At 47.1% G+C, this 144,179-nt stretch overlaps 1 protein-coding gene across 4 annotated transcripts; it reads right to left on the reverse strand.

The window, feature by feature from the left end:
• Positions 1–9,405: 9,405 nt before the first annotated feature.
• LOC119978305 (3-phosphoinositide-dependent protein kinase 1-like) lies at positions 9,406–119,703 on the reverse strand. Of its 4 annotated transcripts, none has more exons than XM_038819839.1 (15): positions 119,557–119,683; positions 74,645–74,663; positions 37,801–38,097; positions 36,521–36,563; positions 35,460–35,597; positions 35,107–35,251; positions 28,317–28,414; positions 27,836–27,911; positions 26,195–26,263; positions 24,680–24,776; positions 20,743–20,916; positions 19,338–19,555; positions 17,580–17,637; positions 12,443–12,595; positions 9,406–9,736 (listed from the first exon to the last, which is right to left on the reverse strand). In XM_038819839.1, the coding sequence occupies exons 2-15, from the start codon at positions 74,654–74,656 to the stop codon at positions 9,623–9,625; spliced, it is 1,692 nt and encodes a 563-aa protein (XP_038675767.1). In that variant the 5' UTR covers positions 74,657–74,663; positions 119,557–119,683; the 3' UTR covers positions 9,406–9,622. The 4 variants fall into 4 exon arrangements, with proteins under 4 accessions (XP_038675767.1, XP_038675765.1, XP_038675766.1 ...); XM_038819837.1 differs by having other exon boundaries at positions 74,606–74,663; positions 119,557–119,682; XM_038819838.1 differs by lacking the exon at positions 74,645–74,663 and having other exon boundaries at positions 119,557–119,703.
• Positions 119,704–144,179: the final 24,476 nt, after the last annotated feature.

The raw sequence follows: 144,179 nt of genomic DNA on the forward strand, positions 1-144,179 counted from the left end.
GGGTGCTCTTTCCAGGAGCCGGTGCAGACTCGATGGGCCGAATGGCCTCCTTCTGCACTGTAAATTCTATGATCTACTTGGTGGCGATGGAGCGGGTGTCAAGGCAGAGGCTCCAGATAGGGTTTGGATTAGTGTCCATGGGGAAGGCGGTGGGGCAGTTGCAGAGGGCCAATGTATGAGTACAGGGAAAGGCGAGCAGAATGCTGGCCCACCAGTTGAAGAAGCAAGCAGCATTGAGGGAGATTGGTAGGGTGAGGGCCGAGAAGGGTAAGGTGGTGTCGGATCGGGAGGCGGCAAATAGGGCATTTGAGGCCTTCTATTGGAGGCTGAATGAGTCAGAGCTCTGGTGGGGGAGATGGTGATGAAGCAGTTCCTGGGTGGTTTGAAGTTCCATAAAGTGGAGGGGGAGAGAGTGCAGAGGCTGGGGGCCCTGATTGATCCAAGAGAGGATATGGATGGCATGGGTGTGATACAGGTAGGGAAGGCCCGGGCAGGTTCCCAGTAGTTTTATAACTAGTTTGGTGTGGAGCTGGAGCCGCTGCTGATGAGGACATATATGAGGCGATGGGAAACTCCCCCCTACATTGTCGCAGGCTTCCATCTCCCTGATTTTAAAGGAAGAACCTTGAACAGTGTGGGTTGTACTTCCAATAATGCTGCTGAACATTAATGCAAAGCTGTTGGCGAAGGTGCTAGCATCGTGAATTGGGGACTGTGTCGGGGGTGATACGGGAGGACCAGATGGGATTTGTGAAGGGAAGGCAGTAAATGCGCAGAGGCTAATTAATGTAATTACGATACCCCTGAAGATACAGGAGGTAGAATTAGCAGTGGACGCACAGGCTTTTGATCGGGTGGAGTGGTGCTGAGGTGGTTTGGGTGTGGACAGAGGTTTGTGGATTGAGTCCGGTTGTTGCACAGGGCGCCGATGGCGAGCATTCGGATGAACCAGATGAGTTTGGGGTACTTTGGGTTACAGTGTGGGATGAGGCATGGGTGCCTGCTCTCACTTGCTTTCTGCCTTGGCGATAGAGCAATGGATCTTAGGGCGTTGAGGGATTGAACGGTGGAGCTCCAAGCATAGGGTTTCGCTGTATGGGGATGATTTGTTATTGTGTATCTCGGATTCGGTGGGCAGCATTGGAAGTGTTATGGCGGGTTTGGGGGAATTTGGCAGTTTTAAGGTATAAGTTGAACATGGGAAAGAGCTAGGTGTTCCCAATCAATGTGAGAGGGCAAGAGGAGATTGGGGAGTTACTGTTCAGGGTGGTGGGGACGAGCTTTAGGTATTTAGCAATCCAGGTAGTGCAGAACTGGGCCCAGCTACACAAATTGAACTTGACACGATTGGTGCAGGAAATGAAGGCAGATTTCGAGAGGTGTGATGTGTTGCCGCTGACTGGGCATGTGTAGACGATGAAAATGATGGTGCTGCCCAGTTTCTGTTCGTGTTCCAGAATTTCCCTAACTTTGTCCCCAAGTCCTTTTCTGGAAGGTTAATAGGATAATTTTGGGGTTTGTGTGGGAGGGCATTCTTGGAGGATGGGAATGTGCTGCCATTGCCAAATCTGATGAATTACTTTTGGGCGGCGAATATTGTGATGGTAAGGAAATGGGCTGTGGTGGAGAGGTCGGGGGAAATGGAGGCGGCGTCGTGTAGGGGAATGAATCGGAGGGCTCTGTTGTTGGCACCTCTTCCGTTCTCACCGGTCAGGTACTCTGTGAGCCTAGTTGTGGTGCCGGTGTTAAGGGTGTGGAGCCAGTGCAGGCAGCGTTTTGGGCTGATGGGCATGTCATTGTGGGTGCCGATACACAACCATTGATTTGTGCTGGTGGGGCTGGATGCGAGATTCGTGGAGTGGCGGCAGGTGGGAAGAGTATTTTGGAGACTTTGTAGGGGGAATATTCACAGGCTAGAGGAATTGTACGAGTTGCCCAAAGGGAATTGCTTTAGGTAGCTGCAGGTGAGGGCTTTTGTGAGGAGAGGTGCCGTCTTTCCTGGGGCTGCAGCCTTTGGTGTTATAGATAAGTTGTTGTCGGAGGATGAAGAGAGGGAAATTGATGGAGAGGGAGGGTGCTCTAGTGGAGGAGATCAAGTGCAAGTGGGATGAGGAGCTGCGGGCAGGATGTGGGCAGAAGCCTTGTGGAGGGTGAACGCATCCTTGTGTGCAAGGTTAAGCCTCATCCATGGCAAGGATGAGCAGATTCTTTGCAGGGGTGGAAGACAGGCCGGGGAGATGTCCACATGTTCTGGGCGTGTCTAAAATTGAGGGGTCTCCGGCAGGGATTCTTGGATGTTATGTCCAAGGTTCTGGGTGTAAGGGAGGTGGCAATATTTAGGTGTTGGAAGATCCGGAAGAGAGGCCAATGTATTGGCTTTGCCTCCCTGATAGCCCAGAGATGGATTCTGTTGCATTGGTGGGACTCCGAGCCAGCCAAGGCAGGAGTGTGGGTGAGCGACCTGGCTGAATTCCTGAGGTTGGAGAAATCGAGTTCGCTTTGCAGGGGTCGGCAGAGGGGTTCACCCGGAGGCGAAAAACGTTCATTGATGGAGGATTGAGATGTCAGCAAGGGGGTGGGGGGTTGATAAGGGGGTAAAATTGGGAAAGGGTGATGTGGTGGGGTGCTGGTATCGGGGAAGGTTTGTTTAGGTTGATGTGTTGTTCTGATATTGTGTATACATGTAAAAAGCCTTGAATAAAAATATATTTTCAAAAAATAATCTGGAAGGAACTAAGGACAGTGTATCATCTGCAAATGTAGCAACAAAGATATGTAGAGGGACAGGGAGGCTGCGGAAGGAGATTAGGCAAATAAGTGCCAGATGGAATATGTGGAAAAGTGTGAGGTCTTTGGTCGGAAGAATAGGAAAGACATCTGAATTCAGAAGCACAAAGGGACTTCCTAGTTCAGGATTCTCTTAAGGTTAACGTGCAGTTTCAGTTGGCAGTTAGGAAGGCAAATGCAATGTTAGCATTCATGTCAAGGGGGCTAGAATACAAGACCAGGGATATACTGTTGAGGCTGCATAAGGCTCTGGTCAGACCCCATTTGTAATAATTGGAGCAGATTTGGGCCCCATATCTAATAATGCGTGCGCCCTTGGAAAGGGTCCAGAGGAGGTTCACAGGAATGATTTCGGGAATGAAGGACTTGTCATACGAGGATGGGTTGAGGACTCTGGGTCTGTACTCGATGGAGTTTGGAAGGATGAGGAGCAATCTTTTTTTTTCTTTATAAATTTAGAGTACCCAATGCATATTTTCCTACCTTGCACATCTTTTTGGGTTGTGGGGGTGAAACCCATGCAAACACGGGGAGAATGTGCAAACTCCACACGGACAGTGACCCAGAGCCGGGATCGAACCTGGGACCTCGGCGCCGTGAGACTGCAGTGCTACTCACTGCGCCACCCTGCTGCCCGTGATGAGGGGCAATCTTAATGAAACTTACAGAATACTGAGAAGCCTAGTTAGAGTGGATGTGGAGAGGATGTTTCCACCCCAGTAGGAGAAACTAGAACCCAAGGGCACAGCCTCAGACTGAAGGGACGATCCTTTAACACTGAGATGAGCAGGAATTTCTTCAGCAAGAGGGTGGTGAATCTCTGGAACTCTTTGCCACAGAAGTCCGTGGAGGCCAAATCACTGAGTGTCTTTAAAACAGAGGTAGATTATTGATAGATAGGTTCTTGATTAATAAGAGATCAGGGGTTATGGGGAGAAGGCAGAAGAATGGGGATGAGAAACATTTCAGCCATGATTGAATGGCAGAGCAGACTCGATGGGCCTAATTCTACTCCCATGTCGTATAGGTAAGACTCTACTCAGCGGTGAGCAGGTTTTAAAATTAAGTAACAGAAACCCTGGGCCATCTGTCTACATGTTGTAATATCAGCACCTGGTGAAACATCAAGGTGGTGCATACTCATCCAGTTGCTTTGTGAGATGTGTGTAGGCACACGGGATCCCAGAGTCAACAAGATGTACAAGTGAAACATTTCTGGTGATGCTGTTTCAGGGATTTCGCAGCAACAAATCTAACTCCCTGCTCTTCAAAGTATTATGTTGTCTTTTCGATGCCCATTAGACAACATTTCCTCAGTGCAACGTAGCAGTAGCAACCTAAAGCAGAAGTTCAAACTACCCCAGAGATACTGTAACCAACTGTGATACACAAATTACTGTTCAAATAACGAGGCAAGAGAAAGATTTGATGTTTTATACCTACAACCCCTACATGCTTTAATTACAGAACTATTGAGCATTACGTGAAAAGTTCAAATCATTCCGCTCCATCCAAAGCACAAATATTCAGAAAGTATTATACGTTCATTAAATTATGAGGAATATGATTCAAATCATTGACCAAATAGAAAATTTATATAATAAAAGCCTGGAAACAAAGTCAAAATATTATAGTTTACAATAGTTATTCATATTCAAAGGCTGAACATCACATACATACACAACATGGCCCCTGAACACGAATTAACTCCAGATGCAACTCATATATTAGAATTTAAATAACAGACTGAACTACAGGCTAGCTTTAACCAGTAAGTAATCTGACAAGAATAAGACAAAAACAAAATAAAGTGTGTGTGGTTTAATATATTGCATTACTTGCTTCAGGCTGGTTTTACTTTGCTTATTGCCCGTGTGCATCAGTGCCGCTGGTCTCTAACCCAGTCAGGATCTTGACATCATGTGACCACTCAATATGATCACCAACCTGGACAAAACGTGCAAGCGGCAAGGAGGTTTTGGGAGTGAGGCAGAATTCCTTCTCAATTGCTCACAAAACAGGGGCTCTGAGTTCAACAGAGTGGGATTTCAGAGTAAATGAGCTTGATGCTCTTTACCTGAAAGTCCTCTCTCTACAATTTAGATGCTAACCTGTTTGTGATAAATAGGGTTACTGCCTTTAACGTAAGTGAGGTTTCAACAGCGTCAAACACATGTATGCTGTCCCCTTTAATTTCTGCACCGTTCAGAATTACAGCTGCAGAAATTAGCAATGCACAACTATACATGTCAAGGTTGAGAATTGGTTGGGGTGGGAAGGAATGGGAGTGGTGAATTTTATTAAACAATCTGCACTTGCTCTCTGATAGAGCACTAGCTATAAAGTGCCAAGATTGAAGTTTACTCAGTTCACACCGGACTGCAGGCATATCTAAGTGCATCAGATTTATACAAATACGGTGAAGCATTACACGTGAAATCACATTTTTTAAAAAAGCACATAGTACACAAAAAAAAAACACGCATGCTCAAAGTAGACTCCCAGATTAAGGCAGTAAGCCATGGATGCTGTCATCAGTTGTACAGTCACAAGGAAACACAAACTGGTGTTTTGAACAGTAAATCCATAAAGTAGAACTCACTATGATGTCGAACAGTATCATCAATTTGTCAACTTACACTCCCATAAAAAGTATCTAGAAGGGGAGGAAAGTATCTACAAGGGGAGACATTCTGATTGACATTGGTTGATCACAAACTATGCGCCAGGTAACAACACAAAGTGCCAAACCCATGGGGCTGGATTCTCCATCGGCGGGTTCCCGTGTTTCGCCGGCATGGCACTCATGCCCGCGGATTTCCTGATGGCGTGGAGGTGCCCACAATGGGAAACCTCATTGGCCAGCTACCGGGACGAAGAATCCCGTTGCTGGTGGGGTTGCGCCACACCAGAAAACGGGTGCAACGGGAAGAGAATCCTGCCGATGGTGTTTCTATGCTGCACGTTTTTGGGAGATTGATGCGATACTGGATTCCTGTTGCTCCTCTCCTTGTTTACTTTCTTACCCAGTGTCATTATAAATGCACAGACAACTCAAGACCCCAAAAAAGATAGTTGGGTCCCCCCCATTGCAACAAGGAGTCCTTTTTATGAGTGCAGTCAGTGAGGCAGCCAATGGATGTGCTATCAACTGGTCTCTGACAAAGATGAAGCACCCATCTATCTTCAAACTATAAAATCTACATCACTGTCCAACTCGCATTTCAGAGTTCTGAATTCTTGTCACCCTCCACATGTACAATAACATTCAAGGGGTGAAACCCCCCGTAAGTATTACCTTAACCATAAACAGTTGTCACCCGTTAAAAGCAAATTATCACTAATCTTTCAAAACAAATGCTGTGAAAGCATTTATTGAGAGAGCAAATACAGTATCCCCAGTGGATCAGTGGCTGCTCCTGCTGTTAGAAGGGCGTTTGGAGACACGTTACTCCTCCAAAGCTTTTGTGGTTGAACAGGGATCTACCCAAGAATATCATCTATAAAAATAAAACTTGGTTAGCTCCTGATTAGTTAACAAGTGTAAGATCTACTAAAGCAGGACTCTTCGACCTGGACAAAATTAGCTGGGACAAGATATTGGTGGCTTGGAGCAACTAGTACAATAGTGGCTATCCTGTGATAGCACAAGCTGAGGCTCCACCTGGTCAAGCTTCGGAGTTCAAAGGCAGCCGTTTCACCTGAACCCTCCATTGCATCGAGGGGCATACTGCTGTTAGATGATCACTGGAAGACTGACTATAGGCCACTCTTTCAAGTTAATCACCAAGCCAACTCCTGGATGAGTCAAAAACCACAAGTCAGAAAGTCACATGCTGCAGTGCTCAAGCTGCTGAATGAAACTGGCTGATAGGTAGGGCCCTGGGTACCAGAGGTCTGCATTCAGAGCTTACCCTGCAAGCCAGTAATTCTCCACAAGACATTCACACAGATCAAGGGCTGCTCGGGCTCTAACAAATCAAAGGAGGGAAAATAAAAATAAAACACAGAAATAACACGTGAAGAGATTCGCTGTCTGTATTCCAAAAATCATATTTTATATAAGTCACTTTACAATTGAGTTAGTGACTGGTTCGGTGGTGTAGTGGACAGTTTCTATTGTAGACAGCACATTACTGTTATATTAAATATACATCACCATCCAATTTGGCGAAACCTCCCCCAGTCTTTAAGCATTGCACTACCCCGTACATGAACCCGCTGTTACAGATTAGCAGTGTTAGTTTCTCCCCTTCCTGAGGATACGGATTGCAATTGAGTTAGGTTCAATGACCATCGATTACACACTCAGTCCTTGCCACGGTGGCTATTCTTACGGGTGACCTGATGATGTGCCAGTGGGAAATTCATGCCAGGTGACACAGAGTGGGGCTACATCCAAGTTCAAACCAAACCTCCCTAAATGTCCAAACACTTTGCCCAAAGAATAATAAACAGGAGTAGGAAGCTGGGCTGAGTTGAGGATGCAAAGATGCAACGGCCAGCTGTTGCCTTTACTGCCAACAATTGAGCCAGGAAACAGGTGAAGCAAGCATTGGGGAAGTCTTGGCCAGCTATGATTTTTGTTGCTTTGAATGGATTTCTCCTCCCCTCCCCTGAATTTTGTTTGTGCACAAAGGGAGAATCCCAGAAGTGTCTCACTGCGGTTACACAAGTACCAGGTGTAATTCTAACCCACCCCCTGCAAACACACACACACACATACATACACATATATATTTATATATATTTATATAATATATATATATATACATACACACACACACAGAAAATTTACAGAAGTTACACAACAGCAGACTGGGCACTTTCAAACCCAGTCACGTGTACGAGTTTGCAGCATTGAGCATAGCCAAGTACCTCAATACCTGTGCCTTCAACACCCTGTCCCATTGGTCAGAGACCAATGGCTAAAGGCAGATCCTGGGCACGTGTTGTACTATACTGTCATTGGAGTCACAGCAGAAAACAAAATGCTGCAACTTGCGAAGTGAACATCTGGTTGTATAAAGCTTTCCCAAATGCCCACATCCTGACTCCATGACTCAAATCTAGCACAGAGCAAGTTTAAATTTAAGCAAGCGAGTATTGCACCATCACTGAAACAGTTTTGGATACTTCAATTATTTAAGGGAAGGGAGAAGCAGCAAAATAACTTGTTGATTTAAGCGTGTATTAATTCAGTGCTTTGCACAGTGATGAACCCAACTCGTTCAGATTAATATTTTCAGCCAAGCAAAATGCACTGACTGCCCAAGACCAGTAATTCATTGAAATCCTTTTGGTTACGGGCAACAACGTAACAGCAGCCTGCTTTGAAACTGAATCAGAACGGGTAAACAATTATATAAAACAAGACATGTACAGAATTCTATCGCAGCACATGGGACTGGTTCGATAAGAGCACATCAATTAATTACAAAACTTCATCTTCTGTTTTGAGTGTGTAGCTGGATCAACCATACATAACCAACTTGGAGAGACAGGGCCGGTGGTAAGGTTAGATCAATAGCAGCTTCACTCTGGGAAAGTCACTGCATAAATAAGGGATTTCCTTCTGCATTTAAGTGTGTATATATGCACATCGACTCCTCAGTACCACTATATACCCTTGGCATTCGTACAAATGAGAAAGCAATGCTGTAGGAGTCAGAGGCCAGAAGAAAGCAAGGACAGAAGTGAAAATTTACACAGCTCTTGAATAATTTAAAAAAGTAAAACAAAAAATAAAAAGGTAATATCACAAAGATCAGGCCCTGTGTAAATGAAGGGCTGCCTGAACTGGAATGGGGGTTGCGAGTACACGCAGATTGGGTTTTGCAATCTGCCTGTGAAGCAGTTTATAAACGCGTGATTTTTTTCTAAAAGCATCAATTATCCAGCAAGCTGGAACGACAGCAGACGTTACGCATAAAGAGGCGAGGGCTTCCTATCTGCGATATGATAGGCCTGCAGCACAAAGAGCAGGCAAAGCAACCCGCAATCCCACTTACATGGAAAGGAAGGAAGGAAAAAAAGGTTGGAGCAAGCCTGCCCCCAACACAACCCACACACACACACAAATAGTACAATTTATCTGGATGCCATAGGCTGTTTCTTTTTAACCTGGGAAGGAAAGGGAGGGACAAAGAGAAGGGGGATAAAGAGAGTGAGATGGGGAAGGGGGAGAGAGATGGGGAAGGGGGAGAGAGACGGGGAAGGGGAGAGTGAGAGATGGGGAAGGGGAGAGAGAGAGATGGGGAAGGGGAGAGAGAGAAATGGGGAAGGGGGAGAGAGAGATGGGGAAGGGAGAGATAGAGATGGGAAAGGGGAGAGAGAGAGATGGGGAAGGGGAGAGAGAGATGGGGAAGGGGAGAGAGAGATGGGGAAGGGGGAGAGAGATGGGTAAGGGGAGAGAGAGATGGGTAAGGGGAGAGAGAGATGGGTAAGGAGAGAGAGAGATGGGGAAGGGGAGAGAGAGATGGGGAAGGGGAGAGAGAGATGGGGAAGGGGAGAAAGAGATGGGGAAGGGGAGAAAGAGATGGGGAAGGGGCGAGGGAAGGGAAGGAGAAAGAGGAGAAAGGGGAAGAAGAGAAAGAGAGAGTGTAGTGGAATAAGAGAAAGAGAGAGAAGTGGAAGAAGAGAAAGCGAGAAGGAGAAGAAGAGAGAGTAAGAAGGGGAAGGAAAGAAAGAAAAGGGGAAGGAGAGAAAAAATGGGGAAGGAGAGAGAAATGGACGAGGAAGGGTGGGGAGGCTTTCTTTGCAGTGCTACAACTCTTTACTGTGGAGCACCAGCAACTTGAGAGGAAGCTTCTCCATATATGTAAGCTGCAATTTGCTAGATGCCAGCATTCTGTTGGCTCTGGTACCGCCGTCGCCACACTTCCTGGATCTTTTTGCACCATTTATGTGCATTTCCACTGGGATCCATTAAGTAATATGTCCGGTTCGGCTGCAGAACAAAACAACAAAGTAAGTAATACTGTAATGGCCTTATATCAGCTCATTGACACTCATTATAAAGGCATGCTTTGCTTGTACACATCTCCAAGGGAGAGCAAGAATTCAAAATACCCTCATCAATGTTTCTTGTTCAAAAGTGGCTGTATTTTCCCTTTGTGAGGGAATCAAAATGCTTCAAATAGAAGCACTTCCACAGCACCAACACCACAACGAAGTGCAGAATGGAGGCTGAACTGTATTGATTCCTGCAAAATTCGACATAGAACATAGAAAAATACAGCACAGAACAGGCCTTTCGGCCCTCGATGTTGTGCCGAGCATTGTCCGAAACCAAGATCAAGCTATCCTACTCCGTCATTCTGGTGTGCTCCATGTGCCTATCCAATAACCGCTTAAAAGTTCCCAGTGTCCGACTCCACTATCACAGCAGGCAGTCCATTCCACACCCTAACCACTCTCTGAGTAAAGAACCTACCTCGGATATCCCTCCTATATCTCCCACCCCTGTGGACATGAACCCCAAGATCTCTCTGTTCCTCCACGTTCCTCAGAACCCTGCCGTTGACCCTGTAATCCGCATTCAAATTTTTTCTACCAAAATGAATCACCTCATAGGGATCCTGTTCTATTCCAAAGTCAACTGGAGGGTCCAAGCTGCAGACCATAAACAGTTTAAAACTGATTTTATATCACCACTGCTTATAGTTATGCCCCCTTGTACCAGCTACATCCACCCGAGGAAACAGTCTCTGAACGTCCACTCTATCTATCCCCCTCATCATCTTATAAACCTCTATTAAGTCGCCTCTCATCCTCCTCCGCTCCAGTGAGGAAGCCCTAGCTTCCTCAACCTTTCCTCACAAGACCTATCCTGCAAACCAGGCAGCATCCTGGTAAATCTCCTTTGCACCCTTTCCAATGCTTCCACATCCTTCCTATAATGAGGTGACCAGAACTGAACACAATACTCCAAATGTGGTCTCACCAGGGTCACGTACAGTTGCAGCATAACCCCACGGCTCTTAAACTCAAGCCCCCGGTTAATAAACGCTAACACACTATAAGCCTTCTTCACGGCTCTATCCACTTGAGTGGCAACCTTCAGAGATCTGTGGACATGAACCCCAAGATCTCTCTGTTCCTCCACGTTCCTCAGAACCCAGCCGTTGACCCTGTAATCCACATTCAAATTTTTTCTACCAAAATGAATCACCTCATAGGGATCCTATTCTATTCCAAAGTCAACTGGAGGGTCCAAGCTGCAGACTTTAAACAGTTTTAAACTGATTTTATATCACCACTGCTGTCGCTTTCTGATTGCTGTGTTTTACAGTTAACACTATTATTGAAACAGTCCAGGGGCCTTAGCCAAGCTAACAAGTTGAGTTTGGTCTTGCTACTGGGATGGCTCTGCACCAGCAGAGAGCAATGTAACAGCAACTTAAGACTTCAAGACTCATGTGAACACACATCTTGGATAATAAAAGCACCTTAAATCAAAATCACGCACTATGCAGCCCAGGGGTTGCAGGTGGCCTTCATATTACGCCTCCCGACATAGTTTTCTCATATCATATTACCAAGAAATTGATTGCCTAACCCAGGGGCTCGCAAAGCTGTGGGTTCGACTCCACAAGCAACTGGGGTCACAACTTCCGCCTCCTCAGAGGCAGCAGTGCTGTTGACTGTCAAGTGGCAATGCTAGTAAGACAGCCTGTGATTAGTTCCATGCCCTCAAAGTACACAAGCACATGATTTTTCTTGCCATCATTTGGAGGGCATGGCCGAAGAAATGTGTGAGGCCCGAACTCTGCTTTTACAGCCACAAAACAATTGTTAAAAAAAATTCTTTCTGCTCTCACAACTCTATCCATGATCCATACTCACAACCATTCCCTCTTCCCCAACCCTGCTCGCATGCGGCCCGATCAAACTGATTCAATATCAGGGCAGCACGGTGGCACAGTGGTTTCCACTGCTTCCTCACGGCGCTGAGGTCCCAGGTTTGATCCCAGCTCTGGGTCACTGTCTGTGTGGGGTTTGCACATTCTCCCCATGTTTGCGTGGGTTTCACCCCCACAACCCAAAAGATGTGCAGGGTACGTGGATTGGCCATGCTAAATTGCCCCTTAATTGGGAAAATGAATTGGGTATCATCATAGGATTTACAGTGCAGAAGGAGGCCATTTGGCCCATCAAGTCTGCACCGGATCTTGGAAAGAGCACCCTACCCAAGGTCAACACCTCCACCCTACCCCCATAACCCAGTAACCCCACCCAACACTAAGGGCAATTTTGGACACGAAGGGCAATTTATCATGGCCAATCCACCTAACCTGCACATCTTTGGACTGTGGGAGGAAACCGGAGCACCCGGAGGAAACCCACGCACACACTGGGAGGATGTGCAGACTCCGCACAAACAGTGACCCAAGCCGTAATCGAACCTGGGACCCTGGAGCTGTGAAGCAATTGTGCTATCCACAATGCTACCGTACGCTAATTAAAAAAAAAATTATTCAATATCACAGTTGGCCCTCGCTATTTTTCTAGCCAAAACCACTGCATTAGATTGATATCTAGAAAAGATGCCACAATCTAATATTGAAGAGTTTGGCAGTTGATCGACAATGACAACATTTTACTATTGGATCCAGGCTCATGGACAAAACAAACTGCCCATTAACAGACTTACAGTATGAACAAAAAAGGTTTTGAAGTTCTTGGCTTCTGGGCGCAGTTCCTGTGACCAGGGAATCTCCCCTTTCAGAATCTTGTTGACGGGATCCACATAATAGAGGTGGGGGCCCTCGGTGAGGAGCAACTGTCGGCGTCGTGCAAAGAGACCCTGTACAACCAAAAATCACCAATTAAAGCAACGGGCTCGATTTATATCAACTCAAAGCTGGCCTGGAAATGGGCAATGACACAGCTACAACAGGACCATTGTAGCAAATAACCAACACAAAGCTCTGATACAACCTCAGTTCAAGTCCCATCCCACCAGAGTCGACTGCTGATGTTCCACCAGTTATCAGCTTTCCTGGAAGATAGTGAGCCAGTATATTGAATATCCCCCAGTATTTCTCCAGGTCCCCGAGTACTTTCAATATGTCAATTCCTCTCCCCTTTCAGATTATGACAGACTTTGTGTACCCAAGCACTGTGGCGTTTATTTCATTCCCTTCCTCTTCCAGCTCTTCTATTGCAAATCCAGCATTTATACCCATCACAGATCACCCTAATTTCATTCCCTTTTGACATTATCATGACGTGGAGATGCCAGTGTTGGACTGGGGCCGGCACAGTAAGAAGTCTTACAACACCAGGTTAAAGTCCAACAGGTTTGTTTCGAATCACTAGCTTTCGGAACACTGCTCCTTCCTCAGGTGAATGAAGAAGTTATCATACAACATCATCATAGTACAGGCCAACATCAAGCAGAGACCTTCACCTCACCCAAATGTTCCATCATTCAATGACATCATGGTTTTTAAAAAAAATGTTTTTATTCCAGATTTTTCAATAATTTTTACAAAACACTACAAGAGAAAATAATACAAATAGAACAAAGCAATATATCAACAAAACAACTTAACCCTCTAACCAACTAAAAAATGTAACAAACAAAACAAAACAAAGTGGGGCGTCCACCCCTTACAAATAACATGAAATCAACCCACAACCCCCCCCACCCCACACACCCTAGGTTGCTGCTGCTGCTGACCTCCTAACGTTCTGCGAGAAAGTCAAGGAACGGTTGCCACTGCCTGGAGAACCCCTGCAAAGACCCTCGCAAGGCAAACTTTATCTTCTCCAACCTGAGAAACCCCGCCATGTCACTGACTCAAGCCTCCATACTTGGGGGATTCGCGTCCCTCCACATTAGCAAGAGCCTTCTCCAGGCTACCAAGGAGGCAAAGGCCAGAACTTCGGCCTCTTTCGACTCCTGCACTCCTGAATCGTCCGATACCCCAAATATCGCTATCCCCCAGCTCGGTTTTACCCGAGTGTCCGAGACCTTGGACATAGTCTTTGCAAAGCCCTTCCAAAATTCCGTAAATGCCGGGCATGCCCAGAACATATGGATATGGTTTGCTGGGCTTCCTGAACACCTCACACACCTGTCCTCTACCTGGAAAAACTTACTCATTCTAGCCCTCGTCATATGCGCCTGGTGCACCACTTTAAACTGAATCAGGCTAAGCCTGGCGCAAGATAATGAGGAATTGACCCTGCCCAGGGCGTCAGCCCACAGGCCCTCGCCCAGCTCCTCCTCCCACTTGCCCTTCAGCTCTTCCACCGAGGCCTCCTCCTGCAGCTGTTGGTATATTTCCAATATCCTGCCATCCCCTACCCACACGCCCGAGACCACCCTGTCCTGTATTCCCCCACCTGCTTTTTCACAAACGCCCGAACCTGCATGTACCTAAAGGTATTCCCCAGGGGGAACCCAAATTTCTCCTCCAGCACCCTCAGACTGGCAAAAGTCCCATCGATAAACAAGTCCCCCATCCTTTTGATTCCCACCCTATGCCAGCTTAGGAACCCACCATCTATCCTACCTGGAACGAACCTGTGGTTGTTCCAGACTGAGGCCCCTACCTCCCCCTTATGCCGTCTCCACTGCCCCCAAATCCTCAGTGTCGCCGCCACCACCGGGCTCGTGGTATACCGCGTTGGCGGGAGCAGCAACGATGCCGTCACCAGTGCCTCCAAGCTAGTATCTATACAGGACGCCGTTTCCAGCCGTTTCCACGCCGCCCCCTCTCCCTCATTACCCATTTCCGAATCACAGATACATTCGCTGTCCAGTAACAGTCTATTAACCCGCGGGGTCTTATTTGCCCACACAAATCCCGTAATACCCCTGTTTATCTGCTTAAAGGAGGACTTGGGGATGAGAATAGGCAGGCACTGGAAGACGAACAGGAACCTAGGGAGGACCGTCATCTTTACGGACTGCACCCTGCCCGCCAGGGAGAGTGGCAACATGTCCCACCTCCTAAAGTGCTCCTCCATCTGATCCACCAGCTGCGTGAAATTGAGCTTGTGTAAGACCCCCCCAACCCTTGGCCACCTGGATACCCAAGTACTGAAAGCTCCTCTCCACCATCTTGAGTGGTAGCTCCCCCAACCTCTTTCCCTGGCCCCTCGCATGCACCACAAAATGCTCGCTTTTCCACACATTTAGTTTGTATCCCGAGAAGTGTCCAAAATCCCTAAGAATCTGCATGACCTCCCCCATCCCCTCCACCAGATCCGCAATGTACAAAAGCAGGTCATCCGCATATAGTGAGACACGATGCTTCCCCCCCCCCCCCCACCTGCGGAACCAACCCCCTCCAGTTTCTGGACTCCCTCAACACCATGGCCAGTGGCTCAATCGGCAGGGCAAACAGCAGGGGGGAAAGAGATCATGTTTAACATGTGCCTAACTCCATATACCCACCTTTGCCCCCAATCTCTAAACACTTTCAATTGTCAGAAATCCAGCAACTCAAATTTAAAATTAACAAGTGACATAGAATCAACTATTGCTTGTTGAGAACTTACAAACATCGAAAGTTATATTGGACTCAAAACATTTATTCTTTTCTCTCTCCACAAATGCTGCCAGACTTGCAGAGTATTTCCAGCACTTTTAGTTACAAACTTCTACCACTCTTTGCATGTAGAAGTGCTTCCTTACTTCATTCCTGAAAGGTCTGGTTCATTCCCCAGTCCTAAAGTCTCCAGTCATGCTCTCTGCACCTACCCATCAGGTGGGTGGGAGGCAGGTGCTCTCTGCATCTATCCTAGATTGGCACCTACCCCATAATAGAGAAACTCTCCTACCCTATCAGATCTCTTTAATGCCTTCAAAACATCAATTAAACGATACCTAAATTGCAGAGAATAAAACTCTATTTTTTAATAATCTTTCCTTGTAACTTCTTTTAAAACAAAATAAATTTAGAGTACCCAATTCATTTTTCCCAATTAAGGGGCAATTCAGTGTGGCCAATCCACCCACCCTGCACATCTTTGGGTTGTGGGGGGAAACCCACGCAAACACGGGGAGAATGTGTAAACTCCACACGGACAGTGACCCAGAGCCGGGATTGAACCTGGGACTTTGGCGCCGTGACGCAGCAGTGCTAGCCACTGGGCAACCGTGCTGCCCACATCTTTCCTTGTAAACTAAGCCTGCGGGAGTTCAGGTATCATTACAGAAATCTGCGCTGCACTCCCTCCAAAGCCAATATATCCCTCCCAAATCATGGGAGTACAGAACTGAACACAGTGCTCCAGGTGTAATGTAATCTGAACTTTCGACAGCTGTAGTGTAACTTCCATCCGCTTGAAATGTGATCATGGGATGTGGGCGTCACTAGCTAGGCCAGCATTTATTGCCCATCCATAATTTCCCTTGAGACGGTGGTGGTGAGCTGCCTTCTTGAACCGCAGCAGTCTATGTGTTGTAGGAACATTCACTGCTATTAAGAAGGGAGTTCCAGGATTTTGAACCCAGTGGTAGTTCACAATACTTTCAAGTTCTGTCATCTGAAAACTTTAAAGTTATGCCCTAAAGACGAAAGTCAAAATCATCGGGGAAGAGCAGGGGCCCGAACAGCCAATTCCTCTGAACTCCACTATAAAACCTTCCTCCAGGGCGGCACAATGGCGCAGTGGTGAGCACTGCTGCCTCATGGCTTCATCTCACTCTCCAGCTTTCTTGTCACCCTGGATTTGTTTATCCAATTTCCTCTTGAGAACGTACCTCGGCTGTCCCCAACTCTATCTTCTTTAAAGACCGCCCATTGCTCAGTTACAGTTTTGTAAGTGAATCTTTGTTTCCAATTTATCTGGGCCATTCTCACCCCATTGAGGTTTGCCCTCCCCAATTAATTATTTTTACTCAGGATTTCTCCGTCTTTTCCATAGACAACATAAAGCTTTAATATGATCACTGTCTCCCACACGTTCCCCTAGTGACATTGGATCCACTTTGTCCCCCTCATACCCAAGAACCAGCCTCCTTTCCCGTTGGATTGGAAACATACAAATCCCCCGAATACACTCTCGGAACTCTTGCCTCTCTTTGCCCTTTACACTATTACTATCGCCGTCTATATTAGGATAGCCCTCCACTATAACTACTCTATAATTCTTGCTCTTTGCTGTAATTTCCTTGTAGATTTGTTCCACTCCACCGCTCCGACTTGCTGATAGCTATGAAATACATTAAGCAATATAACGAGACGTCTATTGTTTATTTTTAGCTCTCGCCAAATAGATTTTGTGCTTGGCCCTTCTGGGACACTGAAATGTTCATCTTAACTAACGCATTACCAGATAAACTACACAGGTTCAAAATGGCGGCCAGCACCGTCTCAAAGGCCGACAGGGATGAGCTACTAATGCTGACCTTCCTGCAGCATTCAAATCCTATGAAAGCATTTAAAAGCATTAAAAAAAAAAAATACTGCCTTTCTTTCCTTATTTACATTTCCTGAACACCTTTTATCTAGGAATATTTAGTACCCAGTCCTGTCTTCTTTGAGGCAGGATTGCCATTATCGCATCATCACATTTCCACATGCCTATCTGCACCTTCAGATCATCAACCTATTTGCCAGACTCTGCAAATTCACATACATTCAGAGTAACCTTATTTTTTAGAATGTATTACATCTCACCTAGATAGGGGAGAGCCACCCTGGGGATCAGGACACCAGGGACAAGAGACTCTCAGTAACCAACCTGATCACAGCTTTGTCTCCCAAACACTATAGCAGGAGACAACAGGTGTCAGAATCTCTTGCACGTCGATGGAAAATAAAACATACCTTTCTCTTATCGACTGGACCCATCTTCAGGATTAAATTGTTTTCTACAAACTGGTGCCTGAAAGACAAAATACCAGTATTACTGACAATATGCAAAATTATGGAAGAAATGCAGAACAGGTAAGCAGCCAGCAATGTCCTCCCAACAACATTATAAACTTGTGTTGTGGAGGAGAGGGAAAAGGGGGCAGAGACACCAGAACACACCCAGCCAATGCCCAACACACACCCTGTAAATATTAAAAAATCCCCTTTAAATACCAATACCTCCTTGGGCCTGACATCCAACGACAAGTGTCAAATACCCAGTAATATCATTGCAGAAGGTCTTTTTTTCTATTACAGTGACAGTAATAGCATTGGAGTAAGCCAAGAAACAGCTGAATTCATCAATAGGAATGTTTGTATATCAGAAACATCCCATATATAACTATAATTTCTACGAGCAGTGGATCTGACATTTTGTGGTGCCAGTGGAAGAAGGTTTTTTATTAATATTATTCTATCGGTGGGTTATCACTGGTAAGGCCAGTATTTGTTGCCCATTTCTAAATGCCCTTAGAAAGTAGCGGTGAGCCATTTTCTTGAACCACTGCAGTCCACTGGTGTAGGCACACCCACAGTGCTGTTCGGGAGGGAGTTCCAGGCACAACAACATTATAGGAATAGCAATATAATTCCAAGTCAGGATGGTGTGCAGCCTGGAGGAGAACTTAGTTAGTGGTGTTCCCATGTACCTGCTGTCTGTCCAGGTCAGGGTTTTTCAAACTCGGGGGTCGCGACCTGCGGGTGAGTCACGGGCGGGTGTCGAGAGGCAATTGGTCCGCTGTGGTCCCAATCACGGGAGCAGCGCCTAACAGGCGCTACAGGCTCTTACATAGAGAATTGTGGCCACTGCCGTCTTTTAAACGGAGGTTCAGATTAGACTGCATGGAGTCTTCCAGCCAGAAGCGGCAGCAGAGAGTAGGTCACGTGTCCTGCGTGTAGAATTGACGTGAAGTGCCATCCAGGGATGTGCTATTGGCACCAAAGCAGACAGCAGAGTTGCTTCGATGTTGCAGCTGCTGGCAAGCAAGGCAAGTGCACTGAGAAGATCAATGGTTTTTCTTTTAAAAAATAAGAGATGGCCAGAGACTCAAAAGGCTGTTTATCTATTGGAGAGAATCTCACAACAGTATCTGCTTGAGAGAGCTGCACAGGGGAGTCCAGGACAGAACAGAGCAGTGGTAGTGTTAAAGCTGCAGGGCCACTGGTTAACGGCACTGAAAAAATAAACTTAATTCGGAGCAAAGAAGTTTAAAAATGATTTCTTGAGGTATGGCTTTGTCAATTGGCACCGACCCTCTGAAAGAGCACCCGACTTAGGCCCACTCCCCTATCCTATCCCTGTAACCCCACCTAACTGTTGGACACCAAGGGGCAATTTAGCATGGCTAATCCACATAGCGTGCACATCTTCGGATTGTGGGAGGAAACCGGAGCATCCGGAGAAAACCCACGCAGACACGGATAGAATGTACAAACTCCACACAGTCACCCAAGGTCAGATTCAAATCTGGGTCCCTAGCCACCGTGCTGCCCTGACATGCTGGGTTCTCCCCCCACTGAAGATGGGATATTTGTGGAGTCTCTGGTGCTGACAAAGACATCCTCCAAAATTGTACAAGCTGCAGCTCCAAGCAAATAGCTGTTATGTTCTTGGGAGATGGCCAAACACAAAGGGAAATGGTGAACAATACACACATTGATGCAGCTTACCAGGGATTTTTGTTGGCTTGTTTCTCAAGCAGCAGCCGTTTATCCTCGTCTGTAAACTGAAGATCCAGCTCAAACGAATTGTCATTGAGGTCATGAACATACTGCTCGATGTTGCTGCCTGACTTCTGGGATGGGGTGGGCTCAGGCGTAGACAGTGATTGTGATGAGCTGGAGGGAGCCACCTGCATGCAACCAAACTGGCTGAGAAGGTCATCATACTGCAGCCAGTCATCAAGAGACAGAGAGAAAAAAGAAGAATGTCAGCTTCATAACTTGTCTCTCTGGAATGCTCTCATACCGAACCATTATTTAACAGAGAGGAAAAAGGCAGATCAGCAAGACAGGAGAAAATATTTGTGAAGGTGAGGGAGGAAGAACGTGAAAAATAGCATGATTGAAGAGAAGGGAAACTAAACAGACAAGGATTTGACGAGAGAAAGAGAAATGGCAGAAGAATTGAGTTAGAACAGAGAGCTCTATTAGGGGAGCCGGTTCTGGCACAGACACGAGAGGCTGAATGAGGGCCTGTGTTGCAAATTTTGCCGAAGTGCAATTTCCTCCTCCATATAACACCAGAAAAGATTTGGATGCGGCTTTGGAAGGTAGGGAAGTAGGAAGGCAAACAGTTTTGCAAGAGAATTTGAAAGGGCACGGAAACATGTCCTGAAAGACGTGCTGTTAGGTAGTTTGGACGTTCTGATTTCTCCCTCAGTGTGCCTGAACAGGCTTCGGAATGTGGCAACTAGGGGGGATTTTCACAGTAACTTCATTGCAGTGTTAATGTAAGCCTACTTGTGACAATGATAAAGATTATATTATTATATAATAATTGAAAGGTTGGCCTAATTTATTAAGAGAGGATCTCACAGTGCAAAAGAAGCAGAAGGGCTATGCTTGGAGTTATGCTGGAAGAGATTTCTCAGTCCAGTTCTGATATCCATACCCATAAGCACACAGATGAGGTGAGCATAGCGTCACAGTCTAGTCTGATGTCACATATTCTGGTGTGGATTCCAGAGGTCCATGTGACCAGCAGGATTAAAAACATTTTTTTTTTTTTTTTTTAAAAAGAGTACCCAATTATTTTTTTGCAATTAAGGGGCAATTTAGCATGGCCAATCTACCTAACCAGCACATCTTTGGGTTGTGGGGGTGAAACCCACACAGACACAAGGAGAATGTGCAAACTCCACACGGACAGTGACCCAGGGCCGGGATTCGAACCTTGGTCCTCAGCGCCGTAGGCAGCAATGCTAACCATTGTGCCATGTGCCGCCCCGTGACCAGCAGGATTAATTTAAAATCAAGCATCAGAGGAATATCCAAAAGCAGGAGCTGATTATTAAAGTATAATAATGATATGATACAGGTTAAAGCAGCTCAGAGCAAGGGTGTGAGTACTCACATTGCCATAGCAATCCTCGTCATCCTCAGACATTGCCGGAAGATATGCGGTTAGTTTCGGTGGGATCTGAAGGTGCAGATTCTCCCACGCAACAGGCTCAAAGAATGGATGGCCTTTGAGGAGTCCATAACCTCCCAGCTCTTCACAGCCGAGGCGTTTGGTGTGTTCAAACACCTAGATTATAGGAGGAGGGAAATCATTCTTGGTATTAGAAGCAACAATACGCAAATACCACGTCCAATAAACAGCAATCAGATGATTCACCCCAGTTAATAGGTTTTGGTGGTGGGGGTGTGTCCCCCGGTTCTTTGAATAAGGTAATAGAATCTTTTAAATCCACCTAAAAGTGGGTTAACACATCACATGAAAGACAACATCCACAACAGCCCCCTAATATTGCATCAAAGTGTTGGCCTGCATTAGAATGTTCAGATGCTGAACTGGGACTTGAACCCATGACTGGCTGTCTCAGGTAACCAAGAAAATCCGTGAAAGAATAGCCTAACCCAGTAACCTCCAGCTCACCCAAGTAACAAGTCTACACTCACTGCAAGTGAGCTTTAAGCCAGCAGAGCCTGCACTTGTACAGTGAGTACATGGTCGAACATTCATTTTGCACTCTATTCTAGAGTTGAAGCAAAATAAATTGATCAGACATAAATAACAAGGTTTATGGTCTACAGCTTTTGTGAAAGAGACATTATGTTTGACTAATTTATTGAAGTTCTTTGAGGATTTAACAAGCAACATGGTTAAAGGGGAACCTGTTGATGTAATATTGTTGGATTTCCAAAGGCAGTTATTAAGGTGCCACATCAAAGATTACTACACAAAGTAAGAAGAGCTCATAACATGTTAATACAGATAGAGAATTAATTAGCTAACAGGAAGCAGAGAGTAGGGATAAATAGATGATTTGGATTTGGGTTTATTGTCACGTGCACTGATAAAGTGAAAAGTATTGTTCTGCAAACAGTCAGATCGTTCCATATATGAAAAACATAGAGGACATACAATAGATACACAATGTAAATACATAGACATCGGGTGACGCATACGGAGTGTAGTACTACTCAGTAGTGAAGAGGTCAGTTCAGTCCAAGAGACTCACTCAGAAGTCTGGTAACAGCGGGGAAGAAGCTGTTTTTGAATCTGTTGGTGCGTGGTCTCAGACTTTTGCGCGTGTTCTCAGACTTTTGTATCTCCTGCCCGATGGAAGAGGTTGGAAGAGAGAACATCCCGGGTGGGAGGGGTCTTTAATTATGCTGCCTGCTTTCCCAAAGCAGCGGGAGGTGTAGACAGTCAAAGTATGGGAGGGGGGGTTTGCGTGATGGACTGGGCTGAATTCACAACTCTCTGCAGTTTCTTACTGTCTTGGGCCGAGCAGTTGCCATACCAGGCTGTGATGCAGCCAGATAGGATGCTTTCTATGGTGCATCTGTAAAAATTGGTAAGAGTGAATGTTGAATTTCCTTAGTTTCCTGAGGATGTATAGGTGCTGTTGTGCTTTCTTGGTCGTAGTGTCGACGTAGGTGGACCAGGACAGATTGTTGGTGATGTGCACACCTAGGAATCTGAAGCTGTCAACCATCTCCATCTTGTCACCATTGATGCAGACAGGGGTGTGTACAATTCTTCACTTCCTGAAGTCAATGACCAGTTCCTTAGTTTTGCTGATGTTAAGGGAGAGATTGTTGTCATTACAACATGCCTCTAGGTTCTCTATCTCCCTCCTGTACTCTGACTCATCTGTGTTCAAGATCTGACCCACTACGGTCGTGTCATCAGCAAATTTGTAGATGGAGTTGGAGCCAAATTTTGCCACACAGTCATATATAGAATCATAAAATCCCTACAGTGCAGGGTAAGGCCATTCAGCCCATCGAGTCTGCACCTAGGGAGGTTCAGTACACAGCCTTGAGGGGGCCTGGTATTGAGGACTATCGTCGAGGAGGTTTTGATATTTATCCTTACTAATTGTGGTCTATGGGTCAGGAAGTCGAGGATCCAATTGCAGAGCAAGGTTGAAGGATGACTTAGAGGAAATGACAGAAAATATGGCTGTTAAATTTGCTGATGATTCAGAGATAGACATGAGAGTAAGTTATGAAAAGGACATAAAGAATCTGCAAAGGGATATTGATAGGTTAAGTGAGTGGGCAAAACTCTGGCAGATGGAATACAATGTGGGAAAATGTGAACTTGCCCACTTGGCAGGGAGAATAGAAAAGCATATTATTTAAATGCAGAGAGATGCAGAACTCAGTGGTACAGAGGGATATGGTGTCTTTGTCCCTGAATCTATGCAAGTATAGCAAGTGATTAGGAAGGCAAACGGAATGTTGTGGTTTATTGCAAGGAAAACAAAACATAAAAGTAGGTACGTTTTGCTCGTCGTATAGGACCTTGGTGAGATCACACCTGGAGTACTGTGTACAGTTTTGGTCTTACTTCAGAAAGGATATAATTGTATTAGAAGCAATTTGGAGAAAGTTCCCTCGACTGATTCCTGGAATGAAGGAGTTGTCTCATGAGGAAAGATTGGGACAGGTTGGGCCTGTGTCCATTGGAGTTAAGAATGAGAGGTGATTTTACACAAGATCTGGAGAGGACTTGACAGGGTGGATACAGAAGAGATGTTTCCTCAAATTGAAGGGGCCGAAGTAGGGAATACAGTGTAAAAATTAGGGGTCTCCCATTTAAGATCAGAGGATCGTTAGTCTGTGGAAGTCTCTTCCCCAGATAGCAGTGGAGGCTGGGTAACTGAATATTTTTAAGGCTGTGTTGGACAAATTCTTGATTGACAAGGAATTCAAATGGTATAGGGGGTAGACAGGAAAGTAAGGTCAATGTCACAATCCGATCCGCCATGCTCGTTTCAAATGGCGGAGCAAGCTTGTTAGGCCAAATGGCCCACTACTGCTCCTATGTGTGTTCGCACATGCAGGATAAAGTTAGTTGATGCTGACAAGCTTTTACAATACTGTCAGCAACATGAGTGAATCAGAAGGGAACTGCATGCAGAGAAGCATGCGTACAGCACAGGAAGAGGCCATTCAGCCCATCATTTTGGCGCCTGATCTTTGAAAGAGCACTTGTGCTCAGTCAAGAGTTATCAGGGCACAAAAGGATGCCACTAGGGCTGCCATATATGTGCAGGTTCTCTGGAAGAGCATTTAGTTTGTCCTATTTTCCCCGTTCTTTTCCTATTGAGCTAGAAATTTTCCTATTGAGCTCTGGAAGAGCATTTAGTTTGTCCTATTTTCCCCGTCCTTTTCCTATTGAGCTAGAAATTCAAAGAATCCAATAACATGACCAATCCACCTAAGCTGCACATCTTTGGACTGTAGGAGAACTGGAATAACCCATGCAGACATGGGGAGAAAGTGCAAACTCCATACAGACAGTCACCCAAGGCTGGAATTGAACCCAGGTCCTTGGAGCTGTAAGGCAGCAGTGCCAACCACTGTGCCACTTCATATATTTCTTCAGATTTAAAATTTCAGAGCTGAACCCCAAAAGTCAAAAAGCACCTCAGCTTGGTAAAAGATTATTTTATATTTAAAAAATCTAATTTCAAAGGATTATTTATGAATTCTAATCTCCCTACGAATTGAACCACTGCAACTGTACATTCAGTGCATTAATTTTCTTACAATAAAGATTTTCAAAACATCAGCCAGTAACTAAGCATTGTACCAAAAATAATAGTTATTAAAAAGTCACTCTGACAGGGAGAAAACTCCAGTGTGGTCTTCAGGTTAAGGGTATAATTTGAAAAGGAAATATTGATGTAACACCATACCATGCAACTTTATTTTTGTTATAGTGATTCGAGATTAGTTATTCAATGAGAAGATCGGAGTACAGTTGATTGGGGTAGGTCAGGATTTTGTCTGCAGCACAGTCTTGGGAACAGAGACATTAAATCACTTACCAAAAGTTGCTGCACCAAATCTTTCGCTTTTGGGAAAAACTTTTCTGGGAATTCATATTCTAATTTAATGATTTTTTGGAATATGAGATATTCATTGCTGTGGAATGGAAAAATCATGCAAAAATTAACAAATCAGTATTCAGTAATCTTCAAACAATTAAAATATTCACCACGCTTATCAAATCTGGGATAAGACCCTCATGGGTGACATATTAGCTACACTATTGTCAGTGGTGTCCAGGTAAGGACAGCACACTCCTTGGCCCGGTGAGTGAGCAAGCGAGTGTACTGACTGGTGTACAAAACCTTGCAGATTAGGCAGTTAAATATGCAGCCCAGTCAAGTTAGATGAATTCTGCTAATGCTGGGATAGGAGAGTACAAATGGGTTCAGTGCTTAAAGTGGACACAAACAGCTAAGGGTCTCAGAGTGGTTGCGAAATTGTGACTCTTGTTGAAACTGCACAGATGAGGATCAGATTCATTTGCAACATTCCACATGGCTAAGCACCTGTTAACACCTCCACACGAAGGCTGACTTATATGAGGAGGTGCTGAAGCCTATCGCCTGTGGAATCGTCCCTCTAGACTGCAAGGAGGGGGGACCAATGCTATTAATGAAATGCCACAGGCTGAAACCCTCGATGACTCAGCTGGTTAAGTGCATCACATCTCTCGGAGCACAGTGGTCATGGATTCAACCATACTCTGTGCAGAGCAAACTGATCAGCTAGGTTGACAGAAAAACTGAACTTGATTTTCAGTATTTGTGAACCAGGACTGCTGTTCCTGAGCACCATACAACAGTCCCTGCCGGCAAAGGTACATCCTGGGCATGGCTGCCAAGCTTTAATGCCCAAACTTTTAAAAAAGAAATTTAAAGTGTTCAATTCTTTTTTTTCCAATTAAGGGGCAACTTAGCGTGGCCCGTCCACCTACCCTGCACATCTTTGGGTTGTGGGGGTGAGACCCACACAGACATGGGGAGAACGTGCAAAATCCACACTGACAGTGACCCAGGGCCGGGATCGAACCCAGGTCCTAGGCGCCCAGTGGCAGCAGTGCTAACCACTGCACCACCGTGCCCAGCCAGCTCCAACATAATGAATAGTTGCTTTCTACTGCAACATTGCACATCACAAAGAGATGGGGAGGGGGTGGAGGAGTATTAAAATATATATATATATATATATATATTAGAGGGGTGATGAAATTGTCCCATTCAACATTTAAATCCTCCTTTGTTTCGCAGATGGTAATGGGCTTTGCACTGGGTTTGTGCAGCATCACATTTCTACTGTCTGAACTATTACAGCATCTGGAAGTCTCACTCTTTACAGTTTTATACAGAATTCCTTCAGCCAGTTTAATGTAAGGAATTTAAAACTAAATCAAACTTGATTAGTAGTCCCGACAAGTTTAAACACAGTAGACAAAATTGCCAGAAAAGTGAAGTCTTGTTGGGCTTAGTCCTCTATCATAACATACCATCCATCTCTCAGGCTCGATTACTTACCCAGCCCTAAACGGCGGCAATCCAGCTACCAGCTGGTATATAATACAGCCAAGAGCCCAGAGATCAGAACTGTAGGGGATTGCAAAAACAAGTGTTAGGTAATCGATCTGTGCACATGTACTTCAACAAAAGTGAAACAGTTCGGAGAATGCTGCTCTGAGAATAATCTGAAAGGGATGAGGGACTGAGCTTGAGTAGCAGGATCATGCCTGCAATTCCACTCACCTCTGACCTCAGAACCGTAATTGCAAATCCGCTGCTATCTCGCAGAAAATGAGGAACGTGGAGAGAGTCCAGTCTCACATGGGGAACTGTACCCCAATGTTATGAGGAACGTGGAGAGAGAGTCCAGCCTCACATGGGGAAGTGTACCCCAGTGTTATGAGGAATATGGAGAGTCCAGTCTCACATGGGGAACTGTACCCAGTGTTATGAGGAATGTGGAGAGAGAGTCCAGTCTGACATGGGGAATTGTACCCAGTGTTATGAGGAATATGGAGAGTCCAGTCTCACATGGGGAACTGTACCCAGTGTTATGAGGAATGTGGAGCGAGAATCCAGCCTCACATGGGGAAGTGTACCCCAGTGTTAACTGTTACATATTAATAGGAAACCATTGGGTGGGAGGGGAGAAACACAAATGATATTTTGAAAACCCACATTCCATCAACAACAGGACAAGTATTGAACTAACCTTTCCTGTTACTGATTTGGGCTCAGTTGTGATATTCCCTAAAGCTGACACACATGGTCGAGGGTCAAACAACAAGTCCTTGCTTAACATCGACTCACTTAACACTGTTTCACTTTCACATTGTTCATAAATTAGTGTCAGTACATCCATTTAATGTTGCCAATTTCACTTTAACATTATTTGCCTCCTCTTTTGTGGTCTGTCTACTCACATGATTTCCCTCCCAGTCTGGCCCTCAGTCCATCTTCCTGCCCTGCCCCCTCGCTGTCCCACCAGAGGCTGAGTTCTTACCCAACCCCTAGAGGTCTGTTGTTCAGCAGCTCCTGACTCCTGCTTCTGGGCTCTACTTCTGGCTTTGCCTCTGAGCTCGCATGAAGTGCTCTGCTCCATCTAGTGGCAGATGTTGGTCAGTGCAGGCAGCTGCTAACTGCAACAACAAATTGTTGCCACTAGATGAAGCCTGGTCAAAATCTAAAATTACTGTGTACTCTATTGAGGTGAGTACAACAGATTTTTCTTAAAGTAATTAAATTTGTATATTGTATTTCTTTTATATTTAGTGATGTATTTTATTTTGCAAGTTATTTCAGCTGGGAATGCACAAGTGCTTCACATGTATGGTACAGTATTTCAATTTGCATATTGGGTTTTTTCTGGGCGAGAAAGGAACCCAACTCTGGCTTTAACGTCAATTCCTAAGGGAATCGATGACTCACTTCCAAGTTGTTTCATTTCAAGTCATGATGTTCAGGAATACAGCCACAACTGTAAGTGAGGGCTCACTGTTATATGCCATTTGGGTGCAATACCAAAGGGTGATCAGCAGCTGTAGAGAAACTGTACCCCATGAAGTTGTCAGCACCACTCCAGGTGGGGACGGTGAAAGCATTGCAAAATGCCAAGCTTAAAGAGAAGAACACAGATCTGCATTGTGGGTTTCCACTTGCCTTTTACAAGCTGATTTCTCCGTCAGAAGCTCTGGCGAAACATACTGTGCTGTTCCAACAAAAGAATTTGCTCGTGCTGCAATGCCAAAGCAAGACAAAGATGTGAAACACGCTTACAGAATAATCGGCACACCCATTCGCCACACCCAATCTCTTACCCCAGATTTTTAAGTTTAAGTTGGTGGCAAGTGAAATTACACAGGTTTGAACGAAAGAGCGAGCACAAATTTTACAAAGGACCTTCCTGTAGTTAAAACACCACCCAAGGTCTGTATTTATGCAACATCGCGTCAATTAGGAGCAGGTTCACTTTGTAAGCGCTGAAATTTACAGAAGGCAAACACAGCAGCCAAACGTCACCGTGGCTCAGTTTGGAGTGCCTGGCACAAACACTGCATGTTTACTCCCAGGACTGGTTTATAGTTATTCATTTTTGCATACAAATCTTCCATTGATGGACAGGAATGGGTTAATTCTGCACCTTGCGTACTATCTGAAGATAATACTTTTGCTGTTCCGAAGTCGGTAATCCGTATGTGCATGTCCTCGCTCAGCAAAATATTCTCTGGTTTAAGGTCCCTGGAATAATTTAAAAAACAAGTTAAATTACATATAACCAACTAATGCAGCATCTGAAGTTTACGACTGGGCAAAGGCACAAAAAGCTAACCTTATCTCCACCAAGCCTGCTCACTTCCTGCAAACATGCTTCTCATCATGCTCTCCCCGGTCACACCCGAGTTGCCCTCTGAAGTGATTGATACTGCTCCCCTCAGAAGATCTTCTATTGGCCCACAATTAGTCTTGTCCAACTTCCCTTGTTAACCCCTAAATTTTAATTACATTCAGGTCTTCACCAGCAAACAAATTGGCAAGGAGCAAAGTCAAATGGGCTGACTCAAAGCACCAGCAACACCTCCTCCATCTCACCCCACAGACATAATGAGGGCTCCTTTTCCCTCAGAGAGGGAATAAGCCCTCACTACCCACAGAGGCAGTCCTTGCTCCCCTTAAAACTACTTTGGCCATTGCTACATCTCTCTTCCTTCACTTAAAAACACATTTCTACACAACTGTGTTGAGCACTCACCAACCATTCCAGTTCCCTTCCTGGAACTGCCGCTCTTTAGCTTTTTAAGAGGGGCCCAATACAATTGAGTCACATTACATCAGGATATAGCAGTGAATGTTTCATATATTGCCGCCCCCACAGAGTTTATGTCCCTGACTGCAGTGTGTTTCCACTCAGATGCCGAAATGCCACGGTTTACTTGTGGGGAGCAGACACCCCACTGATAGAAAAACTGCAGCAAAATATCTTCTTTTGTAGGGCTCAATATGTTTTGAGGATCAGTCGCAACAACTGTAGATGGGATGGGAGAATTTTACAGTGTTAGAGACCCAGATTTCATTGTGCAGATGAGGCAAGGGCTTCAGCAACATGAGCTCTGCCTTTGAACAATTATCTGGTGTCGGCCACTCTTGGTCGTTAAATGGTGAGCTACAATGTGGTGGGCAGCTACTGACTCTCAGTGGAAGCCTGTATCTTTAATACTCAGTAAGGGATCAACAGTGCTTTCAATGTCTTTTCACCCAGTTCAGCAATCAACTGTCAAGTGGTTGAAATGCCATTGCATGGAAGAGCAAGAAATACAAACAGCAAATGGTAGAAATGCTTAGCAGATCAGACAACATTCATGGAGGGAGAAGCAAAGTTAATATTCCAGGTCAATGACCATTAATAGTGCTGGAAAAAGCTACAGGTGTACCAGGTTTTAAGCAAATGCAGACGTAGGGAGAGCAGGCGAAGGGGGGAGAAGGGAGGGAGCGAACGCCAGGGGGAGTGAGAGCGAGTGAGCGAGTGTAAGAGGGAGCGCGAGGGCGAGAGCGAGAGAGAGCGCGAGAGAGGGCGAGGGCGCGAGAGAGGGCGAGGGCGCGAGAGAGGGCGAGGGAGGGCGAGGGCGCGAGAGAGGGCGAGGGCGCGAGAGAGGGCGAGAGAGAGGGCGAGGGCGAGAGAGAGGGCGAGGGCGAGAGAGAGGGCGAGGGCGAGAGAGAGGGCGAGGGCGAGAGAGAGGGCGAGGGCGAGAGAGAGGGCGAGGGCGAGGGCGAGAGAGAGGGCGAGGGCGAGAGAGAGGGTGAGAGAGAGGGCGAGAGAGAGGGCGAGAGAGAGGGGGCGAGAGAGGGCGCGAGAGAGGGCGCGAGAGAGGGCGCGAGAGAGGGCGCGAGAGAGGGAGAGAGAGAGGGAGAGAGAGAGGGAGAGAGAGAGGGCGAGGGCGAGAGAGAGGGCGAGGGCGAGAGAGAGGGCGAGGGGCGAGAGAGAGGGCGAGGGCGAGAGAGAGGGCGAGGGCGAGAGAGAGGGCGAGGGCGAGGGCGAGGGCGAGAGAGAGGGCGAGGGCGAGAGAGAGGGCGAGGGCGGGAGAGAGGGCGAGGGCGAGAGAGAGGGCGAGGGCGAGAGAGAGGGCGAGGGCGAGAGAGAGGGCGAGAGCGAGAGAGAGGGCGAGGGCGAGAGAGAGGGCGAGGGCGAGAGAGAGGGCGAGGGCGAGAGAGAGGGCGAGGGCGAGGGCGAGAGAGAGGGCGAGAGAGAGGGCGAGGGCGAGAGAGAGGGCGAGGGCGAGGGCGAGGGGCGAGAGAGAGGGCGAGGGCGAGAGAGAGAGAGGGCGAGGGCGAGAGAGAGGGGGCGAGAGAGAGGGCGAGGGCGAGAGAGAGGGCGAGGGCGAGAGAGAGGGCGAGAGAGAGGGCGAGAGAGAGGGCGAGGGCGAGAGAGAGCGCTAGGGCGAGAGAGAGCGCGAGGGCGAGAGAGAGCGCGAGGGCGAGAGAGAGCGCGAGGGCGAGAGAGAGCGCGAGGGCGAGAGAGAGCGCGAGGGCGAGAGAGAGCGCGAGGGCGAGAGAGAGGGCGAGAGAGAGCGCGAGGGCGAGAGAGAGGGCGAGAGAGAGCGCGAGAGAGTGCGCGAGGGCGAGAGAGTGCGCGAGGGCGAGAGAGTGCGCGAGGGCGAGAGAGGCGAGGGCGAGAGAGTGCGCGAGGGCGAGAGAGTGCGCGAGGGCGAGAGAGTGCGCGAGGGCGAGAGAGTGCGCGAGGGCGAGAGAGTGCGCGAGGGCGAGAGAGTGCGCGAGGGCGAGAGAGTGCGCGAGGGCAGAGAGTGCGCGAGGGCGAGAGAGTGCGCGAGGGCGAGAGAGTGCGCGAGGGCGAGAGAGTGCGCGAGGGCGAGAGAGTGCGCGAGGGCGAGAGAGTGCGCGAGGGCGAGGGAGTGCGAGGGCGAGAGGCGCGAGGCGAGAGAGTGCGCGAGGGCGAGAGAGTGCGCGAGGGCGAGAGAGTGCGCGAGGGCGAGAGAGTGCGCGAGGGCGAGAGAGTGCGCGAGGGCGAGAGAGTGCGCGAGGGCGAGAGAGTGCGCGAGGGCGAGAGAGAGCGCGAGGGCGAGCACGAGAGAGAGCGAGGGCGAGGGAGAGCGAGCGAGGGGCGAGAGAGAGCGAGCGAGGGCGAGAGAGAGCGAGCGAGGGCGAGAGAGAGAGAGCGAGCGAGGGCGAGAGAGAGCGAGCGAGGGCGAACGAGGGTGAGAGAGAGTGAGCGAGGGCGAGGGAGAGAGAGCGAACGCGAGAGAGAGCAAGCGCGAGAGAGAGAGCGAGCGCAAGAGAGAGAGCGAGCGCAAGAGAGAGAGCGAGCGCAAGAGAGAGAGCGAGCGCAAGAGAGAGAGCGAGCGCAAGAGAGAGAGCGAGCGCAAGAGAGAGAGAGAGCATAAAAGGGATCATCTGCGATAAAGTTGAAGGGCAGACAAAGGAATGACAAATGTTGTGATGATGATGACGCAAGGCAAGCACAGGTTGCACTGGGACAAGAAATGAAAGATAGCTCCACAGACGTCACAAATGGCAACAGTAGAATAATTACCGGCACCTTCTGTCAATTTTGTGGGCTGAGTGAAGGAATTGAACTGTCTGCCAGCATGACCAAGTTTCCAGTAATTTGTCATTTTAATTCTTCATCTATTACCACAATGAGATTTCCATCCTAGCCTTCAAGGAACAGCACTTCACCTTTCAGTTAGGTACTTTTACTGCCTTCCAGAGTTGATTAATTTTCGATCATAATCACTGGCCCTATTTTTTCAGACAGCAGGTGATAGTAATGTTTCTGTTGCTGCAATTTACAGTTCCTCTAGACATCCTTTTTCCCCAATACCATCACTTGTCTTGCATATTCGTAACCTTTTTTCATCAAACTCTCCTGCCTTTCACCGTACAACAGACCTTCCCTTTTATTCTCCCCACCCCTTGCTTAAAATCCTTTATATCGCTAACTTTGTCCAATCTGGCACAGATCACAAGAGTTTAAATGTTAGCTTTTTCCCTCTCTCCACAGATGCGGCTTGACCTGATTACTTTCAGGATTTTGTTTTATTTGTTTCAGATTTTCAGCATCCACAATATATTGACAGTGACTTTGATGCTCACATAGCACATATCGTTTCGATCACATCCTGGTGAAATCCAAGGCAAGATTTATTTTCTCATACATAGATACATAGAAGATAGGAGCAGGAGGAGGCCTTTTGGCCCTGCTCCGCCATTTTTTACAATCATGGCTGATCATCCAACTCAATAGGGATAACCCTGGGAATTACAGGCCAGTTAGTCTTACTTCGGTGGTAGGCAAAGTAATGGAAAGGGTACGGTGGGATAGGATTTCTGAGCATCTGGAAAAACACTGCTTGATTAGAGATAGTCAGCACGGATTTGTGAGGGGTAGGTCTTGCCTTACAAGTCTTACTGAATTCTTTGAGGAGGTGACCAAGCATGTGGATGAAGGTAAAGCAGTGGATGTGGTGTACATGGATTTTAGTAAGGCATTTGATAAGGTTCCCCATGGTAGGCTTATGCAGAAAGTAAAAAGGCATGGGATAGTGGGAAATTTGGCCAGTTGGATAACAAACTGGCTAACCGATAGAAGTCAGAGAGTGGTGGTGGATGGCAAATATTCAGCCTGGAGCCCAGTTACCAGTGGTGTACTGCAGGGATCAGTTCTGGGTCCTCTGCTGTTTGTGATTTTCATTAATGACTTGGCTGAGGGAGTTGAAGGGTGGGCCAGTAAATTTGCAGACGATACAAAGATTGGTGGAGTTGTGGATAGTGAGGAGGGCTGTTGTCGGCTGCAAAGAGACATAGATAGAATGCAGAGCTGGGCTGAGAAGTGGCAGATGGAGTTTAACCCTGACAAGTGTGAGGTTGTCCATTTTGGAAGGATAAATATGAATGCGGAATACAGGGTTAACGGTAGGGTTCTTGGCAATGTGGAGGAGCAGAGAGATCTTAGGGTCTATGTTCATAGATCTTTGAAAGTTGCCACTCAAGTGGGTAGAGCTGTGAAGAAGGCCTATGGTGTGCTAGCGTTCATTAGCAGAGGGATTGAATTTTAAGAGCCGTGAGGTGATGATGCAGCTGTACAAAACCTTGGTAAGGCCATATTTGGAGTCGTGTGCAGTTCTGGTCACCTCATTTTAGGAAGGATGTGGAAGCTTTGGAAAAGGTGCAAAGGAGATTTACCAGGATGTTGCCTGGAATGGAGAGTAGGTCTTACGAGGAAAGGTTGAGGGTGCTAGGCCTTTCCTCATTAGAACGGAGAAGGATGAGGGGCGACTTGATAGAGGTTTATAAGATGATCAGGGGAATAGATAGAGTAGACAGTCAGAGACTTTATCACCGGGTGGAACAAACCATTACAAGAGGACATAAATTTAAGGTGAATGGTGGAAGATATAGGGGGGGGATGTCAGAGGTAGGTGATTTAGGTGGTTTACCCAGAGAGTAGTGGGGGCATGGAATGCACTGCCTGTGGAAGTAGTTGAGTCGGAAACATTAGGGACCTTCAAGCGGCTATTGGATAGGTACATGGATTATGGTAGAATAATGGAGTGTAGATTAATTTGTTCTTAAGGGCAGCACGGTAGCATTGTGGATAGCACAATTGCTTCACAGCTCCAGGGTCCCAGGTTCGATTCCGGCTTGGGTCACTGTCTGTGCGGAATCTGCACATCCTCCCCGTGAGTGCATGGGTTTCCTCCGGGTGCTCCGGTTTCCTCCCACAGTCCAAAGATGTGCAGGTTAGGTGGATTGGCCATGATAAATTGCCCTTAGTGTCCAAAATTGCCCTTAGTGTTGGGTGGGGTTACTGGGTTATGGGGATAGGGTGGAGGTGTTGACCTCGGGTAGGGTGCTCTTTCCAAGAGCTGGTGCAGACTCGATGGGCCGAGTGGCCTCCTTATGCACTGTAATTTCTATGATAATCTATGATTAATCTAGGACAAAGGTTCGGCACAACATCGTGGGCCGAAGGGCCTGTTCTGTGCTGTATTTTTCTATGTTCTAATAACCTAATCCTGCTTTCTCCCCATAACCTTTGATCCTATTCGCCCCCAGTGCTATATCTAGCCGCCTCGAATATATTTAATGATTCCGTAATATATTTAATGTTTTAGCATATCTAACCCACTTTATTAACCATTTTTTCTTTACTCTGTGCTGATAAAACCCTTTACTACTTTACTTGTTATTTGCCACTCTTTCAAGTCCCCTCTTGGTTTTTCAAGTCTTCCTCCCTTCCTCCTCCAGATTTCTCATATTCAACTCAATTTTCTATTGCATTATATTTGTTAGGTGACTCAGGACCTCAGTTAAGTTCTGCTATTTACCCAAGGAGCTCCAGATTTTGCTGAACACCTTTATTTCCTGTGTGAACATCTGACCTGTACCCTAATCGGTCTGTAAACTTTTGACCAATTTGCATCACAATTTATCCTTACTTAATTCAAATTATTTTCCAGTCAAGTACCTTAATCTTTGACTGTTGTGTGTGCACCAAGTTCAAGTTTTTGATCCTAAGTTCAGATCATGAAAGCCAGGCCTGCATCTGAACTGAAACATGAATTTCCGAGTTAGTATGGTGGAACCCAGTTACAGCCTTCATCACCTGAAATCTGGTGTGGAGGCACAACTTGGGTGTTCGATGCTTTCCCGTATTTTTGCATTTGGCAGCATATATCACTACCCTCAACACGGGTGCATCCTCCAGCAGGAGTTGCCAGAAAGTAATTAGGTTCAAGGACACTCGCTCACATTTCTCCTGGTCAAGGTTACCTGTACCAGTTCTATTGAAGCCAACACAGCGCAGACTGGAGAGTTGATAGGGTCTTGTGGTCGGCATTGCTCAACTGAAAGGCAGTGACCCACTAAGAAAGCAAATTATTTTTGTATCAATAAACTAAAGTATCAAAATTCCTTACCTGTGTATGATCCCAATTTCATGTAAGTATTCTAGCGCTGAAACAATTTCAGCAGAATAAAATCGTGTGCAGTTCTCATCAAATGAGCCCTGCTTACGAATGTATTTAAGCAGCTCTCCATTTTTAGCATAACTAAGGCCAAAATCTGCATTGAAGTTAAGGACCAAATCGTGCTCCACTATAAATGCACAGACTGTAAAGATGAAAAAAACTCTCAATTTGTATTTTTTAAATAATAATTTCAACTCAATCAAGGCAGTGTTTCTGACAACTATTGCTCGCCTTGAAAATGATTGACAAGTGCATGGCTTCCTGGCATTTTCTTTAAAGCAGTGGCTGGGGTAAAAGGATACAGAGCTTCTCATCATCCTGAAAAGTGAAGTAGAGTTTTACAAAAAAGGGGTGATCCAGGCGAGACATGATATCCCTCTCTCGGGTAACGTATGGTACCTTATTCTCCTTAATGATATGACGCTTCTCCAAAATTTTAACTGCAAGACAAAAAAGGAAGTTTTTCACTGAAATCACGTGTATTAATTAGAAACAGAACACTCTAGTTTTCTACTGATGCTACTGATTACCAGCGCACAGATCCAAAGGCAACAACAACCCTGTGCCATCAATACTGCCTCTACAGTTTCCTAGAAAACAAGTGCTATTTGGCTAGAGACCATGGGGGAGCTCAAAGCCGAACCCAATCAGATCTTCACCCAACATTCCAAAACACATTTCCCCACAGGACAGGGAGACGGAAACTCAGGTGAATTTCTACTCTATAGGCTGCAAAAGTCCCAGGCCAACAATAACTAGTTGGTTCCTGGCTTAGCTAACATCTGCAAACCCTAGTTGGTTTAGTTGACTTAGTACCATAAGAGGGGGTAACTTTTTGTTCAATTTATCAGAACTGCAGGAACTACAAACATTCACATATTTTCCTTACAGGACAATCCTTAGCTCTTGCACCATCCAACTAAACAAAATGAATGAATACATTTGAAGTTATGCTCCCACTCTCTGTCTCACTACTATGCTGCCCAGGGCCATTCGCCAACTTGCTCACAGACTCCTGGAAACACTACTCTTAGCCAATTGTCAGGGGTTGAGAACATGGCAGCCTTTGCCATTTCCCCTTCTAAGTTCTGGGCAATGCAACACAGGGGAAGGAAAGTGTCAGGCCTTTACTGCGGTGATGATCCAGAACTCGGCAGTGTGGTCAAACCCAATTACATCACCCTGTTGTACAATGTGTATATGATCCCATGATGTCTGCATAGGAATTCTGAAAACATGTACAGGACTTTGGGATCTTACAACCAATGTAAGCTGCAAAGCAATTTTCCCAAGATGACCACAGCTATGTATGAGCCATGCTGGGTTCGACAGCCCAAAACCACCATACAAACGCCTTACTTACCAGCATATTCTTTACCAGTTGATTGCTCACGGGCCAACACAACCTGCATAGAAACAAATAAAGCAGTCAACCACTTACTACAGAAATCCTTTCCAAAAATGCAACCTCAAGTGCTCATTTACATGCTTCATTGCCCAAGGCAAGGCTCCATCTCTCGACATTAAAGGCATAATAGTGCAAGCTAATTTTAATGTGCATAAACAACTGCATGGGGGAAAACCTGCTTGAGATTTACTAAGGTACTCATTCAGTCCTGCCATTACAGGAAAGACTTTGAGCAGCCATACTCAGTAAACAAAGCACAGTGCTGCCAGAGATTCCGATGCAATCAAACCTGATCGTGGCCACTCCCTGTGCACAACACCCCAACTTATCCATTTGTGGGTTGCATGGTTCTGTGGACTCCCGCAAATCAGGCCTCTCTTAGAATAAATGTCAAATAATTAACACAATGTGAAGAAAATACCAGGAACCTATCTGCGTACGGCTCATGTCTACAAGATTTTCCAATGTACTTCAGAATGAATGGATTATTTTTGAAATGTTATCATGTATGTACGCAAATACATTAAGATCACACCCTCAGTACTGCATCAGATGTCAATCTAGACTTGATTCTCAAGTACTGGGCCAGTCTTCAATAGAAGACATCTTGATTTAGAGCTTGCTGTTGTGTGCTTTAAAGTGAACTAAGCTAAACAGCAAGACATGTACCTTTACAACCCATCTACCATTCATTAGCCCATACTGAATTTCTGGTAATAATAATAACGTTTATTATTGGCACAAGTAGGCTTACATCAACACTCCAATTAAGTTACTGTGAAAATGCCCGAGTTGCCACACTCCAACGCCTGTTCGGGAAAATTCAGAAAGTCCAAATGACCTAACAGCACGTTATTTGGGATTTGTGGGAGGAAGCTCACGCAGACACGGGGAGAACGTGCAGACTCCGCACAGACAGTGGCTCAACCCAGGAATCGAACCTGGGACCTTGGCGCTGTGAAGCAACAGTGTTAACCACTGTGCTACTTTGCTGCCCAGCAACAGACCAGATAGGTTTATTCCAATCTGTGTGATGATCCTTCTCCAAATTATGAGAGAGAAGTACAGAAGGAGGACAGGCCAACATATGGATACTGATGTGGAAAGGAGAAAGAGGACAGGGAAGGTAGCAGAGAGAACAATTATGAATACAGTTAACCTGACATACAACCAAACGTGCAGATCTGAGCAAATGAAAAAATGGCAATGTAGGAACAGACATTTAAAATACATACTGTTGAAAATGATCCCTCCCCAAGAATCTTGCCAAACTTGAAGTCTTCAGGCCGTTTTTTCCGTGGTTGCTGAGTGTGTCCCGCTGATTGTTGCCGTTGGGTCTGTGCTGTCGGTTGTTGCCGTTGCCCCACGTGCTGCGGTAAAGAGCTCACCACTGGCCCAGTATCGCCTGCACTACTGTCCATGGTGATACCAGAGATAGCAGGCCGTGAGCTGGAGTCTGACTGATTCCTCACCATGGATGGAGATGGACATGAGCAGAGGACCACACTGGACTGAATGGGAACAGCATCATACTGCAAAATAAAGCCAAAAAAAACAAAACAATCATACAAGTTCAATAAACAGGAATGAAATCATAGGATACAGGGTCATGGCATGGATTGTACGACTTCATATGCAAACCAGAGGCGATTAATAAGTCATAGCTACACTACATAACCATCCACTAAACCCCGTCCTCTACCACAAGGTTGTATTAGAACAGAAGAGTTATGACAAATTCTCAAACACTCTAGTATTCACTGGTAACAGCCCCATGACTCCCTGACTAGAAAAAATACTCATGTACTCGGAGGAAAATGGAGTCAACCCCACTGGAAAAAGGAACAACCTTCTACTGCATCTGCAGGCAATGAGAATGGTTGAAAAAACAAACAAAAGTAGTCCGTTTTACTGCAAGGTTCTCTTCCTCTGCTGGCGGGGGGGGGGGGCTCTGTCACAGATCGATATCTTGTCCACTCGTTACTCCTAGCGTGAGGCTCAGTAACTCGCATGTCAATTTATTAAACCAAAAACTTATTTTTGTCCATCACACATTCCCAACGGGGATTTGGGGGATGGAGGGAAGAACACCTAGTACACCAGAGTCGAAGCAGGAAGCCGACCTCTGCCTGTACGAGCCTGGAACCAGTCTAGACTAAACCTTGGCCACCATTTCTATAATTCCCACTTCAGTGCTTCCTCTATCGGACTGCAAACAAATCTGACTAAAGTTAGATGTATAAACAAGATTCAAGTGACTGAAAAGATTTTCTCTCCCCTCTTGAAGGCACTACTCCTTTTAATGGGGTATGGTGACCCAAACCGTTGTCTTCCCATGGTACCTTACCCTTGTATCCAAAGCTGACAAAAGCCAGACCAGCAGGACTTGAGTTAAACCTGAGCCTCTCCTCACCTGGTATCCACATCAGCACTTGATCACTGAACATAGTAACCAGCAGCAAAAACCAAGATTGCTTTTTCCCTTCACTGAGCAAATTTATCGCATCCATACCACTGCTCCAGACAAACAAGGTTGAACCCAGGATCCTTGGTTGGATTTCCACTACCAGGTTTAGCAAGGCTGCCAGAACTTGTCCTGACGCTGGAGAGAGGTGGTAAGACACCTGTGCAAGTGCTGGTCTCGCTCTATTTTGGTTTGACACTGCATCAAGGGTAACTCCAGTACTAAACTGGGTTTACAGAGTGCTTGGGGTATTCCTCTGAACTCATGTGCATCTTGTGTTTGCCCAAGGCTCTGTTAAATATTTACAATGAGTCAGTGCTGTCATCCCTAACTGTCTAAATATTTTAATCCTAACCTTGTAATCACACATCCAGAGAGTCACCACCCACCCCCGACAGGTTCCAGAAAGCAGTCTATTACTGCTATCTGATTTGCACAAAACACTGACATCTTTGAGCCACCAGGAGGAGCTCCTGATTTGTTTTAAGGTGAGAACCTAACACAGTCTTAATACGTAGTGAATATCTTAGCTGTAAACAGCCTTGCAGTCACCTCATGGCTCAGTTTAGATTCCATCATGCACCGAACTATGGCAAGTGGGTTGAAATGATGCCAAGCCTAGGAATCAAAGTCTTGTATGTTTTCTGCCCATCAGTGAAAAGATGAATTTGAGCAAAACAAGGAACACAGCAGCACAAGGAGACTAAGCATTCATATTCCTTATTATATTCTGCAATATTTAAAATAACAGGTCAAAATACATACTTTTAAAAGTGCCCCAAATTTTAAACTTTGCACTCTCTTTCAAAACATTTCACTAATTAGCCCGGCTGTTTTTTTAAAAAAAAGTCCTGTGGATTTTCTACTAAACAAAAATAACATCTGGTACTTTCCCAGCAAGTGCATCAGCTACCATTTTAGTCTTAGAAAATCTACATAAGCCACAGAAACTTTATAGGTTTCTCCCCAAGACACACTGAAGCTGAAAAGTGCAGCAAAATCAAGATGACTATCCAGGCTCGGGACATTGATAATTATCAACACTTTTTGCACTAATGTGCTAATCAGTCAGAAGAAGAGTATGCTTAAAAAAAACAACCGTAACACTCAGGATTACAGAATGTGAATTCATGGAACCCTTCAGAGAGATCATTCTTAGGAGCACCAGGAGGTCATTCAAACCCTTGAACTTGCCCTGTCACCACATCATGGATCATCTGCACTACAATGTCATTTAGAATCATGGAATTTACAGTGCAGAAGGAGGCCATTCGGCCCATTGAGTTTGCACCAGCTCTTGGAAAGAGCACCCTACTTCAGCCCATGCCTCCAGCCTAACCCCGTAACCCAGTAACCCCACCTAACCCGCACATCTTTGGACTGTGGGAGGAAACCGGAGCACCCGGAGGAAACCCACGAAGGCACGAGGGGAACGTGCAGGCTCCGCACGGACAGTGACCCAAGCTGGGAATTGAACCTGGGACCCTGGAGCTGTGAAGCAACTGTGCTAACCATTGTGTTTACGTGTATGTTCCCTGGTGTGGAAATGCTTCCCGATTTTGCTACCAAATAGTACAATTAATTTTAAGGCTATGCCTCCTTATCCTCGACCATCCTATTTATTATAGGAAACATCTAAGCCCATATCTTCCTGTCCCCAGATGGTCGTACCACAGACATGTCCAATAGGATATACTATGGGGCTCCTCGGGACCTCTATACAAGGACTATGCAAAACTTCCCGGAGAGTTTCAACATCTGATTGGCAATTACCCTGTATGCAGAACCCTCTGAGAAAGTTTCCAACTTTGAGTTAAGAGTCAGAGACTTTGGAGGAGGGTTTCGACTCATTTACTTGGACAGTTACTTACCCAGGGAATGTTAGACTGAAAAAAAAATAACTATAAAACTGCTCTTCCCCCCCTGCCCCACCAACACCTTGAGGTTCTGACACCAGACCACCCCGTACTTACCCTGCCACCCACCCTATCCAGTTACCTCACTATGTAAAAGTCTCAAAGCCTTTCAGTGTGTTCGTGAATGAAGATTTCCCAAAATACGCAACTAATACTAGCAGGAGATATGGCCTCACTTCTCCTGAAGATTCTTCCCTACAAGGAAGGACTCTCGGAGATCAGGTATGCTTCACATTTCTGAAGAGGCCCAGTTTGGAAGTGCAGGCCAGAAATGCAGATTTCTATCTTTAGTGGAATTTTTTGAGGACATTACCAGTGCAGCCAATGGATGTGGTATATCTGGATTTCCAGAAAGCCTTTGACAAGGTGCCACACAAAAGGTTACTGCACAAGATAAAGATACATGGCATTAAGGGTAGAGTAGTAGCATGGATAGAGGATTGGTTAATTAATAGAAAGCAAAGAGTGGGGATTAATGGGTGTTTCTCTGGTTGGCAATCAGTAGCTAGTGGTGTCCCTCAGGGATCTGTGTTGCGTCCACAATTGTTCACAATTTACATAGATGATTTGGAGTTGGGGACCAAGGGCAATGTGTCCAAGTTTGCAGATGACACTAAGGGGCTGGTTTAGCTCACAAGGCTAAATCGCTGGCTTTTAAAGAAGACCAAGCGGGTCAGCAGCACGGTACGATTCCCGTACCAGCCTCCCCGGACAGGCGCCGGAATGTGGCGACTAGGGGCTTTTCACAGTAACTTCATTGAAGCCTACTCGTGACAATAAGCGATTTTCATTTCATTTTCAAGATGAGTGGTAAAGCGAAAAGTGCAGAGGATACTGGAAGTCTGCAGAGGGATTTGGATAGGTTAAATGAATGGGCTAGGGTCTGGCAGATGGAATACAATGTTGACAAATGTGAGGTTATCCATTTTGGTAGGAATAACAGCAAATGGGATTATTATTTAAACGATAAAATATTAAAGCATGCCGCTGCGCAGAGAGACCTGGATGTGCTAGTGCATGAGTCACAGAAGGTTGGTTTACAGGTGCAACAGGTGATTAAGAAGGCAAATGGAATTTTGTCCTTCATTGCTAGAGGGATGGAGTTTAAGACTAGGGAGGTTATGTTGCAATTGTATAAGGTGCTAGTGAGGCCACACCTGGAGTATTGTGTTCAGTTTTGGTCTCCTTACTTGAGAAAGGAAATAATGGCACTGGAGGGTGTGCAGAGGAGATTCACTAGGTTAATCCCAGAGCTGAAGGGGTTGGATTATGAGGAGAGGTTGACTAGACTGGGACTGTACTCGTTGGAATTTAGAAGGATGATGGGGGATCTTATAGAAACATTAAAAATTATGAAGGGGATAGATAGGATAGATGCGGGCAGGTTGTTTCCACTGGCGGGTGAAAGCAGAACTAGGGGACATAGCCAAAAAATAAGGGGAAGTAGATTTAGGACTGAGTTTAGGAGGAACTTCTTCACCCAAAGGGTTGTGAATCTATGGAATTCCTTGCCCAGTGAAGCAGTTGAGGCTCCTTCATTAAATGTTTTTAAGGTAAAAATAGATAGTTTTTTGAAGAATAAAGGGATTAAGGGTTATGGTGTTCGGGCCGGAATGTGGAGCTGAGTCCATAAAAGATCAGCCATGATCTCATTGAATGGTGGAGCAGGCCCGAGGGGCCAGATGGCCTACTCCTGTTCCTAGTTCTTAGTGTATACAAAAAATAGACTGGCAATCTGACAGTGATTGCCACTCCTTGTTACCTCAACAAACAGTGAACATTTTAAAAACCTCAATCAGATCACTGAGGTCTTCTAGACTAGAGGGATTATCAATCAAGTTTATGCAACCTATAATTTAATATCCAAGCCCTGGCATCATTCTGATTAATCTCCATGGTGGCCCACCCATAGACAATATGCTTTTTTGAGGTGCAGTGCCCAGATGGGCCCTGATCAAGGCTCTGTCCCTTCAATTCCAGTCCCTTGTGCATTTCCCAGTACTCGCCCAGCGTGGCACCAGAAGTGATTTGAGAATCATGCCTGCCATCTCCAGATTTTCCTGCTGTTTATACAGTGCTTCATGACACAATAAACAGCTTAATACATAGGCAAATGCAGCTGCCGAGTTCCGGTATTGTTCTACAAATAGCAAGGAGGTGGATGAGCACTCGTTCTGGTGATGACACCAGGAAAACTTCCCAATCCTGACTTTCTAAACTTTTTGGTTTGCCACCCTTCTTCACAATCCCCATCTTTAAATGGGTTCCCAGCTCTCTTACTGCTACTGCTCTCCTGGTAAAGCATTTGTAGTCACAAATTCATAATAATCATAAACTTTCATGCAGATGGCATTTGACTGCCCTGCTTGACCAATTCAGACCTATTAGATCATTTCAAATTGAGTCTTTTGGCTAACAATGCTTACTATCACATCATAGGAGAGTGATCTGAGGTTCTGGGATACACAAACCTGACCTCTGGGAGTCTGTATATCTGTCGATGAGCTTTTTAATGACTTTAGTTTCTATCCCTTTTTACATCTAAAGTGATACATCTGTCTGAATTTTAAGTTTCTATTTACTTGCTACTGTGCCACAAATCCTGAACTCAAGCAATAAGAATTGTATTTATATCTTATAGCGCCTCATCGTATCTCTCAGCACTTTCCAAATTATCCACGCAAAGCAAGAATTTTGTAGGGCGCTGCTGTTTCTAAATTGGTTGCATGTTTTCTACAACATCGACAATATATAGGGCGGCACGGTGTCACAGTGGGTAGCACTGCTGCCTCACGGCGCTGAGGTCCCAGGTTCTAACCCGACCCTGGGTCACTGTCAGTGGGAGTTCGCACATTCTCTCCGTGTCTGCGTGGGTCGCACCCCCACAATCCAAAAATGTGCAGGGTAGGTGGATTGGCCATGCACAATTACCCCTTAATTGGAAAAAAAAAAGAATTGGATACTCTAGAATTATTTTTTTAAAACATCGACAATATATCAAGAAAAACATTTGTTTAACTGTGAAGTTCTTTGCGACACCTGGGGTTTTGAACAACACTATATAAATGCAAGTTCTTTCTTATACAAAACTCTGCTAGTCATACAGGGTTCTTCCACTTTGCTACAGACTCACTGTTTTGGAGTGGCAGAAGTGAGTGATATGAATTCTAGAATCAGTTCAAAAAGTCTGAGACTTGCTGCCCACTTTGGTGGACATGAACAGAAACCATTTCCTCTCTATATGTTAGTCTCACTTTTATTCCACATGTAAATTGATAGCTCACTGAGAGAAACCAGATCTTGTTAAATGACTCAATGAAACCTCCACCCAATGCTATTTTTGTCATTTCTTGACAATTTAAAAATATGGGGTTTCTCTTTTTCCATGCATTATAAAATCACATCTCATACACTTTACTGCTATAAAGCCACAGATTTCCAAGTGAAGTTACACAACAAAATGAAGGAGAGAAACTAGAGGGCTTTAAGGACATTTCAATCAAGGTGATCAATCTGCTTTAGCTTGTGTGAACCTGTTACGCTCCCAATAAAATGATTCTCAATACGACTAATTATACCGTCAATGGTACATGTCACATAACTGAAGAAACTGGATTGGAGGGATGCCACTAAGGAATCAGTCACATTTATTCTGCAAATAATCCCCGCAGCCAATGTTTCCACACTCTGTTCCATGGCTACTGGGCACCCAGTGCTAAAAGGTGACACCACAGTTAATATTGCTTCACAGTTCAGCTATGAGCTGTTGAGTTTCAGCAGAATCTAAGAAGAATCAAATAATAGAATCACTATCGTGCAGGAGGTGGTAATTTGGCCCATCGAGTCTGCACCAACCCTCCTACCAAAGTCCACAACCCCCAGCTATCCCCATAACCCAGTAACCCCATCTAATCTTTTGGCACTAATGGGCAAATTACATTGGTCATTCCACCTAACCTGCGCATCTTTGGACCGTGGGAGGGTACCGGAGCACTCAGAGAAAACCCATGCAGATGGAGGGAGAAGGTGCAAACTCCACACAGACAGTCACGCACGGTCGAAATTAAACCTGGGTCCCTGACGCTGTGAGGCAGCAATGTTAATAACTGTGCCACAGGCTATTGTGATGAATATTGAAATTGTTATAGATCATATTTTATATTTGTGGCAGTATGGTATACGTTTGTTGCAATAATATTATTAAAGAATCTAGGTTAATGTATCCAAACAGTGTGTCTGATAAAGCTATAATTACAAAGTTGTAAGAGGCGAGGTCATATTTGATTCTAACTATTTACTTGTTTACACATAGAGGGCTAATGGAACATTGTTATGATTGCTGGAGATTCCCTGAAGAGTAGATCATTTATGGAGAGTGGTGTTTGGTCCTAGCTAAGCAAGTCATGGAACATTGCGGGCTATAGATGATGTAATAAATGGGAGGGGCTAGGTCTGTCTGCAGTTTTGCAGTTTGGCACATGATCAGAGTCTGCCAAGAAAGAAGGAGTTTAAGTTGAACAGCAGTTTTGTCAAATGCTGTTAGGTTGAGCAGAAGTGTACTGGTTCTACCACCTCTCTCTCTCTCCAAACATCTCTACACAACAGTTTGTTAACTTTATTTGTAAGTGGCACTTGAACTGTATTGGGTTGCTTAATTGGAGTTAGTAGCAGGTACAGATAGTAAGTTCAGGTTTTTCCTTTTGTTTAAGAACTGTTTAACAGATCATTGTAATTCTATTTTCTTTGAGGTTAATTGGTTAATTCTGTGTTTAAATCAAAGTTTGTTTCAACATAAAAGATACCTACTGGTCAGAGTCATCACACGGGGTGAAATATCCTTTCCACACAAGTTTTACATATTAGAAACAATTGTTTGGTGTTCTTGCCCGGTGTCCTAACAAATGTTGGGTCTGGTCCGGTACACTAACACCATCAAATCATGAAGATGGTTAAAGCCAAAGCCAATCCTGCCCTGATCTAATATCTACATTTTCTTTTTGCAAAAGTATACTTTATTCATAAAATTTCTGAAAGAGACATTACAAAAACATTTCAATTTGCCATAACAGGAAAGTCCAGTGATATTTACATTTTCTCCAGAGGTCAAGATGCACTTGGAAGGTGCTTCAATTCAGTAATGAGAACATTACAAACTTTTCAATATTTTCATTATAGAGAGTACAATTCTTTTTCAAAATATATGCATTGGTCATGTTGCACTCTGCAGTGTTATATACAGTTAGGGTTAAGCCCACAATCCAAAGGGTTTTACACGATTATCTACCTCTAGATCTACACTGACTGAAAGGCCTTACGTGGTGGCCTTTCCCCATTGCGCCTTGGTGGCAGCTGCCACAAGCTTGAGAGCATCCATCAGCAAATAGTCCTGAACCTTGGTATGTGCCAGTCTGTAAATCAAGCATAATTCTGTGCATTGGAAGATCAGCAAGTTTCGGGCACCCAGTTGATGATCCTCCAGCAGCAGTTGATGTTTGTCTCAGTGTGAGTGCCTGCGAACAGCCCACAGAATACAGTGTGTCGCATCACAGAGCTGCTCGGGATGAACTTGGACAAATACCAGTGCAGGCACATTGCACAAAGAGGTGTGCAATGGTTTCCCCAATCTCCCACGCAGCCACTTTGAGGGCAGTATGCGGCGGCGGCATTGAGACTTCGAGCATACATGAAGGATCTGACTGGGAGTGCCCTTCTCACCACCACCCAAGCTAGGTCTTGGCATTTGTTTGGAAGTTCTGGTGATGAGGCATTCTGCCAGATGACTCTGACCGTCTGCTTGGGGAACCGTACAACATGATCCACCATCTCCTTTACTCTAAGGGCCTCTAGTACATTACATGTAGACCACTGCTTGTCCCTTTGGACACAATCCATCTTTGACCTCCAGATGAACTTCCTGGGTGCTTGTTGCAATGCAGGCTTGGAGTATGGACCAGGCCTGCGCCACGTACAGCAACAGCACCTCGCACCCAACGACCTGGTTCAATCCACAATGCAGATGGAGCTTCTCTCCCACATGCTCAGTTTGTGCCTCACCGTGGTGATATGTTCCTCTCAGTTTTTGATGCACACCCCAGTCGCTCCGAACTAAGTCTCCAGCACCTTAACATAATCTGACCTGACGGTGAAGGATCGGTCCTGCCAAGAGAATGGCCCCACTCTTGCCATGGTTTACCTTGGCCCGAAGCTAGTTCGAACTGGTCACAGACATTCATTAGACTGCGCATTGACATTTGGTTCTAGCAGAAGACGGCAACAGCATCCATGTACAGGGAGACTATATTCTGAGTGCCTTCGCTGCCTGGGACCGTCATTCCTCTTATACCCGAATCCTTCCTGATGGGCTTGGCAAAATGTTCTATACAACATATAAACAGGTCAGAGGAGAGAGGGCAGCCCTACCTGACTCCAGATTTGATCTGAAAGTTTTCTGATTCCCACCCGTTGATTGAAACTGTGCTACTGATGTTTGTGTAGAACAGGTGGATCCATTTGCAGACTCTCTCCCAAACCACATTTTTGAGAGCACATCCATCATGTAGGTGTGTGATATTCTGTCTAATGCCTTCTCCTGGTCTAGACTGACGAGGCAGGTCTCCACACCCTGTCCCTCACAGAGGCGATCAACTCCCCGAGTAGTGTGAGGCTGTCAGAGTTCTTCTTGCTGGGTACAGCACAGGTCTGGTCAGAGTGGATCATCAGCTCCAGAGCAGATTTGACTCGATTGGCAACAGCCTTGGCTAGAATGTTACAGGGCAAAATCCGACATGGATGGTGACTTGCTGGCTGTTCATCTCTGAAGGTCCTCCTTGACATCAACTCCCATCGGCTGCAGTTGGAGCAGATACTGCATGTTTTCTCAAGTCAGGGCATTTCCCCCAGTCTCTCTCACTGAACACCTTTGAAGGTGAAGAACCTTTAATTGCTTCCCACCAGAGAGATAGAGACTCAAAGAGGGGTTTCACGCTTCTCCAACCTCTGTAATCACTTTTGAGTTCCTTGAGGTTCTCTGGGCTCAATTCACATTCAACTTCCATGTTCCCTGTCCACCCCTTGGCTTCCAATAGGTGCCAGTCAGCCAGTCTGAAGCAGTGGTCAGAGAAGAACACAAACTTGAAGTCAGTGGATCTGACTGGGAAATGCACATGACACAAACAGGAGGTGGTTTTTCCTGGAGTGGATGAACCCGTCTGGCCACGACCATATGTCTACATTGTGTTCTGTCTATAGAGCTGCTGAAGACGTCATGTAGCTTGCCGTCATTTACTATTTCCATAGGAGACTAGACGTGGCATCCAGTTTGCTGTCGGCCCAGCCGGATCATCCAGCCGCATCGATGATGCAGTTGAAGACACCATCCAGAATGACTGGCCTGGATGTGGGAAGCAGCAGTGGGAGCCGCTTACTCTCTATGGCCAGGATGTACACATTGATCAGTCTGGAGGGACCATTGTTGTTTGTGACGTCTGCAAAGAGGAGTCCACCACTTCTTGAACTTCGATGATGGTGAAGTTGCCACTCCACAGCAGAATACCCAGGCTGGAGAATGACAATAGATTCCTCCTGACCAGGTAGATGGCCCGTGGGACCACCAGCTTGACAACCGTCAGTAGCTGCTGAGTTGTAGTATTCCATACTCCTGCAGGAACAGGTCAGCTTCAACGTTGGCCAGGTAAGCAAAGTTGGCCACAAGGCGTTAAGTAGTTTTAATGTTTTGCACATTAATAGATGCAATTTTTGAACCTATTTTAAAAAGTAGGTTACCAGTCACAAATTCCAGAGTCAATTCAGTTGCATGTTGAAGTTGCTGGATGTGTTCCTGCATGCCTGTGGTGTCATGAACTGTTTCAAATTTGCAAGGCTGAGAAATCAGTCTTGGTCTGCTTCGGGACCGTAACAACGACTGGTTAAATTGGGGGGGGGCTTTTGTACCCGTGGTGATCTATAATGCACTCAGGTTTTGGGACTACAGACCGATCTTCGTCTTGGATGTTGCTGCATCAGTTTCCTGGAGCTGATGCGTGTCCTTGCATTTATTTTCCCGTGTCTGGGATGCGTTGAACGCATTACTACACCCATCGACCGGTCGTTGATGCTCCTGGGGCGTTTCAATGCCTTAATCGCCTGTGGTCATGGATGCTCTGTGGTTCCAGTACCTGCTTGGTGCTTAGCTGTATATTTTGTTGGCGGTGACCAACTTGTCCTTCTTCAGCTGAGCAGGTGGTGACATCAGAGTCTCTAGCTGAAAGATGCTGCTTTTTACTCTTCAGAGGAATATCAGCATTTAATTTCTTTAGTGTTTTCTGCCTCCATGTTTTCCTGTTCATCATGTGCCAGGGCCCTTCCTGTTCTGTTACCTCCTTTCCCATGGAATCTCCTTTTCATGCTGAAGATCATGTCAGAGTCTGTTGGGGCTTCCATCTTTTGTTCAGAAGCCTTGCCTCCTTTTGCAGCATCTTGTGTGGTGGCATCTTTGTTCTTGGCGAGTACATGAGCCTCCTTTGTCACTCCGCCACTGAGGATTTGGGTGTATGTTGCACCCTGTTTTGGATGTAAAGATAGCCTGCCTGCCACACATGTTGCAGCACTTGCTTTTTATAATGTCTAGGTTGTATGTCCCTCTTGCATGCAGTTTCTGCAGAAGGTGGTGCTGCAACTAGCAGCATGCCCAGTTTCACCACAGGTGTGGCACACCCATTGCTGCCCCCCATAGAATAGGTAGCCTCGCGTCCGCAAATGGCGAAGCTGGTCGGAGGGTGCAACATGGCTCCATTCAGCTTTCATGGTAACCTTAACCTGTCATTTGCTCGTCTAAATACCAAAAGTGTCTTTTACTTCAGTGCTGTTTCCATTCAGCTCAATGTACCTGGCAAGGAACTTGATCATATGCACCTCAGGGATGTGAGAGTTGTATAGGTGGAATGTGACAACCTGGTTCTGCTTTGATGGCAGAGTAAGCAGAGGTTCTGCAGTCAGATGGACAGGGGTCGCCTTTCTCCTTTAACACCTTCAGAAGCTACATGCAACCGGCAAAGTTTCTGAAGGTGATGAAGTATCTCCCGCAAGTCTTGCAAGAGGATGTCTGCTGCTTCAAACCCGCAACACTCTACGAGCACGTTGTAGGCTCGATCTACGGGTGAGTCTTCTCCCGGTGTCTTCACTTTCACCCTGACAGTACTCCGTACCCCTTGGCCTGGTGCTCGAGAGGCTGCAGCAGCCATAGCTCTAATGTAAAGTTATGAGGTACTGGCATTAGGTACAAGCCAGAGACTTAAAACAGCATGAAGATCCACTAATAGTAGCACAGCTGAAACATTATCTTCTTTCCTGCTGTCTTCTTCAGTCCAGGATTCACATCAAAATCCATCAGCTCTTTGCTAAAGAGACCTCGCTATGTCACATCTATTTTCTTTCATCTTCAATATTTTCACTTCCACTCGTCTACCTTGGATTTCAGCTGATCATTGAATCACAAATATTCACAGCACACAATTAAATCAAACGGTCCATTATGTCCATGATTTGTTGGGGCAAATCAATACTCATCCCACTGTTCTTCTCTCCCCAATAGCCCTATATTATTTCCAAACTAATCCCACTGCGCTGTTCTCCCTCTCTTAAATATTCAACCGTTTTTCCTTAAAATGTCATTTTCTCAGACTCAACCACCTCTATGTCAAAGTATTTCTTTTTTTTCCCATAAGTTTAAAGTACCTAATTATTTTTTTTCCAATTAAGGGGCAATTTAGCGTGGCCAATCCAACTACCCTGCACATCTTTGGGTTGTGGGGAAACCCACGCAGACACAGGGAGAATGTGCAAAAATGTTTTGAGATGTATAAGTTATTGATGATTCTGTATGGATTGATGGTGGATTCCGGATTCTTTTTCATTGGTGTTTGTATTCAAAATGTTGGGAGTTATTTGGGGGTGGGTGGGACAAGGGGATTGCCATTGTATTTGTTATTGTTGATTATTTGTTGATGTAAATTTGATGAAAATGTGAAAAAGGAGAATACAAATATATATTTTTTTTTTTAAAGCCTCTGTTGTTATGGATTCGTTCATTCATTGGTGCCATCCTCTTCCCAGATGATTGACGCCATGGATCTCCGCCTGTTTGTGCTGCCCTCAACATTCCACATAGATAAACTGCATCCAGCCCCTTATATATCCATCTCTGCTTTTCTCCTGTTTGCCTCTCCTGCGCTTTCCGTCGATCTTTCTTTCCAATAATTGTCTCTGCCTCTGTATTCTCTAAAGGACTTGGCTAAAATATAGTATCTCTCTTTGATGTTGTGGACTAATTTCCTCTTTTCTCCAACATTTCCAGCCTTTCATGAGTCTGTCTGTAGTACACACAGATCATCTTTCTATACATCGAAATCTTGAATACATTCAACTTAACTTAAATCGTCTCTTGGTTTGTTGTCCACTCCTCCTAGGCATATTTAATGGATGACAAAATGTACCACCTCAGCATTCCCTCATGTTGCCCCTGTTCTCCAGTTCCTCTATTTCCTTACACGGTCTTTGTGCCATTTTTCCTTGCCCATTCTACATGCCTTTCTTATCTGATTTTCTATTTTGTTATATTCTTTATTGTTCTTATTCTGCCCCCTTTTCTGTATCACTTTAGATTACTAAGACGGAGAAAAAAAAAAGAATTCACATTTAAATACAAAAATCTAAATGCCCAATATTGCCCAACCTTTTAGCTGGGTAATGTACAGCTTTAAGCCCAAGTACCAATAATACCTCATGCTTGTCTAGTAACAACAGAGTGGTGAGAGTTCCCAATGCTTCAAAGATGATCAGACGAGGAATTAGAAGGTTTTTGAAGATAAGAGATTTAATGGTGTGTGGAGACTTGGGGGGAAAAACACCATGTACGTGGCTGAAAGCTGTCAACCCATCATGTCTTAAAATTAATTACCCCCAACACCATCTCCACTCCCCTTTCCAACTTAAGAGAAATAAGTGGAAGGGGATGTAGAAAAACAAAAACACACTTGCATCCTACAATACACCATCATGTCAATTATCTGAAATATGACAGGAAGAACCAACTCTACACACACCTTGGAAATGCATACGTAGGTTTAGAAACAGAACGGTGATTCAGGTACTTTACTAGGAGAGCTGGAGGCCACGATGAGTCAGAAAAGAACAATGATCAATGTCATACAAACAAGTTGACTGTCCCAATTGAACTGAATTATTCATGTACCATTCTCATCTGCTCAGTCACATTAATAATTTATTCCCTCTAGGATTAAGGTTTTCTTTAATGAGTGAATGTGTTTGCAATTATTAACCTGTGAGTAACTACCATAGTGCCATTTAAAGGAAACAAAATACAGAATTCTGAGAATAGTGGAATTTAATGATCCAGTATCTCTTCATTCAGGATGGAGCATGAGTTAGCTGTTTCTACATCCTGGATTTGAACCCTGCTCAAATAGTTGTTAAATATTTTTATACGTTCGACCGTCAAATTGTTCTACTCAATAAAATGGCCCAGTTGCTTAATTTAAATTGCAACAGATTCCTCCCAGATGTGGCTGCAAGCCTTCCTCCAGCAGACCATTCTTACAGGCTAGCAATGTGGAAAAAATCTACTCCTAGCCTGGATCAGTGGGCCTCAGAGTTCACCTCACCCACTGCCAGAATAAAACAGAGAACCTGCAGGCCTGAAGCAGTGCAGCAACCGTTGCTGAATATTAAGGCCAGTTTGGGGAAATCCTGTACACCTCGATTTGATTTCTTCTAAACTCCAGAGAGTACAGGCCTAAACTGTTCAATCTCTCCTCATACGGCAAACCTCTCATCTCTGGAATCAATCTGGTGAACCTCCTCAGAACTGCCTCCAATACCATTGCATCTTTCCTCAAATAAGGGGAACAAAACTGTGCACAATACTCCAGGTGCGGTCTTACCAATGCCTTAGAAAGAAGAGTGACTAAATTAGGTGACAATCTTGGATATATGAATCTGAATGGGCCAAGTAAAGTAACACCAACGGGTAAAAAACATTCACAGGGATGGTATACAGACCACCAAATTTTAGTGGTAATGTTGGAAATAACAGAGAAAACCAGAGATGCATGCGATAAAGGAACATGTGTGATTATGGGTGACTTTAATTTGCATATAGATTGGGTGAGTCAAATTAGTCACAGTACAACGGAGGAGGAATTTCTCGAGTGCATACGGGATGGTTTTCTGGACCAACATGTTGAGAAACCAATAAGGGAACAGGCCATGTTGGACTGGGTATTGTGCAATAAGAAAGGATTAGTTGGCAATCTAGTTGAGAGAACCCTTGGGGATGAGTGACCATAATATGCCAGAATTCTTATCAAGGTGGATAGTGGGGTCATTGATTCTAAGACCAGAGTTCTGAATCTCTATAAAGGCACAACCTCCACCCTATCCACGTAACCCCACCTAACCTTTTTTGGACCCTAAGAGCAATTTAGCACTGCCAATCCACCTAACCTGCACATCTTTGGACTGTGGGAGGAAACCAGAGGAAACCCACACATGGGTGGAATGTGCAGGCCCGCACAGACAGTGACCCAAGCTGGGACTCGAACCTGGGACCCTGGAGCTGTAAAGCAACTGTGCTGCCACGAAGCAGAAAAGGGAATGGGGCCTAACCATGGTTTACAAGGGAAATTAGAGATAGCATTAGAAGCATACAAATTTGCAAGAAAAAGCAATAGACCCGAGGATTAGGAACAGTCTAAAATTCAGCATAGGCAGACCAAGAGATTGATTAAGGGGGGAATACAATATGAAAGTAAGCTAGCCGGGAACATAAAATGTAACTGTAAAAGTTTCTGTAGCTGTGTAAAGAGAAAAAGATCGACAAAACTAAATGTAGGCCCCTTACAGTTAGAAAACGGGGGATTTCATAATGGGAAACAAAGAAATGGCAGACGAAGCAAATTCATACTTTGCTTCTGTCTTCACAAAGGAAGACATGAATAATGTACTGGAAGTTCTGAGAAACACAAATCTTCGTGAGGAGGTGGAGGAAATCAGTAGAAGTAGAAAAATGGTTTTGGGGAAATTGAGATTGAAAGTAGATAAATCTCCTGAGCCTGATAATCTTCATCCCAGAGTACTTAAGTGGCTGTAAAAATAGTAGACCTATTGGTGGTCATTATCCAAAATTCTTTGGACTCCTGGAACGGTTCCTACAGATTGGAGGGTAGGTAATATAACTCCGCTATTCAAAAGGGAGGTAGAGAGAAAACAGGGAACTACAGATCTGTGAACCTAATGTCGGTAGTCCAGGAAGTTGCTGGAGTCCATTTTAAAGGATTTTGTAGCACAGTATTTGGAAAGCAATGGTAAAATCAGAGAAAGCCGGACTTCCGGTGGCGGCTATGAAGAAGTAGGTCACACATTTGGTGGCTCCCACTCAGGTCAGACCTTTGGAACTTTTCCTCCGATTTTTAAAAAATCGGACTTGATTTGGTAAATTGATGGGAGAGGCAGTTGTGGAGTGGATTCCTACATTGGTGCATGTAGAAGCGGACTAGAAGTGCTCGCAAATGAAGAAATAGATGAACAGAGAAGGCTTGGGCTGAAGCTGCAGCGGGAGAAAGCATGGCGGATGACCAGAGTCCTGGCTTGTCGGCCTAGCGGTCAACGGAGCAGCTGATGCAGTTTATTCAGGAGGGCTTCGACAAGCAGAGACAGGAATACTTGGACCCGATTAAAGAATCGATTGTGCAGCTGGAACTTAGATTGAATGCTCAAGTTCAGGCGATCCAGAAAGAAGAGAAGGCGGCTGGCTGAGCAGGAGAAACATTAAACTGCGGTGGAGCTGGATGTGGAGATACTGAGAGACCAGCAGAAAAGGCTCCAGAGAAGGTGGAGGACCTAGAGACTAGGTCCCGCTGGCAAAACTTGAGAATCGTCGGTCTCCCGGAGGAGTCTGAAGGAGCAGACGATCTGCTCCTGTATGTGTTGGGCTCACTGGAGGGGAAGGAAGAAATTATGAGGATTCTGGGGGAATTCAGGGTATAAACTAAATATGGGGTAAAGTGAGATGTTCGCGGTCCAGGCAAGGGGTCAGGAGAGGCGATTAGGGGAACTGCCGTTTAGGGCGGTCGGAGGAAGCTTTCGGTACCTAGGCATTCAGGTGGCACGGGAATGGGAACGGCTACACAAGTAAAATTTGGCCCGATTAGTAGATCAACTGAAGGACTATTTTCGAAGGTGGGATGCTCTCCCGTTGTCACCAGCTGGGAGGGTGCAGACAGTGAAAATGACGGTCCTCCCGAGACTCCTGTTTGTGTATCAGTGTCTCCCATCTTTATCCCACGGTCCATTTTAAACCGGTCAATAAGGTAATCACTGGCTTTGTATGGGCGGGTAAGACCCCGCGAGTAAAAAGGGGGGTGCTTGAGCGGAGCCAGGGGGAGGGCGGGCTGGCGCTGCCGAACTTTAGTAATTATCATTGGGTGGCGAATATAGCCATGATCAGGAAGTGGGTGGTGGGGTGAGGGTCGGTATGGGAGCGTGTGGAGGCGGCTTCATGGAAGGGCACCAGTTTGGGGGCATTGGTAACGGCGCCTCTGCCGTTCCCGCCGGCATGGGACTCCACCAGCTCCGTGGTGGTGGCGGCCCTGAAGGTCTGGGGGCAATGGAGGAGACATGTGGGAGTAGAGGGAGCATCGGTGTGGTCTCCATTCTGTAATAATCACCGGTTCGCCCCGGGAAGGATGGATGGAAGGTTTCGGAGATGGCAGAGAGCAGGGATTGAGAGGATGGGGATATGTTTATAGAGGGGAGCTTTTCTAGCCTGAGGGAGCTGGAGGAGAAATTTGGATTGGTGAGGGGAAATTAATTTAGATACCTGCAGGTGCTGTACTTCCTACGCAGGCAGGTTTCAACCTTCCTGCTCCTACCACCAAGGGGGATACAGGACAGGGTAGTTTCCAGAGTGTGGGTGGGAGAAGGGAGGGTTTCTGACATTTACAAGGAACTCATGGGGTCGGAGGAGTTGGGAGGCGAGATAGAGGATGGTCTCTGGGCGGATGCACTGAGTAGAGTCAACGCATCCACAACATGTGCCAGGCTCAACCTAATACAATTCAAGGTCGTTCACCGGGCCCACATGACAGTGGCCCGGATGAGCAGGTTAGAACATAGAACAGTACAGCACAGAACAGGCCCTTCGGCCCTCGATGTTGTGCCGAGCAATGATCACCCTACTCAAACCCACGTATCCACCCTATACCCGTAACCCAACAAACCCCCCCCCCCCCCCCCCCCACCTTACTTTTTAGGACACTACGGGCAATTTAGCATGGCCAATTCACCTAACCCGCACATCTTTGGACTGTGGGAGGAAACCGGAGCACCTGGAGGAAACCCACGCACACACGGGGAGGACGTGCAGACTCCGCACAGACAGTGACCCAGCCGGGAATCAAACCTGGGACCCTGGAGCTGTGAAGCATTTATGCTAACCACAATGCTACCGTGCTGCCCCCATGCTACCGTGCTGGTTCTTTGAGGTAGGCTTCTTTGCGGAAAATTAACCGTCAGCAGAAGAGGGGGGGGGGGGGGGGGGGGGGGGGCTGTGGGTTAGATTAGTTTAGAGTAGGGGGTGAGTAAAGGTGGGACCTGTAAGGGAGGAAGACGGCTTTGCACGATGTTTATAAATTCATGTACGTTGTTTATTTTGTTGTTGTGAAACCATAAATACCTCAATAAAATGTTTATTTTTTAAAAATCAGAGAAAGTCAGCATGGCTTTACGAAAGTGAAATCATGCTTGACAAATCTACTGGAATTCTTTGAAGATGTAACTAATAGAATTGACATGGGAGAACCGGTGAATGTGGTTTATTTAGACTTTCAGAAGGCTTTCAACTGGGTCTCATATAGGAGATTACCATGTAGAGTCAAAGCGCATGGGATTACGGTTAGGGTCTTGAGATGGATAGAAAGTTGGTTAGCAGACAGGAAGTAAAAAAATAAATGGGTCTTTTTCTGATTGGCAGGCAGTGACTAGTGGGGTACCGCAGGGATCTGTGCTGGGGTCCCAACTATTCACATTATATATTAATGATTTGGACGAGTAAACAAAATGCATTATCTCAAAATTTGCAGATGATACAAAGTTGGGTGGGAGGGTGAGCTGTGAGGAGGATGCAGAAATACTTTAGTGTGATTTGGACAGGCTTAGTCATTGGGCATATGCATGGTAGATGCAGTATAATGTGGATAAATGTGAGGTTATCCGCTTTGTTTGCAAAAATAGGAAGGTGGATTATTTGAATGGGTGTAAATGGAGAGAGGTGGATACTCATTGAGATCTTGGTGTCATCGTGCATGAGTCGCTGAAAGTAAGCATGCAGGTACAGGTAGTAAAGAAGGCAAATGGTATGTCGGCCTTCATGGTTAAGAGGATTGAATATAGGAATATTGTGTGCAGGTTTGATGTCCTTATTTGAGGAATGATGTTCTTGCTATGGAAGGAGTGCAGCAAAGGTTTACCAGGCTGATTCGTGGGATGGTGGGACTGCCATATGAGGAGAGACTAAGTCAGTTAGGATTATATTCATTGGAGTTTGAGGAGAATGAGAGGGGATCTCATATCAACTTATAAAATTCTAACAAGGTTAGATAGAGGGAATTCAGAACCATGGTCATAGTTTGAAGATATGGGTTAAACCTTTTAGGACTGAGGCGAGGAGAAATATTTTCATCTAGAGTAGTGAATCTGTGGTATTCACTACCACAGAAAGTAATTGAGGCCAAAACGTTGGGTGATTTCAAGAAGGAATTAGATATAATTCTTGGGGCTAAAGGGATCAAGGGATATTGGGGGAGGGGGGGGGGGGGGGAGAGAGGGAGAGTGCGAGAAGGTGGGATCAGGATATTGAATTTGATGCTCAGCCGTGATCATAATAAATGGCGGAGTAGGCTTAAAGGGCCAAATGACCTTCTTCTACTTTCCATGCATGTTTCTATGTTTAGAGAGTTATGGTCATAGAATTGAAGAATGGTTACAGCACAGGAGACCACCATTCACCTCATCTTATCCATCCTGGCTCACTCCCTTGCCCTCTCCCCACAGCCATGGTGCTAGTTCTAGCTACATTGAGAATGCCAGCTTGTTTTCACATCATTGTGAATGCACCATAAGGTAGCTCGACTTAGCAATGTAAAACACAGGGAGCCAATGCACCGATACTGTCCGTTTACAATCTGATGCCCAGAGTGTTAACTGAAGAATCACCAACTATCGAAGTGCAGCTGCAGACAGGCATGCGGTTCTGCTTCAGTTAGCTCCATAGCCAGCCATGAATTAGCCTTGGCATTGCAGACCCATAATCACTATGTAGTTTGGAAACAAGAATACCGTTTGTTTCAGTAGTGTAGACGCTGGAACTGGTCTCACATTACAGTGTTATGCGGGGTCTCTATATCATATTGTGCGAACAGGCCATCACAGGTATACAGCAGACAGGTCAGGCTCCTAAAACAGGATCCCAGAATGATCCTAAAAGTGCAGAAGTTAAAGGTGTCTGCATATAATTCTCAGTGATCGAGATGGGGAAATATGTTGGTGGATGTTTCTGCTAAAATTACTTTAATGACTGTACAAAAGCAACTTATGAAAACTGCAAAATGCAAAAGGAAAGAAAACAGCCAGTTTTTAAAACATACTGGGCCAGCCAATGCAGCTAAAAAGCTCTTCATCTAGTTTCCAGGGGACGCAGGTGAGTTTAAAATACGAACCAATGTGTAAGAAATATGAATGGTGTTCCACAAACAATATCCAATTAAACAAATTGCAGGTTTCCACTCTGCTCACTTCACTAGGAAGAGTCGCCCTTCAGCCTGATCATACCCCTTTTGGTCTGTTCCACATTCATTTAAACTGCTCAAGCAAGTCCTTCAAGTAGTTTCATTGTTTATAAAATATTCCAGACTTTTTTATCGGATGGAATTGATCTCCTAACGTTGAAAATCACTGTTATACAACAAGTATAACAAAGCAGAGGAAATAAAAAGTCACAGAATGTTTTAATTGCACACTTCGAAAAAAAAAATGGAGTTCTGCCTTGTGTGCTGCTGGATGTAATGGGATCACAGAGTACACCACTAGAGCTTTAAGAGTAGCGGTAACTGGTAAGTTGGTGGGTTTGATGTGAGAGAATTTCCGGATGTTTCAAAATGTAATGCTAAGGGCAGCACGGTGGCGCAGTGGTTTCCACTGCTTCCTCACAACGCCAAGGTCCCAAGTTTGATGCCAGCCTGGGGTCACTGTCCGTTTGGAGTTTGCACATTCTCCCCGCATCTGCGTGGGTCTCACCCCCACAACCCAAAGGTGTGCAGATAGGTGGATTGGCCATGCTAAATTGCCCCTTAATTGGAAAAAAAAAAGGAATTGGGTATTCTAAATTTATTTTTAAAAAAGAAATGCAATGCAATGCTACAACTGGTCTCAAAGTCACTGGGCAAGGGGATAGGGTATCAAAAGGTCAACGCTCCGCTCAAATCATTCATTTCAAATTTACTATTTGCTGCTTGCCTCGTTTCTCTCTTATTCTAGGTTTCCCCTACCTTGGTTGTATGGGCCCGGACTCTGGCATGATTATTTGCCTCTCAATCTTCCAGTCTTTTTAATCTAATGAAAGACTATACACTAACCAACAAAATTGCCTTTTCTCTTCAATGACATGTGTATTCCAAATGTTTTGTGTTTCAGGCTTCTGCTTGCTAGTGTGTGCAATCAACACCTGAGAAAAAGACTGGGGCTAAGCTGAGGCTTTCCCCAGTTAAACTGCTTGCTGAAACCGTGCCAACTCACATGTGCAGCATGCCTGCTTGGTTTTTCAGGATCTATAGTTCAATATGAGTGAGCAACTTCAGGATAGGAGGAAAGAAAACAGAAAAGAAAACAAACAGACTTTGTGGTTTATTTTTATTCTAGAAATGTATGCTATTACAACTAAGCTCAACCAGTTGTATTGCAATAAGGATCATTTGATTATAGAAGAGTCAGAGCATAAAGATATTCTTTATGCAAAGGACTGTAAGAGCATGGAATTATTTTCCATAGGGAGTGGTTACAGCAGGGATCATTACATATTTTACAGGAAATAGGCCTTAAATTTGAAGCAGAGGAAGACAACAGGTTAATGGAATGAACTGTGAGATTAGTTTTCAAATCTCTGCTGAAGTGGTCAGATATGGTAAGCTGAATGACCTTCTGTACTGCAAACCTCGATGATTCAATGTCATTTTTTATATTTTCTAAGCCCAAGACTGAAGAGGGACTAAATGGTACATCAGGTTTCAATATAGCTACATTTATATTGGTCTTTACCGAAAATCATATCACTGACAAATCTTCTTGGATGCTGGCATAGTAGGGCTGGGAGGTTTAAACCGAGGTTATCAAACTCACAAACTTCGTATACTTCCAAAACTTTCTGTGCAAACAGTCCACTAATACTAAAAAGCAGCTAATGACCTGTCACGCTGGGTTTAAAACCAACAGAGGCTGAAAGGGTAAAGGTCATCTCACAGTTGACTGCAGGTTTGTAAATTAGCATTGAACAGTAGGTCTTAAACATGCCTAGAGTGACAGGAAGGATATATTGATCTTGGAGGTGTTATAGTGCAGAGTTACCAAAATAATATCACTGCCCAAAATGACAGGTTCATTAAAGTTAGCTTGTTTTCCCTTCAGTTTAGGGAGCAGAAGGTGATCTTGTTCAGGGAAATTAAGAACAAATCAAGAACAAAGGAGCACAACATGGAAATGTGGGACTCCCACTCCACCAAAAGGCGATGGATGAACGGAGTGCAAGCAGAGATCAATAGCTAAAGTTATCAAAAGGTATTGGACAGTGGGGTCATTTGAGACTTCAGGGCGTAGTTTACCCTGCCCTTTTGCAAGTCACCCCAGGCCCAGTAATGACTCAACACGCAAGATTATGAGCCATGTCCAATAGCAAAACCAGCAAATTTTCAGTGGTGATGGCAGAAGGACTAGAACCTCAAGAGACAACAGCTGCTTACAGGGGAGGACTCTTCAGGAAGAGGACTTGTGCTTCCTTTAACCACATGAAAAAAGCAACAGGAAATCACCTTTTTTTTTGCTTGTCATATTTCGCATTGAAATCGAAAAGAGGGGGGGGCACAGTGGTTAGCACTACTGCCTCACGGCGCCGAAGCCCCAGTTCGATCCCGGTCCTTGTTCATTGTCCGTGTGCAGTTTGCACATTGTCCCCGTGTCTGCGTGGGTCCCACCTGCACAACCCAAACAGATGTGCAGGGTAGTGGATTGGCCACGCTAAATTTCCCCTTCATTCGAAAAATAATTGGGCACTTTAGATTTTTAAGAAAAAAAAGAAATTGAAAATGGGAGGGGGTCTCTTACAAGAAACTAAAGAGGGAAGTGCAAGACATGGAAAAGTGAACAGAAGATCTGCCCTTAGGTAGATCATTATTACTATCAACGGATATGAAGTAAAGGCACGTAGATGGAGTTAAAATACAGGTCAGCTGTAATCGAATTGAATGACAGAAGAAGCTCGAGGGCTTAATAGGCCTTGAATGGTCTATTCTGGTTCTGACTGTGGGGAAAGGAAAATATTCCATGGTGCAATAACAGCTGCTTTTTTATGAAGCTGAACCACATTGCAGTTGGTGCAGAAAAGGCCCTGTTTAAATTGAGAGTGCTCACTGAAATGAGAAGTGTTGTATTCCCAGCACAAATATACCTCAACTCAAGAAAAAATGGGCTAAAAACGTATTTGATCAGGGCCAGCATGATTCTAATTCCATATGTTCAACCATTTTATGTATTCTCCAAAGTACAGTTCACAATGCCCAAGAACACAAAGCCTGTTGTACAAGTTATTCTTTCAACACACATTTAAACAGATTTGTAAACAAGTGTGAGAGCTGGCCTGATGCTTCAGTGCAGTTACTGTGAGTAACTGAATCATGCACGTAAAGAATGCTGCAGGTTTCATCACTGCTTACTAGTGAATGAGGGGAGTGGGCTAGTCCTAGAGTTAGGAGAAATACAATGCTGACAGTTAACCAGTGATGTCTTGCTGAAGTGAGCTTGTGTGTCAGCTAAGGATGGTAAAAGATCTTGGCTGTTAATTAGTCATTCAACTATGGGTGGAAATTAACAGTTACGTATAATGGAAGGTATATGACGCCTGTGGAAACGTAGTCCAGTAAAAGGTCAAGACCTTTGAGAAAGGAGAGAAGATTGACTAGTGAAAGAAAAACTGGCATTTGATTACAATAAATTTCATTTACAGAGTATTGTTAATGTAATAATAATAATAATCTTTATTAGTGTTACAAGCAGGCTTACATTATCACTGCAATGAAGTTACTAGGCACAGTGGTTAGCACTGCTGCCTCACAGCTCCAGGGTCCCGGGTTCAATTCCGGCCTCGGGTGACTGTCTGTATGGAGTTTGCACTTTCTCCCCATGTCTACGGATGTTTCCTCCAGGTGCTGTAGTTTCCTCCCACAGTCCAAAGATGTACATGTTAGGTGGATTGGCTCTGCTAAATTGTCTCTTGGTGTCCAAAAGGTTAGGTGGGGTTACTGGGATGGGGTGCAGACATGGGCTTAATTAGGGTGCTCCTTCCAAGGGCTGGTGCAGACTCGATGGGCAGAATGGCCTCTTTCTGCACAGTAAATTCTAATTCTATGATTCTACTGTCCTCTAGTCGCCCCACTCTAGCGCCTGTTCGGGATCGGGTACATGGAGGAAGAATTCTGAATATCCAATTCACCTAACAAGCACGTCGTCCGAGACTTGTGGGAGGAAACTGGAGCACCTGGAGGAAACCCACGCAGACAGATTCCGCTCAGACAGTGGGTATTTTAAAAAATACCCAAGTCGGGAATCGAACCCGGGTCCCTGACCAAAAAACCCCCAAGGTGTTTCACAGTAGTATAATAAAACAAAATATGGTGGGTCATATGATGGGACATGACCAAAAGCTTGGTCAAAGAAGTAGGCTTTATGGACTGCCTTAAAAGAGGAAGGTACAGTGGAGAAGTTGAAGAAGGGAATTCCAGAAGCTTAGGACTGAGGCAATTGAAGGCACGGCCCTCAATGATGGATCAATTAAAAATCAGGGCCCCTCCAAGAGGGCAGAATTAGAGAAACGCAGATATCTTGGAATTAGAGAAACCCAGAATCTTAGAAGGTCGTGGAGTTGGGGGAGATTTCAGGGATAGGGAAGGACAAGTCCATAGGAGGACTGCAAACAAGATTACTGTATTTTTAAAAAGGTGTTGCTTAAATGGGAACCAATGTACTTCAGTGAGCACAGGGTGATAGATGTACAGAACGTGGTGTGACATTAGGACATAGGGAGCAGAGTTTTGTATCTCCTCAAATTTATGAAGGATAGATCAATGGGACCAGCCACTAAATTTGAAGACCTAATGCACACATTTATTTGACTGAAAACTCAACGCTCTTTCTGTAACAGTGCTACTCTACTGCAAATTGGAACAAGCAAGCTTTTACAGCTGTGAGCTGGATAGATGATGCTCAGTGAGGAACTATGGAATCCAGTATTTACTGCACCAGTAAGGAAGTCACGAGTTCTCAACCTTCCGGATGAGTCACAGTCTGGGTTCCAGTTCCTTCTCGAGTATTTTGTTTATGCAACACAAGAGAAACAAAAACACATTTGGAGGGAGAGAGTATTCACAAGTGTACAGGGTCATTTAAAACTTCCTGGTAGGTCACAATAGAAGGTTCCCTCACCAGAAGTAAATCTTTGCATTTTTGAAAATCACTACAGTAGCAACAAAAATTAATTTTGACAAAAATACACACCAACAAATTTAAGGTTCATTCACGCTGCCTTTGATCACTTTCCCAACCATACAACCACTACACAAAACTTATTCGAAAAAGATTCAATCCTCGGTCTGAACTGATCTGACTGAGCTATAACTGCTTTGACACCTCCGAGCTCCTGCTCACTAACCACCGACTCCTACTTGAAAAATGCTTGTGCGCGATAGGTTCAGATTCAACGGTAATATGCCTGACAACCTCTAGCACTACCCATGATGCACTGCTGAAGAATAGCCACTGAAGAACAGGGGGAGGTACTGGAGGGAAAGCACTATATGTGGACAACAGGGGGAGTGAACATCTTCAGAACTGCATGCTTTCCGGCATTGGCAGTATTTTGCTTTTGGTTGCTTAATTTGGTAGGTTTTGATTAGTTTGGTAGATTTAGATTTTTGATAGAAAACCCCCTGCTACCATTCAACTTCTAAACAGTCTCGTATAGAATCATTAAATCCCAATAGTGCAGAGTAAGGCCATTCAGCCCATCAAGTCTGCACCAACCCTTCAAATGAGCTCTCCACCCACCACATGCCTGGACCTCCACAACCTAACCCGCACATCCCTGGACACTATGGGCAATTTATCATGGCCAATCCACCTACCCCATGCATCTTTGGACTGTGGGAGGAAACTGGAGCACCAAAGGAAACCCATGCAGACACGGGGAGAACGCACAAACTCCACACAGACAGTGATCCAAGGCCGGAATTGAACCTGAGTCCCAGGTGCTATGAGGCAGCAGTGCTAACCACTGTGCCGTGTCACCTGGCTTCTACCAATCAGATTCCCACCACGTTTTCTGAATCAGAGTTGCTATTAGGGCCCATAATAATAATAGCATTGTAAAACTGACTAAAGGTGCATTAGAACACCAGTGTCTCCGACCAAGATGGCCACCACCCTCTGCAGTTGCACAGAAATCCACTGACGTCACTCTACTGCACCAGCCTGCCAGTACTATTGTGTATGCGTCAAAAAACACACACATGACCATAAGAGACAGGAGCAGAATTAGGCCACTCAGCCCATCGGGTCTGCTCCGCCATTCAATCATGGCTGATATTTTTCTCATTCCCATTCTCCTGCCTTCTCCCCATAACCCCTGATCCCCTTAATGATCAAAAATCTATCTATCTCTGTTTTAAAGACACTCAGTGATTTGGCCTCCACAACCTTCTGTGGCAAAGAGTTCCACAGATTCGCCATCCTCTGGCTGAAGAAATTCCTCCTCATCTCTGTTTTAAAAGATCGTCCCTTTACTCTGAGATTGTGTTCTCTGCTTCTAGTCTTTCCCTACAAGTGGAAACATTCTCTCCACGTCCACTCTATCCAGGCCACGAAGTATCCTGCAAGTTTCAATAAGATGCCCCGCCATCCTTCTAAACTCCGAGTACAGACCCAGAGTCCTCAAAAGTTCCTCATACGACAAGTTTTTCATTCCAGGGATCATTCTTGTGAACCTCCTCTGGACCTTTTCCAAGGCCAGCACATCCTTCCTTATATATGGGGCCCACTGTTTGTAACTATCACCACATTGGTTGTCTCAGTTTTGTTCATTCTCTTTCCAACAGTCCAATTCTCCATTCTCAATTCCAACACCACCAGTTTTCTGGGAAGTGCTGGGCTCATCTCCTTTTCTAACTCACCTCAGCTCCCATACTCCACAACTTTTCTAATTGATATCCTAATGTAGTTCTCAGTGGAGAAACAGTGGAGTATTGATGCAGTTCTTGAATTTTATACAGACAGCATTCAGTCATTTGGTTAATACAGCCAGCCCTCGACATTATGATGTTCGGGTTACAACAAACAGCATTCACGATATTTAGAAATTGACACCCCATTTCAACTTTAAGACACCTGGCCACCACATTCATAGGTGCGCATTGACATTCTGCCCACCCATCTGTATGACTGGACAGGTAAAACTATCTTTATAAGGTTGGAAACAAGGCTGGGATTCTCCGGCATCCGGCGGATGGGCCAAACCAGTGCCAAAGTGTGGCGTGAACCTCTCCGGCGTCGGGCCGCCCGGAAGGTGCGGAGAATCGGGGACTAGGCCGGCGCTGGAGTGGTTGGCACCGCGCCAACCAGCGCCGAAGGGCCTCGACCGGCCGGCGCGAGTTGGTGCATGTGCAGGAGGTTTCTTCTCCGCGCCGGCCATGACGGAGCTTTACACAGGCCGCCACGGCACAGGCCCGCCCGCAGATCGGTGGGCCCCGATCACGGGCCAGGGCACTGTCCCGTCCCCCCCCCCCCCCGAGGACTCCTCAGCCGCTCTCAGAGCCAGGTCCCGCCAGTACGGACCTCGTCTAATCCACGCCGGCGGGACTGGCCGAAAACGGGTGGCCGCTCGTCCCATTGGGGACCGGAGAATCGTCGGGGGGGGGGGGGGGGCGCACTGCCAATGGTCCCCGACTGGCGCGATCCCCGCCCCGGCCAAAAAAGCGGTGCCAGAGAATTTGGCAGCCAGCATCGGAGTGGGATTCACGCCGGCGGGGAGTCGGAGAATCCCACCCCATGTGTTTTCATTTGTTAACTGTTTTTTTGGCACAACTGTTGCGATTTTAACACATTTATACACTTATGTTGTATCTAATATGCACTCAAACTCGCTGACATTCAAGGTTAAACAGGCAACTTTACAGTGATCGATGTTTCAATATTTTCCCTACGTTAATCGAGGAACTTGCGCTACGGCGTGCAGACATCAACAGTCTGCCGCGGCGACGAGACAGGGCAAGAATGGAGAGCATTTAACACTGCCGGCCCCCCATGAGTGACGTCTGACTTTGGAGGAAGTTGTGACCATACCAAAATTCCCTGGTGCAATTAGAATAATCACCTCAAGTGAATATGTTCGTAACGTTGCTAATGAGTGGGTTTTATGGCAAAAAGTGTAGAGCACAAAAATCACAATGCCATGGTGAAATATACACAAAACGTAACTGAAACCACAGTTGGGAGCACTGAGTAAGATTTTGGCTCCATATTATCGGAAGGATGTCGAGGTCGTGAAAAGGGAGTCAGTGTAGATTCACTCGGATGCTGCTTGGTAATAAAAATAAGATGGATTATTTGTTAGATGTGCTTAAAATCATGAAGGTTAGGAACCTTCATTGTGATTGAGGGATCAAGAATGAGAGGATGTAGATTAAATGTAAGATTTAGGACAGAGAGCAGAATTACTTTAAAAAAGGATTGAAGGGTTGTGGAATGCACTATTACGGGTTAGTTATTGAAGCAGAGACCATGTCAATGTTCAATAAATTAGACAGGAGACAGGCACTCCAATTGGCAGGATGTAACTATTGGTGGCTCTGCAAGGATGAGTGTTGGGGAACTTAATTATTTACTGTATTTATTAATGATTAATGACTGAATAGGAAGCCACATAACCAGCATAAGGAAGCCAAATTTACAACAAAAAAACATTTCTTTAATGCATAAAAACCCACCAAGGAAAGTGTTCCAACCATGTCTAACAAAAAAAAACAAGCATTGCCTGAGATCAAAGGAAGAGGCGTGTAAAGTTGCAAAAATAATGGTATGCAAGAGAATTGGGAGCACTACAGAATTCTACAAAGGAGGACCATGAAAAAGATTAAGAAAGAAAGAACCCAATGGAGTACCGGAGGATGGATAAATTAATTTCAAAATTTGTTTGGGCAGGCAAGACACCTAGGACTCAGAGGACCTTTCTGCAGAGGGGGCGGTGGGTGGCGTGGATGGCCCTTACAAATCTTATTGGGTGGCAAACGTGGAGAATATGAGACACTGGTGGGGGAAGGAGGGGTCAGAATGGGTGCAGGTGGAGAAGGCCTCATGTGTGGGGACAAGCAAATTCAGATATTTTCAGGTTCGGGATTTTGCACACAAGGAACTCACATTGTTTCCTCAGCTGCCAAAGCACATGCTGTTGGATAAATTGTTAACTCGGGGCCCATATTACTCTTTTTTTTCCCGCAAGTGGAGATGTATGCGAGAGATTTTGAAAGGGGGGCGGTGAACCACGCTCATATGTTTTGGGGGTCTACAAAGTTGGAGAGTTTCTGGGAAGCTGTTTACGAGACCCAGAAACAGTGGGGGTGAGGATGCCACCATGTCCTTTTGGTGGTGACGTTTGGTGTTTCGGATGTTAGAGGGGCTTTCACCTCTCTGACTGCCCAGCGGTGAATTTTACTGAGTTGGAGGTCAGCAGTGCCGCCGGGGTTTCCGCGTGGCTGGGGGCTCTGTATGAATTTTTTTAACTCGAGAATATCAAGCTCGCTCTCGGGGTCGGAGGAGGGGTTTTATGTAAGATGGAGGCTCTTTCTGTCCTTATTTGAGGATCTATTTGTCGCTAGTGGGTTGGGGGGGGGGGGGGGGAAAGCTAATAGGTTAGTTTAGTGGAAATAATTGACAAACTATGTGACTCATGTTTATATTCGGTTGTTGTATGTGGATGTTGTTTGGCAAAAAAAATGTTTTTATTAAGGCATTATAAATAAATAAACACACATCAAACACAACCACAAAGAGAACAGACAGGAATTCACATAACAAATAAATAACGAATACAATCACCCACCCTCCCTGCCGCCGCCTCCACCCACCCTGCCTCCTTTTTTAACCCCAGAATCACCCTCCCCGCTGACCTCTTAACTATGTCCTTGAACAAGTCGATAAATGGTTTCCACCTCCGGGCAAACCCCCCCACACCCTCTTACGGCAAAATTGATATTTTCCAGCCTAAGGAATTCCGCGAGGTTGCTCACCCACACCCCTGGTATCAGCGGCCCCGAGTCCCTCCATTCCACCAGGATCCATCTCTGGGCTACCAGGGAGGCAAAGGCCAAAACGTCAGCCTCTCGCCCCCTGGACTTACGGGTCTTCCTACACTCCAAAAATTGCCACTTCCGGACTCGAGACCACCTTCATCCTCAACGCCTCAAACATAATGTCAGCAAATCCCCGCCAGAATCAATCCAGTTTCGGACAGGTCCAAAACATGTGGATGTGGTCCGTGTCCCCCCGGCATACACCTATCCTCCACCCTCAAAAAACCTGCTAATTCTGGCCACCGTCACATATGCCCTGTGATTCTGCCTCTGGGACCGGTTCTCCAAATCCTCCACCTTCTCTTGTAGCCGCCTCCAGATATCCCGCATCATCCCCATTTCAGCCACCATTGAAGTGAGCTGCTCCTCGTGCTCCCCCACCGTCTCCTCCACCTTCTGGATCGTCTGGCTCTGAGCCTCCAGCCTCATCTCCACGCCGTCAATCTCCAACCTAATTGGATCCACCGTCCTCGCCAGGTCCTCCAGAGTATCCTTTCTCTACTCGGTGAGCTTCTCGTTCAAGAAATCCACCAGCTGCTCATAGACCACTGAGACATTAGGGACGGTCCTTTACCCTCCGCCATCTTCCTCTGTGTCGCAGGTACAACTTCTCGCTCCAACTGCTCCAACAAATCTGCCCGCTATCCAGGGAAGACCAACAGTCTGTCCTGGTCCACTTACGTTGTTGATGCAGCAGTCAAGAAAGCCCAACAACGTCTCTACTTCCTACGGAAGTTAAAGAAATTTGGCACGTCTGCGTCAACTCTCACAAACATCTACAGATGTGCGTTACAGAGCATCCTATCCGGCTGCATCACAACTTGGTATGGCGACTGCTCGTCAAGATCGCAAGAAACTGCAGTGTGGTGAACTCAGCTCAACGCATCACACAAGCTTGCCACCCCCACATTGATCCTGTATACACCTCCCGCTGCCTCAGGAAGGTGTTAGAATTACCAGAGACCCCTCCCACCCAGGTATTGCCTTCTTCCAGATCCTTCCATCTGGCAGAAGGTACAGAAGTCTGAAGACCCACACATCCAGACATAGGAACAGCTTCTTCCCCACAGCTACAAGACTCAACTACTCCCACTCGGACTGATCTGTTCCCTGTCAGAACACTATTCACAACGCCCAATGCTGCTCTTGCTCATGTATTTGCTTTGTTTGGCCCTTTTTACGCACTGTAACCAATCACTGTTTCTCGATCTACCATTTGTCAATGTTCTCGGTTTGATTATTCTTTTGTCTACTATGTACGTACAGAGTATGTGCCCCGGCTGCAGAAAAATACTTTTCACTGTACTTCGGTACATGTGACAATAAATCAAATCAAATTGGAAACGTCCGAAAACACCGCCACATGCGGGAGTCACCAAATGCGCGACCGCTCACATCATGACCACTACCGGAAGTCTATGTGCCCTGTGGACTACCTTGAATTGAACATGGTTAAGCGTAGCACACAAAGAGGCTGCATTCACCCTCCTCAAAGCCTCCTCCCGCAGCTCAGCCTCCAACTCCCTCCCCAGGCCTTCCTCCCACTTCCGCTTCACTTCACCTATCGGGGCGCCCTCCCAGACCATCAACCCCTTGTGGATCTCCAACACACTACTCTCACCAACCCCTATTTGACGGCCCAGGGGCGCTAGGTCAGGAAAAGACAGCACCTGCTTCCTCACATAGCCCGCCCTGTATGTACCGTAACCCATTCCTGCTGGGCAGCTCATACTCCTTTACCAATGCCTCCAAGTTTGAAAAGCTGCCCCCCACAAATCGCTCAATCCCTGCCCACCGCCACCCCCGGAGCCCCGCGTCCACTGTCCCCAGACCCTCAGGGCTGCCGCTACCACCGGACTTGTGGTGTACCTGTATTTAGCTGACGAGAACGGCACAGGTGCCGTCAACAGTGCCCCTAAGCTAGTATCCTTGCAAGAGGCTGCCTCCATACTGACCAATCCCCCACTACCCACTTCCTGGCCATGGCTATATTTGCTGCCCAGTAGTAGTTCATCAAATTTGGCAAGGCCACACCCCCCCCCCCCCCCCCCCCCCCCAACGACCCCGTTCTAGCAGCACCTTCTTCACCCGTGGAGTTTTACTCGCCCACGCAAACCCAGAGTTCAATGCATTAATCTTCCTTAAAGAAATAAGCCTTTGAAATAAAGATCGGAAGGTACTGGAACACAAATAAAAACCTCGGGAGGACTGTTATCTTCACAGACTGCACCCGCCCCGCCAACGATAGCGGAAGCACGTCCCAGCTCCATCCAGAGAACCGGCCGAATTCCTCCAAAATATCCATGATCCCCTCAAACCTTCTAATGGGTTTGATATATAAAGTAATAAATCATCTGCATAAAGCAAGACCCTGTGCTCCACCCCCCAGCATTATCCCCTGCCAACCCCTTGATGCTCTAAGTGCCACTGCCAATGGCTCTATCGCCAAGGCAAAAAGCAACAGGGAAAGTGGGCATCCCTGCCTCATCCCACGAAGCAGTCTCAAATATCCCAAACTCACCCGGTTCCTCCCTACACTCATTGCCAGCACCCGATACAACAACTGACCCCAATCCACAAACCCCTGCCCCAACCCGAACCGCCTCAGTACTTACCACAAATATTGGCACTCTACCCAGTCAAAGGCCTTCTTCGCGTCCATGGCGACCGCCACCTCCCCATTCCGTTCCTCCGGGGGCATAATTTTAACGTTTAACAAAAGCCTAATAGAACATATAGAACAGTTCAGCACAGAACAGGCCCTTCGGCCCTCGATGTTGTGCCGAGCAATGATCACCCTACTCAAACCCACGTATCCACCCTATACCCGTAACCCAACAACACCCCCCTTAACCTTATTTATTAGGACACTATGGGCAATTTAGCATGGCCAATCCACCTAACCCGCACATCTTTGGACTGTGGGAGGAAACCGGAGCACCCGGAGGAAACCCACGCACACACGGGGAGGACGTGCAGACTCCGCACAAACAGCGACCCAGCCGGGAACCGAACCTGGGACCCTGGAGCTGTGAAGCATTTATGCTAACCACCATGCTACCGTGCTGCCTAATGTGTTAGCTGGGGAGAGGGGTGCCTTCTCCCTCACCTCATTATAAGACTTACTAGCAGGGGCCCCAGGTCTCCCAAATATGTTTTATTAAATTCCACCGGGAAGCCATCCGGGCCCGGAGCCTTCCCTACTTCCATCGCCCCCAAATCCTCCATCACCTCCACCAGTCCAATGGGTGCTCCCAACCCCTCTACCAGGTCCTCCTCCACCTTAGCGAACTTCAACCCATCTAAAAAATGCCTCATTCCCTCCCCCCGACCGGGGGCTTTGAATCATATAACCTCTTGTAAAAGTCCTTGAAAACCCCATTCATCCCCACCAGGTTAAGGACCATATTTCCCCCCCCCCCCCTATCCTTCACCTCTCCGATCTCCCTCACTGCCTCCTACTTCCTGAGTTTTTGCGCCAACATCGTACTCGCCTTCTCCCCATACTCAGACTGCCACCCTGGCCCTCCCCAACTGTTCCACTGCCTTACTCATGGACACCAGCCCTGAATTCCATCGCGTTACGCAACCGCCAGGCCCATCCTTGGATACACACAGTCACCGACCCCCTCCTTATCGCACTTCAACAGCCCCACCCCATCAGCATTCCCCCCCTCCCCCCTAAGCGAAACAACAATCCCAACCCCCTCCAACACTCTAACCACCAGCTCACCCCCCACTGCGCTCCTGTGAACTAGCCCGCCTAGCTAACCTGGCAACTCCTGCCCATAGCGGCAAACATCCTACCCCCCCACAGATTCCCCCCCCATCCCGTTTGCACCATGATGCAAACAACAATAATAAGAAAAACAATGCATCCACCCAGCATGATCCTCCAGCATTCCACCAAAGAATCCCACAAGAAAGAAAAATGATGCCGAATGAAAAAAGGTTCTCCTCTGATAGCCCCCCCCCCCCAAAAGAAACAACCAAAAAAAAACGAGGGGGGGGGGGGGGCAGAGAGAACCAAAATCCACGCACACCTCCTATATGTGCAGTAAGAAGTCTTACAACACCAGGTTAAAGTCCAACAGGTTTGTTTCAAACACGAGCTTTCGGAGCACGGCTCCTTCTTCAGGTGAAGGAGCCGTGCTCCGAAAGCTCGTGTTTGAAACAAACCTGTTGGACTTTAACCTGGTGTTGTAAGACTTCTTACTGTGCTCACCCCAGTCCAACGCCGGCATCTCCACATCATGGCATCTCCTATATGTGGACGTTGTTCATTATGTTTGGAATAAAATATATTTTTTTAAAAGAATACAATGAGAGTAAACTAGCAAGAAACAAGAATGGACTGTAAAAGCTTCTCTGAAGAAAAAAAAATTGGAAGTATTAAATACAGAAGTAGAAGTTGATGCTGTAAACAAATACACAAGTGCAATTATTCCTGACCTGGAATGACTGTTCTATGAGGAGCGATTAAAACGACTGGGCCTTTATTCTCTGCAGTTTTAGAAGAGCGAGAGTGATCTCATTCAAACATACAAAATTCTTAAAGGACTCAACAGGGTAGATGCAGAAAGATTTCCCCTGACTGGAGTGCCTGAAACCAGGGGACACAGGTTCAGAATAAGGGACTGAATTTAGGACTGAGATATCACATAGGAAGTGGTGAATCTCTGGAATTCTCTGCGACTCTACGGCGGTTCAGTCATTGAGTATGTTCTAGACGGAGATCGATAGGTTTCCAAATATTAAAACCATCATGGAATACATGGAAGTGCAAGAAAATGGTTGTTGAAGTAGATCAGGTATTATCTCATTGAACACGTGGGGCCCAAAAGGCCTATTTCTATGTTCTTATCCAAATTTGCTGATGAAGATAGGTGGCACTGTAGGTAACGTAGATAGAATCATTATTAAGTGAAGTAAATGGGGAAAGCAGTGACAAATGGATTTCAACATAGTCAGCTGTACAGTATCCTAAAAGGGATAGAGTGCGAAACTTCCAAATGAAGATCTCAGATTAATGCAAGTTCAGGTACAAAGATCATTAAAATGGCATGAATAAGTCGAGAAAATAATCAAAGCTTTATATCTAGAAGAATCGAACATAAAGGGATAGACATCATGCTTCAGTTATAGCAGACCCGGGTTAGATGACACCTGGAGTATTCTTAGGAAGAATATACTGCCTTGGAGGGAATGAAGCATAGTTTTACCAGAATGATAACCAAGGGCTAAATTAGGAGGAATTACAAAAGCCTATGGTTATATTCTCTGAAATCTAGACGGTTAAGGCTCGACCTGATCATGGCTTTCAAGATATTAAGGGGAACAGATAGGGTATGTAGAGAAAAACTACTCCTACTGGTTTGGTTGGGGAGTCTAGAACTCGGAAGCATAGACTCAACATTGGAGTCAGGCGTTTCATGAACAAAGTCAGGAAAGACTTCTACACAAAGTATTCTAAAAGTTTGGAGCTCTCATCCACTGCTAGATTAATTGGTCACCTTAAAATCAAAAATTGATAAACTTTTGTTCATCAAAGGTATGAGGGATATGTGGCAAAGGAAGTGTTAGATCACAGATCAGCCATGATCTTGAACAATGAAACAACCTCAAGGGGTTGAAGGCCTAGTCCTGGTCCTATGTTCCCAATTTGGTAAAGGAAAGCAGATGGAGAGACATGGATGAGAACAGAGCAGGCATATAGGATTAGGGCTACTGCTTGCATGCAGGACGGACGCCAGTACAAACTGGTTGGATCAAACATCCCAATTTAGTGTTGTAACTTCCTTGCAATTCTGGTAATCGGTCCATTTTTGCAACCAGCTCCACTTCAGCCTTGTTGCTGGCTATCACAGTGCACATTTTGCAAGGCCAAGTGCTGTTGCAACTACACATTCTGATGTGTAAAACTACTTACAGAAGAGGGAAAACCACCGAATAAAGCAGCTTGACTTACAATGGCACCCATCAAGGATCTAGAAAGAAAGAAAATACTTAAGGAATGAAGTTTGAAGGCGTAAGAGTTCTTCCCCTAGTTGTCCAGACCAAACTTTAAATGGCAAATTACATTTTGAACAAAAAGGCCTAGTTTATACATGGGTAGCCAAGTCAATTGGATGGAAACAGGAAAGTGGCGACAGATACATTAGATGAAGTTTTAAATCAAAAAGGTGTTAGCACACAGATGCACCTGATGCCAATGTCAGAGAAGAGACAATGAATTAATAATGTGAGATTATCACAATGAGGTGCATTTTCTTTGTCATTTCTCAATCTTTAAATTTATAAACATCTTCCAATAAAGGAGAACCAATCATTAACACAAGGAAGATTTATGTCCTTAAATATAAAGTGTAACCAATTAAAGGTATCAAAGCCAAACTTTATTTCATTACACAGTACATGCATGGAACTATAAAAATTGATGCTGTACTCAAAAACAAGTATAATTACACCAATAGTGCAATGTTGGTGCAGTTGAAAAACATTTACTGAAATAGTAATTTTCAGGGCAGCACGGTGGCGCAGTGGTAGCACTGCAGTCTCACGGCGCTGAGGTCCCGGGTTCGATCCCGGCTCTGGGCCACTGTCCATGCGTGGGTTCGCCCCCACAACCCAAAGATGTGCAAGGTAGGTGGATTGAACATGCTAAATTGCTCCTTAATTGGAAAAAATGAATTGGGTCCTCTAAATTTATTTTAAAAAAGAAACAATAATATTCACAGCAAAGATACGAAATAAAGTGGAGTACTGTACAGCAACAAATTTTTTCAGCAATTAGCCAATTGCCATTTAGCGCAGATAGCCATTTATCCATCTTAAAAGGCCAACCTTGAAAGGTAATTGTGGATTAGTTCAAAGTTTACTTTTTGTACACCTGACCATTCACTTTTCAAGAAAGTGCGATTTTGTTTTGTTGAAGCCAAATGAATAAAAACCCACCTCATGCTCTGACGTTGCATCTATGACTCAGGAAATAGCTTTGGAGATTAATCAGCATCAAGAGAGCATTTTCAATAGGTGTCAGGATGGCCGAGTGGTCTAAGGCGCCAGACTCAAGGAGTAAAGAGAGCATTTTCAGATGGAATGACAAGATCAGAGCTGCTTAAAGGATCTTTAAAATGGATGCTTATGGACTCTCATATAGAGAGAAAATAGGAGCGTGACCATATAGTGCTCATCGAGCCTTCTCCACAATTAAGATAGATCATAGTTTAACTTTCAAATTCCATTTCACCACCCTTTCCCCATATCATTTAGTGCCCAATTAGCTATCCATCTTTGTCTTGAATATATTTAATGCCCGAGCATTCACAGCCTTCTGGGGCAGTGAATTTTAAAGATTCACAACTCTCTGTGCAGTGTTCTCTCTATTACTTTGTTATATCAACTGTGGCTCAGTAGGTAAAACCTGAATCACAAGGCTCCAGGTTCAAGTCCCACGTTAGGTTTGAGTGCAAAATTCAAAGCTGATTGTTGTGCAGTATTGAGGGATTACTACATTGGAGAAGCCATCCCAAGACCCCATCTGCTGACTCAGGTGGATCATCATACAATTTACAGTGCAGAAGGAGGCCATTCGGCCCATCGAGTCTGCACCGGCCCTTGGAAAGAGCATCCTACTGAAGCCATGCCTCCACCTTATAACCGTAACCCAATAACCCCACGGAATCTTTTGGACACGAAGGGGCAATTTAGCGTGGCCAACCACCTTACCCACACATCTTTGGTTTGTGGGCAGAAAACGGAGCACCCGGAGGAAACTCACGCAGACAAGGGGAGAAAGTGAAAACGCCACACAGACTGTCACTCGAGGCTGGAATTGAACACGGGTCCCTGTAGCTGAGGCAACATTGCTAATCCACTGTGCCACCATGTCGCCACTTTCATCCTCACTTTTGTGGCCACTAGTCTCAATTTTTCTCATGTTCTATTCTGTAGGCTTCACCAAACCTCTAATTTATCCAGACCTCTGCCACTCACATTCTATCATGTAAAACAGTGTTTTTCAAACTTTTTTGCTCAGAACCCATATTTACCAGCCAGCCATCCATTGTGACCCACGCTGGCCGAACTTTGCGACACACCATTTTTACTTACCTTTAATGTGGCAGGTGAGCCTCACCATCTCACTTTCTTTGTTATTCAATGTTACATTTCTGATGATGACTTCAGCTAATGATTTAAGATCTCACTGCTTCCATTGAACAAAATAAAGAGGTATGTCCTTGAACTCGCCATGCTTAGTCTTTCTTTATTATTCATTTACGCGATGTCGGCGTCGCTGGTTAGGCCAGCATTTATTGCCCATCCATAGTTGCCTTCAGAAGGTGGTGGCGAGTTGCTTTCTTGAACCGCTGCACTCCTCGATGTGTAGGTACACCCATTGTGTTGTTAGGCAGGGAGTTACAGGATGTTGCCCCAGCGACTCTGAAGGAACGCCGATTGGAGGGGAACCTCCAAGTGGTAGGGTTCCAGGTATCTGCTGCTCTTGTCTTTCTAGGTGGTAGTGGTCGAGGGTTTGGAAGGTGCTATCTGAGGAACTTTGGTGAATTTCTGCAGTGTATCTTGCAGATGGTACACATGACTGCCACTGTTCATTGGTGGTGGAAGGTTTTAATGTTTGTGGAAGGGCTAGCAATCAACTAACCTCTTGTCCTGGATGAGATCGAGCTTCTAGAGTGTTGTTGGAGCTGCACCCAGCCAAGCAAGTGGTGCCTTGTAGATAGTTAACAGGCTTTGGGGGGTCAGGGAGTGAGTTAGTTGCCGTAGAATTCCTAGCCTTTGACCTGCCCTGGTAGCCACAGTATTAACATGGCTAGTTCAGTTCAGTTTCTGATCAATGGTAACCCCCCCCCCCCCCCCCAAGGATGTTGATTGTGGGGGATTCAGTAATGGTCATGCCATTGAATGTCAATGGGCGTTGGTTCAATCCCCTCTTGTAGGAGATGGTTATTGCCTGGAACTTTGTGTGACTCAAACGTAAACTGCCACTTGCCAGCCCAAGCCTGGATATTGTCTAGGTCTTGCTGTATTTGAATATGAACTGCTTCATTATCTGAGGAGTCTTGAATGGTGCTGAACATTGTGCAGTCATCCGCAAACATCTCCACTTCTGACCTTATGATGGAAGGGAGGTCATGGCTGAAGCAAATGAAGATGTTTGGCCTCAGACACTACCCTGAGGAACTCCTGCAATGATGGCCTTGGGTGGAGATGATTTAGCTCCAACCACCACACCCATCTTCCTTTAAGGTATGACTCCAACCAGCACAGAGTTTACCCCGTTTCCCACTGACTCCAGTTTAGGTAGGGCTCCTTGATGCCATACTCGGTCAAATGCTGCCTTGATGTCAAGGGCAGTCACTCTCACCTCACCTCTGGCATTCAGGTCTTTTGCCCATATTTGAACCTGGCTTTAATGAGGGAAGCAGCTGAGTGACCCTGGCGGAATCCAAACTGAGCGTTCGTGAACAGGTTATTGCTGAGTAAGTTACGCTTGATAGCACTGTTGATGACTCCTTCCATCACTTTGCTGATGATGGAGAGTAGACTGATAGGCTGGTAATTGGCTGGGTTAGGTTTGTGCTATTTCTTGTGTACAGTACACACCTGGCCAATTTTCCACATTGCCGGGTAGATGCCAGTGTTGTAGCTGTACCGGAACAGCTTGGCTCGGGGTGCGGAAAGTTCTGGAGCACAAGTCTGCAGTACTATTGCTGGGATATTGTCAGGGTCCATAGCCTTTGCAGTATCCAATGCCTTCAGCTTTTTCTTTTTTTTTTTAAATTTAGATTACCCAATTATTTTTTCCAATTAAGGGGAAATTTAGCGTGGCCAATCCACCTACTCTGCACATTTTTGGGTTGTGGGGGCGAAACCCACGCAGACACGGGGAGAATGTGCAAACTCCACACGAACAGTGACCCAGAGCCGGGATCGAACCTGGGACCTCAGCGCCGTGAGGCGGTTGTGCTAACCACTAGGCCACCGTGCTGCCCCCTTCAGCTTTTTCTTGATGTCACGTGGAGTGAATCGTATTGGCTGAAGACTGACATCTGTGATGCTGGGGACCTCTGCAGGAGACTGAGATGAATCATCCACTCGGCACTTCTGGCTGAAGATATTTGCGAATGCCTCAGCCTAGTCTTTTGCACATTTGGGCTGGGCTCCTCCATCATTGAGGATGGGGATATTTGTGGAGCCTCCTCCTCCAGTGAGTTGTTTAATTGTTCACCACTATTCACGGCCGGATGTGGCAGGACTGCAGAGCTTAGATCTGACGCGTTTGTTGTGGATTCGCTTAGCTCTGTCTATTACTTGCTGCTTATGCTGTTTGGTACGCAAGTAGTCCTGTGTTGTAGCTTCACCAGGTTGACACCTCATTTTTCAGTATGCCTGATGTTGCTCCTGGCATGCTATCCTGCACTCTTCATTGAACCAGGGTTCTTCCCCTGGTTTGGTGGTAATGGTAGAGTGGGGGATATGCCAGGTCATGAGGTTGCAGATTGTGGTTGAATACAATTCTTCTGCTGCTACTGACGGCACACAGTGCCTCATGGATGCCCAGCCTGAGCTGCAAGATCAATTCGAAGTCTATCCTATTTGGCTCAGTGGTAGTGCCACACAACACGATGGAGGGTAACGTGAAGGCGGAGCTTCGTCTCCACAAGGACTGTATGGTGGTCACATCTACTGATATTGTCATGGACAGATGCATCTGCAACAGGCAGATTGGTGAGGATGAAGTCAAGTATGTTTTTCCCTCTTGTTGGTTCCCTCACCACCTGCTGCAGTCCCAGTCAAGTAGCTATGTCCTTCAGGACCCGGCCAGCTCGGTCTGTGGTGGTACTGCCAAACACCCTTGCCACCCTCAGTGATTCCTCCAAGTGGTGTTCAACATGGAGGAATACTGATTCATCAGCTGATGGTGGCTGCTAGGTGGTAATCAGCAGGAGGTTTCCTTGCCCATTTTTAACCTGAAGCCATGAGACTTCATGGGGTCCAGAATCAATGTTCAGGACTCCCAGGGCATCTCCCTCCCAACTGTATACCACTGTGCCTCATGGCTTCAGGTTAAACGTGGGTAAGGAAACCTTCTGCTGATTACCACCTACCGGCCACCTGCCGGTGAGACAGGACATACCCAGGAATGGTGATATTGTGAGTATGACTTTGTCAGGCTGTTGCTTCACTAGTCTGTGAGACAGCTCTCCCAACTTTGACACAAGCCACCAGAACAAGCCCCCAGTTGGTAAGAAGAGGGTCGGCAGGGCTGGGTTTGCCATTGTCGTTTCCGGTGCCTGGTTTGACGTCCGGTGTCATTCCTTTTTAGTGTTTTTGTCGTAGTTGAATATAGAGTGACTTGCTAGACCATTTCAGAGGGCATTTATGAGTCAACCACATTTCTGTGGGTCTGGATTCGCATGTAGACCAGACTAGGTAAGGTTGGCAGATTTCCTTCCCTAAAGGACATTAGTGAACCAGATGTTTTTTTTCCCGACAACCGACAATGGTTTGATGGTGATCGTTAGATTTTTAATTCCAGATATTTTATTGTTTTAAATTCCATCACCTGCCGAGATGGGTTTTGAACCCAGGTCCCCAGATCATTATCCTGGGTCTCTGGATGACTAGTCCAGCAACAATACCACTATGCCATCGCCAAATGTCTTTGAAGTTTTGAGGGTTTTAAACGTTCATTTGCCAGTACTTCTCTGCATATAACACACATGAACTTTGAATCCCACTTTGCATTGGCACAATTAACTCATACCTCAAGTAATCATCTTTATGCGGTTTTGTTCCTGTTTTCAGCTTCTTCTTCATGTGTTGTTCACCAGAGGCCCTGGAGTTCACACGAGCACTGCTGGCAGCTGCAAAATGGAGGAATTTCTCTCGCACCCAGAAAACGTGATGTCAGCGTACGAGGCACGTAACCTGCTCTCCGTCGCCGCTACTGGCAGGAAGACTCCAGCGAATTAAAATAAATCTGCTCCTGCGTCAGCGTGCCGACATCATGAGGACGCATTCTGCCTTGCTGGGCTCCAGGCCTGCGCACTGCTGAGGGGACATGCATGCACAGAACAGCCAGCAGTTTGAAAGCAGGCTGGTATTTTAAAAAGGCGGTCACGCCGTTGGGTGTTTCTTCCCACGATTCAGAACGCAACGCATGGACCTGCGACCCTCCCGGTACCCGCTCGCGAACCACCTACGTGTCATGACCCTGGGTTTGAAAATGACTAATGGAAAAGATCCAATAACATTGTTTGAAAGAAGTGCAGGGGAGTGATCCCTGGTGTACTGGCCAATATTTTAATCAACGTCACAATGACCAGATAATCTGTTTTTTGTGTCACATTGCTGTTTGTGAGTGTTTGTGGAGTGCAAATTAGCTGTCTAGTTTCCTGTATTACAACAGTTGCTACACTTCATAAAGTACTTAATTGTATGTAAAGCACTTTGAGACGTCTGGTAATAGTGAAAAGCGCTATTTAATGCAAGTCTTCAGTCTTCATGCCGGAAGGCACCAAAAGCATCCCAGCGATAGTAAACATCAGAGGATCTTAAAACAATCAGTAGAGAAAATGTGCTGGCAAATGAATGAGATTAAAGGTTAAAAAGTCCCATGAATCTGATGGCCTGCATTAAAAGTAGTGTATAGTGATAGTGGATGCACTGGTTGAAATATTCACAAAATTCCATGGATTCTAGAAAGGTCCAAGTGAGTTGGAATACTGCAAATCTAATGCCCCTATTCATTGAAGGCGGGACACAGAAAGCAGAAAAACAAGTATTTGCCATTGGGAAAATGCCAGAATCCATTAATAAGGTAGTGGCAGATGCAGGATATCTAGAAAACTCTAATAGAATCAAGTAGATTTACTTTCCTTTCATGGGATATGGACCTCACTGACAATGCCAGCCAGCATTTGTTGCCCATCCCCAATTTTTTTTTGAAATGAGTGGTTTACTATGTCATTTCAGAGGGCAGTTAAAATCAGCCACATTGCTTTTGGTCTGGAGTCACATGTAGAGCAGACCAGATAAGGATGGCAGATTTCCTTCCTTAAAAGAACATTAGTGAACCAGATGGGTTTTTACAATAATGATAGTTGTCATGGTCACCATTACTGATTGCTAGTTTAGTTCATATTCCAGATTTGTTAATTGAATTTAAATTCCTCCAGCTGCCTCGTAGAATTTGAACCCATGGTTCCCATGGCATTAGCCTGGGTTTCTGGATTACTAGCCCAGTAAACAGTACCACTATCCCACTGTCACTCCACATTCAACGTGATTGCCATGAAAAGAAGTTTCATAAATGTATTTGTCTTTTTTGATGATGCAGCAAGGGAACTAGGAGATGAAGCGTATTTGGATTTTCAAAAGGCATTCAGGAAGGTGCTCAGCAAAATATTAAAGTGCAAAAGCTCAGTGTTGAGGGAATTTATTACCATGGATAGGAAATTGGTTGGCTAACACAAAACAGTTGGGATAAATGGCTCATTTTCAGGTTGTTAAACTGAATTGGCCACAGGGATCAGTGCTGCGGCTTAAACTGCTTGCAATCTATAATAACTTGGATGAAGGGGTCAAGTATATCGTAATCAAATTTACGAACGATGCAAAGATAGGTGGGAAAAGCAAGTTGTGAGGAGGACAGAGTATGCAAAGCCATATGATAGGTTAAAACAAGTTGGCAAAAATTTGACAGATGGGTGAATACTGTGGAAAAATGTGAGCTCATCCACTTGGTGGAAGGAATAGAAAAGCAGAGTACTGTGAGCACTTCTAGCCTTTCTTTTTAGGAACGTAGGAATTAGGAGCAGAAGTCGGCAATTCAGCCCCTCCAGCATGCTCTGCCATTCAATCAGATGATGGCTGATCTCTTCCTGGTCTCAAATCCACCTCCCCACCTGTTGTGTGTAGCCCTTTAACCCATTTTAAGGAGGGATATATTTACATTAGAAGCAGTTTATACAAGATGCACCAGGTTAGAATGGGTTTTGTTTAAAGTTAAAGTGTCCAATTCTTTTTTTTCCAATTAAGGGGTAATTAAGCATGGCCAATCCACTTAACCTGCACATCTTTGGGTTGCGAAGGTGAGACTCACGCAGACACAGGGAGAATGTGAAAACTCCACAGTGACCCAGGGCCAGGATGGAACCAGAGTCCTTGGCGTCATGGGGCAGCAGTGCTAACTACTGCACCACTGTGTTGCCTCACGGATTTCTGATTTGAAGTGGTTGTCATACGAGGAAAGTTAGACGTAATACTCATTGATGCTTAGAAGAACGAAAAAAAAAACACAGGGGCTTGACACGGTCATGAATCTTGGAATGCTCTGCCAGAGAGCTGCAAAGGCAGAGTCATTGGATATATTCATGGTCGCTAGATCTTTGACCTATAGGGGAGTTGAGGGTTATGAAGAATAGGCAGGAACATGGAATTAAGGGCACGATCAGATCAGCGATAAACGTGCTGAATGACGGAGTGGGCTTGAGTTGTATGACTTACTCAGCGCAATATATCCCAGCCAAATAGAGTATAATTCCTCTAACTGTGTTAACACAGGATCTCAGGACTACCACTAACACTCTCCCTGCTACCTACTGAAATACCAATCTTTGTACCATCTGAATGACATTATTAATTAGTCCCTAATTCATACTGCATGCCATTATTGACCACCAAAAAGCTTTGTATAGAACCTTCATAGCCAGTAGATAAAGGAGACAGTCAAACCATCAGCATGGCCTGGAATTTAACCCTTTTTAATTCAGAATCCTTCTTTATAATATCAAAAATTGGTAATGCACGCAAGAACTGAAAGGATAAACATTTGGAGTGAACTGAGAAATTAGAACATTTCACTTTTATTTTTTTTATATAAATTTAGAGTACCCAATTCATTTTTTCCAATTAAGGGGCGTGTTCAATCCACCTACCTTACACATTTTTGGGTTGTGGGGGCGAAACCCACACAAACACGGGGAGAATGTGAAAACTCCACACGGACAGTGACCCTGAGTCAGAATCGAACCTGGGACCTTGGCGCCATGAGACTGCAGTGCTACCACTGCGCCACCGTGCTGCCCTCACTTTTATAATCAACGTTCAATGGAATGAAATGTATGTCCAGTAATGCAAGTCTCATGTTGTATGAAGTTTACACACACTCAATGCTATGAGACACAACCCCACTGAAACCCTGTTCAAAATTTAGCAACTGCCAGTTTCAGAAGCTATAGCAAATGGGATGTGGAAACATTAAGGCTTGAGGCAACATTCATGCAAGTGGAGGTTAAGGCAACAGTAAACTCGCCCTGAACCCAAGCAATGTTAACCTTCAAACCTCAATCTTAGACCTTAAACTTGACTTATGCCTGCCAGCCAGTTGTCATGTTGGGCAGCAGGATGTCCAAGGCTGAGAGGTACCATGAAGGTCTTGCAAGCAGGGAATAAGGAGCAGAGAGCGAAAGAGAATCCTGGCGTAAACATTGCACAAGGGGAGCACAGCAGTACTTCGGTTTGCAAAAAAAAGTAAACAAAAAAAAACAAACAAATTTTACCTCTTCAAGTCCTTTAGTCTACTCTGACCTTTACATTTAAAGAAGCACCCACCCATATCCAACAGGTCACCCCTTGCTGGCTAAGAAAAGGTTAAAATCAGAAACCAAGCATGTCTGTCAGGAGGATTGCAGGATGGAGTTATGGATGGAGCTAGGACACTTTGAAATCACATCAGCGCCATATATTAGGAGGCCTGCAAGGGAAGTAAATGATAAACACAATAACATTAAACCATTTGTAGGCTTTATGAATTTTTTTTGAAGCTTTCAGCAGGTGACAAAATTGACACCACAGTCAGAAAACATGGCAAGAGGTGTGGCACCTGGTAGACAAGACTGTAAAGGTGGTATACTTTAGAGATTGAAATAGGCACAACCTCTAATGCAGACTGACAAGTAAATTTAGTGGCTACTTAGAAACTGATCTTATGGGCTCAATATGTGGTTTTCCCAAGATCTGAAGGTGCCAAAGAAAATAAACACTGGCTTGCCCTTTCCACATTGAAACACCAAAACAGTAATTTCCACTATTAGGAAATACTATTTAATGAAATAAAATAATGAATACATTAAGCAATTGAAGTGCAATGCTAATAGCTTTAATTTTAAACTCTGTAGGCAGTACAAGAACTTATAATTAGGTTGCCATTCTTTTAACTGCACAGTGAGGGTAAAGAAACTTATGTTTTTTTACCGATGCAAATTCATAAAGCAATACTTCCATGTTACAGTATGGGTGGAAAAAAGTATTTTAATTCAGTTTAAAAATGCAACTCAAAGACTTCCGGTGACGGCCATGGCGTGAGTGGTCACACACACATGGCAGCTCTGGCTCAAAGGCATTGATTTGGGCACTTTCTACCCTTAGTGGAGTAGGTCCGGCAGCAAAGTGGTGCAGAAGGTGTAGAGGGAGAGGTTCTCCCCAAGATTGGCATGTTTACTGGTTACCAGACTCGGCAAAAAACAGATAAAGACCTGGTTACGGAATTGGAGGGTACCTTCAGTACAGCAACAATTACGAGAATGGCGGAGGGGGGTCGTCGCCAGTGGGAAAGCCCCAGATGGAGCAGTCAATGGCCTTCATCAAAGGCGCATATCGAAGGGCAGCACAGTGGTGCAAGTGGTTAGCACAATTGCCTCACAACGTCGAGGTCCCAGGTTCGATCCTGGCTCTGGGTCACTCTGGGTCCGTGTGGAGTTTGCACATTCTCCCCATGTTTGTGTGGGTTTCGCCCCCACAACCCAAAAGATGTGCAGTGTAGGTGGATTGGTCAAGGTAAATTGCCCCTTAATTGGAAAACATAAATTGGATACTCTAAATGTTTTTAAAGGAAGGAAATGCATGGTAACTGATCAAAGATCATTGAGAGCAGTGACATCTCGAGATGCAAGGGGTAATGATACGCGAGATGGAGAAGGTGGTGTTTGACTAGAGCAATCGGATCGTGGCCCTGGAGGCGGAGGTGGGGATCCTGGGGGGCCTCGCAAGTCGCTGCAAGTGAAGGCCGAGGAGCAAGAGAAAAGATCCAGGCTTCCCGGGTTGCGAGAAGCTGGAGAGAAACTGGGAAGCTGCGTTTGGGACGTGATTGACTAAGATTGTGGGGGTGGAGGTCAGCTGCACCCTATGGTGACAATCCTTGGGATATTGGAAGTGTTGTAGCTGCTTGGGGGGGGGGGGGGGGGGGCGGGAGAGGGGGGAGGGGGGGGGGGAATCGTACAAACTGTGGACTGAGAGTTTGTGGAGTGTGTTTTTTGTATATATTGTGGTTTTTCACACACGTTTGGAATAAAAATGTTTATTTGTTTAAAAATTCAACTAACTCAAAAAACAAGAAGTGACAGTTGCATTCAAAAGAAGTTCCTTTAATCCATTAAACAATGTAATGAATACAAATGGAATACGAATGTAATCACAAATTCTGAATTATTCATGTGCACATCACATGTTACAGTATTGCGGTTTTTAAAAAACATGCTGGCTTCATGATCGGTGAGTTGGTACGGCAGTATGCAACAACCATTGTGTAAAATGGGCATTTCATGGCAGCTGGATTGCTATATAATGTGCTTTAATGTTATCAAAGGAGGGGCGGAAACATTTGCAGAGGTCTCTCCCCTGGCTACTCTGCTGTGTCTGGTTGAAAGTTCTATGTGGATGTCCAGTTCAACTCAGGAAAAAGCTGTAATATATCCAGTCCAATAGGTTGACAGTCTCTGACAGATGACAACTTGGGCAAGCACTCATGAAATTGTACCCAACATATACGCAAAGTGGACAGGCGGTTGGGGGAGGGCGCAAGGTAAATAAGATCACCTTCATTTGGCCGGTATGTAAAACAGAAGTAGACAGATTGCAAACACAAGGTAGACAAACACTTCAGATTAAACTCCAGCTAGCGAACACTGCTCAAAACAAAAAGGATCAGTTACACAGTAACTACGGTAAACAGCAGTGGCGGCTACAGCATACTTGTGTTACCAAGCAGATTAGGCAGAGTGTGGTTTCCTGTAGTAGTAACTGATGCATTTCAGAGCTTTAAGAATGGAGAAGTGGGTTCATTCACATATTTCATCTTTGCTGCAGCTATAGTAACCACAGAATCTCCAGTATGGTGCACATGTAAAAACAGTGGCTAAACGTTCCTTCCTGTTAGAACTTTAAAAACTTATTTTTAAAAAACAATTTTTTTTGCAAGAACATTTAGAATGCAAACATCCTGCACTTGCATTATTGGATATACTACAATCCTATTTGATACTCAGATGGGAAGGCTAAAGACAAATTAACTTTGCTCAAGATTCTCTCAAACAAATAGCTTCCTGTCTCCTTAGTTTCCTCCTCTGCCTTTATTCACGCTCCTCTGCTTCTACTGTTGTTTCCTAAGTAAACTTTCTGAATCCTATTTTTAAAATTCTATAATTGTAACCTTTCCCATCTCTAAATCAACTCCATTACGGTCAGAAGCTCTAAACTGTCCTCTTTGATCTTTCTAAATTACACATTGTCCAACTGACTATTTCCTTGTCCTGGTGATCCTGTGTTGTCATTCAGACTCTAAACCAGTTCCATCCAACACGCTTGCCATTAGCGACACAAACTGAGTTGGCCGTAAGGCTACAGCGACTTGATACCCTTCACCAGGTGAGAGATTTTAATCAGATGGACATTATGACCTGGTAGCAGTCCATCTGACTGGAGACGCGGTTTCAGACTGGTACAATCTGTGGGGAAAATCACTATGGGGGAAAATTCTTTGCATTAAAAAACTGCAGTCTAGCTCCATTAAGGTATGTGGCAGAGACCCCCACTGAAGGAAGTGAAAGCACGTTGAAATATTTTAGTTGCTGTATCACAACTTTTGAATGCTGTGTAGTTGCTGCAACTAAAAATATGATTTGACAAAGCATATGTCTCAGTGCAGAGTACAATTACTACCTTTCGTCTTTTCTCTCAATCCCAGTTCATTTCTAAGAGATTGTTGCAAGATTCATCCCATCCTTTGCATGTTTTGTATCATGTGGGAAATATGGTGACCTGATCGGGCCAAGTTTGGCAAACAATTAATTCCTACTGAGAAGTTACAGTTACTGTTTCCAATCTAATGGAACCTTCCCTGAAATAAAGGAATTTTGGAAAATTAAAACCAATGCGTCAACAATCTCCCTTGCCACTTCTTTTAAGACCCAATGATGAAGTCCATCAGAACTTGGGAATTTGCTCAGTACCACTTCCCTGGTGACTAATTTTCTTGAGTTTCTCCCTTCCTTCCATTTCCTGCTTTACTGCTATTTCTAGGATGTTACTGTATCCTCTATAGCAAAGACCGATGCAAAATACCTATTAAAATCATAGAACATAGAACAGTACAGCACAGAACAGGCCCTTCAGCCCTCGATGTTGTGCCGAGCATTGTCCGAACTAAGATCAAGCTATCCCACTCCGTCATTCTGGTGTGCTCCATGTGCCTATCCAATAACCACTTGAAAGTTCCTAAAGTGTCCGACTCCACCATCACAGCAGGCAGTCCATTCCACACCCTAACCACTCTCTGAGTAAAGAACCTACCTTGGATATCCCTCCTATATCTCCCACCCTGAATCTTATAGTTATGCCCCCTTGTAACAGCTACATCCACCCGAGGAAATAGTCTCTGAACGTCCACTCTATCTATCCCCCTCATCATCTTATAAACCTCTATACGGTCGCCTCTCATCCTCCTCCGCTCCAAAGAGAAAAGCCCTAGCTCCCTCAACCTTTCCTCATAAGACCTATCCTGCAAACCAGGCAGCATCCTGGTAAATCTCCTTTGCACCCTTTCCAATGCTTCCACATCCTTCCTATAATGAGGTGACCAGAACTGCACACAGTACTCCAAATGTTATCTGCCATCTTATTTTCTATTCATTCACTAGACTCATTTTCTATAGGACCAAAGATCACTTTGTTAATTCTTTTATTTTTTAAAATGTTTATAGAAGCTCTTACTGTCTTTATATTTTTGGCTTGCTTTCTCTCACACTCTGATTTTTTCCCTTTATAAATCCCTTTGTCATTCTTTGCTGTTTTTTATATTCTATATATGCTCCTTGAAGGGATTAGAAGGTTGAGAGCAGATGATAAGTTCTGATCACTGCCAAACAACTTCTGTGGCCTAGAAATCGAATTTTACAAACGTAGTATTAAATTTCTTCAGAATTTAGTTATTGCCGTTTTTGCAAACTCTTTGTTTCTTATCTCTCAATTGAATCTTTCTCTCACTATTTCACTTACTGTAAAGGATTTTACAATGAATTAAATATGCGATTTTCTCCCTGGTTCAGACTGTCCCTCCGTGAGGATCCTTCAATCGGATTTGCTGAAGAGCCTGACTGCAGTTGTTCTGCTCAAACATCACTGATCCCTTGTAGAGGGCACTGCACCACATTGGATCAGGTGTTCCATAACAGCAAGTTTCTGATGGAAAAATTTGGAGGGGTAAAAAAGTTCCTGGGTAAGTGTACTGAATTGCAAGTGTCACGCTCTCAAAAGCTGACCTCAAATTCCAGGCCATAGTTTGATTTTAGTAACAGTCAAACTTTCCAACTTTGATGTTGCTGCACACTATGTATCTGGAAACATTGCCCTGCGTTTCACAACAGAAAATGTCAAAATGAAAAACCACAACGGTCAATGCCCAGCATATGTAACACCCAGCCAAGGGCTCCATATACTTTCCTCATTTTTGGTGCAAGCTGCAAATACAGAAATTAAGAGTTAAAAAAATCCCCTCCGGGTGGGACTAGAGGAACTAATACAGGTAACTCGGATTGATGTTACATGACCTTAACTCCTATTTACTTAGCTCATCGACTGAGACATGCAATGAGTGATTACTAAAGAGGGAAAAGGGGAGGGGTGGGACAGCAGCACAAGTAGGTCAGTCTTCAGGAGAATTTAAAAGACCTTGGGTAGGACGGGGTGCAGGGGACTGCGAAACTGAAATACCGATGGATGAGCTCAAGAATCAGCACATAGAGGCGGAAAGAGGGACCATCAATGGAGGACTGCAGAGATTGAAAAATAATCTTAATTAGTGTCACAAGTAGGCTTTCATTAACACTGCAACAAAGTTACTGTGAAAATCCCCAAGTCACCATATTATGGCGCATGTTCAAGTACACCGAGGGAGAATTCAGAATGTCCAATTCAACTAACAGGCTGGTATTGGACTCACAATATCTGGCTGGATGGGATGCAGGAGCAAGAACAGAGTGGCAAAAGGATTTGGAGTGCAAGATGGTGAGTCAATTCTTTTGAGACAGGGACCTTAGCAGAGAAAGGAGTGATGATGAAATAAGTGGGAATAACAATGCGGGCTGTCATTTATGGAGGTTGTAAATATGAAGGCTGGAATGTAAGGCACAGGAGAAACATGCCTCGAGGTGAACAGATGTGAAATCAGGAAGAGAAGCAGCAGGAATAAAGAGAGGTAATGACTTGGAAGGTAAAAAGGTATCGTCTTGGTCAAGAATCAGGTATCAGTTCAAATTAGGTGGAGAGAACAGCAAGATACCACAGTTTTGGGATTAGTGCAGTAAGACGTCTTACAATACCAGGTTAAAGTCCAACATGTTTGTTTCAGTGCTCCGAAAGCTAGTGTTTGAAACAAACATGTTGGACTTTAACCTGGTGTTGTAAGACTTCTTACTGTGCTCACCCCAGTCCAACGCCGGCATCTCCACATCTTGGGATTAGTGGAGGAGGTAAAGCAGTTGGAATAGCAACCTGGAATGTGCTTATAAGCACCTCACAACTAACAACTGGCTCATAGCAGTTGTGTCAATTAGGCACTCTGAGGAAGTGACAACAATCCTGGGGTTGATGGAAGAGATGGGATAGAGCAGAATATTAGCTATACTTGTAGCATTCCTGCCACTGAGCTAGAAGGTTGAGTATTCATATACCCTGCTCGAACGTGAGCAAAATAAACCAGGCCTAAAACTGCAGCACAGTACTGAAGGAGGCTACACTGTCAGAGGTGCCATCTTTCAGATGAGATATTAAACCTTGACCTCATCTGTCATCTCAAGTGAATGAAAAAGATTCCACTGCACTATTTTCAGGGTAGAGTTATCCCGGCGCCCCAGTTAACATTTATCCCGTGTACTGAAGGCAGGCTGAGGGGTTGCACATGGACCAGGAACTGAGGCTGCCTCATGAAACCCTGGCTGGAATCAATACTGGCTGCAAAAGCACTCAAGTCAAAGCATAAACCGGTTAGTGCGATATGGACTTGGATTACCCACTCCAGTCTATGAATATGTAACAAACTTCCAGATACAGGTGATCAACTGCAGCAGGACGAAGGACAGACAAAAGAAGCCATCAGACTCCTTAATGAGCTGATGGCTGGTCAGACAAAGGGAGTTTTAGAAGACAATGGGTCTTAATTGAACCACCATCGATAAACAGGAGTATCCTGTATTTCCCATTAACCAGTGGGGTCTGGCTAGGACAATGGCCGGTGGTGGGCGTATACATATGACGCAATGACACAACACACCCAATCACTATCACAAGAAAGCACAAAATTACTTGATCGTAGCAATTTACTGTTTGTGTGAGCTTGCTGTGCACAAATTGATCACTGCACTTTCTGCATTAGAACAGAGACTACACTTCAAAGTACTTTGTTGGCTTAAAGCACTTTAAGACATTTGAGATTGTAAAAAGAATGATATAAATGCAAGGTTTTGTTTCCTTTTAGTGGCAGAAACATGGGAGAAAATGTCAAATGGACGGTGAAGAACAAGCTCTTTGGACAGGACAGGACTGGGGCTGGCTTAGCACAATGGGCTAAACAGCTGGCTTGTAATGCAGAACAAGGCCAGCAGCGCGGGTTCAATTCCCGTACCAGCCTCCCCAAACAGGCGCCAGAATGTGGTGACTAGGGGCTTTTCACAGTGACTTCACTGAAGCCTAATTGTGACAATAAGCGATTATTATAATAATGATGTTGGAGGCAGAGAGGATAAACATGGAAAGCAAACTGTTGCCACATTCACACAGCACGTTACAGTCCTTGACCAGTGCAATTTCTGCACCAAGCAACATGATTGGAGGGCTTCAGGAAGGGAGTAGATGCCAAGCTGTGATTTGTCCATCTCTTCCCACTCACTCGCTTTCCTCCACCGCCCCACCCCCCACACACTCTGTAAACTATTCATTGTTTTGAACCACACATGAAGAGCAGTTACATGGTTACCAACAGATTGTTGCAGCTGATGAAATCAAGCCCAGAGATAGTCACTTTCAACAGAGGAAGTGGCAGAAAAGAAAACATTTGATCTGAAAAACAAATAGGTGCAAGTTTATACCAAATTACAATCCAATTGCACAGAACTGACAGTGTGTGAATTAATTTGTAGAGCTCAAATTTAGGTGGTGTTAAAAAGTTGCACACTTAACCCAATTCTCTGCATCCTAGAAACAAATTTCCAATGGCATAATTGAGGATTTTCCCGTCAAATTCAGTGAGGGACCCCCCTAGTCCATGCCAAGGCAGCGCTGCAGAGGCCCATGAGCTTGGAGCAGCGGAATATGACAAGGCTCCCACTCTTGAATGCTACGTGCATGCTCGAATAGGTGGGAAAAGGGTCAGGCTCACGCTTCATTGTGCAACAGCTCTGTGTGGCCATAGATCCATACACCAAGTCACCACCACCTTCAAGAAGGAAGAGAAATTGGGAAAGGACAAAAAAATGTCACTGCCGTGTCCAGGGAAATTCTGTAGACAGAGCCTAAAATTGCTACTTCAGAAATCGGAATGAGGAGAAAGCGAAAATATCTCAAGCAAATCAAACAATAAAGCATTTTATAAAATAACATGTGGATACTGCTCTTTACAATTTCACAACAGGACATCCTGCTTTCACAACTCACATATGAGCTAATCTTTTATGGCACGATAGCAACATCTTCTGTAGTGCACTGCTCAGTTAAATGTGACCAGGCATAAATACCTGCCATTCCTTACTTGTCCCAGCATATTCATGCCTTGGGCAAATGGTAAAGATTATTTTATTAAAATAGGTTTAATTTTCTTTTCAAAAATTGAGCCTTCTGGAATGGAGTTTCATCAATTAAAGAAATCCCAACTCTGGACCTTCCTGTTTACGATATTTAAAAGGAACCGAGTACACATTATAAATCATAGAATCCCATAGAAGCCCTACATTGCAGAAGGCAGCCATTCGGCCCATCAAATCTACATCGAACATCCAAAAGAGCACTCGGCCTTTTGACTCAGATCAAATATAGTATATGTTTTGGCCACCGTGTAAGGTCTTCCAACAAATGTACACCGAGGGGCTGGTAACAGTGTAAAACCCCTCGGTCTGGTCATTAACACTCAAATGTATAAAGACATTGAAAGAAACATGACGATGTAAAAGGGGCAGCACGATAGCACAAGTGGATAGCACTGTGGCTTCGCAGCGCCAGGGTCCCAGGTTCGATTCCCTGCTGGGTCACTGTCTGTGCGGAGTCTGCACATTCTCCCCGTGTCTACGTGGGTTTCCTCCGGGCGCTCCGGTTTCCTCCCACAGTCCAAAGACATGCAGGTTAGGTGGACTGGCCATGATAAACTGCCCTTAGTGACCAAAGGAGGGGTTATTGAGTTACAGGGATAGGGTGGAAGAGAGGGTTTAAATGGGTCAGTGCAGACTTGATGGGCAGAATGGCCTCCTTCTGCACTGTATGTTCTAGGTTCACTCTACCCATCCACCGTCCATCCTGCTCTATGCCCATAATGTCGTAACCTAACCTGCACATCCCTGGATCGAGACAATTTAGCATGGCCAATCCATCTAACCTGCACATCTTTAGACTGTGGGAGGAAACCGGAGCACCCGAAGGAAACTCACGCAGACATGGGAGAATGTGCAAACTCCAAACAGTCACCCAAGGCCGGAATCGAACCCGGGTCCATGGTGCAGTGATGCAGCAGTGCTAACCATTGTGCCACCCCAAAGGCACGACTACTTTCATGATCCTATTTAGGTGGTTGGCAATGCCAGCATATTAGACACTAAAATAACAAGCTGTTGGGATCTCTCATTAGAAGGTCTTCAGCCTTAGGTGATCCACTCAGCAATGCCACCCCTACGGATATGCAGACTTTTCATGGCAACCGTTGGTGTAACTGCCTTCAAAACAATTGCTGCACTATTTCGTAGACCAAAATTCTCTGCATCTGAAGGCAATGCAAGCCTATACTTTAGGTGCACACCAAGTTAAAAACAGGAGTGCAATTCTGACAGGTCTCTTCCCAAGTACCACGCTCTGACGCAATGATAGCATGAGATGAAAAGTGCCTGACCGTTGCTTGCCACCTACAGATATTCAGCTAACATAGGACAAGCTTTGTTTAAGAGTCACAGGAATTGCAGATAGAAATCTGTGACCAACCATCATGTGGCATAACACATGCTTTGTTACACCACAGGACCAAATATTAATTTCAAAATGACAAACGGTTCCAACAGATGAGAGCTGGAAGATTTCTCTGCAACTTTTTTTGGAAGCAGAAGTTTAAAAATAGTAGGCAATCAACAAACAAGTACCACTGAAGGGAACTCTTGCCCAAAATTAAACAATAAGGACATTAAGATGGGAAAGCATCAGGACCAAATAAGTTTACAGATCCCAGAACCGACTCAGCCTGGCTCTTTGTGAAAGCTCTCCCTATTGCCATTGATTTAACTCAGTTTCAAATGTTTATAAAATTTACCCGTAAACATAAGATGGTCCGTGCGCCAACTACTCCATGCAGCAATGTTATACTGTAATAACCCTTCTGGCTAATTAAATTTCTTCCAATATTTTCCTCATGGAGTTTTTACGTTGGCCTTTCAACACCAACATCCTACAAGAGGAAACAGTCTTCTCTTATTCACACTCAAATAAAGTTATGTATAGATCCACAAATTAAAACTTGTATATCACAGACAGACAGGTTTTCCATGACAATTCACATGATGAGTTGGAAGGTTTATAGGAACTGGGGTACTATGTCCATGTGAAACCGTGGAGAAATCCCTGTTTTTTGAAATAGTGATATTGGATGAAGTCGACCTGGGATATATTAATAAACAAAATTTAACTAGTAAATGCAATCATGCTATTGCAAAACAAGTTTTCTTAATTTTAGAAATTCCAGTTAGAGATTAGCATTAGATCATTTCCCCTCCAAAATAATTGGATTATTTGACTGGTTCATCACAAACTGCAACATTTACTTCATTGGTGTTTACATGCGGTTTTACCCTCCAAAGGTAAAGTTTGTAAATAAGAATTTGCACAGTAAAGCTGTAATCACCAATTCACAAAAAAATGCCAACGATAGTTTTGCAAGTTTATAATCTGATAATTCATCAGTTATTGCTTTGATTAAAATCAGGGGATGGAGTGGTCACTTGATGTATGCGCAGGAGCAGCTGCGTTTCAGTGTTTTGGCTCTGCTCGTCTTTTAATCCTTTATTTTATCCTAATACACATCCCATAATTATCTTTTTTGGGGGATATATGTCTTGCACTATGTACCTGGATGATCCTGGCTGGAGTTTGGTGATAAGGAGGAGGGCCCAATCAGAGAGACATTTTTGCTGAGCTGTACCATTCGAGTGGTTTTTGCTGCTTTATTTGATAAAAACGAAAAACTTCAAGAAAAATACCTTTTTAAAAAATCTAAATCAGGATGGTGCGTTGCACTAAACATCATAATTTAAATCAGCGCAACTGCCAATTAGTACCAAATTAAGATCAATTTTATGGTCCGTGTCTTACATTGGAAAATTACAGGAGACTGCTAAACTCATTATACATTCGAAAATTACTAGAAACTACTAAACTCATTATACATGAATTGTCTCATCTAATAGATAGTGTCTCTGACTGCAAGGACACTCCTTGGAACAAGTTGATTTGGAATCAATGCAGTTTCTAGTTACCATGTATTTGTATCGCAAGTTGTAACTGTCAATCATATTTAAACGGTGACAGGATGGCTGGTTAAGGATATAGAGAAGAGTTTCGTTGGTGCAGGAGAGGGTGATGGAGCTTTAAGCTGTGGCACATTGGTGGAGCAGAAAAGCAACTTTAATTTGCATTTAACCGTATTGTAGTTGACCTAGACTACCTTAAATCCAGTGCTCTATTTCCTAGCAATAAGCTCCCTCAGTGCGAACAAAAGTTCAAATTAAGACAAGTTTCTTAAAATAATGAACTATTTATTCTTTAATTCAACTCAAAATACTGAAAATATATCATGAACTTGTACAACTAGAGGTCATTTTTCAAATCTCCAAGCAACTAATAGACAGATTACTGTCAAAACCCTTGCTCAGAACAATGTTCGGCAGTCGTGTTGGGAAGACTGCGCCTAATTACAACACCTATCGTACTACACAGTACACAATTGTGCCCTAGCTTTCTACCAAGACTCTCAAATACTACACTTCAGCTTTGAGGCCGAGGAAGGAGCTGCGTTCCGAAAACTCGTGTTTGAAACAAACCTGTTGGACTTTAATCTGGTGTTGTAAGACTTCTTACTGTGTTCAGTTTTGAGGAACAACTGACAAAGCAAGTTTCCTTTGTTCTCACCCACCTTGTAAGCAAAAGGGTCAAAAATACAAAGTGGAGATTTCGTAGTGGTGTTATACCCAAGGTGCTGACTGTGATCAATCCTGCCTGTACCAAATCAGAGTTACAGCAGCAGGGCTTCCGGAATTGAGGAAAAGAAAGGATAAAGTAAGATCTCATTCTAGTGTTAGCTTGGCTTAAAGGTCTTACTGGAGTCAGTAGGTTGTGGGTTCAGAACTTGAGCACAAAATTAGACTCACAGTCCTGTGCAGCATTGAGGGAGTACGGAGGTTTCTGACAAGATGGTAAACTGAGGACACTAAACTGTTCAGATCTGAAGGCACTACTGAAGCTGGATATGGGAGTTCTTCCAGCATCCTGGCCAACACTCATCCATCAACCAATACCATTATTTGCACTAAATCATACATTCTTGTGGAACTTTTATGACTGCAAACGGCTTGTGGAGCTTTCTGGAATGTCGCAATAATGTGAAAACACCACACAAATTCAAATTCTTCTCTCCTGATCACTAGCTAGTGTCCTCTCTTTGAAAGTGCTTGTGTGTAGTCACAGTTTTAAAAAGACAAAATAGGAATGCATTCAAAAAGCTAACCAATTAAACCAGACACCAGAACTTTCCAGAGTCAAAAATGAACAAGACTGGCTGATTTTTCTCACCCAGCATACAGAAGCTTTCCCATTACTGCTTCAGCTAGATTGAACTTTGTACAGACTGGGAATCAACCTCACACTTGCTCACATTAAACTGTAACCATCATCTGTCAATTTTGCTAACCGGCAAATCTTCACAAAGCCTTTTTCTTTCTCTTTCAATATATAAAAGGTACGGGACGCAAAAATAGACATTGGACCACTGGAAAACGTGGCTGGAGAAGTTATAATAGGAAACAAAGAAATGGCAGACAAACTGAATATTTACTTTGCATCAGTCTTCATGGTGGAAGACACCAGTGGGATACCAGAGCTCAGGGCGAATCAGGGGTCAGAGGTGAGTGCAGTGGCCATCACTAAGGAGAAGGTCCTGGGGAAACTGAAAGGTCTGAAGGTGGATAAGTCACCTCGCCCTGATGGACTACACCCCAGGGTCCTAAAAGAGATAGCTGAGGAGATTGTGGAGGCATCGGTGGTGATCTTTCAGGAGTCACTGCAGGCAGGAAGGGTCCCAGAGGACTGGAAAGTGGCTAATGTAACACCATTGTTTAAGAAGGGAGGGAGGCAGGAGACAGGAAATTATAGGTCGGTTAGCCTGATTTTGGTCATTAGTAAGATTTTATAGTCTGTTATTAAGGATGAGATTGCTGAGTACTTGGAAGTACATGGTAAAATAGGACCGAGTCAGCACAGCTTTGTCAAAGGGAGGTCATGTCTGACAAATCTGTTGGAGTTCTTTGAGGAGGTAACAAGGAAGTTAGACAAAGGAGAACCAGTGGACATGATTTATTTAGATTTCCAGAAGGCCTTTGACAAGGTGCCACATAGGAACTTGTTAAATAAGTTAAGAGCTCATGATGTTAAGGGTAAGATCTTGGCATGGATAGAGGATTGATTGACTGGCAGAAGGCAGAGAGTGGGGATAAAGGGGTCATTTTCAGCTGGTGACTAGTGATGTGTCTCAGGGATCTGTGCTGGGACCACAACTTTTCACAATATACATTAATGATTTGGAAGAAGGAACTGAAGGCACTGTTGCTAAGTTTGCAGATGATACAAAGATGTGTAGAGGGACAGATAGTATTGAGGAAGCAAGGGGGCTGCAGAAGGATTTGGACAGGCTAGGAGAGTGGGCAATGAAGTGGCAAATGAAATATTGTAGAAAAGTGTGAGGTTATTCACTTTGGAAGGAGGAATTTAGGCATAGACTATTTTCTAAACGGGGAAATGCTCAGGAAATTAGAAGCTCAAAGGGACTTGGGAGTCCTCGTTCCTGATTCTCTTAAGGTTAACGTGAAGGTTCAGTCGGCAGTTAAGATGCAATGTTAGCATTCATGTCATGAGGGCTAGAATGCAAGACCAGGGATGTACTTCTGAGGCTGTACAAGGCTCTGGTCAGACCCCATTTGGAGTATGGTGAGCAGTTTTGGACCCCGTATCTAAGGGAGGCTGTGCTGACCTTGGAAAGGGTGGTCCAGAGGAGGTTCACAAGAATGATCCCTGGAATGAAGAACTTGTCGTATTAGGAACGGTAGAGGACTCTGGGTCTGTACTCGTTGGGAGTTTAGAAGGATGAGGCGGGATCTGATCGAAACTTACAGGATACTGCGAGGCCTGGATAGAGTGGATGTGGAGAGGATGTTTCCACTTGTAGGAAAAACTAGAACCAGAGAACACCATCACAGACTAAAGGGACGATCCTTTAAAACAGAGATGAGGAGGAATTTCTTCAGCCAGATGGTGGGGAATGTGTGGAACACTTTGCCGCAGAAGGCTATGGAGGCCAAACCACTGAGTGTATTTGAAGGAAGAGATAGATAGGTTCTTGATTAATAAGGGGATCAGGGGTTATGAGGAGAATGGGGATGAGAAAAATATCAGCCATGATTGAATAGCAAAGCAGACTCGATGGGCCGAGTGGCCTAATTCTGTTCCTATGTCTTATGGTCTTTTGCAGTTATGGGGCGGGATTCTCCCCTACCCGGCGTGACGGGGGTTCCCGGCATAGGGGAGTGGCGCCAACCACTCCGGGGTCAGGCCTCCCCAAAGGTGGGGAATTCTCCGCACATTTGGGGGCTAGCCCCACGCCAGAGCGGTTGGCACCAGAAGACTGGCGCAAAAAACCGGTGCCCCCGGCAGCGGGGCTGGCCGAAAGGCTTTCGCCGGTCGGCGCATGCGCGATGTGGGTTTCTCTTCCGCTTCCGTCATGGCGGCGGCGGAAGGCGAAAGAGTGCACCCAGGGCACTGGCCCGGAGTCTGAGCGGGGGGCCCCGATCGCGGGCCTGGCCACCGTGGGGGCACCCCCCGGGGTCCGATCGCCCCGCACCCCCCCTCCCCCCAGGGGCCCGGTCGCGGCGCCGATCCCGCCGCCACCAGAGGTGGTTCAAACCTCGGCGGCGGGAGAAGCTTCCCAGCGGCGGGACTTCGGCCCATCCGGGCGGGAGAATCGCCGCAGGGGCCTCGCCAATCGGAGTGGTGTGATTCCCGCCCCCGCCAATTCCCGAGCCGGGGCGGGATTTTCGACGGCCCCAGGCGAATCTCCGACCCTGCTGGGGGTCGGAGAATTTCGCCCCTTATCTCTCTAGAGATACCAAGATATCAGCTTCTCTGATACTACAGAAAGTTCCTTTTGTTTCAAAGCCATAGCCAGACATGGCTTTAGTCATTTTAAAGTATTTGTCCAGTTTTAACTTTCAGGAAGTAACCATGATAATACATATTTCACAAAAACCTAGTGAGAAGTCCCAGGCTCCGTATGACATTCTTCACTCCGTATTTTAAATTGCTCGACCAATACTCTGTACTAAAATTTCCATGTCATTTTCATCCTTGCCGACTCAGTAGAATTACAACGCATTAGCTGTAATCTTGCTGTGAATAACACTATTGCTTCACAGCGCCAGGGACCCGGGTTCGATTCCCGGCTTGGGTCACTGTCTGTGCAGAGTCTGCACATTCTCCCTGTGTCTGCGTGCGTTTCCTCTGGGTGCTCCGGTTTCCTCCCACAAGTCCCGAAAGATGTGCTTATTAGGTGAATTGGACATTCTGAATTCTCCCTCAGTGTACCCGAACAGGCGCCAGAGTGGGGATTTTCACAGTAACTTAATTGCAGTGTTAATGTAAGCCTACTTGTGACACTAATACAAATTATGTAAACCTTAACTGGGTGGAGCAGGGCAAAGGGAAAGGGCGGGACAAACAGATGATACCGAACACACAGGAGACGACAGTACATAAACAAGGAGGTAGGAAGGTACACAGGGTGAGGCTGGGTGAAAGGGGCTACTTTTTTATGCTCTTGATCAAACTCCCAAGCAAGTTAATTGTCTACCAACACCACTAAGGATCAGATATAGTGGTTGCAAAAAAATATTCATATCAGTGAAAATTATTTCATGGCTAGCTGTTCTAGACTATTTTGGTGGGTGCATGTGGATTGAAGTGTTTCAATAAATCCAGTTGTGTAGAGAGAAAGTTAATGGTCATTAGTCATTGTTAATTTTGGGGGTGATGGAGGGGCAGGGCGGGGGAGGAAAATTTAATAACTGGAGAGAATTGTTCCATGTATCTCGGCAGTTGCTTAGCGAGTGTTATTGACAAGAAAATAGATTGAAAACAAAAAGCATCACTGACTGAACCAACTATATATGGGCATGAGCTTGGAACAGATTCCCCACTGTACTTAGTCCAATGAGCATATTATTATTTAGACTATTTAATTCTAGAGTGAACAGAAATTGGAACTATGATAAACTTGAGCTAGCAGACAGCAGATTGGTGCTAGCTAAAAATAAACTGAATATCAATTTGAGACTAAATGGGACATCAAAAAGGTGCCACTCAGCAGGTATGCATGCTGTCAGTGTTCTGCTTTGACTGTGGGTGAAATACAAATGCGCTTCAACTGACCAGGGTCCTGAAGTACACCAGAGTTATGCCAAGTGTCATTATTAACTGGGGATGGTGGCTATAAACGTGTGTTCCAAGAAAACTGTGTTTGGTGCGTCAAGTGCAGACAGCTGTGATAATATACACTTAGTAACACTGAAATGCAGAACCCTGCTTTTTTCAACTGCCTTGTCTTTAAATAGCTTATGTCTCCAATGGAGTTTATTGTGGTCCAGGAGTGACCAGAATTATATGTTTAGCATTGTTGATTTTAAAGATGGTTATGTGACAATCTCTGTTCTCCTTTTATAATAGCCCACCGTTCAAAATTTCCTGGATGGTGGTCACTGTTTTGCAGTAATCTCTAACCTATATTGTTTACAGCTGAGAGAGCCTTGCCAGTCGGTTCAAATTAGTGTCCCCACAGCTGACTGCAACCTGAAAGCAAACCTTTCAGGTTCACTAGAATAGCCAACAGGTAGAGCAGGTAGAAAAGTTACATTAAAAAATACCCTCTCTCTTCTAGGCAGTCACTATCTGTAGTTTCTATCCAGCTCCCCCTATGCCTCACCAATTCTCAAAACTAGAAGCAGAAGAGAAAACGGCCATATCTAGACAATAAGATCCAGAATCACACCAAGGAGAAAAGAACTTGCCAAATATCATCACGATCAGCTTGCATCACACAAAATCAAATTCTGCTGCTTCCCCAATCATGCATACTCGTGGGTGTTTGCGAGGCATCAATCTAGTTTCCATTAACAACTTGCATTTATAAAGCACCTTTAAATGTGGTAAAGGCGCTTTACTGGAGGGTTAAACAAATACTTTGCATGAGATATCTGGACAAATGTCAAAAAGCTCAATCAAAGTTTTAGCACAGGAACTGAGTTTAAGGCCCATTCAGGTGAAGGCACAACTATGAATGGTGGAGCAATTTGTGTCAGAGACATGAAACAGGTCAATATTAAAAGAGCACAGAGAACTAGGAGGGGGTGTACGAGTTTATAGAGATAAGGAGATAACAAAGATGAGGAGGAGCAAGGCCATGGAAAAATGTAAAAACAATGGTTGAGAATTTGAAAATTCAAAACACTGCCAGACTGGGAATCAAAGTAGGTCAACGAGCAAAGGGGTGAACGGATTGATTTTGGTGCAAGTCAGGTTATGGGCAGTGGAGTTTGGGTGAGCGGCCACCAATTCCTACATAGCTGTTCTTGAGTCAATCCTCCCACTTAACAAACCATTCCACTGCATACTCAGCTCTCTCCATCACATTATCAGCCTTCGTTTTTCTTATGCTGGCATCCCTTAGTATCTCCTCATCCATGCTCCCACCAATCCGTACAACATCACATGCAACTTGCACTTCCAACCCTAATTCAACAATGTTGCTCTAATTCAGCAGCTTTCTTGATCCTAATTCTTGAGTCACTAACTCCACTACAGATTCCTTGTGCATACAAAGGCTGATGAAAGACAAGAGGGTATCATTATTAAGAAATCACAGTACAGCAGGACGGCACAGTGGTTAGCAATGCTGCCTCACGCCGCCAAGGACCCAGGTTCAATCCCAGCCCCAGGGCACTGTCCATGTGGAGCTTGCACATTCTCCCCATGTCTGCGTGGGTCTTAGCCCCACAACCCAAAGAGTCTAGCTTGGTTTTGGAGCTCCTGCCTTTTGAAAAGTTTAGTTGTGGAGGCTAAGGCTTGGAAAATAGTTTCCAATGGTGTTCCACGGGTTTCAGAGTTGGGGCCCTTGCTTTTTGTTGTATATATTAATGATTTAAAATTAAACATGGGTGGCATGATTAGAAAATTTGGCTATGTAGTTGATAACAAAGAGGATAACTGTCGACTCCAGCACATCAATAGTTTGATTGAGTAGACAGAGAAGCAGCAAATCGAATTCAATTCAGAAAAGTGAGGGGTAATTCATTTGGGGAGGGCAAACAAAGCAAGAGTGTACTCAAGAAATGGGCAGATATTGAGACAGGTTGAGGAGGTGAGAGACCTTGGGAGTGCATGCCCACAGTTCCCTGAAGTTGGCAGGACAGGTGACAACGTGGTTAAGAAAGCGTATGGCATGGGTGAGGTAATTAATACAAAAGCAGGGATGTAATGGTGGAATTGTATAAAACACTGGTTAGGCCACAGCTGGAGTTTTGTGTACATTCTGGTCACGTTACAGGAAGGGCATAATTGCTCTGGAGAGAGCAGATTTACAAGAATTTTGCCAGGGCTTAAAAATTTCAACTATGAGGAAAGACTGGATAGACTAGGGTTGGTTTCTTTAGAACAGAGGAAGCTGAGTGGTGTCCTAATTGAGGTGCACAAAATTATGAGGAGCCTAGACAGGAAACACTTCATTCCCCTAGCTAAGGGGTCAAGTCCCAGGATACACAGATCTAAGGTGAGTGGTGGAAGGATTAGAGGGGAGATGAGGAAAAACTATTTCGGCCAGAGGGTGGTGAGCATCTGGAATTCACTGCCCAAGTCCGTGGTTGAGGCCAAAATGCTCAACTCATTTAAAATGTGCCTGGATCTGAAGTGCTGTAAACAGCAAGGCTACTGGAAAACTGGATTAAAATGAGCGATTAATTTATTTTTCCTCTTTTTGGCAGCGGAGACACGAGGGGCTGAATGGCCTCTTTCTGCACAATAACCTATGGTTCTGTCCGCATACTGGCATGGCACTCCTTACTCGTGAAATTTTCACAAAAAGTTGTAATCACTTTCACACAGATGTGTCCTCTGATCATTCACCCAAGTTTCATTAATTTTTAGCCATAATGGAGTGCAAAATGACTATTTAAGTGGGAGGACAGAGGTGGAAGTGGGATATTGAGGAAACCAGTGACAGCATTCAAATTAACAATCCCCCCCCCCCCCCCCCCCCCACTGCCCAGCTGAGATCACGTAACACACAGACCAGAGATTGAATTGACTATGGGACCTCCATGTCTTTAAGATCAAACCCGTTGAAACACTTGGAAGACCATAATTCCCCTTGGAAGGGACAGACAGGAAAGTAGAATTGAGTCATTGATTAGACATCTTGTCGAATGAGCAGCCTTGAGGAACCAACTCCTGCTCCTAATTCTTGTGTCTACGAGGGTGGTGGAAGTGGAGACAATGGTCGATTTTCAAAGATCACTGTGCCATGTTACAAAATATTAGTTTCCAGACAGTAAAAGTTAGGCTATTCATCCACATAGGCCAACCAACCATTATTATAATCTCTCTCTGCATGCACTTCCCAGCAGTAGTTACTCGATACTGATCAGAAGTGGGTGCTGTTGGCTATTTCTAGCAGCCACACCCCCTCCCGCCTTAATTTAGCTTAAGGGGACAGACAGATTGTGGTGCTACAGGAGTGTTTTGTGTCTATCTGCATATTTGTACTATTTTAATGATACAGACTAATGCTAAGTACTCCATTTGGCTCTTAGTTAATTTGTTTGTAGTTCAATGGTGTTGGAAAAACTGCTAATTTGCTTACCTGTAAATTGATCCTAACAAATGCAGTGGCTTCTGAAGCCTAACTTGTGACAAACATGCCCTTTTGGGAGGAAAGTTCCTGCCGGTGACACAGCTTGCTCTCCTTCCTGTTTATCTTTTCCTTCAGCCTGTAACTTGCAACACTGAAGTCAGGCTTGACTTAATTTAGGGATAGAAGCATAGGGACTGCTGTTTATTTATCAATGTCCCCAAATAGCATGTCAGTAACTTGCTGAAATGTTCTAGATATTAATTTGTGGGTCTCTGCTCACTGGAGTATATCAGCAGACTTCTTCTAAGGGACAGTTTGTTTCTCATTTACAGTTTGGTAGCTATGTGGCTATGTTCTGTGTTGCCGCAGCTGTCAGATAGTGACATTGTATGATTTTCTTCTTTATTTAAAAACAAATTTTAGATCTGACAAACGTAATCAGCGTGATCAGTGTTTGGTTGATCTGAATAAACACTTATTTACATAACTGGAACTAAACATCATTTGTCACTCAGGAGCATAGAACTTGAGCACTGCTGTATAAATTGAGTATAAATTGTTGTTCCCTGTTACAGCATGGTAATTTCTTATGAGCTATCCTATTGAGTACAAGATAAAAAGCTTGGATAGAATGTCTCTTTCTTTCAGCAATAAACAAAATTTATTTGGGAGTCTGAAACAAATAAACAGAAGCTGGGAAACACCAGGTCATTCAGCCCCTAGAAAAACAAGGGCCAGTGCTTTAGATTGGTACAATTGATCAGAATTTCAGTCCATCCTTTTCCTTCACAGAACGATACTTCCAGGATTGTTTTTCTTTTAGATTTTCAAATTTTGATTGCTTTTTATCCCATTGGGGAACCATCCAGTTTTTACTCAGTTGGTGCCATTAGATGGCAGCTGCAGCACTACAGGACAGGAAAGAATCCAGCAAGATTCCCCCTCCTTATCACACACCAGTCAGTAACTATCTTGGATACTCATGCTTTACAACGCGGACACCCATCCCTGTGGATCAACTACTTCCCATCACCAAAGCTCACTCATGAATAACGGCACCTGCTGAGTGAGGTAGAACATAGAACATTACAGCGCAGTACAGGCCCTTCGGCCCTCGATGTTGCACTGACCTGTGAAACCAATCTAAAGCCCATCTACACTATTCCCTTAGCATCCATATGTTTATCCAATGACCATTTAAATGCCCTTAGTGTTGGCGAGTTCACTACTGTTGCAGGCAGGGCATTCCACGCCCTTACTACTCTCTGAGTAAAGAACCTACCTCTGACATCTGTCCTATATCTATCTCCCCTCAATTAAAAGCTATGTCCCCTCGTGCTAGCCATCACCAACCGAGGAAAAAGGCTGTCACTGTCCACCCTATCTAATCCTCTGATCATCTTGTATGCCTCAATTAAGTCACCTCTTAACCTTCTTCTCTCTAACGAAAACAGCTTCAAGTCCTTCAGCCTTTCCTCATATGATCTTCCCTCCATACCAGGCAACATTCTTGTAAATCTCCTCTGTACCCTTTCCAATGCTTCCACATCCTTCCTATAATGTGGCGACCAGAACTGCACGCAATACTCCAAATGCGGCCGCACCAGAGTTTTGTACAGCTGCAACATCACCTCATGGCTCCGAAACGCAATCCCTCTACCAATAAAAGCTAACACACCATACGCCTTCTTAACAACCCTATCAACCTGGGTGGCAACTTTCAGGGATCTATGTACATTAATACCGAGATCTCTCTGCTCATCCACACTACCAAGAATCTTACCAGTACTCTGCATTCCTGTTACTCCTTCCACAATTAATCACCTCACACTTTTCTGCATTAAACTCCATTTGCCACCTCTCAGCCCAGCTCTGCAGCTTATCAATGTCCCTCAGTAACCTGCAACAACCTTCCGCACTGTCCACAACTCCACCGACTTTAGTGTCATCTGCAAATTTACTCACCCATCCTTCTACGCCCTCCTCCAGGTCATTTATAAAAATGACAAACAGAAGTGGCCCCAAAACAGATCCTTGTGGTACACCACTAGTAACTGAACTCCAGGCTGAACATTTCCCATCAATCACCACCCTCTGTCTTCTTAAAGCTAGCCAATTTCTGATCCAAACTGCTAAATCACCCTGAATCCCATGCCTCCGTATTTTCTGCAATAGCCTACTGTGGGGAACCTTATCAAACGCTTTACTGAGATCCATATACACCACATCAACTGCTTTACCCTCATCCACTTGTTTGGTCACCTTCTCAAAGAACTCAATAAGGTTTGTGAGGCACGACCTACCCTTCACAAAACCATGTTGACTATCCCCAATTAAATTATTCCTTCCTAGATGATTATAAATCCTATCTCTTATAAACCTTTCCAAGACTTTGCCCATTACAGAAGTATGGCTCACTGGTCTATAGTTACTGGGGTTGTCTTCGCTGCCCTTCTTGAACAAGGGGAGACCATTTGCTATCCTCCAGTCTAAGTGCTTGATACAGCCATGCATCTACAAAATCTTACCCCAGCAAGAAATGAGTACCTTCTGGAAAGGGAAGAAAACTGGCAACTAGAGTAAGAATCTCTGAAAAGGATCCAAAACTAGATTACTAGAGCTAGACTGACAACGTTGTCTCCAAATGGTAAACGGTTCCACAATTGTTGTCACGTCTGTGGTAGCTAGTGTACTTTGCTGGAATTACACTCTGACAGACAAAAATCTGTCACCTTTGGTGAATCTTGTAGAGTTACAACTGGGAGAAGCGATACCTCCCCAGGCACCTTCATTCCAGTGCCCATAGCTGGTACTCAAGTATTCCTTGACCTAAAAGGGAGGTAGCAGAGTGGTTATGGCACTGGACAGCAACCGAGAGGTTTTGGGCTCAAATCCTACCATGACTGTGAAACTGAATATAATAAATCTGCAATTTGCGTGTGGGCAGGCAGCTGAAAAATGGCCTTGGAAGTTGCCGAATTGTGGTGAATCATAGATTAATACAGGTTAAGAGAAGGGGGCGGAATGATTACCAATGATCCCCCATATAAAACTGGTCATGAACCACATTATTAAGTTTGTTTCTGAAGCAGCAATTGGTTAGATTTAGAAATTATGAATTGAAACATTGGAATAGGGCATTCAATATTCTAGGATTAAAAGTGAGCCACACTTCAGTTCTTGTGAACTCAATCTTGCTGACACAGCAGCAGGGGAGGATCATCAAAGTAAAACAGTGTTATTCTGGAACAAAGTTTAGAAACTAGAACTTTTAAAAAACAAAATTTGCATGTTTTTGCACCCCATGGGGATGTTAGTTTTTCTCTTTCCCCAGTTGGTTCCCAGTGTTCAAACATGTCACAGTGTGCTCAGGCCCATATCCAAGCAATTATACTAGTGGCAATTCCCATGCTATGGAACATGAATTGTTTTGACAATTTAAAACTGCTTTGGATAGTTCTCTTTCCTGCCAGTACCAAGAGATAATTACAGTAGTAATACAACACAGCCACGTAACACCTGGGAGGAAATAGCAACAGGCTGTGTGATCAGCTCAAGCCCACTTTCTTCTACCTCCTGTCAAATATCTCGTCACACTATTTAGAAACTTTGTTTAAAAAAAGGGACTTTGCTATGGAGGTTTGCCAAAACATTCTGCTCTACTGTCTGCACATTAATTTCATGCCAGTCTCCACTGTGATTTTCAAAAGTAAAATCAGATTGGATTTTCCAACAAAATGTGAGATTAATCTTTGGACTTTCACTGAAGAAAGGGATTGGTTTTAATCAATGATCTGCATGTAGTTCCATTGATAAAATTTATATATAGTGGCACCTGCCAAACTCCCAATATACTAATTCATTGCATACAACTGAATGGAACTCCATTGGTGTTACTGAGGTTATAGTTGTAAATTAGACTCTAAGCATGAGCATGCCACCACTTGATGCATTAGAACAGTGTTCTTCAAAGTTGGGGGTGCGGCACGCGGGTGGGTCGCGGGCGGGTGTCGGGAGGGTCGCGGAGCCGTTGTCCACGGCGCTCCCGATCACGCAAATCCCCGCGCAGCAGCCAGCTTTTCATAACGCCGCCTGCAAGCGGCCGCAAACATGTTTTTAAAAAAAATTTGCCCGCATTGCACACGATGATCGCCGCGCATGCGCACCTATAATCGGAAGTGCGGCCGCTATTTTTTTAAAAACGGTTGCAGCTTTTTGTTTTTCTAGTTCTGTAGTGTTTTTATTCATTTAATTTTTTTTTTACAAGTTCGGGGGGGTTTATTCATTTTTTCATTTATTTATTTATTTTTTTACAAGTTCGGGGGAGGGGTTTATTCATTTTTAAACTTATTTTACTCATTTTCTTTTACAAGTTCGGGGGGGAGTGGGGTTTATTTGATAAAATTTTACAGGAAAAAAATTCAGCACTTTGGACAGATGGAGTCTCCATAATTTCCGACACCGAAGGCTTCACCTTCATCCAACAGGTTCCATTGGAGGAGCATGTACGAGGGCCAAAGGGACCCAAAACCATTTCCTCCATTTTTGTCAGCAGCAAACAAGGTAAGAGAATATGGTGGGTCGCGCAGGTCAGCCAGAGTGGGTCGCGAAGGTCGGCTGGTGTGAGTTGCAAAGGTCGGCGGGGTTGGGTCCCTAAGGCTGGCCGGTTGGTAAAAATGGGTCCTCGGAAAAAAAGTTTGAAGAACACTACATTAGAAGACCAAAAGATGCCAGATCTCTAGTCGAGGACTGAGATTCTTTTACGTGCTGTGGTGTAAAACTATTATCACTGGCATTGTCTTATTGTACCTCAGCAAATGACCATTCTTTATTCTCAATGATTTCCAGGTTATATGAGCACAAGGACAACACAGTCCAACCAAATTCAGCCCTTACTTGATCAGGCATTATACCACAGAAATCACTGATTGGTGATCTGGAGTAGGAGTCCAGATTGATTTTGTCCAGTTAGTCCAGAGGTATTCAGAACAATTACAGTATCCAACCAGGACTCCTTAAGTTCAGACCACAGATTGAATTGGGGACCTTTGCTGGTCTGTATGATTCTTTGCCACATTGTGTGCTGGACTATCTTATGAGCTTGACTATTGTTTAAGAAAACAAAAATCACCAGTTTGTCTTCAGGAAACAGTCTCAAAGCGACAATCCTTTCTGCAAATGTACAATAAGATCAGTCCCACATCCAGCAATACTACCTATATATTGAATTTCTGTTGACTACTCATTACAACCAAACTGTACTTGATATCCAGTTTCAGAAGAGAAACTAATAAGTAGAATTTAATAGATTAGTTCAGAGTGAAAACAAAAATATGGCAAACAAAATTTTGAACGAAAAAAAGGACTGTGCCGTACCAACTTGTAAAGAACATTTCAGCTTCACACTGGAAAATGAAGTTACTCCCTAAGATCCAAATCAGCATGTGATTCTACCATGTTTGGACATCTATTTTCTAAGATAATAGTAACAAATTGCAGGACACGTCGCTATCAAATGCAAAACCTCAGTTTTTGTTCAAGCTAAGTACACCGCTAAAGGTCCAGAGAGACATTACCACCTCCATCACTCACACCCGTACTTTAAAATTGACTTCTGACACACATCCTGGATATTGATAAAAGACTGGCAATATATTTTGAACAGCGCGTTTAGAAATTGGTAAAGGACAGAAGAACATATGCTTAAAGCTAAATTTCATTGCTGCCCGCTATGACAGAACACTGTAATCAAATCAGCCCCGGAAAACAAATCTCAGGGGTTTAGCTGAATCAAGTAAATATTATTTTTTATACAGAGCAACAAATTCAATTACATAGTAACATTTCACTCAAGTTCTTCACTAAGAACATAATCCGGTACCAACCAGCAACATTCATTAAATAATTTATTCCAAAAGTTCACACTGACCCTGCCTCCAAGTTGTAGAGATATTCTGCAAAAAAGCATTTAATCCTTAGCATGAATAGTCATTGCTGCCTGCGAGAACGGCACTAGAGAAAGATCGCCTACACAGAGAAACACAAACACTTCCACGAACATAACATTGCACGCCTGCTTGCAAACAAGAAAATAATCCTCTGTGCATGCATGCAAATAACTAGGGCAATCCACATCCCCCAGGAAAGGGGGGGTGGCTGGCTGGGCATGCGCAACCACATGCTACCCCCACCACCACAGCACATGCTAACAATTCATACACAACCCCTGCACCAACCCCACACCACACACACCCCAACATCAAACACACACCCCACGCCAAACCCACACCTGTGCCAACTCCACCACACAAACCCATTGCGCCAACCCCACACGCACCCCCTGCCACACCCACACACCCCCTGCCCCAACCCCACAAACACCTCCTGCTGGCTAACCCACACCGTACACATGCCCCAGGGAACACCACACTCCCTCCCCAACCCCACACACACGCCCCCATCACCCTCCCTCCCCACCCCCATCACTCACACACACATCGGCATCACCATTCCTCCCCACCCCCATCACTCACACGTCCCCATCACTCACACACACACACCCCCGTCACTCACACGCACACACACGCCCGCCCCCGTCACTCACACACACGCCCCCGTCACTCACACACACGCCCCCGTCACTCACACACCCCCCCGTCACACACACACACACACACACGCCCCTGTCACACACACACACGCCCCCGTCACACACACGCCCCCGTCACACACGCGCCCCCCGTCACTCACACACACACGCGCCCCCGTCACACACACACACACACGCCCCCCGTCACTCACACACACACCCGTCACTCACACACACACGCCCCGTCACTCACACACACACGCCCCCGTCACTAACACACACACACGCCCAGTCACTAACACACACACACGCCCCCGTCACTAACACACACACGCCCCCGTCACTCACACACGCCCCCGTCACTCACACACACACGCCCCTGTCACACACACACACCCCCGTCACACACACACACGTCCCCGTCACTCACACACACGCGCCCCCGTCTCACACACACACACGCCCCCGTCACTCACACACACACGCCCCCGTCACTCACACACACACGCCCCGTCACTCACACACACACGCCCCCGTCACTCACACACACACGCCCCCGTCACTCACACACACACGCCCCCGTCACACACACACACACGCCCCCGTCACGCACACACACACGCCCCCGTCACTCACACACACACGCCCCCGTCACTCACACACACACACGCCCCCGTCACTCACACACACACACGCCCCCGTCACTCACACACACACACGCCCCCGTCACTCACACACACACACGCCCCTGTCACTCACACACACACACACGCCACGTCACACATACACGCCCGTCACTCACACACACACACGCACACCCCGTCACACACACACACACGCCCCCGTCACACACACACACACACACACACACGCCCCCGTCACTCACACACACACACGCCCCCGTCACTCACACACACACACGCCCCCGTCACTCACACACACACACGCCCCTGTCACTCACACACACACACGCCACACATACACGCCCCTGTCACTCACACACACACACGCACACCCCGTCACACACACACACACGCCCACGTCACACACACACACACACACACACACACGTCCCCGTCACTCACACACACACACGCCCCCGTCACTCACACACACACACGCCCCGTCACTCACACACACACACGCCCCCGTCACTCACACATACACGCCCCCGTCACTCACACACACACGCCCCGTCACACACACATGCCCCCGTCACTCACACACACATGCCCCCGTCACTCACACACACACACGCCCCCGTCACTCACACACACACACACGCCCCCGTCACTCACACACACACGCCCCCGTCACTCACACACACACGCCCCCGTCACACACACACGCCCCCGTCACACACACACACCCCCGTCACACACACACGCGCGCCCCCGTCACACACACACACGCCCCCGTCACACACACACACACGCCCCCGTCTCACACACACACGCAACACGCCCCCGTCACACACAAACACGCAACAGGCCCCCGTCACACACACACACGCAACAGGCCCCCGTCACACACACGCACGCCCCCGTCACACACACGCACGCCCCCGTCACACACACGCACGCCCCCGTCACACACACGCACGCCCCCGTCACACACACGCACGCCCCCGTCACACACACGCACGCCCCCGTCACACACACGCACGCCCCCGTCACACACACACCACGCCCCCGTCACACACACACACACGCCCCGTCACACACACACACAGCCCCCGTCACACACACACACGCCCCCGTCACACACACACACGCCCCCCGTCACACACACACACGCCCCCCGTCACACACACACACGCACGCCCCCCGTCACACACACACACACACGCCCCGTCACACACACACACGCCCCCGTCACACACACACACACGCCCCCGTCACACACACACACGCCCCCGTCACACACACACACAACACGCCCCCGTCACACACACGCCCCCGTCACACACACACACACGCCCCCGTCACACACACACACACGCCCCCTTCACACACACACACACGCCCCGTCACACACACACGCCCCCCGTCACACACACACCCCCGTCACACACACACACACCCCGTCACACACACACACGCCCCCGTCACACACCACACAACGCCCCGTCACACCACAAACACACGCCCCCGTCACACACAACACGCCCCCGTCACACACACACACGCCTCCGTCACACACACACACGCGCCCCCGTCTCACACACACACGCAACAGGCCCCCGTCACACACAAACACGCAACAGGCCCCCGTCACACACACACACGCAACAGTCCCCCGTCACACACACGCACGCCCCCGTCACACACACGCACGCCCCCGTCACACACACGCACGCCCCCGTCACACACACGCACGCCCCCGTCACACACACGCACGCCCCCGTCACACACACGCACTGCCCCCGTCACACACACACACGCCCCCGTCACACACACCCGCCCCCGTCACACACACACACGCCCCCGTCACACACACACACAGCTCCCCCGTCACACACACACTCCCCCTTCACACACACACGCCCCCGTCACAGCACAGGCCCCCGTCACACACCACACTCACAGCCCCCGTCACACACACACACACACACGCCCCGTCACACACACACACGCCCCCGTCACACACACACACGCCCCGTCACACACACACACACGCCCCCTTCACACACACACACACGCCCCCGTCACACACACATACACGCCCCGTCACACACACACACACGCCCCCCTACACACACACACACGCCCCCGCACACACACACACCCCCCGTCACACACACACACGCCGCCGTCACACACACACACACGCCCCCGTCACACACACACACGCCCCCGTCACACACACACACGCCCCCGTCACACACACACACGCCCCCGTCACACACACACACGCCCCCGTCACACACACACACACTCCCCCGTCACACACACGCCCCTGTCACACACACACACACGCCCCCGCCACACACACACGTCCCCGTCACACACACACACGCCCCCGAGACACACACACACACGCCCCCGTCACACACACACACACACGCCCCCGTCACACACACACACACGCCCCCGTCACACACACACACACACACACGCCCCCGTCACACACACGCCCCCGTCACACACACACACACGCCCCCGTCACACACACACACACGCCCCCGTCACACACACACACTCCCCCGTCACACACACACACGTCCTCACACACACACACTCCCCCGTCACACACACACACGCCCCCGTCACACACACACACGCCCCCGTCACACACACACGCCCCCGTCACACACACACGCCCCCGTCACACACACACCCCCCCCCGTCACACACACCCCCCCCCCCCGTCACACACAACCCCCCCCCCCGTCACACACACACACCCCCGTCACACACACACGCCCCGGTCACACACACACGCCCCCGTCACACACACACACGCCCCCCGTCACACACACACACTCCCCCGTCACACACACACACGCCCCCGTCACACACACACACGCCCCCGTCACACACACACACACCCCCGTCACACACACCCCCGTCACACACACACACACCCCCGTCACACACACACACACCCCCGTCACACACACACACACCCCGTCACACACACACACCCCCCCGTCACACACACACCCCCCCCCCTCACACACACACACACACCCCCTTCACACACACACACACCCCCCGTCACACACACACACCAACCCCCCCTTCACACACACACACGCCCCTTCACATCACGCCCCCGTCACACACACACACTCCCCCTTCACACACACACACACGCCCCCGTCACACACCACACAGCCCCCGTCACACACACACACTCCCCGTCACACACACACACTCCCCCTGTCACACACACCCCCCCCCCCCCCGTCACACACACACACCCCCTGTCACACACACACGCCCCGGTCACACACACACGCCCCCGTCACACACACACACGCCCCCGTCACACACACACACGCCCCCGTCACACACACACACTCCCCCGTCACACACACACACGCCCCGTCACACACACACACGCCCCCGTCACACACACACACGCCCCCGTCACACACACACACACGCCCCCTGCACCACACACACACTCCCCCGTCACACACACACATTCCCCCAGTCACACACACACACTCCCCACAGTCACACACACACACGCCCCCGTCACACACACACACACACCCCCGTCACACACACACACACCCCCGTCACACACACACACCCCCGTCACACACACACACACCCCCGTCACACACACACACACACCCCCGTCACACACACACACCCCCCCCCGTCACACACACACACACCCCCGTCACACACACACACACCCCCCTTCACACACACACACCCCCCCCGTCACACACACACACCCCCCCCCGTCACTCACACACACCCCGTCACACACAGACGCCCGTCACTCACACACACGCCCCCGTCACACACACACATGCCCCCGTCACACACACGCATGCCCCCGTCACACACAGCACTCTCACAACACACACCTCCACAATCTCACACCCCCAACTCCTCAATCACACATGACCCCACCCAATCACACCACCCTCTGTTCACAGACAACACCCTCCCTCACACTCAACCCCCCCCACACCCACCCACAACCCCCACCACACCCACAACCACCCCCCAATCGCACATACACAACCACCCCCCCAAATCGCACACACACAACCACCCCCCCCAATCGCACACACACAACCACCACCCCCCAATCGCACACACACAAACCGCCCCCCCCAATCGCACACACACAACCGCCCCCCCCCAATCGCACGCACACAACCCCCCCAATCGCATGCACACAACCACCCCCCATCGCGCGCACACAACCACCCCCAATCGCGCACACACAACCACCCCCCCAATCGCGCACACACAACCACCCCCCCAATCGCGCACACACAACCGCCCCCCCAATCGCGCACAACAACCACCCTCCCAATCGCGCACACACAACCGCCCCCCCCAATCGCACACACACAACCATCACCCCCCCATTGCACACACACAACCACCCCCTATCGCGCACACACAACCACCCCCCCATTGCACACAAACACCCCCCCATTGCACACACACAACCACCCCCCTATCGCACGCATACAACCACCCCCCCATCGCGTGCACACAACCCCCCCCCATCGCACGCACACAAGCACCCCCCTATCGCGCGCACACAACCACCCCCCATCGCACACACACAAGCACCCCCCCATCGCGCGCATACACACAACCACCCCCCATTGCGCACACACACAACCCCCCCCCCCATCGCACACACACAATCACCCCCCCCATCGCACACACACAATCACCCCCCCATCGCACACACACACCCCCTCCCATCGCACACATCCCATCTCGCGCACACCCTCCCATCTCGCGCGCACACCCCTCCCATCTCGCGCGCACACCCCCCCCGTCTCGCGCACACACCCCTCCCATCTCGCGCACACACCCCTCCCATCTCGCGACACACCCCCCCCATCTCGCGACACACCCCTCCCATCTCGCGACACACCCCTCCCATCTCGCGACACACCCTTCCCATCGCGCACACACCCCTCCCATCGCGCACACACCCCTCCCATCGCGCACACACACACCCCCCCATCCCATCGCGCACACACCCCCCCATCCCATCGCACACACCCCCATCCCATCGCGCACCCCCCCATCCCACACACACCCCCCATCCCACACACACCCCCCCCATCCCACACACACCCCCCATCCCACACACACACCCCCATCCCACACACACCCCCCCATCCCACACACACCCCCCCATCCCACACACACACCCCATCCCATCGCACACACCCCCCATCCCACACACCCCCCCATCCCACACACACACCCCATCCCATCGCACACACCTCCCATCCCACACTCCCCCCATCCCACACACACCCATCCCACACACCCCCATCCCATCGCACACCCCCCCATCCCTTCGCACACCCCTCCCATCTCACACACACCCCTCCCATCGCACACACCCCTCCCATCGCACACACACCCCTCCCATCGCGCACACACCCCTCCCATCGCACACACACCCCTCCCATCGCACACACACCCCTCCCATCGCACACACACACAGCCCCCAATCGCACACACCCCCCATCCCATCGCACACCCCCATCCCACACACACACCCCCATCCCATCGCACACACCCCCCCATCCCATCGCGCACACCCCCATCCCATCGCGCACCCCCCCCATCCCATACCCCCCCATCCCATCGCACACCCCCCATCCCATCGCACACCCCCCCATCCCATCGCACGCGCACACACCCCATCGCACACACCCCCCCATCCCATCGCACGCACCCCCCCATCCCATACCCCCCATCCCATCGCACACACACACCCCCATCCCATCGCACACACACCCCCCATCCCACACACCCCCATCCCATACACCCCCATCCCATCGCACACACCCCCATCCCACACACACCCCCCATCCCACGCACACCCCCCCCATCCCATCGCACACACCCCCCCATCCATCGCACACACCCCCCCATCCCATCGCACACACTCCCCCATCCCATCGCACACCCCCCCCCATCCCATCTCACAACACGCCCCCCATCCCATCGCACGACACACCCCCCCAGGCCCATACACCACCCCCCATCCCATACACTACCCCCATCCCATCTGCACACATCCCCCCATCCCATCGCATCACACACCCCCCCATCCATCGCAACACACACACCCCCCATCCCTCGCACACGACCACCCCATCCCATCGCACACACCCCCCACTCCCCTACACCCCCCCATCCCATCGCACACAACCCCCCCATCCCATCGCACACACCCCCCCCATCCCATCGCACACACCCCCCCCATCCCCCCATCCCATCGCACACACCCCCCATCCCATCGCACACACCCCCCCATCCCATCGCACACACCCCCCCCCATCCCATCGCGCACACCCCCCCCATCCCATCCCATCGCACACACCCCCCCATCCCATCCCATCGCACACACACCCCCCATCCCATCGCGCACCCCCATCCCACACACACACCCCCATCCCATCGCACACACCCCCATCCATCGCGCACACCCCCCATCCCATCGCGCACGCCCCCCCATCCCATACCCCCCCATCCCATCGCACACCCCCATCCCATCGCACACCCCCCCATCCCATCGCACGCGCACACACCCCATCGCACACACCCCCCCATCCCCATCGCACGCACCCCCCCATCCCATACCCCCCATCCCATCAGCACACACACCCCATCCCATCGCACACACACCCCCCATCCCACACACACCCCCATCCCATACACCCCCATCCCATCGCACACACCCCCATCCCACACACACCCCCCATCCCATCGCACACACCCCCCCATCCCATCGCACACACCCCCCCATCCCATCGCACACACCCCCCCATCCCATTGCACACACTCCCCCATCCCATCGCACACACCCCCCATCCCATCGCACACACGCCCCCCCATCCCATCGCACACACACCCCCCCATCCCATACACACCCCCCCATCCCATACACACCCCCATCCCATCGCACACACACACCCCCATCCCATCGCACACATCCCCCCATCCCATCGCACACACACCCCCCCATCCCATCGCACACACACACCCCCATCCCATCGCACACACACCCCCCATCCCATCGCACACACCCCCCCATCCCATACACCCCCCCATCCCATCGCACACACCCCCCCATCCCATCGCACACACCCCCCCCATCCCATCGCACACAACCCCCCCCCATCCCCCCCATCCCATCGCACACACCCCCCATCCCATCGCACACACCCCCCCATCCCATCGCACACACCCCCCATCCCATCGCGCACACCCCCCCCATCCCATCCCATCGCACACACCCCCCCATCCCATCCCATCGCACACACACCCCCCATCCCATCGCGCACACACCCCCCATCCCATCGCACACACACCCCCCACCCCCCATCCCATCGCACACACACCCCCCACCCCCCCATCCCATCGCACACACACCCCCCACCCCCCCATCCCATCGCACACACACAACCATCCCCCCATCACACACACCACCCTCCCATCACACACATTCACCCAGAAACATCCCACTCTCATTTACAAACGCGCACACTCTGGAGGAAGGGGAGGGACAATTTGATTATGGACCAACTTAAGGAGGTCAGACTGAGAAAGTACATGCATTCCCAGCCCGGCGCAAAGCCGCTCCCCAATCCGCAGCAATACCAATCCAGCCCCTATTTTAAACGTGTCCCGGCCAAGGCTGAGCGATGGGCAGGGGAGTCGCACCTGGCCGCACATCTTCTTGATCCCTGAAGATGGGCCTGCCGCCTCGCACAGATTTTCTGTGTAGAGTGTGTGTAAAGCCTCTCGCTGTGCGCACACCAGGGCGTGTGATTCAGGCCGCCGTTACCTACCATCTGGCTGGTGGTTCTCGCCATGGACTCAGACCCCGGCCTGCCTCCTGGTGCCGGGCCCCGGCGCTGATCACTGCCGCCGGTCAGCGGCTACTTCCTCCGCCATTTTCCCTCTCCCGACTCCTTACGTCATAGCACAACAATGCGCCTCGGCCCAACCGGAAGTCCCGCCTTCCATTCACCTTCTGATTGGCCATTGAGCCGGCGCCCGGCTTCCCGCCATGTTGTCCTGTGGTTCCATTGGCTGCGCCAGTGACAATCAAAGAACAAACTGGCCTATCGTAGCTCTGGTTGAACCGCCCCCTTCTTGGGTATTAGTGCTGCGCATGTGCACGTGAGGACACCTGGGCAAGTTTTAAAGGTTGGTTCAATGTGCCAACTTTGCATTCATAATAATAATAATAATCGCTTATCGTCACAAGTAGGCTTCAATGAAGTTACTGTGAAAAACCCCTAGTCTCCCATTCATTGAGCAAAAGAAAGACTTGCGTTGTTTATATAACACCGTTCACGCCTACCAGACACCACAAAGCCCTTTGCAGCTCATGAAGTACATTTCAGAAATAAAATCAGAAAATACTGGAAAAGCTCAGCAGGTTTGTCAGCATCTGTGGAGAGAAAGAGTTAACGTTTCAAGTCTGTATGACTTTTTAATAAATGTGGTCGTGGTCATGATGTAGGAACCAGAGCAGCCAATTTGTATGCAGCAAGTTCCCACAAACAGCAATATTAGAATGAGCAGATAACGTCTTGGTGATATTGATTTGAGGGATATATATTGACGACAAGCTTGGGATACCTTGCCTGCTCTTCTTCAAAATAGCATAATTGGTTATTTTCCATCCATCCAAAGAAGTAACAGAGCCTCAGCTTAACATCACATCCGAAAGACAGCACCTCTGACAGTGCAGCATTTGCATAATACTTCATTGCTGTGTCAGCCTCAATATTTGTGCCACCTACCGGAATGGGACGTCAGCGCACAACCTTGTGACTCAAGTGAGAGTGAACCACAAGTCTTTTATTGTTACATAATATCTAGTTCTTGTTTGTGTGAGGTATTTGTGTCATATAAAATGTTTATGATCTGGAAAACACCTAAAAGTTGTTTACTCAAAAGCATAATTGTCTTTTGGAAAATAACATATCATCGGGACAGTTGGGTTGAAAGTTCCAATGTAAAAATCTATTGCATTGCTTGACTGTAACATCGGCCCAGAATTTCTGATCTTGGACAGAATCCCTGGGCTGGGTTCTCCGTCAGTGGGGTCCTCCGTTTTGCCAGCAGTGGACTCACGCCCATGGATTGTGGGCCTGGGGTGCCCACAATGGGAAACACCATTGGCCGGTTGCCGGGACGGAGAATCTCACTGCCGACAGGGACGCTCTGCACCAGAAAATGGGTGAGGCGGAACAGAGAATCCCACAACCTATTTCCAACCCAGATCATACAGTAAAGTTACCTACTTCCCAAGCTTTTATGCATGAGTGTCCTGATGGAGAGTCCTTCTAAACACTTGCAATATCTTCGCAGGGAGATTTTTGTGCATCTTTGCAAAAGCCATGCCCCTTTCTACAGAACTACCTGCCATATTCCAGTAAGTAGAGAGTTTAAAAGTCCAAAAGCCACTTTGAGACGTTATGGAGAGTAGGTAAGTGCGTTGGCCGGTGGGTGGTGGCGGGGGAGGGGGGGGGGGGGTGAAGGTAAGTCGGAGGTGATGCAGGGGCATATTCAGGAGAGGATGGGTGCTACTCAGGTGGTCAGGATGGCCCATTTTGGGTCGGTTAGGTGGTGGTAAGTCGGAGAGGGTTAAAGGGCGTATTCAGGAAGGGGATGGGGTGCTACTTTAACTCAAAGTTTTGGAGGGTTACAGGTGCAGGGAAATCAGTAGCCCAAATATCCTGGGCAGTTGTCATGTAATGTGTGTGTCAGGACCCAGTGCATTTTGAAGAGGTACCTTTAGGGCACACGCTTCTGGGGATCAGGGTTTCGGGTCCAATATCAATGCAAGAGCAGCTAATCCAATTAAAGGTCCCTGTTGACATTCCCACCAGTTTAATGATTGAGTAGGCTTCCCTGGAAATTTCTAAAATGTAAATGAAATGTGTGTACTGTTACATGGATATGCTAGCTGTGAAAGGAAAAAAAACATGATATTACACTTACCATTTTCTCGTAATTTTGGCACATTCCATAGTAATAGGGGGAAGGGTGCAGCACAGGCATGCAGTGGTTAGCACTACTGCCTCACAACGCCGAGGTGGAGTTTGCACATTCTCCCCGTCCCTGTGTGGGCCTCACCCCCACAACCCAAAGATGTGCAGGTTAGGTGGATTGGCCACACTAAATTACTCCTTAATTGGAAAAAGAGTTGGGCACTCTAAATTTGTTCAAAAAAAGTAATACGACCTGGGGAGGAGGACGCTGAAGCAAAAATTTCTATACAATAACTTTAGATCCAGCCCTTCTCTTTTCTACATCAGAAACAGCAGCTCCTTAAAGTTAGTTTCAGTACTCCAAAGGCTCAACGTTCATTGGTGTTGCTGATTTCCAAATAGCAATGGAGTTTGGGATGTGGATGGGGTAATGGCAGAATTTTAAAAAAAAATTTAGAGTACCCAATTATATATTTTTTCTCCAATTAAGGGGCAATTTAGCGTGGCCAATCCACCTACCCTGCACATCTTTGGGTTGTGGGGATGAAACCCACGCAAACATGGGGAGAATGTGCAAACTCGACATTGTCATGTGAGAGTACCTTTAAGAAATGGGTGTTTATAAATGGGTGTGTACGTAAATATCTGTAGTGAGAGTACCTTTAAGAAATGGGTTATTACTGCAGTGATGTCAGAGAGTGGGTGGAACTGGGCGGTCTGCCAGCTTTTTATTTTCGTTTTAGGCTGTTTGCTGCAGGGTGTGTTTTAGTTTTGTTTTCAGAGATGGATAGTTGCAGTCACAGCCAGAAGGTGTATGAGTCTCTCTCTGTAATCTAAAGAATGTAAATTGATCCTTTGGTGATTTAAAACTAATAACTGCTCTCAGTAGTGACTTTAACCTGTTGTGCTTCTGTTAAAGGTTTTGTTTTTAAGTCTTATGGATGATAAAAGGAAAGCTTAAAGGATTACTTAGTGTTGTAGTCTTTGGGGTTGTATTTGAATGAATGGTTGCTAAGATGTTCACTGTATGTTTTAAAAAGGTTAACTTGAGTTCAAGGAATAAACATTGTTTTGCTTTAAAAGATACTTTTGCATTTCTGCTGTACCACACCTGTAGAGTGGGCCGTGTGCTCCCCATATCACAATTTATTAAAAGTTGTGGGTCAGGTGAACTCCATGATACACTTTGGGGTTCTCTACACCTGGCCCATAACAACACAGACAGTGACCCAGGGCCAGGATTCGAACCCGGGTCCTCAGCACTGTAGGCAGCAATGCTAACCATTGTGCCACATGCCGTTCCGGGGGGTTATGGCAGAATGAGATGGTAGGGGGGACATGGCATGGGGGAGGTGACAGCATGGGACTGGGGGTGGGGATGGCTTGAAAGGGAGAGAGTGTCATGGGAGTGTCCCTTTAAGAAATGTTTTTGTCTTATCACATGGCTTCAGTGATGTCATTGTGTGGGTTGAGCTGGGCTGTGGCTCTGTGAGTTTTTACATTTGCTTTTGGTTTGGACTGCACAGGCTGAAAGAAGTGTTTCTCTTCATTTTAAAAATGTTTTCCAGACAACTTGATAACTGAAAATTGCTTTCTGGAAGGAATTCAAACCTACTTTTTGAAAAGGGGAAATAGAGTATCAATAACAAGTCTTATACCAGGAAGAATGTTCAGTGTTGGGCCACACCTTTGAAAAGGCGTTTCTGGTTTTATTTGGATTTTGTTATTGAATTGGAACAGTTAAGGGGGGATTCATTAAGGGTTATACATAGATTACTGTAGCTGTGTGAGGTCTTTATGTTAGTAGTTGATAAAAAGTTGTACTGTGTGTGCTTATACAAATGTTACATGTTTTTTTAAAAATAACTTTTATTGAAATTTTTTACAGAAAATATAACAACAAACAATAACAAGCAACCATAAAACAACATAATAAGTATAACACCCCCAAGACCGTAGCAACGCATGTATCACACACCCCCACCCCCCCCCCCCCCCAAACCCAGTAAACAACAAGAGAACTTAAAAATAAATTAAAATTAAATAAACATAGTCAACGCCTCCCCCTCCCCTTTTTCCCCCCTCCCCCCGGGTTGCTTCTGCTGCTGACCCAGTACCCTATCGCTGAGCCAGAAAGTCGAGGAAAGGTTGCCACCGCCTAAAGAACCCTTGTACCGATCCTCTCAGGGCGAATTTGACCTTCTCCAGCTTAGTAAATCCCGCCATGTCATTGATCCAAGTCTCCACGCTTGGGGGTCTTGCATCCTTCCACTGTAGCAAGATCCTCCGCCGGGCTACTGGGGAAGCAAAGGCCAAAACACCGGCCTCTCTTGCCTCCTGCACTCCTGGCTCCACCGCAACCCCAAAAATTGCGAGTCCCCAGCCTGGCTTGACCCTGGATTCTACCACCCTCGACACCGTCCTCGCCACCCCGTTCCAGAACTCCTCCAGTGCCGGGCATGCCAACAACATATGGGCATGGTTCGCTGGACTCCCCGAACACCTGACACACCTGTCTTTGCCCCCAAAGAACCTACTCATCCTAGACCCGGACATGTGGGCCTGGTGCAGCACCTTGAATTGGATGAGGCTAAGCCGCGCACATGAGGAGGAAGAGTTAACCCTCTCCAGGGCATCAGACCATGTCCCATCTTCGATCTGTTCCCCCAGTTCCCCCTCCCGCTTAGCCTTTAGCTCCTCTACTGACGCCACCTCCACCTCCTCCGTTACCTTGTAGATATCAGATATCTTCCCATCCCTGACCCAGACCCCCGAAAGCACCCTGTCACTCACCCCCCTCACGGGAAGCAAAGGGAATCCCTCCACCTGCCGCCTAGCAAACACCTTTACCTGCAGGTACCTGAACATGTTCCCCAAGGGGAGCTCAAATTTCTCCTCCAACTCCCCCAGGCTCGCAAACCTCCCATCAATGAACAGGTCCCTCAGCTGTCTGATGCCCGCTCTGTGCCAACCCTGGAATCCCCAATCAATATTCCCCGAGACGAACCGATGGTTCCCCGTTAGCGGAGCCTCTATCGAGCCCCCCACTTCCCCCTATGTCGCCTCCACTGCCCCCAAATCCTGAGGGTAGCCGCCACCACCGGACTCGTGGTATACCTCGTAGGAGGGAGCGGCAACGGTGTCGTTACCGGGGCCCCCAGGCTTGTGCCTCCTCAGGACGCCCTCTCCATCCGTTTCCATGCTGCCCCCTCCCCCTCCATCACCCACTTGCGCACCATCAACACATTGGCCGCCCAATAATACCCCGAGAGATTGGGGAACGCCAGCCCCCCCCCCCCCCCCCCCCCCCCCCCCATCTCTACCCCGCTCCAAGAAGACCCTCTTCACCCTCGGGGTCCCATGCGCCCAAACAAAGCTCATGATGCTGCTAGTCACCCTCCTAAAAAAGACCCTAGGGATAAAGATGGGGAAACACTGAAAAAGGAACAAGAACCTCAGGAATACCGTCATTTTGACGGACTGCACTCTACCCGCCAGCGTTAGCGGCACCATGTCCCACCTTTTGAATTCCTCCTCCATCTGCTCCACAAGCCTGGTAAAATTAAGCTTGTGGAGAGTCCCCCAACTCCTGGCCACCTGCATCCCCAGGTACCTAAAACTCTTCACTGCCCTCTTAAACGGGAGCCTCCCAATTCCCTCCTCCCGATCACCCGGGTGCACTACAAATACCTTGCTCTTGCCCAGATTCAACTTATAGCCCGAGAAGCTCCCAAACTCAGCCAACAGCTCCATCATCCCCGGCATTCCCCCCTCTGGGTCCGCCACATACAGCAGCAGATCGTCCGCATACAGCGATACCCGATGTTCCTCCCCACCCCGCACTTGACCCCTCCACCTCCCCGACTCCCTCAACGCCAAAGCCAGAGGTTCAATCGCCAGTGCAAAAAGCAAGGGGGACAGGGGGCACCCCTGCCTGGTCCCACGGTAGAGCCTGAAGTACTCTGATCTCCTTCCATTAGTAACTACACTCGCCATCGGGGCCCCATAAAGTGACTTCACCCATTTGATGAACCCCTCCCCAAATCCAAACCGCTCCAGCATCTCCCACAGGTACCCCCACTCAACTCTATCAAACGCTTTCTCTGCATCTAGCGCCACTACTATCTCCGCCTCCCCCTCCACCGCTGGCATCATAATAACATTTAACAATCTCCGCACATTCGTGTTCAGCTGTCTTCCGTTGACAAATCCTGTCTGATCCTCGTGTATCATACCTGACACACAGTCCTCTATCCTGGTGGCCAGGATCTTCGCCAGCAACTTAGCATCCACATTGAGGAGCGAGATTGGCATGTATGATCCACACTGCAAGGGGTCCTTATGCCGCTTCAGGATCAAAGAAATCAGCGCCCGTGACATCGTCGGGGGCAAAGCCCCCACCCCCCCCCCCCCCTCCCATGCCTCATTGAAGGCTCGCACCAACAGGGGGCCCACCAGGTCCGCATACTTTTTATAAAATTCCACCGGGAACCCGTCCGGCCTCGGCGCCTTCCCTGACTGCATTTGACCAATCCCCCTGACTAGCTCCTCCAACTCTATCGGCGCCCCCAGCCCCTCCACCGCTCCTCCTGCACCTTTGGGAAACGTAGCCTGTTCATGAAGCTCTCTATCCCCCCCCCCACCGGTGGCTCCGACTGGTACAGTTCCTCGTAAAAGTCCCTAAAGACCCTGTTCACCTCTGGCCCCTTCCGCACTACATTCCCACCCTTATCCATCACTCCACCAATTTCCCTAGCCGCATTTCGCCTGCGGAGCTGATGCGCCAGCATCCTGCTCGCCTTCTCCCCATACTCATAAACCGCGCCTTGTGCCTTCCTCCACTGTGTCTCCGCCTTTCTGGTGGTCAGCAAGTCGAACCTGGCCTGCAAGCTACGCCGTTCCCCCAACAATCCCTCCTCCGGGGCCTCCGCGTACCTCCTATCCACATCTAGGAGCTCCCCCACCAGTCTCTCCCTCTCCCTCCTCTCCCTCCTTTCCCTATGGGACCGGATGGAAATCAGCTCCCCCCCGGATCATTGCCTTCAGAGCCTCCCAAACCATCCCCACCCGGACCTCCCCCGTGTCGTTGGTCTCAAGATACCCCTCAATACTCCCCAGGACCCTTCTACACACCTCCTCATCAGCCAGCAACCCCACGTCCAGACGCCACAGCGGGCGCTGGTCCCACGCCTCCCCATTTCCAGATCGGCCCAGTGCGGAGCATGGTCTGAAATTGCTATGGCCGAATACTTGGCATCCTGCACCTTCGGGATCAATCCCCTGCTCAGAACGAAAAAATCTATTCGGGAGTAAACCCTATGCACATGGGAGAAAAAGGAATACTCCCGCGCTCTCGGCCTCCCAAACCTCCAGGGATCCACCCCTCCCATCTGGTCCATAAACCCCCTCAGCACCTTGGCCGCCGCCGGCCTCCTACCCGTCCTTGAACTGGACCGGTCTAGTGGGGGATCCAGCACCGTGTTAAAGTCTCCCCCCAGGATCAGGCCCCCCACCTCCAGGTCCAGAATGCGGGCCAACACATGCCTCATAAAGCCGGCATCATCCCAATTCGGGGCATAGACATTTACCAGCACCACCTTCTCTCCCTGCAGCCTGCCCTTCACCATAATATATCTGCCCTCCTTGTCCACCACCACCTCAGACGCCTCGAACGCCACCCTCTTCCCCACCAGAATCGCCACCCCCCCCGGTTCTTCGCGTCTAATCCTGAGTGGAAAACCTGCCCCACCCACCCCTTCCTCAGATGAACCTGGTCCGCCACCTTCAAGTGGGTCTCCTGGAGCATAGCCACGTCCGCCTTCAGCCCCTTCAAATGAGAAAATACCCTAGCCCGCTTAACCGGTCCATTCAGCCCCCTCACGTTCCAGGTGATCAGCCGGATCAGAGGGCCCCCCGCCCCCCTCCCCCGCCGACTAGCCATAGCTCATCGACTGCTCGCCCCAGGCCAGCACACCCTGCCCGACCCTGTTCCCCATGACGATACTGCCTCTCCTCTACCCCCCCGGCCCACACCAACTCCCTCCTGGCCATTCCAGAAGCAACCTGGTATTCCCCCCACCCCCCCCACCCCAATCCCCCCCACCCCCCCAGGCTAGGACCCCTCCTAGCCGCGACGCACCCTCCATGGTACGTCCGTGAGTCAGCTGACTTCTGCTGACCCCGGCAACTCCCGCCAAAACCCGGCCCCTCCCGACATGGGGTCATCCTCCCTCCTGCCTCACCTCCTTGGCACCGCTTCAGCGCGGGAAAAAACCAGTAGAGGCCACGCCCCCACCGCCAGCTCCACCCCTCCGTCCCGCAGCGCGGGAAACCAGAGGAAAGCCCGCGCTTTCACGCTGCCCCACCCTACCTTTCTGACACAGCTCCCAAACTCCAGCTCCACCCCATCCCCCAGCCCCGTACAGAAGAAAAACAAACCCCCAACATTCCCCCCATAACACAAAACCATACCCAACAGAACCCCCCGGAAACAGAGCAAAAGCCAGCATTAAAAACACATGTCAAAATTACAAAAACAGCAACAGCAAAAACAGTAACGACCGTAGTACACAGGACCCCGCAGCCCCCAGACCCTAGTTCGAGTCCAGCTTCTCCGCCTGTACAAAGGCCCACACCTCCTCCGGGGACTCGAAGTAGTGGTGCCGGTCCTTGTATGTTACCCACTGACGCGCAGGCTGCAGCATTCCAAATTTGACCTGCTTGGCATGCAGCACCGCCTTCGTCCGGTTAAACCCGGCCCGCCGCTTAGCCACCTCCGCACTCCTGTCCTGGTAGATTCGCAATACCGAATTCTCCCACTTGCTTCTCCTCACCTTCTTGGCCCAGCGCAGCACACACTCCCGGTCACTGAACCGATGGAACCGCACCAGCACCGCCCGCGGGGGTTCATTCGTCTTGGGCCTCCTGGCCAGCACTCTGTGGGCTCCCTCAAGCTCCAGGGGCAAATGGAAGGACCCCGCCCCCATCAACGAGTTCAGCATCGTGGCCACATAGGACGGAAGATCCGACCCCTCCAGCCCCTCCGCCAGGCCCAGGATCCTCAAATTCTTTCACCTTGTGCGAAAGTCCAGCTCCTCCAAGCGGTCTTGCCACTTTTTGTGAAGTGCCTCGTGCATCTCCACCTTCCCCACGAGGACCACGGCCTCCTTCTCCCGATCAGCGGCCTGCCGCTGCAACTCCTGAATGGCCGCCCCCTGGGCTGTCTGGGTCTCAAGCAGCTTGTTGGTAGTCGCATTCAGGGAGTCCAGCAACTCAGCCTTCAGCTCCGCAAAACAGCGCAGAAGAGCAGCTTGCTGCTCCTGCGCCCACTTCCACCAATCCTCAGGTGCTCCGCCGGCCGCCATTTTGTCCTCCTTCCCCCGCTTTTTCTGCGGAGCTGCTGCAGCCTTTTCCTTTGCCTCACTCCGGGTGCGCACCATAAATTTCGGGGAATGTTCCTCCAAACACCTTCCCCCACCGGGAATCGTCGAAACAGCGCCGTTTGGGGGCCTAAAACAGGCCCGAAAGTCCTTTGATATCGGGAGCTGCCGAACGTGCGGCTTAGCTCCGCATCACTGCAACCGGAAGTCCCAAATGTTACATGTTATTCGTAGAATAAATATTGTTTTTGTGATTAAAAGCGCCTAAGAACTCTGTTGAATAACACCTGAAAGGCAGGCTCTTGTGCTAATTGTAACCAAAATCAATAAACAGTTGTAGGTCAGGTGAACTCTATAATATACTTTGGTGTTTTCTAAACCCTGGCCCATAACAGGGAGAAACAACAGAGGAGTGAAAGGAGTGGGGGGTGGGAAAACGACATGAGGGCAAAATTACATGGGAGGAAATGACATGCGAGAGGGGGTAGGAAAGGGATTTAAAGAAGTGCTATTGAAATAAATATACTAATTTCACCACTAATGTTTTGCATGTTGGTAGATAACGGGAGCCCAACAACAATTGGCTGGAGGAATTTGGGTGTGGGGCTGTGACAAAGTGGGTGGTGCATGGGAGGGAAGGAGAGAGGAGGTGAAGGGATGGCATGGAGGGGACGGACATCATGGGAGTGATGGCTGGGGGAGTGGGGATTGCATAGGAAGGAGAGATGGGATTGGGATAAATGAGAGGGATGAAAGGAATGGGATGGGTGTGGCAAGACGGGTGGCATTGGAAGGATGGGATGGAGATTTAAAGAGGTCCTGTTGCAAAATATTCACGGCAAATGAGTTGTGAATCTCTGCTCGTTTAATTGAAATAAATGGGTGTATTCATAATGGGTGAATTCATCCATTCCAGTGAGTAAGACAAAATTCAGGGATGGACCCACCACCAACGGTTAATGAGAAAGGTTAAATACAATATCAAACTTAAAGAAAAAACATATAATTGTGCAGAGACAGTTGGCAAGGCGGAAGATTGGACAGAAGGAACAGCAAAGGATGATTAAAAGATTAATAGGAGGGGAAAATTAGAGAATGAAGGAAAGCTAGCCAAAATAACAGATAGTAAGAGATTTTATAAATATTTTAAAAATAAAAGAGTTAACAAAGTGAGTGTTGGTCCTATGGAGAGTGAGAATTGTTAATGGAAAACAAGGAGATGGCAGATGAATTGAACAGGTATTTTGCATCGGTCTTCACTATGAAGGATACAAGTAACATGCCAGAAGCAGCTATAAATCAGGAAATGGAAGGGAGGGAGGAACTCAGGGAAATTACAGACACCAGAGAAATGGTGCTGAGTAAATTGTTGGAGCTGCAGGCTGACAAGAACCCGGGACCTAATGGACTTCATCCTAGGGTCTTAAAAGAAGTGGCTAGTGAGATAGCTGATGCCTTGGTTTTAATTTTCCAAAACTCCATAGATTCGGGGACGGTCCCATTAGTTTGGAAGATAGCAAATGTAACTCCATGATTGAAAAAGGGAGGGAGGTAGAAAACTACAGACCAGTTAGCTTAACATGTGTTGTGGAGAAAATGTTTGAAACTATTATTACTGAGGTTATGGCAGGGAACTTGGACAAACTCAAGGGCATCAAGCAGAGTCAACATGGTTTTGTGAAAAGGAAATCATGTTTAATCAACTTATTGGAGTGCTTTGAGAAAATAACATGTGCTGTGGATAAAGGGGAACAAGTGGATGTAATGTATCTCGATTTGATAGGGTGCCACATCAAAGGTTATTGTGTAAAATGAAAGCTCATGCTATAGGGGGTAACATATTGGCATGGATAGTAGATTGTCAGCATACAGGAAGCAGAGAGTAGGCACAAATGGGTCTTTTTCACATTGATAAGACGTTGATAAAGATAGGTAAGAAAATAAGTTGTGGAGAGGACATAAGAAGGCTACAAAATAGCAGCGGCGGCGGGTGAATTCCGCGCGCCAGGCCTTGATGTTTGCGTCAAAGCGGCGCACTAGGAATGACGCGGCCGGCGGCGCCGAAGTGACGTCAGCCGCGCATGCGCAGGTTGGCCGGAGCCAACCCGCGCATGCACGGTTGCCGTCTTCCCCTCCGCTGCCCCGCAAGACATGGCGGCTTTATCTTGCAGGGCAGCGGAGGGAAAAGAGTGCGTCTTTTAGAGACGCCGGCCCGACAATCGGTGGGCACCGATCGCGGGCCAGACATCTGCTGAGCACCCCCCTGGTGCTCGATTCTCCCTCCGCCCCCCACAGGCCCCACACGCAGCGGTCGCACGCTGTTCACGCCGGCAGCGACTAGGTGTGGTTGGCGCCAGCGTGAACCGGTCGGGCTCGGTAGGCCGCTCGGCCCATTCGGGCCGGAGAATCGCCGGCCGCCGTGAGAAACGGCGATTCTCCGAGCGGCCTGTCGCAAAACGCGACACGCCATTTTGGTGGGGGTGGGAGAATCGCGGGGGGTGCCAGGGCGGCGTGGCGTGATTCGCCCGGCCCTCCCGCGATTCTCCCACCCGGCGTGGAGTGCGGAGAATCGCGCCCATGATCTTTTTCAGAAGGAAGTGTGAGGGAGCCAATGTGGTAGCCAGGTTTGAAAGGAACTTCCCAGGATAATTAACGCGACCAAGGAAGTTCGGAGACGTTTGTCGGGGTGGGAGCCTGCTGGATGGCGCGCACCTACTCCGTGATGGGATGGTGACGTTCCCGATCCCACCCGATAGCTGAGGTAGACTACCTCCTTTGCATGAAACACGGACTTGGCTCTCTGTAGGCGGACTCCAGCTTCAGCAAACCATTTCAACACAGCCTCTAGGTTATCCAAGTGACCGTCATTGAAATAAAAGGCTGCACGTGGGAGCCCCTTCAGGATGTTTTCCATCAAGCGCTGAAAAAGCGCAAAGGCAGAGGACACTCCGAAAGGCAGCCGTGTATACTCATGTAGGCCCCTGTGCGTGTTGATGAGAGACTTGTGAGAGGCAGGATCCAACTCAAGCTGCAAATAGGCATGGCTCTTATCGAGCTTTGTGAACGAATGCCGCCAACTCCCCCCAACCCCTCGCAAGCTTCATGCAGAGATCCTCAATTCGGGGTATGGCCGCAAAACCGTGTTCACCGTTAATTTATATTTCCTGCATAAACAAACCATTTTTTCCGGCATCATGACCTGTACCACCGGTGCTGCCCAATCAGTGAACTGGATAGGCTTAATGATCCCCAAGGATTCCAAGTGACCTAGTTCAGCCTCCACCTTTTTGAGCAAGGCGTAAGGAACCAGGTGTGCCCTGTGGCGTGGCTTCCAGGTCGACCTGTATGCGGGCCCCTTTTATCTTCCCCAATCTGGGGTGGAACACCGGGGTATTTTCCGAACACCTCGCCCAAACCACCGAACTTGCCTGCAGATTGTGATGCTACTTTTATCACGATGAGCGAGGGACGAGCCAACTGGTGGTCATAAATCACTGGGGGCATAGTAGTACCTGCGATATCCAATGGTTCTCCCGTGTAGGTAGACAATCTGGCCTGGGTACTTGTCAAATCCAGGATCTGAACTCCCATTTTAATGCAGTGAAACGTTCGCTGACCGATCATGTGCCGGTGTCCAACTCCATGTCAAGCAGGTGTCCATTCACTCGTACTGCAATCTCTATGTGGGCCACTCGGGAGGCTGCTACATAATGTAACTGTAGGCAGTCATCCTCCTCCTTCTTTGGCTCATCTAAATGGAAAGTACAGGCCCTGGGCTGGTGGCGGCCTCTACAGTGGCTCCTGAACCTGTGGTTCACCCATGGCCTGCGCTCAGCTACCACAAGCCCCACAGAATTCTGGGTTCCCCCTTTAAGGACTCCGAAGAAGACTCCCAGCGGGAAGGTCCGTTCTTCGGCTATTGGGTCAGGCCTTTATGATGTTCGGTCCAGGACAAGTGGAGCCATCTGGGATGGCCACTTCCGGAATACAAAATGGATGTTTGCAAAGACTATAGGGAACTATGGACAATGCTAAGAAAGCAGGCAGGCATAGAGCCTGGATGCATATTGGAACCACAGCCCCCAAACAGACTGAAACTGTAAGGCAATTAGCATATTGATGGCCCATCTCCGGGAACAAAGGAATGACATTCAAGTAACCGATACTGTATCAGACATCCCAGCGCCAGAAAGGCACAAACAAAGCAAGGCCAACGGCCACCTAGGACTCTCCTCTCGAAGCAGAGAGACCCGTCCACCAGCTGCACCAGAAGCAAGTAAGTCCAAGGTCAACGCTCACCATCAGACGGACGACCTTAGCTGTTCTCCTGTTACCTCTTCGTAACCAACAGCCTCAGATCCGAACAACGGCCTTTGTTCCTCTGACTGAGTGGGCACCCGAAGTTAAGTATAGGCGTTAGCGTTAGAGATAGTTTAGTTTGTAGTATTTTGTGCATGAGTAGATATTACTGTGTGTGTAAATAAATAGTATTGACTTTCAACTAACTAACTGGTGCATTGGTTCTTTGATCAGTATTCGGGTTTGAACCTTGTGGCGGTATCGAAAGATACCTGGCGACTCTAGAGCAAACATAATTAGGATCAAGGAAGGCGACCATTTTTACCGCTGTATTTATAACCAAATATACAGAGCAACATTTACTGGCGACATCTGACGGGACTCGACCTAGAAGTGGCCTAGTCACTCCGAGAGAACCCAAAATTTGAATTAGAATCCAATTGGAAAAATAAAAACCACAAGTGTAAGACCAATACTGATCAAACCATCAAGATTCGGAAGTGTGTTCTTTGCATGTGTACTAACAGGGATATAAGGTAAACCTGAGAGATTTTGTTGCGTAAAACTGTCGGGAGTTTTGTAGGCCGGAAATTAGCGTAAGCCGTACCCGTGTTTACATCACCACTTTATCATCCCCTGTTCCAAATTCAGTAGAGACCCCAGAGATAACGAGAAAAATGGCAATGAAGGCAATGGAACGCCTTATGAACCCTCAGGAATTTGAGGTTGCAGCGACCAGTAGAGTAGGACAGTGTCCCTTTTGGGAAGAGGAAATCAGAAAGTACCTGAAAGGCAAAGGATGGCCCCTTTGGGGCGAATTCTGCGCGAATGATGAAACAGGCCCAGGAAGTATAGGCATGCTTGGTGGGAGAACCTGTCAGAGATTCATAAGAAGAGCTTAGGAAAAGCTCGCAAGCCAATGGCAATCGTGTCCTGCTTGGCACAATTGCGAGGCACAGAGGAAGTCGTGAGGACGCTCCGTAGAGAGATTGAGGAGAGAGGCAGGAACAGTGAAGGAGATGTGAGCGAATATGAGAGAGAGAACAGGGAACTGAGAGAGCAGTTAGCGGCGAGGGACAAAGAGGTGGAGGATGCCAAGCAGCACACCAATCTTGTCCCACCCATTTGAGTAGTTTTCAGTCCCAATACAACAAAGCCTACCAAGACACGCAACGCGCAGTCTTGGTAAGACAGGAAACCAAACAACAGGTTGAGCAGTTGCAGAAACAGTGTAATGACTTAAAAGCAGCCCTACGAGCACTTCACACTTCCACGACGGAACAAAGGCAGAGCTCGGTAGATCACATAAAGTGCCGGAAGCAAATTGCAGACCTGCAATCTCTGCTTTTTGTCCAGAATGGGTTCCAGAGCACGTTTGGACCCCAGTTAGACCAAGAAAATGGCCCCGACTGGCAGGAGTTAAATGAGACTGCCCATAGATATGTACATGGCACATGTACGCAGGACATACTCAAAAACGAAAAGCGCCCCAATCCCCGACTGCACAGGCAGAACACACCCCGATGAACCCTGTAACCACACAGCGCAGGGCCACAACAGACGGAGATACAGATTTCCTGTACACCACTCCATTAACCGTCACTCAATTAAGGGAATTGTGTGAGAAGATTACGCCATTACTACCCACATCGGACCCACACCAGTTCTTTGCAAAAGTAAAACAGCAGGTGACCATGTACAGCCTGGATGAAAAAGAGCAGGTGAAGCTCACAGTTTTAAGCCTCGACCCTTCAGTCGTGGCAGCCCTTCCCGACCCACAAAATGTAGGAGGAGGCACACTCCAAGAAATGCACACAGCGATCCTGGACGCAATCGGCTATAACAAAGGAGACCCGTAGAAGGCCTAAACAAGTGTCGGCAAAAGAAGACAGTGCACCCCACAGCGTTTGCTGGACGCTTGTGGATACATTTTACTACGGTGTTCACAGAGTTAGCACGTACCCATTTGTCCCCAGATAACATGGCCAAATGGACTCGAATCCTTGTCTCTCATGCGACAGAGGCAGGACAGAGAGCTTGCGCAAATTACGACCCCTCAGACGAGGCCCACAACGAGAAATGGGTTTTGAAAAGATTGTCCCACGCTTGGGAGCAGCCCATCCAAGGTAAATCAGCGTATGGTAAAACAGAGGAAGAGCAGGCAGACATGCATCCAGTTAGGACGCACCAGAACCCCGCATGGGTAAATGAGGGAAGGAACAGCCCACAGCAGACCAAATCCCAGGAGTGTTATAATTGTGGCCAGTCAGGACATTACCCACGGGAATGTCAGGCCCCCCTGAAACAGCAACAGAATCAGCCCACCAATGCCCCCCCGAACCAGCAACAACACCAACAGCCCCGACCCCCCACCCAGGGAACCATACCCAAGGGAGCAATGCACCAGAGAGCCTGCTCCACCTTATGTGTCCCAGGAGTCATGTTACAACTGTGGGCAGCCAGGAGCTAGACTAGCCCCCAGATATGAAAGAGAACACCACCCACAGCTGCAAGGTTCCAGCTGCCCCATGCAAACTGTGAGTGCTTACCCACCACTTCTCATGGCAGGGACACCTCAGCAATGCCAATTCATTTTTGTTTCTCTCCTTCCTCTCTTCTTCGGTCGCACTGCACTGACTCCACATGCTAGTTACACCCCAAGTCAAATGGGATTTACGGTATCCTTCTTTCTGATGGAACCTGCACGATTTTGTTATGTTAGTTGGTTGTTTTAAATGTTTGTTACTGTCAATGTTGAATGTTGTTCATTCACTTAATGTTTGCATGGCCCCACGCCACCATTCTTTTAACGCCCACTGGCAGTTAAAGGAACAATTTTGTCCATCGACAACCGTTCATAACTGCTCTTCTGCTTCGAAGGCAGGACATAGCATAACTGCAACCACCACGACGACCACACTCTTACCCGTTCTTGTCCGGTCGCTCAGGCAGTGGAGTAACGGCACTGGTCCCGGCCCTGCCTGAGGACCCCCTGGTCAGCTACGCCCGGGTAGAGCACATACGGCACTGGTCACCGTTCTACCCGGGGATTCCACCCATTCTTACCCTCCGTGGCCCATTTTGACACTTTTAGTTCATGGCGTCATGTTTGTTTATGGCGACCCTTAGGTTGCTTCCAAATGCTATTTACATCCTCGAACACTGGGATGGTACATCGCACAGGCTGCAGGACGGCTCACAGTGTGTCAGTTTTTCTCGGATGTCTTGTCCCAAAGATTTGGTTAAAAAAAAATGAAGGAGTCATAGATGGTGACCAATTATAACGGGTAATTGGTAATAAACGGACAGACAAGACAGACATAGAATTTACAGTGCAGAAGGAGGTCATTCGGCCCATCGAGTCTGCACCGGCTCTTGGGAAGAGCACCTTACCCAAGGTCAACACCTCTACCCTATCCCAATAACCCAGTAACCCCACCCAACACTAAGGGCAATTTTGGACACTAAGGGCAATTTATCATGGCCAATCCACCTAACCTGCACATCTTTGGACTGTGGGAGGAAACTGGAGCACCCGGAGGAAACCCACGCACACACGGGGAGAACGTGCAGACTCCGCACAGACAGTGACCCAAGCCGGAATCGAACCTGGGACCCTAGAGCTGTGAAGCAATTGTGCTATCCACAATGCTACCGTGCTGCCCTCAAACGAGATCTTAAACAAGATAATAACAGAAATTATGCTTGTGTCCATAGAACTCCGGAACCACAGAAGCCTCAAGAGGAAGAAAGAAGAAGAAAAGTTGAAGGCAACCATCATGCTCTACAGTTGGATCTTAGCGGTATCCCTCCAGTTGCGCGCGGACGCTACCCCCCCCCAACCCCTACCGCACAGGCCGTGAATGTTTCCCACCCCTGCCGTACACTGTACCCCGAGACAGTAACCAATACACCGACCTGGTGTGACAAGTTCATAACTTGGTATTCCCTATCCTACGTTGTGGAATCACTATTAGTACTTGCGATACTCTGCAGTGTTGTTCAGACCCTAAGACAGAGGAAATGGTGGAGGAAAACCTCCCGCACTCCGATATACACATTCAGATCCCCTATCTTCAGACTTCAACAAACCCCCCAACCCCTTTAAGTGAATTAAAGTGCATCTGTGTTTTTTGTGTGTTCGTTCGTTCTAATAAAAGAAATATAAAACTCTGTGCTTGACTGCCAAGCCAGAGACCTGTGTTGCTACTATTGCACAGTTTAAAATGTTGTGAATTATTTTGATTGTTTGAGTAAGGATAGTTAGAGGTTCCAATTGTTTTATTTTGTAATGCATGCCTGAATGTCATAGCAGCCTGGATAACAACTGGGTGATGGACTCACCCAGGGTTCTTTCAACAATATTACATCGGTACCGCTGATGGGGTGGGATTAAAATATTGCTCCACTATTCCACAAGCTCATTGAACGTTTTAGTATCTGCGGCCGCTGGGTAGAATTTTATAATGATGTATGTACATAAAGTAATTTAGGTAAAAGTTTCAATTCATAGGACAGAGTAGTGTAGAGCCTGTCCTTTCTTATGGGTGCCCGACTTAGGAGGATAACGAAGAAGATGCAGTAATTTGATCCTTCACGCTTCACCTTGAGAACCACAAGGAGGGAGTGGAGCAATCTGGGATGGCCACTTCCAGAATACAACATGGATGTTTGCAAAGACTATAGGGAACTATGGACAATGCTAAGAAAGCAGGCAGGCACAGAGCCTGTATGCGTATTGGAACCACAGCTCCCAGACGAGACTGAAACTGTAAGGCAATTAGCATATTGATGGCCCATCTCCAGGAACAAAGGAATGACATTCAAGTAACCAATACTATAGCAGACATCCCGGTGCCAGAAAGACACAAACAAAGCATGGCCAATGGCCACCTAGGACACGCCCAGCCATCAGGGCACCCACCCCTTTATTGGTCAAGATCAATACGAGTGATCAAGATACGGCCCAATTAAATCGGGCCAAGTTCAAGGCCCACCCAAAAGCGCGCAAAGCCCCTTCAGGTATAAGAAGTAGGCCCCAAGAGAGAATCGCTCTCTTGGACCCGGCTCTCGAAGCGGAGAGACCCGTCCACCAGCTGCACCAGAAGCAAGGAAGTCCAAGGTCAACGCTCGCCATCAGACGGACGACCTTACCTGTTCTCCTTTACCTCTTGGTACCCAACAGCCTCAGATCCGGACAACGGCCTTTGTTCCTCTGACTGAGTGGGCACCCGAAGTTAAGTATAGGCGTTAGCTTTAAAGATAGTTTACTTTGTGGTATTTTGTGCATGAGTAGATATTACTGTGTGTGTAAATAAATAGTATTGACTTTGAACTAACTAACTGGTGCATTGGTTCTTTGATCAGTATTCGGGTTTGAACCGTGTGGCGGTATCGAAAGATACCTGGCGACTCTAGAGCAAACATAATTAGGATCAAGGAAGGCGACCATATTGACCGCTGTATTTATAACCAGATAAACAAAGCAACACAAGGCAGCGGGATCGGGAGAAGCCCCAGGACGGGAGGGGGCATATCCTAAGGCATTCAGCTCCATTCCCTGCAACTCCTCGCTCTAGGCTTTCGTGGAACAGCGCAATATGGACTGCCTGTTGCAAAGTTAGGGAAGGTTTGGACAGCTATGCGGTGTGTGCCACAACCAAGCGGTGAGGCAGCATTTCAGATAAGGCGGTGCCATATTCACAGAATTCTGCAATTTTCTGCAGCCTGGATAAAAACTGGGTGATGGACTCACCCAGGACTCTTTCAACAATATTACATCGGTACCGCTGTATTATCACTGATGGGGTAGGATTAAAATGTTGCCCCACTATTCCACAAGTTCATTGAACGTTTTAGTGTCTGGGGCCGCTGGGTAGATTAGGCTCTGTATCACTCCAAACTTGTGCGTGCCATAGGCAGTAAGCAAAATGACTACCTGGCGGTGTTTCTCTGCGATATCGTTGGCCTGGAAAAAGTAATGCATCCTCTGTCCATACCGATTCCAATCTTCCAGTCCATCATCAAACACGTCCAACCGTCTGAAGAGAGGCATAATTGAAGGAAAACTCCAACCTGTGTCCAAGAAAGATGGGGAGGTGATTCAGCAGCGTCGCAATGAACCAGTCTGTTTCCTCATCACCAGTTTTGTAAGGGGCAACGAAGTGCCCACACCAGTTGGCAGAGAAAATAAAACTTACTTTATTTTACACTTTAACTTCTATGTACATCTCCAGTAGTTCTCTACTCTTCGCCTATCGCTGCCTTACTGGCCTACTCTGTTTATACAAAGTGAACATTGTTAAGAGTCCCCTGCCCCCTTATTGGAGAGCTCATTTTCTGTAAGCCCCTTGGGGTCGTGGATCATCCCTACCCTGTAACAATGATACTTTGGACTAGCTTGTATGTGGAGGCCAAGCATAAACAGCAGGAGAGCACAGAATCCAGAGCGTCCCACCCACCTCCGCGAACACCACCTGCCAAACCTGCTGGAGAGTCTGCGGATCCAGAATTGGACTATTCAGCCACCACAGAACCCACCTCCGTGGAGTGGAAGCAAGAGATCCTCAATGCTGAGGGACTGTCCAAGAGAGAACACTGCACAGCTGGTTCATGATGTAGCCCCAGGAGCTACATTTGCATATTTGTCTTACTCAAGAACCGATGAGCAAATGTGGCAAGATAAGGTTTGGCAAAATAATAAATTGAATTTCAGAAAACGTTGAGGTTTTAAGGAAAGAAACAGTTGCTGAACAAATGTAAAGCAATGTCGTAGCAATAAATTAGTGAGTTAAAAAAGAGTAAGCGAGAAATAATACCAAAATGTTGGAGGATCAGTGTATCTGGGTGTGAGTGTGAGGTTGGCTGCGTATATATGTGTTGGTGTGTGGCAGGGAGAATGAGTGAGGAAACTGAGACTGAGCATAAGGCAGACTCATTACAACACCCTCACACACCCTGAGGGTGAGTCACTCCACCTGAGGAAGGAGCAGTGGTCCGAAAGCTAGTGATTTGAAACAAATCTGTTGGACTTTAACCTGGTGTTGTAAGACTTCTGACTGTGCTCACACACCCAGTCAGTCATTCACTCCCACAGAAAGTTTAACCGTTCTCCCTGCGTGGTTTCCTCCAGGTGCTCCGGTTTCCTCCCACAGTCTAAAGATGTGCAGGTTAGGATAGGGCAAGGGAGTGGGCTTAGGAGGGGTCCCTTTCAGAGGGTTAGTGCAGACTTTGACAAATCAAGTTCTTTACCCGTCAGTCTGGCCTCAATAAAACTCGAGAGGGCTTTGTAGGTATAGTATTATTTATTTTTAAACAACTTGCAAGGCTGACCCGCTCTATAGAGATTCAGAATGTCTTCTGAAGCCCCAGAAACGAGTGAAGTCGGAGACAAAGAGAACTCTGCACATATCATTCAAATGACATCAAGTTTCACATACAAGATTCCCATAGGTCATCCTATACACCTCCTGACCTGGCCATATTTCCTGATTGGCTCACTTCGCATTCCTCAACCCTGGGCCTCTTGTTACCCAGCATCCTTTTCACCACCCTGCACGAAGCTCCCTCCCCCCACTCCTAGCCATGCTTTGCTGAATCCCTTTGTCCTTTGTCTGTGAGCTCACTACCATCAGACTGACTTACATCTACATTCTTCTAACTAATAATCTTATTTTATATCACATTTGTTTGTTCAATTCCTCAACTTAATGGGCTGAATGGCCTCCTTCTACACCAGGGATTCTATGACCACCATCACGCAGTCACTCACTCTGTCACACACAGTCATTGACTCACTCTCTCTCGCACACATGGAGCGGGATTCTCCCCTACCCGACGGGGCGGGGGTGTCTCGGCGCCGAGAAGTGGCGTGAACTACTCCGGCGTCGGGCCGCCCCAAAGGTGCAGAATCCTCCACACCTTCAGGGGCTAGGCCAGCGGCGGAGTGGTTTGCGCCGCCCAGGCCGGCGGGGAAGGGGCTTGGCGCCATGCCAACCGGCGCCAAAGGGCCTCCGCCAGCTGGCACGAGTTGGTGCGTGCATGGGAGCGCCAGCGTGTGCTGGTGTCATCCCAACGCATGCGCAGGGGGGATCATCTCTGCATCGACCATGGCGGAGGACCACATCAGCTGACACGGATAAATAAAGTGCCCCCCCGGCACAGGCCCGCCCGCGATCGGTAGGCCCTGATCGCGGGCCAGATCCCCCCTCGCCCCCCCCCCGAATGCCCCGGAGGCCGCCCGCACCGCCAGGACCCGCAGGTAAGGACCTACTCTAATTTACGCCAGCAAGACCTGCAAAAAAAAAGGGCGGCCACTCGGCCCATCGCGGGCCAGAGAATTGCCGGGGCGAGGCCGCCGACCGGCGCGGTGCGATTCCTGCCTCCGACAAATCTCCGGTGCAGGAGAATTCGACACCCGTCGGGGGCGGGATTCACACCGCACCCGGTGATTCCCCCGACCCGGCCAGGGTTCGGAGAATCCCGCCCAAGGTCACTGATTCACTCACATAAACACACAGTCATTCATTCACTCTCTCTCGCACACATATAGTCACGTACTAACACACACACACGTCAATCTCACTCCCCCACACACACGTTCACACTCTCTCACACACACGTCACTGATTCACTCTCCCACACACACACGCACAGTCATTCATTTACTCTCTCTCTCACACACACACACACACACACACACACACGTCAATCTCTCTCACATACAGTCACTCTCACACACATATGCGCACATATTCTCTCTCTCACACACATAGTCATGCAGTGTCGCACACACACAGCACCACACTTTCTCCCACAGTCACACATTCTCTCATTCACATACACACACACAGGGCTCGATTCAACTAAATGGGAACAAAGTCCCATAGCAAACGCGTTTAGCTGTGGGTTTCCCAGTGCTCGCAGTGGGGAACATGCGGCCGAGGTCACACGTAGTCCCAATTTGCACATAGGCCACACATAGCCCCATTCTGCGGAGCCCCCCGCTGTTCCGAGAGATCGGGACGCCGATCTCCAAGGTCCCGAAGCAATCCCTGATGCTCCCCCCCCCCCAGCCCGAACGCACTATGGAAGGGTGTGAACCCACTATGGGAGGGTTCCCTCTTCCCCACTCCCATACAGGGCAACCCCCCAACTGCGGGAGGGTTCCCCCCCATACAGGGCACCCAATTACGCATCTGCAAAGAATGCCAGCTTGGGACCTTAGTAGTGCTAACCTGGCACCCTGGCAGTGCCCATGATGGCTGGTAGTGCCACCTGGGCATCTTAATAGTGCCAGGCTGGCCCCAGGTGGCACCAGCAGTGCCAGGGCACCACCCTGACCAAAGGGCATGCAGCTGGGGCCTCCGATCCGCAGGGAAACTCCCAGTTTGTGGGGACCAGTGCTGGTCAGAGGCAAAGGGAATGAATCCCAAAGCCTCAGTTATGTGCACATTAGAGTGAGACTAGCTGTCTTGCTCTAATATGCAGATTTGCTAAAACGTGATCCCGCCCATTGTGGGTGGGATTTACAACACACCTCATGGGCTCGCATTCGATCTCGCGAGGCTTTGCGATCTGGGTAGATCTCGGTTACGGTGTCTTCTGACTTTTATTAGCCATGCTGCACGGCGTGTTGAGCTGTTTTTCAGGCACAGCGTGGCCATTGGATTGCGCCCATTGTCACTCTCTCTCACACAGAGAGGCACTCACTCCCTTTCACTCACGTATACACACACTCTCAGTCACTCACTCTCCCTCGTATTCACAAATCAACTCATTCACCGTCTCCTCCACAGAACCACCTAAATGGAAAAAGAAAGTCAACCTTGCCGGACCCAACGCAATGTTGTCCTCCCTGGCCAGTCAGCACTGTGCCCTCCCCAGCCCCGACATACATTTCCACCTGGTTCCATTTTTCTCTGGGCTCTGGCCCCCACTTATGCTTGGCTCTGGAGGCCCCGACTCCCACCATTGCTTATCTTCCCATGTCCCAGCCCCGCTATTGCTCATCTTCCTGTGCCCTGGCCCCGCCATTGCTCATCTTTCCTTGCCCCGGCCCCACCATTGCTCATCTTCCCGTGCTCCAAGTGGAACTTACATTGAAACTCAAGTGGTGACAGGAATTTTGAAAACTGCCTCAGAGGAGCCAGGTAGAAGGGCTTTGCAGGCTGATGTTTAAAGATGCTGTCATTGAAATTGATGATCTCTCCCATTGAAGCTATCCTGTTATGGAATGGTTGCCAGTGAAATGCAGGTCCTACAGGAGCTGCAACAACAATCATGAAAATAAGAAAGAACACACAAAAACAAAAAAACAAACACCAAGATTCTCTACAAGAAGGCAGATAGATGATTTAAAAGGGTCTAATACAGGAGTGTTCGTGTGCTGGTCCCTGAGATTGTAATTTGCACTGTTCTGCTTGTGGTCTCTGTCAGCTAAATTCATATTGACAAGTATCTAATGGAGAACTCACATTCCAACTGCCCATTACACAATAGACCCAGATATCTAATCTCAAAGGCCTGCCTTTAAAACGATAAGGTAGTAAATATGTTTCAGTGTGATACTGAGTCACACATACCAGGAAACGTGCAGGTTTGATCTGTGCCCTCAACCAGGTGATCTCAGTTAAAGCAGCAACCAGGGCACTCGCTATAAGGAGCTTTTTTGTTCCTTAGTTATTGACAGGACAAATAGAATTTAGAAAAATACAGCACAGAACAGGCTCTTTGGCACACGATGTTGTGCCGAACTTTTGTACTAGATTAAGAACAAATTAATCTACA

The sequence above is a fragment of the Scyliorhinus canicula genome, chromosome 15, assembly GCF_902713615.1.
Source record: "Scyliorhinus canicula chromosome 15, sScyCan1.1, whole genome shotgun sequence".
Taxonomy (NCBI): domain Eukaryota; kingdom Metazoa; phylum Chordata; class Chondrichthyes; order Carcharhiniformes; family Scyliorhinidae; genus Scyliorhinus; species Scyliorhinus canicula.

Coding starts and splice junctions, on each gene's coding strand:
- LOC119978305 (XM_038819837.1), bottom strand. CDS start 74,656: ATGGGTGCCATTGTAAGTCAAGCTGCTTTATTCGGTGGTTTTCCCTCT. Junction 38,098..74,605: donor TCGGTGGTTTTCCCTCTTCT/GTAAGTAGTTTT, acceptor TTTATTTTGCAG/TATGATGCTGTTCCCATTCA. Junction 28,415..35,106: donor GAAATTGGGATCATACACAG/GTAAGGAATTTT, acceptor AAATTATTCCAG/GGACCTTAAACCAGAGAATA.